This window comes from Podarcis tiliguerta, assembly GCF_965153285.1.
Source record: "Podarcis tiliguerta genome assembly, chromosome: 4".
NCBI lineage: Eukaryota > Metazoa > Chordata > Lepidosauria > Squamata > Lacertidae > Podarcis > Podarcis tiliguerta.
In genome coordinates, this window is record NC_139537.1 from 5,810,821 (window position 1) to 5,950,802 (window position 139,982).

General features: G+C 47.4%; 7 protein-coding genes and 2 long non-coding RNA genes across 17 annotated transcripts in view; 6 read left to right on the plus strand and 3 right to left on the minus strand.

Annotated features, from left to right (window-relative positions):
* The window catches only part of LOC310676834 (tigger transposable element-derived protein 1-like), a gene marked incomplete at its 3' end in the record, with an annotated part of 1,439,559 nt that extends 1,429,818 nt beyond the window's left edge, over positions 1-9,741 (plus strand). The window contains exons 3-5 of the mRNA XM_083439011.1: positions 5,705-6,098; positions 6,389-7,380; positions 9,529-9,741. Coding sequence (XP_083295137.1) covers positions 6,487-7,380; positions 9,529-9,741 — 1,107 coding nt within the window. The 5' untranslated portion in view covers positions 5,705-6,098; positions 6,389-6,486. The remainder of the gene's footprint in view (positions 1-5,704; positions 6,099-6,388; positions 7,381-9,528) is intronic.
* Positions 9,742-14,807: 5,066 nt separating this feature from the next.
* Positions 14,808-23,863, minus strand: LOC310675825 (uncharacterized protein). Of its 6 annotated transcripts, XM_083436952.1 has the most exons (6): positions 23,366-23,863; positions 18,743-18,825; positions 17,456-17,560; positions 15,454-15,996; positions 15,351-15,422; positions 14,808-15,160 (listed from the first exon to the last, which is right to left on the minus strand). In XM_083436952.1, the coding sequence occupies exons 1-4, from the start codon at positions 23,510-23,512 to the stop codon at positions 15,978-15,980; spliced, it is 354 nt and encodes a 117-aa protein (XP_083293078.1). In that variant the 5' UTR covers positions 23,513-23,863; the 3' UTR covers positions 14,808-15,160; positions 15,351-15,422; positions 15,454-15,977. The 6 variants fall into 6 exon arrangements, with proteins under 6 accessions (XP_083293078.1, XP_083293074.1, XP_083293073.1 ...); XM_083436948.1 differs by lacking the exon at positions 15,351-15,422 and having other exon boundaries at positions 14,808-15,290; positions 15,507-15,996; XM_083436947.1 differs by having other exon boundaries at positions 14,808-15,290; positions 15,422-15,996.
* Positions 23,703-45,778, plus strand: RNF169 (ring finger protein 169; the record flags this gene model as incomplete). Its single annotated transcript, XM_083439012.1, has 7 exons — positions 23,703-23,707; positions 23,870-24,240; positions 30,800-30,876; positions 33,739-33,885; positions 36,713-36,825; positions 37,845-37,941; positions 39,243-45,778. The coding sequence occupies 7 exons, from the start codon at positions 23,703-23,705 to the stop codon at positions 40,446-40,448; spliced, it is 2,016 nt and encodes a 671-aa protein (XP_083295138.1). The 3' UTR covers positions 40,449-45,778.
* A 1,581-nt stretch (positions 45,779-47,359) lies between these two features.
* XRRA1 (X-ray radiation resistance associated 1) lies at positions 47,360-96,555 on the minus strand. 3 transcript variants are annotated; one of them, XM_083436132.1, is made up of 20 exons: positions 82,603-82,839; positions 81,281-81,495; positions 76,523-76,635; positions 75,770-75,927; positions 73,971-74,042; positions 73,206-73,278; positions 70,322-70,419; positions 64,958-65,091; positions 63,842-63,940; positions 62,619-62,848; positions 61,475-61,515; positions 58,285-58,395; positions 57,849-57,942; positions 56,899-57,017; positions 53,809-54,691; positions 53,087-53,694; positions 52,119-52,281; positions 51,099-51,214; positions 49,464-49,569; positions 47,360-47,993 (listed from the first exon to the last, which is right to left on the minus strand). In XM_083436132.1, the coding sequence occupies exons 3-20, from the start codon at positions 76,617-76,619 to the stop codon at positions 47,698-47,700; spliced, it is 3,498 nt and encodes a 1,165-aa protein (XP_083292258.1). In that variant the 5' UTR covers positions 76,620-76,635; positions 81,281-81,495; positions 82,603-82,839; the 3' UTR covers positions 47,360-47,697. The 3 variants fall into 3 exon arrangements, with proteins under 3 accessions (XP_083292258.1, XP_083292257.1, XP_083292259.1); XM_083436131.1 differs by having other exon boundaries at positions 53,087-54,691; XM_083436133.1 differs by lacking the exons at positions 63,842-63,940; positions 64,958-65,091; positions 70,322-70,419; ... (4 more) ...; positions 81,281-81,495; positions 82,603-82,839 and adding an exon at positions 96,413-96,555 and having other exon boundaries at positions 53,087-54,691.
* Positions 79,815-92,759, plus strand: SPCS2 (signal peptidase complex subunit 2). Of its 2 annotated transcripts, none has more exons than XM_083436877.1 (5): positions 79,815-80,026; positions 86,496-86,579; positions 86,792-86,951; positions 89,655-89,790; positions 92,501-92,759. In XM_083436877.1, the coding sequence occupies exons 1-5, from the start codon at positions 79,877-79,879 to the stop codon at positions 92,685-92,687; spliced, it is 717 nt and encodes a 238-aa protein (XP_083293003.1). In that variant the 5' UTR covers positions 79,815-79,876; the 3' UTR covers positions 92,688-92,759. The 2 variants fall into 2 exon arrangements, with proteins under 2 accessions (XP_083293003.1, XP_083293004.1); XM_083436878.1 differs by lacking the exon at positions 79,815-80,026 and adding an exon at positions 82,927-83,114.
* A 694-nt stretch (positions 96,556-97,249) lies between the features above and the next one.
* Positions 97,250-117,797, plus strand: LOC310675878. The gene is made up of 2 exons (XR_014510274.1): positions 97,250-97,474; positions 117,301-117,797. It is a non-coding gene; the product is annotated as an uncharacterized lncRNA (long non-coding RNA).
* On the plus strand, positions 97,924-117,089 carry LOC310676836 (uncharacterized protein). Its single transcript, XM_083439013.1, has 6 exons — positions 97,924-98,064; positions 100,458-100,663; positions 101,623-102,603; positions 107,813-108,109; positions 109,739-109,969; positions 115,476-117,089. The coding sequence occupies exons 2-6, from the start codon at positions 100,463-100,465 to the stop codon at positions 116,523-116,525; spliced, it is 2,760 nt and encodes a 919-aa protein (XP_083295139.1). The 5' UTR covers positions 97,924-98,064; positions 100,458-100,462; the 3' UTR covers positions 116,526-117,089.
* A 6,963-nt stretch (positions 117,798-124,760) lies between the features above and the next one.
* LOC310675657 (sialidase-3-like) lies at positions 124,761-132,825 on the plus strand. Its single transcript, XM_083436639.1, has 3 exons — positions 124,761-124,877; positions 129,343-129,554; positions 130,900-132,825. The coding sequence occupies exons 2-3, from the start codon at positions 129,348-129,350 to the stop codon at positions 131,980-131,982; spliced, it is 1,290 nt and encodes a 429-aa protein (XP_083292765.1). The 5' UTR covers positions 124,761-124,877; positions 129,343-129,347; the 3' UTR covers positions 131,983-132,825.
* Positions 132,826-133,191: 366 nt separating this feature from the next.
* The window catches only part of LOC310675859, a 7,049-nt gene continuing 258 nt past the window's right edge, over positions 133,192-139,982 (minus strand). Inside the window, exons 2-3 of the long non-coding RNA XR_014510252.1 lie at positions 135,977-136,100; positions 133,192-134,191 (exon numbers count right to left, since the gene is read on the minus strand). This is a non-coding gene — a long non-coding RNA (uncharacterized lncRNA). The remainder of the gene's footprint in view (positions 134,192-135,976; positions 136,101-139,982) is intronic.

Consider the following 139,982-nt stretch of genomic DNA (forward strand, 5'->3'; position numbering starts at 1 on the left):
TGCCCACATTTCCTGAGCTTTTGTTTCGGGGGTGGGAGTTGGCTGGACTTGTTGAACATTGGGGGGGGGGGTTTGAAAATATACATTAAAAAAAAAAAACCAGAAGCATTTTAATTTGGTATTATAGGTCAGGACATTAATAGGCAAGATGTTAAATTTATATGCAACAACTGCGGCAAGAGTATTGTTAGCCCAGAAATGGAAACAAGAAGAAATTCCGACGGAAGAAGAATGGCAGACGAAATTAATGGACTATGCAGAATTGGACAAAATGACAGGAAGGATTCGAAACCTGCGGGACCAGAGATTTACAGAAGATTGGAAGAAGTATATGAATTATTTGAAGAGCGATTGTAATCAACAAATTACGCTAGTAGGACTACAAGAAGTTTTGTAAGGAGAAATATACGAAGTGTTACAAAGTAGAAAAAGATAGAGATATTGGTTATGAGTTCGAAATGTAACAGAGAAGATAAGAAATGCATACTGAGAGATTAGATTGGAAAATTTTCAGACAGGATTGATGGAAGTCAAAAATTTGAATAAGATGTAAAAGTATGTTTAATTACTGTTGAAAATGATATGTTAAAAAAAACTAATTATATATCACCAAAAGCAAGTGCCAATCACCCGCCCCATTGCCGCAGCAGCCAATAGCTGGTGCACGCACCAATCGCCCGCAAAAACGCCACTGCTTGCGGCAGCCACCAATCGTCTGTCCCACCTCTCCACCATCCGTGTATAAGACGAACCCCAATTTTTGTGCATAATTTTAAAATAAAATAACCTCGTCTTATACATGGGAAAATATGGTAATTCAACAGAACTGATGGACTTTATCCACTGATATTCATTTACACCTTCACCACCGCTGCCACCCCCTTGCCTCTTAGGTAAAGGGACCCCTGACTATTAGGTGTAGTCGCGACCGACTCTGGGGTTGCGGCGCTCATCTCGCTTTATTGGCCGAGGGAGCCGGCGTACAGCTCATGTGGCCAGCATGACTAAGCCGCTTCTGGCGAACCAGAGCAGCGCACAGAAATGCCGTTTACCTTCCCGCCGGAGCGGTACCTATTTATCTATTTGCACTTTGACATGCTTTTGAACTGCTAGGTTGGCAGGAGCAGGGACTGAGCAACAGGAGCTCACCCAGTCACGGGGATTCAAACCGCCGACCTTCTGATCGGCAAATCCTAGGCTCTGTGGTTTAACCCAGAGTGCCACCTGCGTCCCTTGCCTCTTAAAAGGTAAAGGGACCCCTGACCATTAGGTCCAGTCATGGCCGATTCTGGGGTTGCGTTGCTCATCTCGCTTTACTGGCCAAGGGAGCCGGCGTACAGCTTCCAGGTCATGTGGTCAGCAGGACTAAGCCGCTTCTGGCGAACCAGAGCAGCTCACAGAAACGCTGTTTACCTTCCCACTGGAGCAGTATCTATTTATCTACTTGCACTTTGATGTGCTTTTGAACTGCTAGGTTGGCAGGAGCAGGGACCGAACAATGGGAGCTCACCCCGTCACGGTGATTTGAACCGCCGACCTTCTGATCGGCAAGTCCTAGGCTCTGTGGTTTAACCCACAGCGCCACCTGCATCCCTTGCCTCTTAGCAGCCACTAAAAATCCCCTGTAGCCTAGGGAGCGATACCACCCACTTTCGGAACCATTGAGCTGCATCTTTGCCGTTTCTTATTTGGAACAAGCACAAGGGTAGCACGTGGGGCCAATTCAGACGGGCCCTGAGGACCACCCCGCAGCGAATCGAAGTTGTGCAACAGCTCGGCTCCTTTGATGGTGAACCTGTCGCTTTGAAAAGATCTGCATCGACCTTGAACCCGGGATGGTTTTGGCAGCCGCTCTGGATTCCTTGTTCCTCAGGCAGTACTCCTCACTGTAATGATTATGGGTTCGGGATCTGCAGCGTGTGACTGGCACACGCCCTTCCCCAGATTCCAGCCCTCCCCCTGCCCCACCTAGACGAGGCTGGGCAAGAAGCCAGCAAAAAGAGGTTAGATTCGCTGGCGATGCTCCCATTGTCAAACGCCCTGGCCGGAGACGGCCACCTGGTCCTAGGGCGAATCTGTAGATTTCAGCGTCTTTCGGTTTCTCGCTCTTCCAGTCTTAAATCCAGTTCTCTCCATTCTGTGTTTTGGAGGGGAAGAGAAGACCCCTCGTGAAAACCCACCAGCATTTTAGCGAACCATATGTTCCAACGTTTGCATGTTCGCATGCAATTTTGCAAAAATTTTGCAAAACAATTTCCCCAAACATAATGTGCTTCTGCATGATATTTCCCATTGTACATTCATTTTTACGTACCCTTTAGCCCAACTGTGTGCATTTCTGTACACACTGCTTGGCTGGCGAACAGCATTGCAAAATTCAGAGGAGTGCAATTTTTCGGAGGACGGCTGTGTTTTGGTTCACCTATTGTTTCAGAAAATGTAGACTATGTAGGTTTGCCTTATTCCCTCAGGCCTTTTTAAAATTCTAATTGCGTTGTAAACCACCTAAGGAACTTTGCTTAGTAGTCAGGATATAAATACTGTAGATCAAATAATGCGTTTTTCCTCCAATGTTTTTTCCCCATTGGTTTTTATAATGCTTTCTTTATGTTTATCCATTTTCATGCTGTGTGGTTTTACTTTATGCTGGCTTATGACTTTTCATGCATTTTGTAATGAGGTGTGGTTTTTTTAAAAAACCAACAACACTGAGTTGTGTTTATGCATTTTGTTTTGTTTTTTTGTAAAAGCCCCCAAGAGACTCTGGCTGATGGGCAGCCTTGAAATTTAATAAATCAATAAACTCAGGATAATGGTGGCTTATACTGAGCATCCCCTTGCCAACAAAGGTCTGTATAGTTCAAGCTCTGGTTTTCCCAGTAGTGATGTATGGAAGTGAGAGCTGGACCATAAAGAAGGCTGATCGCCGAAGAATGGATGCTTTTGAATTCTGGTGCTGGAGGAGACTCTTGAGAGTCCCATGGACTGCAAGAAGATCAAACCTCTCCATTCTGAAGGAAATCAGCCCTGAGGGCTCACTGGAAGGACAGATCCTGAAGCTGAGGCTCCAATACTCTGGCCACCTGATGAGAAGAGAAGACTCCCTGGAAAAGACCCTGATGCTGGGAAAGATGGAGGGCACAAGGAGAAGGGGACAACAGAGGACAAGATGGTTGGACAGTGTTCTCGAAGCTACCGGCATGAGTTTGACCAAACTGCGGGAGGCAGTGGAAGACAGGAGTGCCTGGCGTGCTCTGGTCCAGGGGGTCACGAAGAGTCGGACACGACTAAACGACTAAGCAACAAACAACAAACAATACTGAACCAGACCAATAGCTCTAGGTCTAGCTCAGAGCTTTAAGAGCATCAGAGCATAGCTATCTTGACTAGTAGCCATTTTTCACAATAATTGGCAGGTGCTCTCACTCTTTCAGGCGAGGGTATTTGCAAAGTAAGTGTTTCGCCACTAAGCCTTGTGCATGATGGTGTTGAACACTACAATGGTGCCCCGCAAGACGAATGCCTCGCAAGACGGAAAACCCGCAAGACGAAAGGGTTTTCCGTTTGCAGAGGCGCTTCGCAAGACGAATTTCCCTATGGGCTTGCTTCGCAAGACGAAAATTGACGAAAATTCTTGCGATTTTTTTCCGCTCCAAAACCCCTTTTTCTGAAGCGCTAAGCTGCTAAAAGCATTTTAGCAGCAAAACCGCTAATTCCTTAAGCCTTAAAAAGCCGTTTTTAGCCCTTAAACTGTCAATAGCGCTAATAGCGCTAATCCGTCAATGGGCTTGCTTCGCAAGACGAAAAAACTGCAAGACGAAGAGACTCGCAGAACGGATTCTTTTCGTCTTGCGAGGCACCACTGTAGATAGAATACTAAAGGAAAAAGAAATTTGAAGGGAACAGGGTACCAGTTCAGGCACCAATTCTGCACCATGCCATTCGTAACAGTGTTGCAAGTTTGATTATCAGATTAATAGGCCAAAGCTTTAGTTAACTAGCAGAGACCCATTTTAATAGTGAGGGGTAATTTTAATCCACGAAGAGCGGTTTTAATCAGGAAGGGCTGATTCCAACTGAGCTTTCGTCCTTTTTTTGGTTTTGATGTGCAACTGCAGTGGGGAATAGGGGTGGCGATAAGATATTGCAGAGGTCTTTTCAGCTGCCAAGAATGTGCGGTAGCCTTTTTGACTTATCAGATTGCAAGTTGTGGCACTTCCTTCAATAGTACAGAAGGTGGCTTCTCTTGTTCAAGACAGGTAAGTGCAATTGTTGAGGACAAAAACAGGGGATCTGGCCAGATTTACAGCTTTGTTTTCCCCCCGATGCTTAAATCCTCAATATGCAGAATGTGTTTGGAAACGGACAGACAGACGTGTTTCTTCACGACTGTCCACCAGGCTGTTCCTTTCATGGAGTGAACCTGCAGCATAGCTGTCAACGTTTCCCTTTTTTTAAGGGAAATTCCCTTATTCCGAATAGGATTCCTCGCAAGAAAAGGGGAAAGTTGACAGCTATGACCTGCAGAGAAAGCAAAAGGAAGAGTAAGAAACCAGAATTCAGTGGTGAAAATGCTCCAAGCTAAACATGATGCCACCCAATGGCATTATTTTGTTTTAATATATATTTTGCATAGCAATTAGCACCACAATCCTGTTAATGTCTATTCAGAAACAAGTCCTATTAAATGCTACAGGGCTTACTCCCAGGTAAGTGGAGCTAGGGTGGCATTCTTAGGTGACAAATCTCAACTTCTGTTAGAAGAATAATAAGAATAACGGTCAAAACAGTTTTGTACAGATGGCCTCACGTGATCCGGCAGATTTTGGTTCTCTACTTTTATAACTTAGGGCCTCTCTAGAATTCGTTCCCCCCATTGTGGATTCATAATGATTTGTGCTCTTTATGCTCTTGGAGTGATCACACACCATCTTATTTTCACACTCCTTCATTTGAAATCAGCGCTTATCCCTGTAACCCCCAGCTGAAATCCTGCAACTTTTTACCCCACCAATGTTCCGGTTTATTTTTGCCCGGCTTTCGTGGCCCTAGAGCCCTGGCATATACAAAAACATAATAAAACAGTAAACGTTAAAAACCTGAATGTCTCATAGCTCCCTCACATTGCAATTGTCATTCCACTTACCTGGGAGCAAGCCCCACTGAATTCAGTGGGACTTGCTTCTGTGCAATAATAATAAATAATAATACATTTTTATTTATACCCCGCCCTCCCCAGCCAGAGCCGGGCTCAGGGCGGCTAACACCAGTAAAATTACAATAAAAACCTAATAGGGGGAAAAAACAATTTAAAATACAGGTTAAAAATACAATTTAAAATGCAGCTTCATTTTAATAATAGCCCATAGATCAAAACCATAAGGGCAGGGAAACATAAGGGTCAGACTGAGTCCAAACCAAAGCCAAGCGGAACAGCTCTGTCTTGCAGGCCCTGCAGAAAGACGCCTCTAGTCTCTTGTGACAGAGCGTTCCACCAAGTTGGGGCCAGTACTGAAAAGGCCCTGGCCCTAATTGAAACCAATCTAACCACCTTGCGGCTTGGGACCTCCAAAGTGTTGTTATTTGTGGACCTTAAGGTCCTCTGCGGGGCATACCTGGAGAGGTGGTCCCATAGGTATGTGGGTCCTAGGCTGCATAGGGCTTTAAAGGTCAAAACCAGCACCTTAAACCTGACCCTGTACAGTGGTACCCCGCAAGACGAATGCCTCGCAAGACGAAAAACTCGCTAGACAAAAGGGTTTTTCGTTTTTTGAGTTGCTTCGCAAGACGAATTTCCCTATGGGCTTGCTTCGCAAGACGAAAACGTCTTGCAATTTTGTTTCCTGTTTCTGAAAACCGTTAATACCCAGGGTGCATTGCTTGAAGAGGGCAGTTGCGACTTGACTTCGAGGAGCAACTCATAGCACGCGGTGTGGTAGCCTTTTTTGAGATTTTTGAAGACTTCGGTGATTTTTGAAGTTTTTCCAGAACTTCTTTTGCAGCCATTTGGTAAGTTAAACTTTTAAAACTTTTTTTGGGGGGTTGGATTTTGGGTTGGGGTGTTTGGAATTCAAGGACTTGGTGTTGGGGAGGGGTTTGCAAGAATCAGAAAGCTTGTGGGGGGTTTTTCTGATTTTTTCTGATTTTTTGGGACCATTGGGGCATTCTGCCTTTTTTTAAAAAAAGATTTCTGGGTTTGGATTTCTGAGTGGAGGGTGGCTTGGGGGGGTCAGGGAATTGTTGAGAAGGGGTTTGCAGGAATCAGAAAGCTTGTGGGGTTTTTTCTGCATTTTTATGATTTTCTGTGACCATTGGGACATTCTGCCTTTTTTTAAAAAAAGATTTCTGGGTTTGGATTTCTGAGTGGAGGGTGGCTGGGGGGGGTCAGGGAATTGTTTTCTGGGAGGTTTGGTGCTTTTGAATTTTTTGGATGTGAAGCACTGATTTTTTCTTTTTTGGGTTTGCGAAAGTAGGAGCTGTGCTGCCATGGGGCCCAAGAAGACTGCTGCTGCAGAGGCCGGCGAGAGGAAGAAGGAGAAGGTTACACTGGAAATGAAGAAGGATATCATCCGGAAGCACGACGGTGGAATGCGTGTGGCAGACCTTGCCAGGGAGTACGGGAGGAATCCATCCACCATCAGGACCATCCTGAAGATGAGGGAGAAGATCCTTGCGACTGACGTAGCCAAGGGAGTCACCAGGATCGTCAAGAACCACCCAGCTGTTCTGGAGGAGGTGGAGAAGCTGCTGCTCATCTGGTTAGAAGAGAAGCAGCGTGCAAGGGACACAGTGACTGAGGCCACCATTTGTGAGAAGGCCAAGGCCTTGCACGCAGACCTCGTCCAGCAACAGCCAGGAACCTCAGGCGAGCCAGAAGTCTTCAAGGCAAGCAGAGGCTGGTTTGACCGGTTCAAGACAAGATCTGGAATCCACAGTGTGGTCAGGCATGGAGAGGCTGCCAGTTCTGATGTTCCTGCAGCTGAAGACTTTGCAGTGGAGTTCCTGGAGGTTATGAAGACGGAGGGATACGTTCCGCAGCAGGTCTTCAACTGCGACAAGACCAGGCTGTTTTGGAAGAGGATGCCCAAAAGGACTTTCATCACCCAGGAGGAGGCCAAGTTGCCTGGCCACAAGCCCATGAAGGACCGTCTGACCCTGCTCTTCTGTGCCAACGCAAGTGGCGACCTGAAGATCAAGCCCCTGCTGGTGTACCACTCGGAGAACCCACGGGCCTTCAAGAAACACAAGGTCGACAAGGAGCAGCTGAGTGTCATGTGGCAATCCAACAGTAAGGCTTGGGTCACACGTGTGCTGTTTGTGGACTGCGTCAATCTTGCTTTTGGCCCTGCTGTCAAACAGTACCTGCTTCCGGACTTCCGGGTTGGCACTTCTGGATAATGGCGGATTTCCTCCGTCTCGGAGGAACCCGCTCTCTGGAAACAAGGGTCTGACCGCCACGGCGAGGCGGAGACCCGCAAAAAACCATGGTCGGAGGAAGACTGTGGGCTTGGGATTTGGCACGTACCTTTTGCGCCTCCCCTACTCGCGGGGAGACCCGGTTTTGGGGCTCCGGAGCGACGTGGGGTGAGTGGTGCGGTACATCGAATCGACCGCTACTTTCAGGGAGTGAAGCCGCACAGCTGTTACCAGAAAGCGCCGACTTTTCCTGTGGACATTTGGACTTTAAGTAAATTTCGTAAGTAAACTGAATTGGATTACAAAAATACTTGGATTTGGCACTTGAACGTGAAGGTTTAAACAGGAAGTCCACCTTCCGTTTTGTAGAAAGATCAAAGCAAAGCCGCTGTAAGCTGAAGCTTTTGAAAAGTACTCTGTAAAGTATTAATTTTCATCATTTAAGATATTGAGCACCCGCTCGGAAGCAGGGGAAGAGGGGGGAATTCTTTTGTGGATGATTGAAACCTGCGGACAGTAAAAAGACGACCTAATTCACCACCGTCTCAAGCCTGGGATCGGGCTGTCAAAAGGCTTTATAACTTAAAAAACAACAATAACGGAGGAATGGAGTACATCTTGATGGAAGGATGAACAGAGATATATATTTTTAGATATTGATTTCGTGGTATTTGGAAGGAAGAGGAGCTGATTTGCAATCTTGTAACTGAATTCCGAATTTAAAATAACAAAAAGAAACTGTTGCCGATAGAGGGAGCTTCAGAAACTGCGACTGTTACATCTTTGAGACGGAAAATTCCATGGAGGCTGTGAAACAAGCGGCCTTGAAGAACGGTAGATAACATTGGAAAAACAAGAAGCTCCTGGGAATATGGCTGATAGAATAACAGCTCTGTTGGAACAAATCACAAAGACAGTGGGTACTCTTGAACAGAGTATTTCTGGTCTGAAACAAAATGTGTCTGTTTTGGTACAGAAAGTGAGTAATTCAACAGGTGTGGTTCGGGATCTGGAACCTACTTCGCAAGGGCGAGTATTGGAGAAGAGGATGGGACAATCAAAACCTGTTCTGTCTCTGCAAGAGGAATTCCATGTGGAAGCCCTAGTATCAGGGCCTCAAATTGATGGACATAAATTGAAGTTTGAGGTTATGGAGGTTGAAGGACTGACCTGCAGAGGCAGTGCCCCACTTGGACTGAGTAAGGCAAGATGGATGGTTTATATGCTGGAGGGTGGCACTGCGGGAAAGTTTGGAAAGATGGATTTCCGTAATCTCAAAGAGACTGTGGAGTACGCTTTGGAATATCTTCTGGACTATAAATTTAAACATGGAGCTTGGGCAAGCATGTTGAAAAGGAGTAAAGGAGACGTTGAGAAAGAAGTCCTTTGGGACTCAATTTTAGGCTTGGAAAGAAACTTGCAAGCAGACCAGGGAGAAGACTTAAGAGCCTCGGACATAAGAGAACCGGGTTGATGGAATTAATGGAACTGACAGAAAAGACTGATAAAAATTGTAGAAAAGACTGGCAGAATCCGAAACCAGGGGGAAGAGATGGTGGGGAAAAATTGGGAATTTTCAAAAACAGCATTCAGTATAACATTGTACGATTAAGGACTCTTGGGAGATGGTGGAATGAATTTATTTGGCTTTAGTGAAATAAGATAAGGATTTGAGATATTAGGATTTAAGGGTATAAGATTTAAGGTTTTTTTCTTTTTTTGTCTATTAGACTGGAGTTTGGATAACTTTCTAGATGTTGATGGGAGAATAAGGTTTAAATGGATTAAGATAAATAAGTGAGTAAGCAGTGAAAGATGGAAAGAACTTGCTGAGCTAATTAATAATTGGAATACAAAAAGGGAGGTGGGAGGAGGCCGAGGAAATAAGTTATCGAAAGATGGAACTTGAAAAATGGAAGTGTTTTCTTTTTAAATGTTTTTGTTTTTTGTTTCCTTTTTTGCTGGTGGGGTGGAGGGGTGGTGTTTTTATGTATTTTTTTTTTAAAATTCTTCTTATTCTTATTCTACTGTATTTTGTCTTTTTCAACTTTCTTTTTGTATTTGTGAAAACTGGAATAAATATTATTAAAAAAACCAAAAACAAACAAACAGTACCTGCTGGACAACGACCTGCCGCTGAAGGCTTTGCTTCTGATGGACAATGCTCCTGCTCATCCTAAAGGCCTTGAGGACGACTTGTTGGAGGAGTTCAGCTTCATCAACATAATGTTCCTGCCGCCTAACACCACGCCACTGCTCCAGCCAATGGATCGGCAGCTCATCGCCAATTTCAAAAAACTCTACACCAAGGAGCTTTTCAGGTGATGCTTCGAGGTGACTGATTGCACCACCATCACCCTGCGGGAATTCTGGAAGGACCACTTCGACATCGTCACCTGCTTGAAGATGATCACCACGGCCTGGAACGGGATCAGCCAGAGAAATTTGAATTGCGCTTGGCGCAGCCTGTGGCCGGACTGTGTGGCACCAAGTGACTCTGATGCACCAGAGTCAACAGTGGTGCAGGACATTGTTTTCTTGGGGAGGACCATGGGCCTGGAGGTCACAGAGGAGGACGTCAGCGAGCTGGTGGAGGAGCACGACCACGAGCTGACCACCCAGGAGCTTGTCGAACTGCAGACAGAGGCTGCGCAGGAGCAGGCCTCGCTGGAAGAGGAGGAAGCAACTGAGGAACGGCTGTCCTCCAAAGAACTGAGGGACATTTGTCACAAGTGGAAAGATGTGCAGGCTTTTGCAGAGCGGCACCACCATGACAAGGACCTGACACATGACCTTGCGAACACTTTTGACACAAGGGTCATGTCGTCTTTCAGGGAGGTGCTGAAAAGGCAGATGAAGCAGCAGACCATGGACAGGTTCTTCAGCAAGAAGCAAAGAGTGGAAGAGGAACCTTCTTCGAGTTGTCCCCCAGAGTCTTAGAAAATGTACAGTACACTTTGGTGATTGTTAAATGCTTTTCTGTCGTGTTTAGAAAGTTAAGTTATTGTTCCTTCAATTTTTGAAATGCTCTTTACAGTATGTGTGACTTTAAAGAGCACTTAATAAACTCTTCTTGTACCAAATTTGGCTTTGTTTGGACTTTTTTTGACCATAGGAACACATTAATTGATTTTCAATGCATTCCTATGGGAAACCGTGCTTCGCAAGACAAAAAATTCGCTAGACAAAAAATCTCGCAGAACTCGTCTTGCGGGGCACCACTGTACTCCACCAGGAGCCTATTGTACTGTACTTTTGCTTTTACTCGTTCCTGTTCTTCTCTCGGAGCTGGAGAGATACAGGACACCATGATTCCTCTGTCTGTACATAGTGTGTAAATAAATACGTAGATTAGCTCTACAATGTCTCACGCTTCTTGCTGTGGGTTAAACCACAGAGCCTAGGGCTTGCCGATCGGATGGTTCTCCAGAAGTGGCTTAGTCCTGCTGGCCACATGACCCGGAAGCTGTACGCCGGCTCCCTTGGTCAGTAAAGCGAGATGAGCGCTGCAACCCCAGAGTCGTCCGCCATTGGACCTAACAGTCAGGGGTCTCTTTACCTTTTTATCATTTGATATATGTCGCTGAAGCGCACCGAGGAAGAAGGGAAAGGCCTTTTCCAGAGCTGCGCATACCAGAGGACACTTGGAGCTCAGGGGCTGCAGCGGCACCCCAGGGCGTTTTCCAACAATTTACACATACAGTGGTACCTCTGGATGCGAACGGGATCTGTTCCCGGAGCCCCGTTCACATCCTGAAGTGAATGCAACCTGTGTCTGCGCATGTGCATGCGCGGGTCGCGATTCACCGTTTCCGCGCATGTGTGTGTTGTCATTTTGAGCGTCTGTGCATGTGCGAGTGGTGAAACCCGGAAGTAACGCGTTCCGTTACTTCTGGGTCGCCGCGGAGCACAACCCAAAAACGCTCAACCTGAAGCTACTTCAACCCGAGGTATGACTGTACAGTGGTACCTTGGGTTACATACGCTTCAGGTTACAGAGGCTTCAGGTTATAAACTCCGCTAACCCAGGAATAGTACCTCGGGTTAAGAACTTTGCTTCAGGATGAGAACAGAAGTCATGCGGCAGCGGCAGCAGGAGGCCCCATTAGCTAAAGTGGTGCTTCAGGTTAAGAACAGTTTCAGGTTAAGTACGGACCTCCAGAACGAATTAAGTTCTTAACCCGAGGTACCACTCTATATACAACCTGAGCATAGGATAGAGGGTGTCACGGCATTGGCAGCCCAACAGACCTTGCTTCTCCATTGCCCAGAGCTTTGGCTCCAGCACAGAGCAAGCAGGTCTCTGTGTCTCCAGCTTCCAGCTCAGCTCACGCACAACTCTCTGGGCTCTCCTTCTCCTACCTAGCAGCCAGGTGAGGGCGTGGAGGAAAAGCTAAGAGGGCCCCGTCACTTAGTTGTAGCTCTTGCAAAGGAGCTCATTCCTTTATATATATATCAATTTTATTTTTAAAGGTTTTACATACATTATTATTTGCATTAGCCCACAAACGATCTCAGTATCTTTATGGGGGTTCTTCTAACCCCCAGACTTCCCCCTACGCCTCTCCCTGGTTTCCAATAATTATCTCTTCTCTTTTCTGCGTCTAAATGCCTGAATCCAAACTATTCAATTTCCTTTTTAATATCCTTTGTCAAATTATATGACAAGTGCTAGTCCAATCCTGCTAACGTTTTGAGATGTTTGAAGCACTCCTTCATATATTCTATAAAGTTAGTCTGTTCTTTTTTATATTTATTGTCCTCTTGGTGTCTAAACTTCCCAGTCAATTTTGCCATTTCGGCATAGTCCATCAGTTTCAATACTGTATCCATTCTTCTTTCAATGGAATTATTTCTTCCTTCCATCCCTGGGCATACAACATTCTTGCCACTGCCATCACATATATAAATAGATCCCTTTTGGCAAAGGATCTCATTCTTTTGGGATGATGATGAGGACACTTAAATAGCCAGCTAAGGCCATCATTGTCTTGCTTGCCTGTCCGGTTCTGCAACCTCCTCAGGGCAACATCCAGACTGACCCACCTAAGTTCCTAACAGTATGAGTTATGAACAGTCTCACACACGCACGCACACAAAATATTTTAAAGCTTCAACATTGGGTGGTTTTAATGGTGGTATATAAACTTAAGAAATAATAAATTTAATAAATAACAACAACAACTGTGACTGTGTGGCGGGGATCGTTGTTTTGTTATTATTGTGTCATGCATTTTGTTGTTTTTATGCTGTAAACTCTCCTGCGATCTTTGGGTGAAGGGTGGGATATAAATTTAATAAATAGTAAAAGAAAGAAAGAAAGAAAGAAAGAAAGAAAGAAAGAAAGAAAGAAAGAAAGAAAGAAAGAAAGATTCATTACATATCTTTAGGGACCAGGGGAAAATATTTCTGTATAACGAGGCCTTTGGCTGATTAACATTATATCACCTTTTAAATGTGTTTTTGTTTTATTATGTATTTCCCCCATTTTGTAGTTTCATGTTGTGAACTGCCTTGTGGTGTTCAGATGAAGGGCGGTATACAAATTTAATATATTATTATTATTATTATTATTATTATTAGTCATTGACCCTATGAAGGCAGCTGGAACTACGCAAAAGATTTTAATAGAATGAAGACTCAGACTGGACTACCCTACAATTAGACTCTTTCAAACAGAGGACTGTCCTTTCTTAAGTAGGACACCCAGCCACCCTATGATTATATGCATTCAGAGTTGCTAAGAATATAAATGTTAAAGGGGAACTAATACTTGCTATCCTGATCTCCATTGATCTGCATGTGTATGTGATTATTCCATGTCAATTAACACTCCAGTTGGAACAATTGAATTTCTGGGCAACAGAGACATCTGCTGGGAACTGTGGTGGAATGCATGCTGGTTGCACATGGATTTTCATTCACACCTTTGGTACATTTCTATAAATTAAAAGATCAGATATAAGAACATAGGAGTAGCCGGCTGGACAAGGCCAGTGGCCCATCTAGCCAAACTGTAGAAAACTAGCAAGCAGGAACCAGGAACTGGTTTCACCACTTTATTATTATTATTAAAAAAAAGAAGAAAAGGGAAATTATTTTCACAAGATGAATTTAACTCTACTGACTTTGTCTCACCACGTGGAAAATAGACACAGCTGTACGCTTTAAACTGGACCTTTTACTTGAGATCTAATTTTTGGATACAACAGAAGCAAACGAGAAAAGTGAAAGGGAGATTAAATAGATTACTCAGGAGTAGACCATTGAGCCTGATGTTTTTGGGTGCACAAACCATTCAGTGACTGATTTTACCTCAGTACTGTTGCAGGAATTCATGAATACGTTGGGGGGGGGGTTGCCCCTCCAGCAGATATCATGCACATGCAGCCCACTACCAAAACCAGCACAATCACTTTTGTGACTTTTGTGATTTGTCCCCACAAAACACTTCATCACAGTTTCTTCCTATCTATTCAAAGGGCCTTTGCTGCACAATATACCAAATGTAAGAATTCACTGATCAATGTATCTATGTACTGGCTCACTGGGAAAGCTTCAGAAATTCCTATAGACATAGAATCATAGAATCATAGAATCATAGAGTTGGAAGAGACCACAAGGGTCATCGAGTCCAACCCCCTGCCAAGCAGGAAACACCATCAGAGCACTCCTGACATATGGTTGTCAAGCCTCTGCTTAAAGACCTCCAAAGAAGGAGACTCCACCACACTCCTTGGCAGCAAATTCCACTGTCAAACAGCTCTTACTGTCAGGAAGTTCTTCCTAATGTTTAGGTGGAATCTTCTTTCTTGTAGTTTGGATCCATTGCTCCGTGTCCGCTTCTCTGGAGCAGCAGAAAACAACCTTTCTCCCTCCTCTATGTGACATCCTTTTATATATTTGAACATGGCTATCATATCACCCCTTAACCTCCTCTTCTCCAGGCTAAACATGCCCAGCTCCCTTAGCCGATGGGCTCAGCTCCTCAGCAGCCCGTCTGCCTGAGTGATAATCTCTGGCATCCTGATACCTGAGTGCCAGATAGGTAGCCATTCCAGAAATAACAAACCCAGACGAAGACAAAAGGGTGTGATTAACTTGGCTGGGAAACAGGGAAATGTAAATATCTTTTTTGTTACACTTGATGGGTGTTTGGTGGAGGGCAAGGAGAACCATGGGGCAGGGTCCAGGATGCTCAGATTACTGACACCCTTAATCTCAGGGCTGTCCTTTGAGCCCCATGTAGAGCAAAAGATTCCTGCAGGGGCTGGACTTGAAGACGCTTGTGGTCCCGTCTAACTTTGCAGTTCCATGATTCTGTAATCTAAGGGCACTGCTTTCAAGGGAAATCATTCTCTGCGCACTCAAACACAGTTCAAACACATTCAAAGGTTTTAATAAAAAATAATCTTTATTAAATATTTTTCCAGATGAAATACATTGTTGCCGAGAGATTTGCATGGGGAAATCTTTTCGATTCCGCAATAATAAGGGGCAGTGGGGTGAGGGAGGCCAGGGCCACATCCACACCATTTCATGCGCTATGAAGCCGCTTTAAACACTCATGGCTTATTCCCCCAAAGAATCTGGGAGCTCTAGTTCGAAAAGGATGCAGAGAGTTGTTAGGAGACCCCCTGTTCCCCTCCAAGAGCTACAATTCCCAGAGTTCCCTGGCAAAAAGGGAACTCTACCCCTACCCCTGACGCTAACCCTAACTCTAACCCTAACACTAACCCTTAACCTTTAACTAGAGCTACAATTCCCAGAGTTCCCTGGCAAGAAGGGAACCCCAACCCTACTCCCTAACCAGAGCTAAAATTCCCAGAATTCCCTGACAAGAAGGGAACCCTACTCCTACCCCCTAACCAGAGCTACAATTTCCAGAGTTCCCTGAAAAGAAGGGAACCCAACCCCTGACACTAACCCTTAACCCTTAACTAGAGCTACAATTCCCAGAGTTCCCTGGCAAAAAGGGAACCCTACCCCTACCCCTGACGCTAACTCTAACTCTAACGCTAACCCTTAACCCTTAACTAGAGCTACAATTCCCAAAGTTCCCTGACAAGAAGGGAACCCTAACCCTACACATTAACCCTTAACCCGAGCTACATTTCCCAAAGTTCCCTGACAAGAAGGGAACCCTAACCCTAACCCTAACCCTAACCCAACTCAACCCTACCCCTACCCTACTCCTACTCCTACTCCTACTCTTACTCCTAAGCCTAACCCGCCTAACAACTCTCTGTCCCCTTAACCACCTACAGTTCCCAGAATCCCTGAGGGGAAGCCATTCCTGTTCAAAGTGTCTTCATAGCACTTCCAATGGACGGTGCGCCTAATGTGGCCTAATGTTTCCTCCCTCTTTTTCTTCCCTCTCCCCACTGCCCCATCACTTGCAATGCAGCAGATGTCCGCCTGCAGTCTCCCTTCAAAGCTCCTTCTCTCAGGTACAGCCACGGCCTTGTCCATTGCTCACTGCCAGTATTTCGCATTCATTTCTCCGATGTAAATAGGGATGTCCTGTGGTTCTCTTCATGATTTTGGACTTGGGGAAAAGCTCACCAGCTCCGGACATCCCTGTAAGGCAAAGGCAAACAGGTGAGTGGGATGGCCCCCATCCAACAGCGTCCCCCCAGACTCCTCCTCTGTTTGGCTGCCTGTTAACAAACAAGGCTTCCAAACCACTTTGCATCCATCTCAGCCAGCGTAGCCTCACGGCATCCACTAGCCTGAACGCAAACTCTTCCAACAACCACCCACCATCTGCAGCCTTGCCAGGTCCATTGCCAGACATCAACCAGCTTCAGAGCTGAATATCAGTCACTTTCAAGTAGTGATCCCACCAGCAAGTAAACTTCTTCTTGCTCCACAGCATCCCAGCACCGGGCGATTGCCTCCTTCCGCTTGCCAGCTTGCTGCCACGGGGCAGGAGACCACCAGGGCTGAGTGCCACCGAACTGCCCATTTCTCTCTGGGGAGGGCAACTGCCGAGGCTTGCGCCTTGGCCCACATTTATACCCGCTCAGCTGCCAAATGCTTTTGTGGCATCACAGTCAACCAACAGACAATGGCAGCAGCTGGGGAGGCATCACCATCACCCCCTCAGCAATGGGGGGTGCAGCTCAGCAGCCACCACCACCCCCCACACGTTGTGCCCATATCTGTGAAGGCCACACTGGAAACCCAAGGCGGCAGGAGGGGACATTTTTCAGCCCAGGGGCTGCATTTACCTCCACACAACACTAGTCAAATGCACAAGCCTTATCTTTGCACAGGAAGCTGTGCAAGGAATGACATGCAGAGATAAAGTTAGCATCTCAGTAAAAAAGCACCTTTTCACCAATCGGTCAATCAATCAATCAATCAATCAATCATTTATTGTATTTGACTAAAAGCCATTACAGATCCAGTTACAAAAAGCATCAAACCCTATGACCCAAACTATAGCTCCCAGATTCGTTTGCTCTTCTGATATCTGGGCACTCCTTTTCCAGCTTCTCATAGTCTGCATTCAGCGCATAGAACTGAAAGAGGGCAGCACGGTTAAGCGTTATCTCCAGCTTGGACTACTACCATGCGCTCTACGTGGGGCTACCATTGAAGGTGACTTGGACGCTACAACCTTTGCCGCAGTGGGGGAAAGGATCTCTAATCATTCAACTTTAATGGGCTTAAAAGCAATTTTGCAGAAAGAACCACGTCAATGACATAAACTCAGGGATCTATCCTGCTTATTCAGTCAGAGTTTAGAAGATTGAACTGGAGAGGAGAATGAAGAATCATAGAAGGAACCCAAGGGTCATCTAGTCCAACCCCAAATGCTGCGATCACACACACCAGGACTTCCAAAGCTGAAGCATATTATTCCACCCACCAAATGGCCATTATTATTATTATTAGCCCATCTTCCGAGAATTTCAGGGATGGGGCTGATGGGAGTTGGAGTCCCAACAATCTCTGCTGGACACCAGGATTCCCATTCCTGGCCTATAGGATAACCAGCATCATAACCCTAGTTAAGTATTTCCTACCATACCTTGTACTGGTCGTTGGGTCACAGCTTGTTCCAAGGCTCTGGGTTGCTCTTTTTGTCCCAGCCAGGCAGAGAAACGTGACAAGAGGCAGACAGCAAGGAGTACATCTTTGTAAGAAGAAGAAAAACATACAGCATAAAGCGTAACGCTCTGTCCAACTGTTGGCACGTGGTTCTCACCAAATTTAACAATCATGGCCTCCTCAGTGACACTTCTTTTGTAATGTGGGATGTAAAAAAAGTCCACCGTACCCCAAGTATTTGTAAAAGCCCTTTAAAGCCAGTTAACACACAGTTGCATAAATCCAAGGGCAGCTTCTCCCTGCCTTGCACCAGAGACAGCAGCAAGTTGGTGAGGCAGTGCTGGACAGAACTCGATGCTGGCGACCCAATCCTACACTTTTCCCATGACAGGCCCCTGCTAGACTTTGTTCTTTCTGCTCAGACAGCTCATTGGCTTTACTCTCTTCCCAAATACCCTTTTAGCTATGCTGTACCGCTCATTGCAATGCCTTGGATACAACTTGGCTGAGGAATGGCAATGCTTATATGGTTGGTTTTCTTACTCTAACGCTAAGAAGCTGACGCTAATGTTTTACTGTGGTTTTATAATTTCATAGAATCATAGAATCATAGAGTTGGAAGAGACCACAAGGGCCATCGAGTCCAACCCCCTGCCAAGCAGGAAACACCATCAGAGCACTCCTGACATATGGTTGTCAAGCCTCTGCTTAAAGACCTCCAAAGAAGGAGACTCCACCACACTCCTTGGCAGCAAATTCCACTGTCGAACAGCTCTTACTGTCAGGAAGTTCTTCCTAATGTAATTTGTTTTATAACTATTATTATTATTCTACCTCTGGAGCACAGCAAGCCATATTTTATCCAGGTGGTGCTTTAAGATGCAACACTTAAAGAAGTGGCGAAAGGTCTGCCCCCAAGGAGCTTGGAAGGGTGCTTATCAGGCTGGCCCAGCCAGGCCACCAGTCCCTGCCACTGGGTCCCCAGACACTCTTCAGTGGCAGTGTCGCTTCTGAAAAGAAGCCAAGCTCACTCCCATCCACTCAGGCCACGGATCCCTGTGGCTAATTCTGAGTTGCGTAAAGTAGTGGGCAGCTGCCACGGATGGGAGTCCAGCTGAGGTCCCATTCAAAAGCACTGCCTCACATCCATCAGTGAAGGACACCCAGGGGCCACTGGGAGGCGGGGAGCACGTGACGTCGTTTTGCGGGGATGGCAGTTGTCAGCACCATGCCAAGGGCTGATCCTGCCCTGAGGGGTGGCACTTACCTGACATCAGGGTTGCGAAGAGCAAGGCGCATGGTGCACAGGCCGGTCCCTGCGATTCCAATAAAGACGAACGGAGGAATCAGCTGTGATAAACAGAACGTTTTGAGATCAAAAGCCGAAGTTGAAAGCCGGAATAAGTCGGGAGAGGTCAACTACGAATGACACCAGATTCAGGTGGAAGGCCACGTTGATCTGTCATAGTCATAATAAATAACAAGATGAAAAAATATTTTTTAATAATTCCAGTGGCACCTTAAAGATCAACTCAATATAAGTTTTCAAGGTATGAGCTTTCGTGTGTAATACACATTTCGTCAGATACTTCAGCCTTATAACTGTTATGGCAGTTGGTTCCACAGGGAAGGGCAAGGGATTCTTAAAGGGATAGATGACCAAAATTAGCTTCTAACTGCATTCTATACAAGATCTTAAGGTAGCTGTCTTATTGCAGAAGAATTTTAGAAATACACTTCAAAGAGAAGTTGCTAAATTACAACTCATTACCAAACTAAAAACTATGGAGAGACCTGCTCTGAATGGAGATACAGTGGTGCCTCGCAAGACGAAAACAATCCGTTCCGCGAGTCTCTTCGTCTTGCGGTTTTTTCCGTCTTGCGAAGCAAGCCCATTAGCGGATTAGCGCTATTAGCGCTATTAGCGGTTTAGCGGCTATTAGCGGCTATTAAAGGCTTAAGGGATTAGCAGATTAGCTGCTAAAAGGCTATTAGCGGCTATTAAAGGCTTAAGGGATTAGCGGATTAGCTGCTAAAAGGCTATTAGCGGCTTAGATCAGCTGATAAGCGGCTTAGATCAGCTGTTAAGCGGCTTAGCGATCAGCTGTTAAGCGGCTTAGGGGCTTGGGAAAAAGGGAGGAGGGGGGGGAACCCCAGGAATCGCAAGACATTTTCGTCTTGCGAAGCAAGCCCATAGCAAATTCGTTTTGCGAAGCACCTCCAAAACGGAAAACCCTTTCGTCTAGCGGGTTTTCCGTCTTGCGAGGCATTTGTCTTGCGGTGCACCACTGTATTGGATTCATGTCCCATTGTACATACTAAAGCTAAATACCTGGAATTATTTAAAAAGATCTTTTCATCTTTCATCTTGTTATTTATTCCGAATGACACCGGGAAGTCTGCCGTGGAGGGGTGCAGAACATTATATCCCAAGAGTATCTCTCGTTGCCCCTTTCATAGCTTCAGCAAGCTTGGCTCCAAAGCGGCCGTCAGTCGCGGCTCCCGGTCTCTTAGTGCAGCCTCCTCCAGCTAGCACTGAGATGGTTTTTTGGCCTTCATTCTCTTCCTTTTTCCCATCATCTTTCACCAGAAAGCCAAGCCTCCAGTAAAACAACACTTTTCCCTCTCACCTCACACACCTCGGCAAACCCCTGTTTTGCACAGACGTGAGAACCTTCTTAAATACGTAGATGCCCGGCCATTGTTTTATTTTGGCTTGCATTCAGCTAGCTTGACCAGGCTTCTTTGAATAAGCTGGCTAGGTTCTGTAGCTTGCATTTTCCCTTACTATCCCAAATATTAGCTACCATATTTTTTGCTCCATAAGATGCACTTTTTTCTTCCTAAAAAGTAAGGGGAAATGTCTGTGCTTCTTATGGAGAGAATGTGTTGTCCCTGGAGCTGAATTGCCCAGGGCCGAAAAGCAGATTGTTAAGTTGTGGGTGAACATATCAGACAACACAGCGATTCTTCAAACAGCTCTTGTTTATTCACAGGCCAGAACAGAACTGAACTGAAGGGTTCAGCCAGCCTGCTTATATAGAGCTCCACTACAAAGCAACTGTAACAACTTTCTGTAACTATCCAATTACTGAACGTCACTTTCAATCCCTTATTTGCATATGTGGACCTGAACTATCTACAGTATCCCCCTGGTGGCCCAGGATGAGAACTTCAGTACATAACACAGATCATGCTTTTTCTTCTTTTTTCTTTTTTTGAAAGAGGGAAGGGGGTGTTGAAAGGAAGCCACTGATCACAAGGGATCGGAAGCGAGATAAGGGAGGCTAGCAATAAAGGAGGCTGCCTGGGAGGGGGGAGGTAAAGACAGCAAACTTGCAGGGAGAGGTGACAGGAAGACGAAAGCAATGAGGAGAGAAACTAGAAGAAAAGGAGGAGCAAAAAACTGCTCCAGCTAAGGAAAAGGCAGGAAGGCAAGCAAGAGGGAAGGAGTGTTGAAAGGAAGCAGCTGATCAGTGGGATTGGGAGGGAGATAAGGGACCCTAGCTGAGGTTGCCTGGGAGGGGGGAGGTAAAAGCCCATGGATCCTCAGGATTTTTACATTGGGTCACCCGAGATTCACCATCAGGTCACATAGCATGTCCATGGCTACAGCCTGCACCAAAAAAATCACGCATCCACTGTTTCCAGGGGCTGCAGTGGTGCAAAAATGTGGTCACAAAGCACGGATCCACGTGGATCCTCAGGATTTTTGCATTGGGTCACCCCAAATTCACCATCAGATCACATGTCTGTGGCCACAGCATCAACCACAAAAATCATACATCCACTGTTTCGTTCAGAAATTTTTTTTTCTTGTTTTCCTCCTCTAAAAACTTGGTGCGTCTTATGGTCAGGTGCATCTTATGGAGCGAAAAATACGGTAGATTCTGACATTCATGAATTTATTTATAACTATGTGAAGGAACACCTCTTCCCGTGTACCAACTCCCCTCTGCTGTGTTGTCCTGAGGCCTTAGGCTGAATGATGCCCCCACTGTCAGAAGCACAGTAAAACCGCTTTGAGGTTTGGGGTTTTTGTTTCGTTTTGTTTTTTTAAATCAAGGATTATATAAATTCTTTTAAACAAACAAATAAATAAATAAAATCTAGGGCCTTCTCAGTTGTGGCACCAAACTGTGGGACTGGCCAGCTAGCTCTCTGCCTACCGTTAGAAAATAAATAAATAAATAAATCGGTATTTATATTTATGTATTGCCCAGTCGCAAAATATCCAAAATGTGTTTACAGCAATATAGAAAAACATTCAAAGCAGTGCAGAAAAATCTGCAAAATAGCTGGGTACTGGGGGGGGAATGGTTCAAGCCACTGTTGCATAGGCTTGGGGGCATAAATAAGTCTTGATGAAGCTTTTGACATGTGAAAGTCAAAAGCGAGGAAGCATCAGGAAGCCGCAAAGAGATGGATCTTGTCCTTTGAGGTCCCTGGAAATTTAATTCAGAACCAGAGATTGTCTTTTAAAGTCCAACTGGAGTGGACTGTTGATCTGAACTGGACGGATGCTGTCTATCTATCTATCTGATACTTAAAGTTGGTGTGTGACACACTATGCATTATAAACAGGAAAAGTGAACCAAATAGGGAGCTGGCCTGAGAAAGTGTTTTATATACAGGGTATATAGAGTACACATTTTCCACTGGGCCTCTTTTAAGAGACTTGCCCTGTGTGTGTGTGTGTATATATGTGTGTGTGTGTGTGTGTGTGTGTGTGTGTACACACACACACACACACACACACACACAAAATATCTAGTGATGTATGGAAGTGAGAGCTGGACCCTAAAGAAGGCTGATCGCCGAAGAATTGATGCTTTTGAATTATGGTGTTGGAGGAGACTCTGGAGAGTCCCATGGACTGCAAGAAGATCAAACCTCTCCATTCTGAAGGAAATTAGCCCTGAGTGCTCACTGGAAGGACAGATCCTGAAGCTGAGGCTCCAAGACTTTGGCCACCTCATGAGAAGAGAAGACTCTCTGGAAAAGACCCTGATGCTGGGAAAGATGGAGGGCACAAGGAGAAGGGGGCGGCAGAGGACGAGATGGTGGGACAGTGTTCTCGAAGCTACCAGCATGAGTTTGACCAAACTGCGGGAGGCAGTGGAAGACAGGAGTGCCTGGTGTGAATAACAATAAATTCAGAATTCAAAAATCAATTTGGGGGGAAAGGTAAAAGATGCCTGCTTCTTGGGAGAAAAGCAATGACAAACCTAGACAGCATCTTAAAAAGCAGAGACATCATCACCTTGCCAACAAAGATTCGTATAGTTAAAGCTATGGTTTTCCCCGCAGTGATGTATGGAAGTGAGAGCTGGACCATAAAGAAGGCTGATCGCCGAAGAATGGATGCTTTTGAATTCTGGTGCTGGAGGAGACTCTTGAGAGTCCCATGGACTGCAAGAAGATCAAACTGATCCATTTTGAAGGAAATCAGCCCTGAGTGCTCACTGGAAGGACAGATCCTAAAGCTGAGGCTCCAATACTTTGGCCGCCTCATGAGAAGAGAAGACTCCCTGGAAAAGACCCTGATGTTGGGAAAGATGGAGGGCACAAGGAGACGACAGAGGGCGAGATGGTTGCACAGTGTTCTCGAAGCTCCCAGCATGAGTTTGACCAAACTGCGGGAGGCAGTGGAAGACAGGTGTGCCTGGCGTGCTCTGGTCCAGGGGGTCACGAAGAGTTGGACACGACTAAACAACAACACATAAAATCAGAAACTAGGACAGCTTCTGTAAATCAGGGACGTCCCAGGCAAAAAGAGAGCCTTGGAAGGTCTGAGATGGGTCTGAGTTTGAGACTTTATATCACACACACACATACGTGCGCTATATAAAAACGTTTTTGTAAATATGTGAGTGTTTTATCTGCATACCCCGTTACACAACACAGAGAGATCCGTCTCTGTATTCTCTCCCTCAGTGATATGCGAGACACACGTTATATGCACCCTTTTCGTGTAAATATGCGTATGTCTAGACACAGAGACACGCGTGTTTCCAGTCACTTTATTTGCGTTCATTGACAACGTGCAGCCGTGTAACGTGAGGGGAAAACAGGGGCGAAAAGCGAACGACGCCTGCGAGGGCTGAGGCGGTGGGGGGAGGGGGCCGCGGTGTCACTTATGAAGCAGGAGGAGGAGCCTCCTTCCCGGCCCGCTCCTCTGACTGGGCGCGGCCGACCCACCCTCGCCCGCCTATTGGGTGTGGGGGATGAAGTGGGCGGGGCTCCCGCGGCGGCCGAGGCAGGCGCGGGCCTTTTCCTAACCGTCGTCCGCGGCGCGCGCATTAACGGACTACCCTCCCCCGCCGCCACCATCACAAACAAGCAGCAGCGGAGGCGGAGGCTGGCGGTGGAGGGGCTCATGAATATGGAGGAGGTGGGCGTGGCCGACGCGGGGGCTCCTTTCCCTCCCCTCACGCCGTGAGAAAATGGCGGCGGCGGCGGCAGCAGCAGCATCGGCGGCGGCGGCGCTCGGCGTCCGGGCCGCGGGGTCTCCGCCGCCGCCTCCGCTCCTGCGACGGGGCCGGGGCCGGAGGAGGCGGCGCCAGGGCGGGCCTGAGGAGAAAGAGGCGGAGGGCGGCGGGCCCCGGTGCGCCTGCGGGCCGCGGCGCTGCCCGCCTCAGGGCCCCGGCCGCCCGTTTTGCCGCAGCCGCCTCGGCAGCTTCGCCTCGGTTCGGGCCCCGTCGGAAGGGGAGACGCCGCCGCCGCCGCCTCCTCCTCCGCCACCGCCCGCCCAGGCAGAGCGAGGTGCGGCGCCCGCCCGTGCGCGACACGTATCGTGTGAATGGGTTACGTGTGCGTGTGAGAGAGAGTAGGAAATGCACGCGACTCCTTGACGTTGGCTGGGCGCGGGCGCGTGCCTGTTCGCGTTTCTGCCTACGTGGGCAGCGGAGCCTCAGGGTGTGTGTGGTTTTTGGACAGGCGCCCCAGTTGCCAGCGAAGCACGTCGGGATGCGCCCAGGCGCGGCGCGCGTGTGTGAATGGGTAAATTTCACGGGAGCGGGCGTAGGCGCCTGGGTTTGCGGGCAGGTGGCTGTTGTTGTTTGTTAATTAAATTTGCATTCGTCGATCTCGGGGCAGTTCGCAACATGAAAACACAAGATGCAAACTCGAAATTCCGTGGGCCTGTGTCACGCGGGGAGAGCAGCTCTGCGTGGGGCTTCGCCCGAGAACGCAGTTTATTTCTAGCTAAATGGACACAGGCTTGAGATGCGTGTGGTGGCTGCGGTGGTTGTTTTGCAATGCCTTCAGAGCAAATGAGAGAGCCGGATGATGCGTGTTGGCCCACCTTTCAGGTGACCCCAAAGACCCGTGTTTTCCACCTGCTTTTAACCACTCTCTGCGAGTCTTGCTGAAATCGATTCCTTCAAGCTTTATTTCCAGAAATAATTGGTTAAATACCCAGAAATAATTGATCGCTTTCTTAAACCTTAATACCCAGAGTTACAAAATGCAAGTTGGCTCCCAAAAAAGAATGGTTTTAAGGAATTTGCTAACCACAACATTGGTGTGTGTGTGTGTGTGTGTGTGTTTGTTTGTTTGTTTGAAAACATCAGCCGTGTGCTGGAGGTCCATGTTTTATACATCTTTGGTGCACTTGAAGGAGGAGTGTAACAAGCACATGTATTGTGCAGTCAGTTGCAATTGGCTGTGCTCTTTTGTGTTTGCGTTCTTATCTTGTGCATTGTCCTCACCCCTTGGCACAGTTGGCATCTGTCTGAAGTGTATCTTGTGAAGTGAAGGAGTCCTGTGTGTGTATTTCTTCTCGCAGGGGCAGGTCATTCAGGGGAGCAGTCTCTAGACAGGCCCCGTCCAATTTTCTTTCTTTCTTGCCTTTATATCCCACTTTCTCTCCCAAGGTGCTCAAGGTGTATTCTTCCTCCCCATCCCCCCCCCCCACAACAACCCTGTGAGGTAGGTTAGGCTTAGAACTAGCCCAAGGTCACCCTAGGACAGCGGTTCTCAACCTGTGGGTCCCCAGATGTTGTTGGACTACAACTCTCATCATCCCTGAGCCTTGTTAGCTCAGGGTGATGGGAGTTGTAGTCCAACAACATCTGGGGACCCACAGGTTGAGAAAGGCTGCCCTAGGAGTTTCATGGTTGAGCTGGGATTTGAGCCCTGGCCTCCTAGCTCCTAGTCTCTAACCACTACACCACACGGGTTGATCATCCGTTGGCTATGGGGCATGGGCAGTGTGTGTGCATTGACAACCAGCGCACAGGACTTCGGGCGTGTTATTGTGAGGCTTTTCAAGTGCGTGTTAACCAGAGGTACCAAACAGTACAGCCTTTGTGGGTCTCTAGTGCCTGATTGCTGGGTGTGTGAGGCTTGCTTTGAGTCAGGTGTTGAGAGGAGGGGTGGACAGAGGAGAATGTAGCATTGAAAGCCCAATAAATGTATTGTGTTGTACATTTGGGCCACAGACCACTTCATCAGTGTACAGTCATACCTCGGGTTGAAGTAGCTTCGGGTTGAGCGGTTTCAGATTGCGCTCTGCGGCGACCCGGAAGTAACGGAACACATTACTTCCGGGTTTCGCCGCATGCGCAGACGGTCAAGATGACATCACGCGCATGCGCAGAAGTGGCGAATCGTGACGTGCAGATGTGGGTTGCGTTCGCTTCAGGATGCGAACAGGGCTCCAGAACGGATCCTGTTCACATCCAGAGGTACCACTGTAAAGAGAAATGGGATGCGTTTGGTGTGTGAGTTAATGAGTGCTTGGGTGTGATAGTCATGCACATTGGGATAAGGCGTATACATCACTAATTGTTTGTGGAGCACAGTGTTATTAGAACAATATGACACTTAGTAAGTGAGGTGATGTTCCTAAGAACAAGAGGTCGGCTGTGTAATGATGCATATACAAAATATGTTTCTAAGTCTGCTAATTTCCTGTTCTTGGTTACTGATGGAACGATGGCCACTCCTTGAATCACTTACATGGATTACAGTTGTACACAAACATAAGATGATTCTTTTTTTTAGTCACTCTGCCTGTGTATTTGAAAACAACTAACACTAACACAACTAACACAATTAATCCAAAATATATTTCACATGGTATAAAGCAGGGCTTTGTGTATGTGTGTTTGAGAGTTTTATCATGGAGTGTGAATTTGCACCTTTTAAACATGCTCTGGAGATGAGTTTAGTTTTGCTTCTTGTGTTGGTCATATATTTCTTGACTTTGTGGGTAGATGTATTGAATGTTCTGGACATAGAGTTAAATCATAGAATGGTAGGGTTGGAAGGGACCACAAGGGTCATCTAGTTCAACCCCCTGCAATGTTGGGATCTTTTGCCCAACATGGGCTTTGAACCCACAATCCTGGGATTAAGAGTCTCGTGCTCTACCTACTGAGCTACAAAATGTATGCTGGACACATAATGCTGCCGAAAAGAAGATGATTGGTGAATTGAGATAGTGATAGTATGGGGAAAGATTTTCCTGTGTATACAGGGATTGGCCCTGTTCCTTCTCTGGTCAAAGGTGCAAGGGTCACTTGGACTTACTGTTATTCTCCAATTCCTACCGCCTTCGGCAAGGTTGTTACTGTCCTAAAGCAGGGGATTTGATGGGTTTTAACAACCATCACTACCTTGGGCGCCGAATTGGATGTCATGAGTAAATTCAGTTTTGTGCCATTTTTCTTTACTTGTCTGAGCTGGATCTCCACTAACCAGATTACCTTCATTTTGTCTGACCTGTGTCCAGGGCTGAACCCTTCTTTTTTCTTTCTTGTTATTGAGAGAGCGTTCCTTGTGCAACAGGTCCCTAGATTCCAGTGTGCCATAAAACTTTGTGTTCTCTATGCTGAAAACCTTTTCATCTCCAAAAGCACTTCAGTGCCACTAATTTTATCGGCTCCCCCCCATAAATTGACAGTTTCTGGTTGTTCTGGTCTGCTGTACAACTACAGAAAAGAATGAATAGCTTAGTGTTGGATGGAAAGTCTGGGTTAGGTGTAGTTTAACAGGTTTTCTGAAAACTGCTTTTTGAAATTGACTATTCAGTTCAGGAGAATTCCTCAGATAATGCTGTGTTGAGCTTTGGCCTGCAAGTTGCACTTTTGCCACTCCTTGATGTCACCTGAGGGGGACACAAAGAGTTAAGGTGGAGTCTTGTGAATCTTCAGATCTCAACCGTTGGCTTTCTTTCTTTCTTTGAACAGAAGTCACGGGTTGATTCTTGAGCACACAAAATAGGGGTTGTAATTGCGGGGGGGGGGGGGGAGTGCACAGCAACATTCCGCTGTTGGTTTGATCTTGGGAAATTGCAAATGAAACAAATTAATTTATTTTCTGTTATCATATGTACCAGGTTACATTTGTTTGCAATATCCAGCTCTTCTATCTAAATTGGATTATCAGAATGGCAAAAGTGTTCTATGTCAAGATTGTGTATGGCATGGTTTCAGGTTAACTAAACGCAGTAAACTGTCACAAACATATTAAGAAATAGTTTATTCAAAGTCAGTTTTTCTTCCCTAGCTTTAAGCATCTAGGCACTGACCAAACTCTGACCTGTTAAACTTCAGAGAGGGTCTTCTGCTTCTAGGCCCTGCCCTGCCTGTCATTAAACTTCCTCAAATAGGAAACTGGATTTTGTTTTGTTAATCTAGGAAATTCTGTCTAGTCTTGAGCAACAGTTCTGATTTCATGCAAGCCAATGTTGGGTCACTTCAGAGCAACGTCTGCCCATGGGGACATACTGTTTTGTCTTAGGGGAACCTTGCACGAGTACACAAAGTTGCTAGATCTGTCTCTCCATACACACACTTCTTCTTTGGTGATCACTCGTAGCCAAGTGAGATTGTCTTCCATAAACACAGTTTTAAAAATGAGTCTGTAAGTGACTGTGGAGGCCAATTCTGGATCCACATGTCCTTCCATAGTGGGGACATTGGTTTCCGGGCGGGAGTTGATCACGGTGTGGATTTGCCATGCCTTCCTACTAGCATGTTTCTCCTTTGCGTCCTGAGTTCGAGTGTCTTCAAAGCCTATGACACCTTTGTTTGGTAAAGGCTGTTCTCCAACTGGAGCGCTTGCAGGCCAGTGTTTCCCAGTTGTCAGTGTTTATACTACATTTTTTAGATTTGCCTTGAGACAGTCTTTAAACCTCTTTTGTTGACCACCAGCATTACGCTTTCCATTTTTAAGTTCGGAATGGAGTACAGTCATACCTCGGGTTGAATGCGCTCCGGGTTGAGCGCGTTTGAGTTGCGCTCTGCGGCAACCCAGAAGTAACGGAGCGTGTTACTTCCGGGTTTCACCGCTTGCACATGCACAGATGCTCAAAATGACGTCATGTGGATGAGCAGAAGCGGCGAAAAGCGACGCGAGTGTGCGCAGATGTGCTGTCGCTAGTTACGTTTCCTTCTAGATGCTAACGGGGCTCCGGAAAGGATCCTGTTCGTATCTAGAGGTACCACTGTAGTTGCTTTGGAAGACGATCAGGCATCCACACAACATGACCAGTCCAACGAAGTTGATGTTGAAGAATCATTGCTTCAACACGGGTGCTAAACCATTAAATGATTTTTTTCTAAAATAAATAAAAAATCCACGTGTTGTGAGGCTTCCCTGGTCCCCGGCAGATAAATTTTGCTCACTGCAGCTGACTGGCTGTGTAGCTTTGTGCATGCCTGTGTTATGGGTGCTGCTGGTGTGGGAATCTTGGTGTGTGTGCACACGCATGCTCCTCCCCCGTAGATTTATCGTGGCCTTGTGCCGAGAAAGCCAAACTATCCTGTCTGGAAAGTAAAAGATGAATTTTGCCACTAGAAAGGACTATTGAGAGGAAGACGTGGTTCCCTTTAAGCATTTCCACTCTGTTATACAATCATGCTCCCTTTCAAGTGATAGGGAAATTCAGGACAGGCTTCCTTTGTATAAAGGAGAGCACATTTAGAGACTCTGACTTTCTGGCAAATCCTGACTTTTCAAATGTTTGTTAGGGAAAGAATTGACATAAGTCCCTTAACGCATGTATGCAGTCTGTGATAATGTACATTCAATGCTGGATGCAGGCACCTTTTTCGGGTGCTGTACATGGGTGGCGCTGTGGGTTAAACCACAGAGCCTAGGGCTTGCAGATCAGAAGGTTGGCGGTTCGAATCCCCGCAACGGGGTGAGCTCCCGTTGCTCGGTCCCAGCTCCTTCCAACCTAGCAGTTCGAAAGCACGTCAAAGTGCAGGTAGATAAATAGGTACCGCTCCGGCGGGAAGGTAAACGGCGTTTCCGTGCGCTGCTCTGGTTCGCCAGAAGCGGCTTAGTCATGCTGGCCACATGACCCGGAAGCTGTACGCCGGCTCCCTCGGCCAATAAAGCGAGATGAGCGCCGCAACCCCAGAGTTGGTCACGACTGGACCCAATGGTCAGGAGTCCCTTTACCTTTACCTTACACATGTCACCCCCATGTTATCTAGGGCTGGGCAATATGTTGATAAATCATCCAAAACCAGTTTGAAGTTCATATTGGGTTAATGGCTTCCTAATTTTTGACCTGGCAGTATATTGCAAATGGGTGTTTGTAGTCCAAGCTGATGCCTAGAAGATGGGACAGTGACAGAGGCACACGGTACATTTTTGATTTTTGCTTCTTGCACTCATGTCCACACACTTAACGTTTGAAAATAAACATGCCCACGTGATACTGAAATGGGTCCTGTGTTTTGTAACTTAAAAGTGGAAAGTTTTCTTAAAGCTAGCTGGTGGTACTGTGTGGGCACAAATTGTGGACTGACTAACCTGTCCCTTTTCAGCTTCTTATCAGTGACTTAGATTTGTTTTGCGATAGTCTCTTCTTTGCAAACATGATGAGATAAAATTGGATGGCTTTATGGATGACTTGGTCTTGAATTCCTTTGTAGAAAATCTCTGGTTCCAGAGAGTGACTTGCCTGGGCATGTGTTTAGCCAAAGTGGGTGTGGTTTTTAAAGTTGCTGTTGAGCTTTTTACTAGAGATGGCATAGGAGGTAGTGCAACATTTTGCTCTCCAGCTGCAGGACATCTATGTGCGCGAACCCTGCTTAGTTTCACTCAAGTTGCATAGGTAGGCTGACATTGTTGTACTTGATTTTTTAAAAAAGTTTTGAGAGGCTAGGGGCTGCTTTTTGGATCGTTATTTTAGCATGCAGTTGCCAAGTGGATTCATCATCTTGTGGTGAGCCCCAGTATGAGGAAAAAAACACATTTCTGATATAGTAATAAGAATAACCATGCTTAGCTGCATTTCTGTAGCATTTCTGTGAATGCTCAAAACGCTAAACAACTCCCCCACCCCTCTTTCTGCCTGCAGATTTTATATTCAGAGCACCCATCACGTTAAGCAAGCCTGGAGAGCTGCATGAGGAATACAAAAGCCAGCTACGAAAGGTAAGACAGTTGCGTTCTGTGATAAATTATTGCAGCCATATCATCAAGACCAGGATGGGCAATTGGTGGCCCTCCAGAAGTTTCTGGAGTCCACCACCCATCTTCCCCGACACTTTGGACCTTCTGGTGGGGCTTAGTGGGAGTTGGGAGTCCAACAACATCTGGAGGGCCAGATGTGCCCTGCCCCTGTTCTAGGTCTATGGCTGTTAAAGTTTAAAGCAGTCACTGCTACATGTGCCGAGTGTGTATCTGTCTCCAGTATAGAGCCGGTGTTTATTTTGTGCTCATCCTTTTGTAGGACTGACAGATATTCTTGGGGGCTGATAGGATCCATACCCTATTTTTAATAAGCATTTTGCATTCAGGGGTGTTAAGGCATGCCATAGATTTCTGTTGTCTTCTCTTTCTAAATGTCAGATCAATTATCTATCTATCCATTTATTTACATCAAATTTATACACATCTCTGTAAATGTGAATCTGGGCAGAATTTTACTACTGAAGGCAACTTAAAGTATGTTAATTGTTGTTCTCTTCCTTGACTAAGGAGGTTTGCTTGGGCACAGCTGAGAACTTCTGTTTCATTTTGTTGGAATCTTTCTCAGCCGTGGTAGAGGATGAGAGAAAGAGATTAGGTGGAGCAAAGGAGATAACTGCGCAATGTTTTCCATGCTTTCTGCAAATTATTATTGCAAGAGCTCCCAACCCTTGTAGACCTGTGGAATGTTGAGAGTGTGCCAGAGCTGTACACCTCAGTTTCTCTTCTTGCCTTGCCACTCCCAGTGCTGTCATGACGCACACATGTTGATCCAAGTCATGGATCTTTGTGGGTCTTGCAAGATTTTTACATGGGGTGCCAACAAAATGACAGTACGCACCCATGGACGTGTTTGAGGGAATCCCTTGTAAAAATCACACAAATTGTATCATGTTTTTAATATTCGGTTGGGAGCCACCCAGAGTGGCTGGGGAAATGGGTGGGGTATAAATAATAAATTATCATTATTATAAATTCAAGTTGCTTTGTTTTATTTCGACGGGATTCTACATTTGCCAGGCCCATGGAAAAGCAAGGAGGACACATGCCTGCAGGGTGCTGTGTGTGCCTGCGTTGTGCAAGTGCTTTGTCTTTTGTGGGGAGGAAGACATTGTGCAAACCAGGCTTGATTGATCCCCACACCCATACTCATTCCTCGTTATCGCTCTGCTCATTACCCTCACCTCTTCCATCATTCTTTTTCCATCTCCATTTCTCCTTTTGCCCCTACCACCTCCTCTTTAAAACTATTTTCACTGGGTGGTTGGACACACTGCAAAGCAGTGCCCTAGCTACCCACCATTTTAATTTTCTCCAGAGGGACTCTAGGCCCCATGTATTTTCCTTGGTAAAGCACCCAGTTGCCCAGTAGAAATAGTTTTTAGTTTTTAATCCTCCGTGAAGAGCCTTCTGGGTGATTCATTCAAAACTGCAGGATTGTAAATAAGATAGCACAGTTGCCTACTGGCCGCCGGGGGGGGGGGGAATAGAAATGTTATGCATGCAGTATCATAGAGGTGAAATACTGAATTCCTCATACAGATCTTGTAGTTTTAAAGCCTGCAGCAGCAGAAGCCTGGTGACTTTAGGAAAGGGAAGCTGGGAATTGCATATCCTACACAGCTTCCCTGTTGAAACTGCACTAAGATTTTCTTCATGCTGTAGAAGCATTTCTGGCAATAGTTCTAATGATTTCCTTTACAGCAATCGAGGAGAAAATGTTTTCAAGAAGTGTTTCTGGGGCTCTGACTCTGCCACGTGTGCAGTTGGGAGACAGCTTTTTGTCCACTTCCTGTTTGGCTTGCTGGCCCTGCTCTTTTTCTTCAGACACACTGGCAGAACTTAGATGTGCTTCCTCTCAATGTTTAAACACCTTTTCTGAACTTTAAACTGCGCCCAAAGGAAGCAGATTCCTAAATCTATGCTCAGGTGGGACATATAGATTGTCCAGTGCCTAAATTCAGTAGTTACTGCCATGTCTTGGGATTTAGTCCTGTGCTGCACCTGATCTTTTCACTATAATTTTTGCATAATAGATAGGAAAATAGGACTCAGACCTTTGCTCTATCTTGCTCAATATTGTCGACACTGACCGGCCGTCTCTCTCCAGGGTTTCAGACAAGACATTTTCAGCTCTACCTGAGATGTCAGGGATTGGTCCTGGGACTTTTCTGCATGACGAAGAGCTGCCGCTCCAGTCTTCCCCATAATAACTGCCTTATTTTTTATTTATTTTTTAAAAAGCAGGACCTTGCAACACCAAAAATAAGTAATTATATTTCTAAAATGGCTACCCTGAGCCAACTTAGGTCCTCTTATGGGTCCCCCTGCCTTGAGTGGTGACCACAATAGGGGCCTTTTGATTGTGGGACCTGGATTCTGAAACGTTCTTCTCAGAGAGGCCTACATGATGCAGAGTCTGAGACCTATCTTCATTTGTTTCCACCTTTTAGCGTTTTCAGGTTTTAATGATGTGCTTTATCTGGATTTAATGTTGCCGTTGTTCAGCTGTTTTATTGTATTTCTATAGAATGCTTCGTTGTTAAGTTACATTAACTTCTTTGGAAGGTTTTGCCTTAAAATCAGTGTAAAAGTCACTTCTCCAGGCTAAAGACAGCCAGGTCTTTCCATCATTTGTCATACAGTTTGGTTACCAGTCTCCTCACTATCCTGGTCACCCGTCTTGGGACACACTGCAATTGGTCAATGTCTCTCTCTAACTGTGGCACCCAGATGTAGCCGCAGTAATAAAACAGCTGCATTTTTAAAAAAGAGCAGCAGCCAAAGCAAGATTAAACCAGGACATGAATTCTCATTTGCTTCTAGTTGAGGGATGAAAAACTGCAAGAAGAGAGAACCTCTGATGATTTTATTCACAAGCTGATTGTTGAGGACACTACTGATGCAGGGAAAAGAAAAACAGAAGATCAGAAGAAAGAGGAGTCCTTAATGGTCAAAATGACCCAAGAACGTGTAAGTAACTGGGGGTTGTGCTATGTTGCTTTGTCTCTCCACCACTACCAAAAAGAGTTGTATACTTACCTGCCATAGCCAGGATAGCCTGGAGTCATCAGAAATTGAACCTTTTGTGGGCAAAACATGTGCAGTGCCCCCCCTCCAAAATACTACAATTTAGTTACAGTAGGGTTACCAGATGTCCTCGGAATTGCAAATCTGTCCCCGGGAAACGTGGCAGTGGCAGCCCAGAGCCAGCCAGAGCCAACTGCGCTACCAGGCTGACTCTGGGCTGCTGAATGCCACTGCCAAAGGAGAACCGGGGACGTCCGGCGGTAAACATATCCTGCCTCCTTCCCTCTTTGTTTTGACTGATCGGGGGAGGCTCAGGAGTCACGGGCGGGCGGCCGTTGCCCAGTTTTTAAAAAACTCTGCGCATTTATGTTTCACAGGGTGCGAAAGAAGGGCTTTGCGCCTTTATACAATATGCGCGTGTGCTTGGGCCCAGGGTCTTTTGCCTCGCCATCCCCACTACTGATTCCCTGTTGTTACTCAGCTTCCAAAAAAAAAAAAAAAGGGGGTCCCTGGATTCATTGAAAAAAATCTGGTAACCATAAGTTACTGTCCATATGGTGGATGTAGGATAAAAAAAATACTGCTTTTAATGCAGAAGCCAATAATTTGGGTGTTCCTCCTAGAAATATCTTGCAGACACTAGGGACTATGTCACGTGATGATGGCACACTGTCTTCGCCTGGGACTTTATTGTCAGGTTCATGGCCACACCAAATTCAGTGCAGAATTGAAGGGGGAACTTTTGAAGAAGAAGAAGAGTTTGGATTTGATATCCCGCCTTTCACTCCCCTTCAGGAGTCTCAAAGCGGCTAACTTTCTCCTTTCCCTTCCTCCCCCACAACAAACACTCTGTGGGGTGAGTGGGGCTGAGAGACTTCAGAGAAGTGTGACTGGCCCAAGGTCACCCAGCAGCTGCATGTGGAGGAGCGGAGACGCGAACCCGGTTCCCCAGATTACAAGACTACCGCTCTTAACCACTACACCACACTGGCTCTCACTGGCTTTTGAGACCTTGTTTCCTCTGGAAAGTCTTGCCGTAGGAAGCCACAGATTTTGTTGTTCAGCTGTGTGAACCAACACAGGACAAAGATTCCCACGAATATGAACTGCAGGGATTGAAAGTGCTGAGTGGGCTCCTCCTCCCTAGCTATAACTACATGAATGTGCAGACAAAATGCTGAATGGGATGGGAGAAGGGGCATCTAACTCAGGAGGTCAGCAACCTAAGGCCCATGGGCCACCAGGGCCCACGGGGGTTGCTTAACCGGCCCCTGAGCCGCCCCCGAACCGAGCTGCCTGCTTGGCGAGTCCCCGCGCACTGCGCTAAACTGGCACAGCGCGGTGCGGGGACTTGCTTCCGTGGCGCCAAAAATCGTGTCTGTGCAAATGCCGGAAATTGCGGGCGCTCTCTCACACGCAATCCGCCTCATGGAGGGATCTCCGCTGGAGTGAACTGGCCCAGGTGGGGTAAACCTTGCCGACCCCTGATTTAACTAGATGACAAGAAGAAGAGGAAGAAGAGTTTGGATTTGATATCCCGCCTTTCACTCCCTTTAAGGAGTCTCAAAGCGGCTAACATTCTCCTTTCCCTTCCTCCCCCACAACAAACACTCTGTGAGGTGAGTGGGGCTGAGAGACTTCAGAGAAGTGTGACTAGCCCAAGGTCACCCAGCAGCTGCATGTGGAGGAGCGGAGACGCGAACCCAGTTCCCCAGATTACAAGACTACCGCTCTTAACCACTACACCACGCTGGCTCTCACAACCCTGACCTTAAAGCTTTGCTCAAAAGAAAGCCAAGTTGAGTTCAGTAGGACTCGCTTTCAGACATGTGTATCAAGAGGAACAGAGTAATCTCCCATGGGCTGTTGATGAGCTAAGGATTTTAGGACTCAGGCATAGAAACTGGATTGGCTAGTATCCCTTTCCCTCTGTAATTCCCCGGTGACTGGCATTCAGAGGCATACTCCCTGCGATGTTGGATATAAATCTAGCCATCATGACTATTAGTCGTGGATAGCCATAGCTGCCATATTACAATGGTACCTTAGGTTCCAAACTCCGCTAACCCGGAAGTAGTACCTCGGGTTGAGAGCTTTGCCCCAGGATGAGAACGGAAATCGCGCGGCAGCGAGAGGCCCCATTAGCGAAAGTGCGCCTCAGGTTAAGAACGGACCTCCGGAACGAATTAAGTTTGTAACCCAAGGTACCACTGTATTTTAGTCCCTTAACTCTGAAACCATGTGGCTATATACTGGTCAGGATTTTACTGTTGAGTTTTTTTACATCTTAAGACTTTGCAGTGATGAGCATGTAGAAATATTTTTGACAATGATGTAAATCACCTTCAGACATGGAGGCAGTATCCCTTTGCATTCCAGCCTCTGGGGAAGAATAGCAGGAGAAAGAGCCATTTGCCTCTGTGTCATGCTTTCGGGCTTCCCAGGGGCATCTAATTCGCCACCAAGGGAAGCAGGATGCTTGACAAGATGGGCCTTGATCTGATCCAGCAGAAACGCTCTTCTTTTGTTCTTCTACTGTTGTCTCAAATTTGGTTACAGCCAACAAATCCCGCTCTGCTCAGTGTGTACTTCAAACGTAACTGCTCTGTGGAGTGGAGGCTCAAAACACTGTTGGAAGAAGCAGTGAATTGCCAGAGTGAGGCTGTTTGTGGTCCATTGTATGCCACATTGGTACTTTTTGTGAGTTGGCGGTTTAAAATATTGTTATAAATAAGGAAAGTGCCAACTAATCTTTCCTTGATTCCTTCAGTTTCCTGAACGCCTCTCTGATTCCGAGAATGAGGAGCCATTCCAGGGCAAATCTGCACATCGGTCAGCTTTTGTCTCCAAGGGAAGCACCTACTCAATAGCATTGGTGGCAGGGTAAGTCCTTGGTCACACTCTGGGTTGTCTTCAGGGGAAAGTTCCAGCTAAGACAGTGGAGGTAGGTGGGGCAGGGAATATTAGGAGAGTGAGCAGATGACTCTGGACTGTGTTATAGCGGCTCAGAATTTGTTCCTGGAATAAACTACAAATTAGAAACCACTTCGAAATTGTGTGCACATTTAGGCAGATGTGTTACAGGGACTGGGGCACAATGGATCCAAACTACAAGAAAGAAGATTCCACCTAAACATTAGGAAGAACTTCCTGACAGTAAGAGCTGTTCGACAGTGGAATTTGCTGCCAAGGAGTGTGGTGGAGCCTCCTTCTTTGGAGGTCTTTAAGCAGAGGCTTGACAACCATATGTCAGGAGTGCTCTGATGGTGTTTCCTGCTTGGCAGGGGGTTGGACTCGATGGCCCTTGTGGTCTCTTCCAACTCTATGATATGATGATTCTATTCTATGATTCTAAGTTGTGACTCCTGGTTTTTGTGGGGGGGCAGTGTGGCGTGAAGGGGCAATTTAGCTGGATTTTTTTTTTTTTGCCTGCTTTGCAATCTTCTTGGCAATCATGTGGACCAGAAATGCTGAACAATTGGAGCTCCTCTCTATAAAGATTTCACAGCCCCTTCATGTTCTGGGTGAGGCAGCTCTCTGTAGGTCATGGGCCATTAGTAAAAATAAATGGTTTTATACCATATCTGAAGTATCCTTATTACTAATGGGTTCACAACATTTAAAATAAAGCTCAGTCCATTAGAAGCAATAAAACTAAAACTGGTGAAATATGATTTCTAGATAGAGGGCCTGTGGCTGAACCAGAACAGTACCTTGTTCAATACAAGTAAGTCTACCCGCATATATACTGTGGGTCTGTGCCTCTACCTTCCCCCAGGTGAGACGAAGAGGAAGGTATTGCACAAAGATCAAACTGGTGTTTAATGATAGCGTTATGTAGGCATTGTGTTAATTTATTGTGCTTTTCCCACTAAACTTTTGTTTTCTTTACATTTTTTCAGAAGCTTGAGCTCCAAGGTAGAAAGGAGCCAGAGTTGCAACGATACCCTTCGAGAAAGATCCAAAAGCAGGCAAAGATCAGCTCCAGTCAGAACAAAGGTGATGATGTTTTTGAAAATGGTGGCTATCGTGTTGGGTTCCACTGCCTCTAAATGTCCTGAGCTATATTGCAAAAAGTCTTTGATTTGACCGGGGGCTGCTGCATCTGCTGGCTTTCTGTAATACTGAATGTGTGTGTCTTGATAGATTACTTTACTACCGCAGAGGGTCCTGTGGGTGCTTCCATGTGGCAGTTTGTTGTTGACTCAAGCCAAAGACCCACCTACCTTGGCACCCTCTTTTTGCAGAGGTGTCCATAAGACACCCCCAGGCAGGGTCTGAGTGCAATAGCGCTCTCCCTACTTGCAAATTCCAGAAGCTGGGTTTCAGAGGCGTTTCAGAGGCTTTTACTGCCACCTATCAACCAGTGGGAGCCTCTTCCTCTCTGAATTTGTCCCTTGAAGCCACCTGTAGTTTGGGACATCGGTACATCATTTGGGAGTGAATGCCATAGCTTTAACTATGCACTGTGTGAATAAGAACTTTCTTCTTTCTATTCTGAATCTTCCATCATCTAGCTTCATCAAATAACCTTGGGTTCTTACTATTGTACTGCACTATTCTGTCTCTGTCCCCTTTGCCTTCACCATCCATAATCATTATACACCACTATCATGCCTCCCTCTTTATCCACCTTTTCACTGAATTAATCCCCAAATGTTGTGTAACTTTTCCTCATTGGTGAATTGCTCCAGCCCCACAATCACTTCAGTTGGGTTTTTGTTTTTTTTTAACCTTCCAGCTCTCCAATGTCATTTTTGAGGTGTGTGTTGACCAGAACTGGGCAGTATATCTAGTGTGGTTGTACCATAGTTTTGTATAACATTGTCATGATATTGACAGTTTTATTTCCCATCCCCATTTTTAATGATCTATAACATGGAATTTGCCCCCTTTTTTGTAATGTGCTTGGAGGGCCGCATTACAGCTGTTTTCATTATTACCCTGAATCTGCCTTCCATGTTAATGTGCAACAGCAGCAGTTCTCAACGTAATCTGTGAAAATCGTTTTTATCCAGTGGTACCTTGGTTTTCATATGTTTTGGATTACAAACACGTCAAACCCAGAAGTGCGTGTCCCGGTTTGCAACGTTTTTTTGGATTGCAACCCATTTTATTTGGATTGCGAACAAATTTTTTTGGGAGGCCCCATTGGTGAAAGTGCGCCTTGGGTTACAACCTGTTTTGGTTTACAAACGGGCGTCCGGAACAGATTGTGGTTGTAAACCAAGGTACCACTGTACTTTGGCATTAAGCTGTGTATAAATTAGTTAATAACGATACCCACTTGCTCCTTGCAGATAAACCAGTTATCTGGTGCACCCGCTCCCCTCGTTGGAGTTTTATCGTCCACCCAGAACAATCGCTGCCTCTCCGCCCCAGACCTGACAGCTGATAAGCGCCTTGTCTTCCATGCCGCTGCTTCCTTCTCCGTCCTCCAGAAGCCAGAGCGCTCTATCAGCCCCGAGAGCAATGACAGCATTTCAGAAGAACTCAATCACTTCAAGCCCATTGTCTGTTCACCCTGCACACCTCCAAAGCAGCTTCCCGACGGTGGAGTTCTCAGTCCCCTAATTATCAAGTCTACTCCAAGAAACCTAACGAGGAGTTTACAGAAGCCAACTACTTACGAAGCCAGTCCCAGGATCTTGAAAAAATGGGAGCAGATATTCCAGGAACGGCAGGTGAAAAAGACTCTTTCTAAAGCCACCCTAACATCCCTGGCCCCAGAGGTGGGGGAAGATTTTCTGGTTCCTAACGTGAACTCACTCGTCAAAGAGCCCCCGCAGATATCAAACGATGTGCTGGCACCTGAAACCATCAGTCACGTGCAGGCAGCGACAGACTGTTCTCCTTCCGTCTGTGTTTCAAAGTTTGAAAGCTCGGGCAATATCAGGAGAGACTTGGAGGCGGTGGAAGATTACCCCAAAGCACCCATCGCGAGACCCAACGAAAGCACCCTAAACACCAGGATTTCTGACATCCCCAGCGCAAAATCAGCCTTGCGGCAGACGGAAACGCGTCTGAACGTCGATGCCAAAACGGTGACCCGGAAAGTGATCAGAGTCAGCTCGGAGTTTCCAGAGAACGGGGCCCTCGGCCCATCGGTCAAGGCGGCCGGCAGGAAGCAGCTGAAGTACCTGAACGAAAGTGAGCGGAGCAACTTCCCAAACGGCGTCTGTCTCGAGAAAGCCCTCGGCGGCGAGGCCTCGCCTTTGAGGAGGGGCCGAAAGAGACAGTGCAAAATGAAGCACTTGGAACAGGCCGGCTCGGTCAAGAGGCTGAGGCAGGTGGCCTGTCACCACGGGGCGCTGGCTGCTCCCGAACCTCCGAGGAAGAGGAGGAGGAGTGAGGTGGAGCAGAGGCTGAAGCAGGAGGAGGAAGACCGCCGGCTGGCCTTGCAGCTCCAGCGGAAGTTTGACAGCGAGAACAGGACAGTGGCGAGGCGGAAAGGGAGAGCGGATCAGTATTTCCTGCGGTCAAAGAGCACCACGGGTGCAAAGTAGCACTTATTGAACAATGTTGCCTTTTCTAGTTAATGTGAGGTTGGTCAAAATCATCTGGGAAGGAGGAAGACCTGTTTTGTTATCCTACCTCCCCCTCCCCCAATTGCGTTTCCTTTTTTTTTTTTTATGGTAAGATGAGTTAAATCCAGTTCACGCTACAGTCAAGGTCTTTGCACAGATGTAGGCTACACTTTAGTCTTTTTACTGACGTTGCTTCTGAGACTCTTCAGACCCACTCACAGGAATGCATTTAAATTTCACTGATCAGAAGGGCATAGACCCGTGTCTGCAGCAGAGTCCCACTGGTATGCAAACTGCTTCCAGGTTGTGAGTAGATGACACTATTGGATTGGCATTTTTTGTCACTGAAACCAGTTGCTGTAAGTGATCTTTTAACCTCAGGAGAGCCTTGAGAGGGAGGGAGGCCAGTCACTTGAACTGTGGGATACACAGGAATGTATTTAAATATACAGTGTATTATTGAGCATTCACATCTATGGAGGGCTGTTTATACAGAACCCAAACCAATAACCTTTTGCCAGATCTGTGGCTGCTATTTGTGCTGTCCATCTCTTTAACACCTGGCACAATCCGTTTGCATTGCCATAGATTATTTTTTGATCCCAAGGCCATGTTAATAGGAGTCAGATTTGCAGTGTACAACTACAAGGCTTCCCACTCTGGCGAGACAGAACTGAAGGCAGAGAAATTGCACCTAGTCTCTCTCACTACCGTGGTGATTTATTTGCTGTCCCAAGCCTTTCTCTTGCTCCTCATCATGCACAGCTTTGGGGATATAAACTATGACAGCTGTGGAACGACTTCTGTGACTGGAAATGTGTGCGGATGTGTTGTGTGAATGAGACGGCCGTGGAGAGTGGATTCTGTTGAACTCTTCCAGTGTCTGGTTTTTGAGATTGCTGAGTTGAAAGGCCCAATGCAGATGACTAAACTGTCCAATTTAAAGTGGGTTTTGAATTGGAGATAAGTGGTGTTGGTAGTATTTTCTGGACACCCGCCCTAACCAGTGCTCACTTGGTCAACAAGTTAAAGTTTCCACATGTGGAAGTGTGTCATATTTACAATCTCTTCAGCAATACTTGTTTCCTAGTGTGCTGCAGAGGGTTTTTTGTTTTGCTGTAGGCTTTTCACAAGCCTGCTTTGTCGTAAGAATTTGAAGAAGATAAGTTGACTCATGATGACTTCAGAAGTGGCCACTGCAATCAGCCAGGATTGTCCCACGCTAGGAGTAGGTGTTTTTAAGCCACTTTGAACTACGTAGCATGATAGATTGACATTGAGGCCTCTGGGTTTGCTGCTCATGAAAAGTTGAAAGCCACAAAAGGTGAAACACAGAGTGAATAGTCTATAAGTACATCACCCTAGTATGCTTAGAGCCAAAGAAGCTCTCAATGGGTGGAAACTTGTAATCTCTAAAAACAGGTTGCGGTTTAAAAATGCGCTTAGCACTTCAACAGTCACTTGTAGACCCAGGTTTCTGTGTTGTGCTGCTGTATCCCTTTGGAGGTGGGAAGCTAAAACTTGGCATACTTTTCTCAAGGCTTCCTCAATCACTGGCAAGAGAGCTCCCCCCACCTGTCTTCCAGCCTGACTCATTCATTCCAACTCTGCCTTGCGGAGCTTCCTTGGTTATCCTGCAACTTCCTCTCTACAGCTGTTTGCTGGAGGGGCAGAGCTCTTGCGGTCTGCACCGTCTAGCATCAGCCTTGACACTTGCTTGGACCAAGCAAATCCGGCACTTAAGAGAATTCTCTAAAAAGTATGTGGAGGAAAGTGTTCAGGTGGACTTTGAACTAATTCCAGATTGGTTGGTTTTCCTGGCAAACAGAACTAGAATATGTTTTGCTTCATTTCCTTAGGTCCTTACCATTCTATCATATTTTGTTAGAAGGAAGCCCCACTGATTTCAGTGGGGCTCACTTTTTGGTAAGCTTGAGTAGAATTGCAACCTTAAGTTTTGCTGATCTGTTAGAGACAGAAAGTGCATATGTAAAATACAATGTTTCCTGGCTGAAAACCTGGAAGCAATCGGTATTATTCTCAACATGCCAAAGACTGCCATTACAGTAAGGAAACCCTTATGGAGACCAGACCTTTTCAGGCCCTTTGGAAAGATGTGGCCCCTTGGTAAGAAAAGGGGATTGGAAAGACACTTCAGAGGAGGAGAACTGGGCCTTAAAAACTTGGAAAGTATGAGTTCACTTCAGATGCTTATTTCAGCATAATCTCTGGTGAATGTAGAGCACTTTTTCCAAGTGATCGCACGTCAAGTAACATAATTTGGGTGAGCTGATGATCATGTTTCTTAATGGGAACTTAGGATCATCACTGGAAGAATTATGTGGATTTCCAGTTCTTTTGTTGCACTACCGCACACAGGTAGTCAGGCTGTCTGTTCCATGTTGTCCCAGTGCATATTGCAGGGGCTCAGCCCTCGAGACCCGTTTGCAGCCCAGTGACATTCCCTCCACTCCACAGGCCCTGGCAGGAGATGAATACTAAAGGCTCCAGCTTAAGGCTGGCATGGAGTAACAGAGAATATCACTCTGCCATGTCTCATTACTGGCAAAAACGAATGGGTGAGAGTGAAGGCCTCTTCACCCACGGATGTTAGACTTTTGATCAGTACACCCTCGGGGTGTGCAAGTGATTTAAGTGAGTGCCAGAAACACAGGGCATCCTCCAGGTACACCTGTTGGCAAACTGGGATGGCAGAAGCAATGGCGACGTCAGATGTGTGATATGGCCCTGGCTGAATTTGGAAAAGCATGGTCTAGGTCTTGACAGTCTGTGGAAAGGTAGGGAAGCAAAGCTTTGCCCATGTGGTATCTTCACACCAGCGGTCTCCTTCCAGGATATGCTGTGAAAAGGTCTAGTGCCGTCCATGTGGTCTCAGACAAGAGACTGCCTATGGCTGCACCTTTCTTTGTGGGGACATCAAGATTTCATGGTAAGAGGCACAAAGGACAACTCCACAGATTATATAGGAACAAACCCAGATTTTTGACTGATTATGCGCTCGGAAGGAAAGCGAAGCCAGTCTGAGCACCCTGAGGAATGTAATGTGCCTGCACACCTGCACATAGCCAAAGTGATGTATCAATTGGGCTCTTAACTTCCTGGCAGTGGACTATTTAAGTAGCCCTATGGCCTAAGGGGCGCCCAGTAGCATTCTGGGACTTTCCTCCTTTTTGAAGGAAACACACCAGTTGCAAAAGAGCTCTAGCCCTCTTGCAAACAGAGATCTGCTATATGCTCTTGTAATCCAGGGCAGTGTCTGGAAGTGGTCACAGGAAGCAAAATTTGTTGTTTAGTCATGTCTGACTCTTTGTAACCCCATGGACCACAGCACACCAGGCATGCCCGTCTTCCACTGCCTCCCGCAGTTTGGTCAGACTCATGTTGGTAGCTTTGATCAATATTATCCCCTGCAATTTTTGCAGCTCTAAACTGAAGCACATTCTGCAAGTGGATCTGTTCAGTGGGCGAGTGGCCTCAGCTTGGTGTTTCAAATGCAGGCATTCCGGAAGAGGGGTGTGTATGGAACGCAGACACGACTGTTTTGGGATGTGGGACGTGAACAAGATTCAGGGGTAGGAGGCCATACGAGGCTCTCGTGTGTGTGTGTGTGTGTGTACACGTGTGTGAGCAAGAGATCACTTACTAGATGAAGTCATGGCTGTGAACCTCCCCGCCATTCATGGCTGTGAACCTCCTTGCCATGGCGATGAACACTGCAGGGATGTAATCTGGCAAGAGGTAGCTGTGTGGCCCTTACATCCTCTATACTGGCCCTTGGGTAGTGCTTTTGCCCAAGGTTCTGGCCGACCTGATGCCAAACACGAATCTCTTTGGACATATGAGCCTATAGGCCACTGAATGTATTAACGGGGCCCTTTAGTCTAGATAGATGTGGGGGGCCTTAATCTTGCAAGGTTGGCTGCCCACCTCATCGCCTAAAAGCGTGCCCGGAGTTTTTGTGTTTTCCTTGCCTTTGAGAGATCTGCCCTCATTTGCTCGGAAACTGACTACTTATCAAGGAGAACACTACCGTTGGGCCTGTTACGTACCCACAGAGGTCAAAGAGTGTCTTGCATTGAAAGTCAGTGGGTGTGAACTTCCTGCTTATCGCCTCTTGCCTTTATCAGACTTCTGGTTCCTGATGAGGTTTAAAAACGGGGTTCTGTTTATAGCTCAGTTGGGGGGGAGAGATCTTGACAGTGAGTGAATGAATGCAGCTGCCAAAGATACAATCTGACCCTGAAAATCCACTTTGACCCTCCTGGATATCCCTGTTTGAAGCAGGGAGCGATGCAAGTTCTTCATTTGATTACGGATGTTGGTGGAAATAGCGAAGATGGGGAAAGTGCCAAAAGATTGGATTTTGTACGATGATTGTATTGCATTTTATTATATAACTGTCAGTATTCTTTCTCTTCAAATGTATTGTGGGGCATGTCATGGACTACAGGTCAAACCCAAGCACTTTGTTGAAGTTCTCTCAATGAAGGCAAAGGAAGAGGAAAGTACAAGCCTTAAAGACTTTCTAGAATGCATTGATTCCCCCACCCCCCCAAAAAAGACAAAAAACAAACCTGGACATTGCTTCAACGAGCACCTGCAACGCTTCTTGTTGGGCTTTTAAAAAGGATCACGCTGGCATCTTGATTTTCATCTTTACCGGTGGATTAAGGCGGCCTTGCCTTCAGGAAGGTGCCACCCAAAACCAGTTTCAGCTCTCGGAGAGGACCAGATGCAGTCGCTTAAAAGCAACATTCCTTGCCCAAGAACTGAGTGGATGTGAAAGTCCATCAATTTCGACGCCGGTCTGTGAGATACTCTGTGCTGAGTCTCCACAGTAAGGTCAAAACTGCACTGCTGAACTCTACAGCTGGTGCCACCATCTTCCTAAATGTTGTGTTATTAGGAATCTGATGGAAAACGTTGTTCCTTTTCCAACTTATTTAAAACACTGCAAGCAGGTATAGAATTAGCTATCCACTATGCAAACAAAGAAAACACCTTTTTTTTGGTTACCATTGGTGGGATTTTGTGTAAGCTAGGTTCTACTGGTGTTTACTGTCAGACTGTTCCCAGAAAAATTGATGTTGCTGCATTTATCTAATTCCCTTCTCCCAACAGCCCCCCTCCCCCACTATGCTTTAAATCATTTTGTGCTTTGGTGTGTATCCTCCGCTTGGTACTTGAAAACCAGTGCAGTACAAGACAAAGCATCATTTTTGAGATCGCAACTGAATCACTGTGGCTTCATCAGATTTTTTGATAAAACAAATCTGTTTACTGAGAAACGAATGTGTGTGTCTGTCTTTATGGGTAAAGGTACACAGGTCTCCCTCACTAAGTTCTTAGAAATGGATTTTGGGGGGTGGGGAAAGGGGGTTTGCAACAATAAAAAAGAAAAGAAAAGTGGATGTCCTTTAACCCAACCCAGCTTCAGATTCTAACACAATGAAATTGCATGCTTTCCTCAATCTCCCTCTTTGGCAAGCCCCTCCACTTAAAATAAGATAGTTGAGTTGACCAGGAAATGACTGGATTGTGGATCATTTTTGTAGTTATTCACAACCCCCTTTAGCGTAGCTTTACCTACATTGCCACCCTGAACAAGGATCAATACTTAACTAGCAGTCAGATGAATTGGAAGGGGGAGGGGACTTAGCCCATCTTCCATGCTGATCCAGCAGTGGTGATTTTAACTTCTTTAGAGATGCTTTTATTTCTTCCATCTACTTACAAGTTTCTTAGAATTTCCCAAGGACTACTCAGATGCACGTTCGGCAGCCTACGTATGCAAAAATCCGTTCCCTACCTCTATCTAGTAGTCCCACTGTACCAACAAGGTAGAATGCAGCCCCAGACTGGCTTGGGTTTCAAGGAATTTTAGAGAGTTCTGTGCAACAAAAATAGATTTCGATCTGAGAGCTGTGCTTCATGCTCCAGAGAGGGGGCTCACAGAGGAAACAGGCCGAACTGATCTCTGGGCATGTGCCTTCATGCTCCATGTTCATGCCCAGGGAATAAGTTGCAGGCATTCCTATGCATGGGGAAAAGAGAAGGGCTTGAATCTATAGAAAACATTACGGTGACTCGGTGTGCGGAAGCCAAGCCATTCTGCCTGAGTTCATGGGGGGGAAAGCCATGGGACTTGGAAGTCTGGACTATGAGGAAGAATGGGACTGAGGTGGGGTCCTGTGTGTACGTGATAGACTGCCGCTAGGGTGGCCATTGCTCTTTCCCTCCCTGCAGAACTGTACTAATTTAAGTGGTTGCCCTTTTAACCTCGGGTGGTCTTAAGAGGGAATTCTGCCTTGGTAAAAGAAACAGCGAGGTTTGGCCCATGAATTGCTACTGGGTGGTTTAGCTAACTGATCTGAAAAGACCACATCTGCAAATGCCAATTCTCTTCGAGCTCAGAGAGTGGATTGTGAAGGATTACCGGGTACGTAAAGCAGAATATTAACTGCACAATTACCTTAAGGATTAAATATTTAATTGCTCCCCCCCCCTAGAGCCACAGCCTAAGGGGAAAGAAAAAAGTTGGGGCAAGCGGTCATGAGGTGCCGGGGGCATTTTAAACCTGCAAAGCAAAAGAAGTGTGCAAGGGACAACGTGCCCTTTTACCGACACCCCTGGTTTGGGGCAAGCAGAAGGGAAGTGGGGAAATGTCTAGCAAACTACATGGGCAATTGGGGTCTTACAATAAGGCACCGGAAGTGTGACAAAGCCTTTCTGTGCCAGTCATTGCTTCTATGGAAAGCTGTCTTGGCATGACTTCTTTCCCTCTCCCAACAGATTCTACCAAGGTTCCTCCATCTGAACAATTGTAAAAGGTGGGGGACTTAGGCCGTAGTCATTCGATAAAACCGGAGGCCCACCATGACACCTTTATTTCACTGCTTTTGCGGCGGCTGCCCGGGTTCCAGTCTCATGATTTAGATGGGAACTGCATCCTGAAACAGCCTTTTGGAGTGCGCCTAGCGGTTCCCGTCGGTTTTCTGTTGCGCTTCTGAACGTCTGCACTGAAGTGGAGCCTGAACTACTCTTAGCCTGTAACCCTGAGCGGGTCAAACCTTCGCAGAGGGTTTTGGAAGTAGATAACCTCCGTTCCTATGGTTGCTAGTTACACCACTATGGCCTCCTTAGGACAAAGGGCTCTTCGGAAAATACAGCAAATAGCTCTTAATGTCTTGTAAAAAGAGGAGGTTCCTCAGCAGTCCGGTTTAAATTGAGCTTTCTTCGGATTGGATGGAGAAAATCCTTTCTCCTCCGTAGGGACCGAGGATTCTTCAAGTGGCTGCCCACCCACCTCAGCCTCCGGGAGACCCTCGAGCATCAAGTTTTGGCTCGTCTCTGCACTGGTACCCTTCTTACTAATGGCTTTGGACTCAACCTGCTTGTTGCAGCTGGCCACGGCCGCTTTATACTCCTTCCGGAACTCCTTCAGCATCGCCAGGGCCTGCCGGTACTCGCGCCAGTTGTCTTTCTTCCTCCGCAGGATGCACACTGCAAAGAACGCAGGAAAGAAAGGGCCTATTCATGCCGTACACAACTAAACTATGGAACTCCCACAGGAGGTAGTGATGGCCACCAACTGGGACATAGCTGTCAACGTTTCCCTTTTCTTACGAGGAATCCTATTCGGAATAAGGGAATTTCCCTTTAAAAAAGGGAAACGTTGGCAGCTATGCACTGGGATGGCTTTGGAGGACGATTAGACTAATGCATGGAGGGCTATCGGGGGCTACCAGCCACGATGGCTCTGTTCTGCTTCCAATGTTTCTGAATCCCAGTTGCTGGAAACCACAGCAGGGGAGAGGGCCCTTGCGCTCGGATCCTGATCGCCAGTTTCCCACAGGCATCTGGTTGGCCACTGTGAGAACAGGATTCTGCATTAGGTGGGCCATTGGCCCAGTCCAGCAGACTCTTGTGTTCTTATTAAGAGAACCAAACTGCAGTCAGGCAGGTCTATTTTTCATTGCATTTGCATAATGTACAGTGGTACCTCGGGTTACATATGCTTCAGGTTACAGACTCCGCTAACCCAGAAATAGGACCTCGGGTTAAGAACTTTGCTTCAGGATAAGAACAGAAATCGTGCAGCGGCAGCAGGAGGCCCCATTAGCTAAAGTCAGGTTAAGAACAGTTTCAGGTTAAGAATGGACCTCCGGAACGAATTAAGTACTTAACCCAAGGTACCACTGTAGTATTCTTCTGCTAGCTGCGAGAGAGGAGCAAGGGAGGTTAGATGGAAAACAGCCTAGCGATGCTGTGTGAGTGAGTCTTAATCTCTTCTTAGTCTATTTTTGTTTTAAGTTTTCAGAAGGTTTCATAGAGTTGGAAGCGACCCTCAGGGTCATTCAGTTCAATCCCCTGCAAAGCAGGAAAGGGCAGCTGCCCCATACGGGGATCGAACCTGCAACCCTGGCATTCTCAGCACCACCTTCTAACCAACGGAGCTAAAAAAGGTAAAGGTAAAGGACCCCTGATAGTTAAGTCCAGTTGCGAATGACTCTGGGGTTGCGGTGCTCATCTTGCTTTAACGGCCAAGGAAGCCGGCGTTGTCCGCAGACAGTTTTTTCCGGGTCATTTGGCCAGCATGACTAAGCCACTTCTGGCAAAACCAGAGCAGCGCACAGAAATGCCGTTTACCTTCCCCCCAGAGCTGTACCTATTGATCTTCTTGCACATTTGACGTTCTTTCAAACTGCTAGGTTGGCAGGAGCAGGGACAGAGCAATGGGAGCTCACTCCGTCGCAGGGATTCAAACCACCGACCTTCCGATCGGCAAGCCCTAGGTTCAGTGGTTTAACCCACAGCGCCACCCGCGTCCCCCACCAACAGAGCTAAGTGTTGCTCATTTTTCTTAATTTTTCTCACTGATACTTTCGTTGCTTTACCTTGTTTGTAATCCACTCAGAGGTTTCTTCTTTCCGCAATCAAGTAGTGCGTTAATTTTATGAAATAAATAAATACCTAGCGGCATCTGTATGATATTCGTGGGGTTGCGCATCTTCAGGAGGATTTCTTCCAGCTTCTGCAGCCGGGTCTTTTCAGCTGGCGGCGGACGGACACTCAAGGCCTGCACAGAAAGCGTATCAAAATGAGAAGGCCGCAGACAATCCCCGCATCTTCACTTACCGTTCCCTCTATTGGTGATGCTCAGGAGTGCAGGCCGATCCTTGTACAGTGGTACCTCAGGTTACATACGCTTCAGGTTACAGACTCTGCTAACCCAGAAATAGTACCTCGGGTTAAGAACTTTGCTTCAGGATGAGAACAGAAATCGTGCTCTGGCGGCACGGCGGCAGCAGGAGGCCCCGTTAGCTAAGGCGGTGCTTCAGGTTAAGAACAGACCTCCGAAACGAGTTAAGTACTTAACCCGAGGTACCACTGTATAGCCAAAATGGTGGGGGGGGGGAGTGCTAAAAAACATTGAGGCAGCTGGATGAGGACTGAGCATGCTCAGTAGCCATGGAATGCCCAGTGTCTGCTTTGGGGGGGACGGACAGGAGACGAGGCAGAAATGCAAATGAGCATCCTGGAGGGTGTTGTGTCTGTCTGCCTGAAGCCCTTCACGCTCCATGCTGCAACCTTTTGCTGGGGATTGCCTACCGAGGTATAAATAAAGGTAAAGGACCCCTGACAGTTAAGTCCAGTCACGAACGACTCTGGGGTTGTGGCGCTCATCTCACCTCCAGGCCAAGGGAGCCGGCGTTTGTCCGCAGACAGTTCTTCCGGGTCATGTGGCCAGCATGACTAAGCCGCTTCTGGAGAAACCAGAGCAGCGCAAAAATCTGTGCCTCCCCCCGCATTCCATTCTACATCATAGTTGCGGTGTCCCTGAGGTTCTGTACCTAGTGTGACCGAACCAGTTGTGTCCCCCTAAATCTGCCTCTGTTGTCATCTTCCTTACTGCTATTCTGAATATTGCTTTTTATAGGGTACAGTAATGGAGACGGGCAGGGACGTGGGTGGCGCTGTGGGTTAAACCACAGAGCCTAGGACTTGCCAATCAGAAGGTCGGCGGTTCGAATCCCCACGACGGGGTGAGCTCCCGTTGCTCAGTCCCAGCTCCTGCCAACCTAGCAGTTCAAAGCACGTCATGTGCAAGTAGATAAATAGGTACCGCTCCGGCAGGAAGGTAAACAGCGTTTCCCTGCACTGCTCTGGTTTGCCAGAAGCGGGTTAGTCATGCTGGCCACATGACTCAGAAGCTGTACGCCGGCTCCCTTGGCCAATAAAGTGAGATGAGCGCCACAACCCCAGAGTCAGCCATGACTGGACCTAATGGTCAGGGGTCCCTTTAATGGAGACGGGCAGTGAGTTTACGGAACTTAAAGGGGGGGGGGCTCTGAATAGTTTGGAAGCCACTAATCTAGAGGGTGACCCCAGTACAATTTAGCATCGATATTTTGCAAAGTATTTCACAAAGCGCTTTCTTGATGTGCTTGTTCATTTGACAACACGCCCCCCCTCCCTTTTTATCTTCCCATTTTACAGATAGGGGACTGAGGCAGAGAGGGAACCGTTTGCCAAACACCCCTCCCCTGAGCAGAAGTTTGAGCTCCAACCTCCCAGGTCTACTTCCCTGGGTACCATTTACAGTACCTTTTTCTCTGCAGGCACATAAGGCTTCTGGTAGCTGTCCAGCCTGGCCTTTGACTCGCGGTACACACGGGGATATCGGAGTGCCTTCTCCAGAGCTTGGACATTGTGCTGTATTCCTGGTTGAAATAAAAATGGGAGCAGAGGGGAAATTGCGGGTGGGAACCATGTTAACGTAAACCCTGTTTAGAAGATCTCTCAGCAATCCAACTAGAAAATAAATTCCACCACGACACCACAAAGCTCTTTAAAATAAGCAGCAAGCAATAAGATACACCACCCATCTATTTCTGAATTATGTTAGGGTGGGAAAGAGCAAAAGACGACGGACCCCCTGCTTGCCCCTCCCCATACAAGAAGGGAAATGAATCCCTTTTACTCCCCCAACAGAAAGCCCTGAACCTTTTCTCCTCTGCAATTGGGGAGGCTTAATCCACTCTGAAGTGGCCTGCAAATTTAATCCACTTTATCCAAAAAGAGGGGAAGTTATACAGTGGTAGATCGGTTTTCGAATGGTACGGAAGACCATTTGAGTTCTGAAACGTTCGAAAACCGAAAACACAATACGGAAAATTCGATGTTCGACTTCCAAGGCATGCTTGAAAACCGAAGCGTTTACTTGCAGGTTTACGGCGTTCCAAAACCGAAATGTTCATCAACGGAGATGTCCGAAAGCCGAGGTACCACTGTAGTTGTTTTTAGATTTACCATTCTAGTGAACGGGGCACTAGACACAGCAACTCAGCACCCGAAACACAGATCAATGCAGAGAGTACAGAGTGACTTCAAGAAATAGATGTGGATTTTTAAAAACGTGAGTACATACACTAGGTGAATCTTGAGGGCCCATGCAGTGTAGACAATGCAGAGACAGGTGGACCTTTGCAAAAGTTAGATGGTAGCGCTCTGTGTGATGGGAGAGGAAAGTTCAACCATGGGCTCTAGCCAAGATCCTTTTGTCAACTGGAACAAGGAAGGTCAAAACCTGCACTTGACATTTCCAGCAGTCCCAGGTCAACTCACCCACTGGGTCGACGAAATCCGCGCCAGGGTCTCCGCCGAGCAGCTCTTCATAACCCTTGTATTTTTCGGGGACTGGCGGGGCTTGCCTTTTTTCTTTGCCTGACATCTTACGAGGGGATGCCACCCTTTCAGTCTTCGGCAAGGGACCAGACTCCTCGTCCACCTTCAGACCCAAGAAAGAAATGGAGGTATGTGAGAGTCATACACGTATCATTGCTTATTTCAACTCGCTTGTGGAAACAACTCGGAGGCCATGAAAGAAGGAAGGTTAACAACAGGAAGATTTCAAGGAACTATTGGAAAGACTATTCAAGGCAGCAGAGATATGTGATGATCAGAGCCCCCCCCCCGAACGTGAAGCATGGGAAGTCCCAACAATTATTTTTTTTTATAATTTAGGCAGAATATTTGGACTAGAGGGACGCGGGTGGCTCTGTGGATAAAACCTCAGTGCCTAGGGCTTGCCGATCGTATGGTCGGCGGTTCGAATCCCCGCGGCGGGGTGAGCTCCCGTCATTCGGTCCCAGCTCCTGCCCACCTAGCAGTTCGAAAGCACCCCTAAGTGCAAGTAGATAAATAGGTACCGCTTTATAGCGGGAAGGTAAACCGCGTTTCCGTGTGCTGCGCTGGTGCCGGTTCGCCGGAGCAGCTTTGTCACGCTGGCCACGTGACCCGGAAGTGTCTCCGGATAGCGCTGGCCCCCGGCCTCTTAAGTGAGATGGGCGCACAACCCAAGAGTCAAACACAACTGGCCCGTACGGGCAGGGGTACCTATTTGGACTATTTGATATGTATATGTAGTCCCAAAACATCTGGAGGGCCGAGTTTGGAGATGCCTGCAATATGGACCTCAAACCGGTTTTGGGACGATACATTGTCTAGTGTAAATTACAGGTTGGGATTCTAGAATGGCTTCATTGGTAAGCATCTCTTGCTTAAATACCATGGCGTACTGCCAGCTGACATACCTGCGTCATGAAAATGGATTCTGTTTCCTCTGCCTCCACGAACTCCCCGCTGCCGCTAAACACCTCGCCCTCACTAGAAAGACTATCATATCTTTCAAAAATAGGCTTCGTGCTCGAGTGGACTTTGGCAAAGAGCATGTAAAGCTCCCTAGAAGACGACCCAGACAGGCCACACTCCACAGAAGTTAAGCTGGCTGGTCGAGATTCTGAAAACTCCTCTTCCTCTGATCCATCTTGGGGCTCGGAACCCGATCGGTCGGGTTCTTGGACCGGTGAGGTGGCCGGTGGAACGGGTTCCAGATGATCCTGCCCTCCTGGAGGGGATCCGGTTGGTTGCGAAGTCCAAGAAAGATTCCGTTCAGCTGAAGGAGGGCTTGGCTGGGCCAAGTCTTGCTCCCCTGGAGGGGATTCAGGTGGTGGAATGGGCTCTGGCGGAATCTGCTCTTGTGCAGGTGAGGTGGGCAGTGGAGCAGGTTCCAGGTGATCTTGTTCTGCTGGAGGGGATCCAGGTGGTGGAACGGGCTCAGAGGGAGCTGGTTCCTCCAAGCGGGGCATCGATGAAGAGACGGGTTCTGCCAGGTCCTGAGAGGGCTCCACCTGATCTTGCCCTTCTGGAGGAGAAGTGGTCGGCAGGAGAGTCACTGAAATTTGTGGTGGAGCAGGTCCAGGCAAACTTTCGGAAGCTGAACTGTGTGGCAGAGTTGGCTCCACCTGATCTTGACCTTCTGCAGGAGAAGTGGTTGGCAGGAGAATCCCCGGTTGACCTGCGGAGGTTGATCTAGTAGCTGGGACAGGTTCTGGCAAATCCGGTCCTTGGGGAGCTGAGCTGGCTGGTGGGATGGGTTCCGGGTGATCACCCTCCACTGCCGGCGGTCCAGCTGGTGTAGAGGCATCAGGAAAGCCCTGTCCCACCGACAGGGATTTGGCTGGAGACCCAGACAAGTCCTGCTCCCCTGCGGGAGAATGAGCTGGTGGAAGAGGTTCTGATCTACTTCGTCCTGGCAAAAGCGAGCTGCAGGGTGGAAACGGCCTCAGCTGATCTGGTTCTGCTGGAGGACCTTGGGGGAGACCCTGCTCTTGCAAAAGCAAAGGTGAGTTGGGAGGAGGGACAGGAGCACCGTGGTCCTGCCCCGGCAAAGACAATGAGATGAACTGATGCATCCTGGGCAAGTCTTGTCCCTTTGAAGGAGCTGCGATCAGAGGACTGGGTTCAGGCAGATTCTCTTCTGGTGGGAGAGGTTCAGGTGGGAGCTGCTCCACAGGAGGTTGAGTGGACGCAACATTTCCAAACACTAAGTCAGCTAGCGAAGACTGGCCTTCAGGAACGTCTTCCAGCTGGTCTGCTGAGAGCTGGTCTGCTGAAGCATCACAAACACAACACTCCAGAGAAGAGGGTGCAGATATTTCCTCCTCCTTAAGAGGCAAGACGGGCTTCTCTGGTTTATACGGTAGTGAAAATCTCTTGATGGGTGGAAGAGGCTCGTCCAGACTTGCTCTCTTATTGGGATCCAGATCTGCACCTGTCCACAGCTGCCAGAAGGTGGTCTCCAGGTGGTCTTCTAGCATCTGAGGCCGCTTTTGGACCTTGGGCAGCTGTGCTTTCACCTGCAAAAGACACAGAAGGCCACGGTGCATTGTAGACCTGGAAGGACCACAGCGCAGCATTCTCCTGTCTTTCCAAACCCAGCACCCATCCTTAGCCACAATCTACAGCTCTTAAAGCCCTAACCATTAATCAGCAGAACTGACACTATTTCAGCTGCCCCATGATGTCCATTCCAAATTTGTAAGAACTTCTTGCAGTTGTTTTACAATCAAATGGTGCAAAAACTTCATGAAATAAATAACCACAAGTGTCCTCCTACTGTCGTTCTCCCTGCACCCCACCCAATCAACATTCCACTTTTCAGAAACGAAGCAGTGGGAGAAAACAGCACCCCCTTTTCCCACTGCAGAGGAGTATGTTTAGGAAGATTTGGGGAATGAACAGAGCTGAGAAAATGAGAAGCTGGCTGGGGGAACTGAGGGCTTAAGAGATGGATGGAGGAACCCATAGGCCCTCCAGATGTGGTCAGGCTCCATCTCCCATCAGCCTCATCCAAGGTGGCCAAGGGTCAGGGAGGATGGGAGTTGGGAGTTCAAAATCTGGAAGGTCCAGAAGTTCCTTATTCTGAGCCTAGAAGGAGATGCATCTGCTGCTGGCAGAACAGGAGTGGGCAGGACTTTGGAAGGGAAGACATGAGATCTTGGATCAGGATTGCCCAATAACAACTTCTTCTTGTTGTTGTTATTTCTTACCCAGGATGGGGGGAGTGGGGGGTTACTGGCATGTTTTTGTTCTGGCTTTCATTACGTATTTAGTGTTTTTATCTTGTATTTTTATGCTGTGAACCGCCGTGATACCGGGTGATGGGTGGCTTACAAATTTAATAAATAATAATGAAATAATTCATCCTAAGGCCCAAGGGCAGGTCATAGCAATTAAAAAATTCGATATTAAAACGAGTTTAAAACAAATGACTGCCACAGTAATTGGTCGGGTCCTGAAAATGCACCTCTCAGGTGTCAGGGGCCGGGGAAAAGAGGCGTGTCTTTGGCTTATGATGGAAATTATGCAAGGAAGTTGCCAAGCGCCCCTTTGTGGGGAGGGAATTCCGCCTGTGCCAGAGATTGCATTCTCCCAGGCTGCCCCCACCAGCTTGCGCCTGAGAGTGGAGAAACTACTAAGAGCGTCCCCCCTCTGCTGATCTTAACACCCGGGAGGTTCTGTAGGTGAGTAGCAGTAGGTAGGCAGAAGCTAAAATTCATATACAGTGGTGCCTCGCAAGACGAAATTAATTCGTTCTGCGAGTTTTTTCGTCTTGTGAATTTTTCGTCTTGCGAAGCACGGTTTCCCATAGGATATGCATTGACGGTTTCCCATAAGAATGCATTGACGGTTTTAAGAAAAAGGCGCAAGACGTTTTCGTCTTGCGAAGCAAGCCCATAGGGAAATTCGTCTTGCAAAGCAACTCAAAAAACAAAAAACTATTTCGTCTTGCGAGTTTTTCGTCTTGCGAGTTTTTCGTCTTGTGAGGTACCACTGTACAGTGGTGCCTCGCAAGACGAAAAGAATCCGTTCCGCGAGTCTCTTCGTCTTGCGGTTTTTTTCGTCTTGCGAAGCAAGCCCATAAGCGGATTAGCGCTATTAGCGGCTATTAAAGGCTTAAGGGATTAGCGGATTAGCTGCTAAAAGGCTATTAGTGGCTATTAAAGGCTTAAGGGATTAGCGGATTAGCTGTTAAAAGGCTATTAGCGGCTTAGATCAGCTGATAAGCGGCTTAGCGAACAGCTGTTAAGCGGCTTAGGGACTTGGGAAAAAGGCTGGGAGGGGAAAAAACCCCCAGGAATCGCAAGGCATTTTCGTCTTGCGAAGCAAGCCCATAGCAAATTCGTCCTGCGAAGCACCTCCAAAACGGAAAACCCTTTCGTCTAGCGGGTTTTCCGTCTTGCGAGGCATTCGTCTTGTGGGGCACCACTGTATTAAATTGAACTTCCTGTGCCAGCAAAATCTTTGGGTTATGAGTCAGCTGCAGGGAGGTTCCTTGGCCCTTCCAAGTCTGACGAACAACAGTGGAAACATCATCTTCCTCTTGCCCCCTTATCCTCAATAAACTACAGCAGAATCGTAGAGCTGGAAGGGACCCCACCGGTCATCTAGTCCAACCCCCTGCAATGCAGGAATCATAAAGAATTCCTACGCCCCTGACCTCTGTTTAAAAGCTTCCCATTCTGAAACGGACTTCCTTAACGCCTTCCTAAAGGGCTCCTACCTTCCGGCTAGGCTTGTTGGGTATAAAGATACGTGGTTTTTCCAGTTTCGAAATTTTCTTCCGAACCATTTTAATCCCCAGCTTGTTCTGAAGGAAACTGGTGAGTAAAGGTGGGTCACCTGGAAAGGAAGGGAAGGAAAGAAAGAAAGGGGGAGGGAATCGTCATTAAGCAACTGCGTGGTCTATGTTGCATAGATTAGCTTCATTTCCATGATGCATTTCAGCTAGCAACAAAGAGGAACCACAAGACAGCACAGAGAGTGGAGACTGCTGCAGCAATGCTGTGCAGACTTGGGACTAAAAATCTGCACCTGGGTGCTCCAAACTCTATGAATTCTGCAACCTACATAAAATGTGTCGATTGAGGCAACATAATTTTTTTCTGATGACTTTGCCCTCTTTATTCTGGCTCTCCTAGTCACAGGAAGAGGTGAGATCTGCAGAGCACAGAAAATCTAATTTAGGCACCTTCTGGTTTTTAAGGTTTCACAGCAGGCATTTTCATGCCTTATAACCACAGGGACGCGGGTGGTGCTGTGGGTTAAACCACAGAGCCTAGGACTTGCCAATCAGAAGGTCGGCGGTTCGAATCCCCGCGATGGGGTGAGCTCCCGTTGCTCGGTCCCTGCTCCTGCCAACCTAGCAGTTCGAAAGCACGTCAAAGTGCAAGTAGATCAATAGGTACCGTTCCGACGGGAAGGTAAACGGCATTTCCGTGCACTGCTCTGGTTCGCCAGAAGCGGCTTAGTCCTGCTGGCCATATGACCCGGAAGCTGTACACCAGCTCCCTTGGCCAATAAAGCGAGATGAGTGCCGCAACCCCAGAGTTGGTCACGACTGGACCTAATGGCTAGGGGCCCCTTTACCTAACCACAGGGACTAGAAACTTGTTGCTGGCTACACCCATAACCTCAGGGACTAGAAAATGGTTGCTGCTGTTCTTGTTTTACCGCTGCGCGATATGGTGAAAGGGTTGCCGTGGAACGTCAGCTCGGTCAGCGATGGGAAAAGAGCCACGGCTAACAAATCTTCCTCATGTTCGATCTGCAAATCAGAACACAGCAGTGCTTTCAGGCTGGTAGGCGACTATCCGTCTTGGCTGAGAAAAGGAGCCAGCATTAAAAGGACCGTTAAGATTTAGGCTTAGGAAGGAAGCAGGTGCATTGGGGCTACCCCACTTCACACAATCTATCCATCTATCCATCCATCCATCCATCCATCAATTCCTGGTCATAAATAAAATTATGATGATATCGAGGATTAGAAGCCAGGTCCTCCAACGGGGCAATATAAGATCGTAGCGATTCCTAGACAAACCCGCCTCTACCATTTGTTGCAAAAGATCAGTATGTCTCATTAACAGTGGAAAAGGAAGGATCCAGTCACCTGGTTGTTGGCCAGGCTGAGAAACCTCAGCTCCGGTAGGGGAAGAGTGAACTCGGGGTTGAAACTGGCACAGGAGGCCTTAGAAGCGATCTGCGGCGAAGGAGAACTGTCCTGAAAGGAAGACAGAGGAGAGGTGAGAAACAGAAACCAGGCCACCAAAGAAGAAAGAGGACCTGCCCCAATGCATCATGGGTTGTCGTGATCCTCTGGAGAGCCAGTGTGGTGTAGTGGTTAAGAGCAGTAGTCTTGTAATCTGGTGAACCGGGTTCGATTCCCCGCTCCTCCACATGCAGCTGCTGGGTGACCTTGGGCCAGTCACACTTCTCTGAAGTCTCTCAGCCCCACTCACCTCACAGAGTGTTTGTTGTGGGGGAGGAAGGGAAAGGAGAATGTTAGTTGCTTTGAGACTCCTGAAGGGGAGTGGTAAAGCGGGATATCAAATCCAAACTCTTCTTCTTCTTCTTCCTCCCCCTTAGAATATCTGCATATGGGCGTGTCAGTCTCTCCCTGGGACTGTCCAACTCCAGAAGGCAAGTGGTGGCTCTGTGATGCCACCCGGCAATAACATATAATAAGAATAATACCTTTATTGTCAATGTACAACCTGTGTACAATGAAATTAACCGAGCCTCCCCCCCAAAAAAACACTCAATCTCATTGCACTCTGTGTGCTTGTCACACAACACACCAACCCCAAAAGTCAGCTGCACTATATTATTTTCTGTTCAGCAGCCTAACAGCCCACGGATAGAAGCTGTTTTTTAGCCTGTTGGTACAACTGATTATACTTCTATATCTCCTGCCCAAGGGTGAAAGATTAAAGAGGTGCTGGGCAGGGTGTGAATCACCCCTGAGAATTTTTCTAAGACAATGATCCCTTGCAAGGTCATCTAGCAGGCTCAGGGGACAGCCCACAATATCATGCGCTGTGTTCACCACCCTCTGTAAAGGTATGTGGGTAGTGCCAGACTTCGGTGAATCAGATCCCTCCCCCAGTGGCAGTATATAAGCAGATCAAACAAAAGGAGCACTCTTACCAGTTGAAAAAAGGTAAAGGGACCCCTGACTGTTTAGTCCAGTCGCGAACGACTCTGGGGTTGCGGCACTCATCTCGCTTTACTGGCCGAGGGAGCTGGCATTTGACCGCAGACAGTTTTTTTCGGGTCATGTGGCCAACATGACTAAGCCGCTTCTGGCGAAACCAGAGCAGCACACGGAAATGCCATTTACCTTCCCGCCACAGCGGTACCTATATATCTACTTGCACTGGTGTGCTTTCGAACTGCTAGGTTGGCAGGAGCTGGGACCAAGCAATGGGAGCTCACCCCGTCGCCGGTATACGAACCGCCAACCTTCCGATCGGCAAGCCCTAAACCCGATCGGCAAGGTCTAAACCACGGAGCCACCCACGTCCCCATTACCAGTTAGCTTCTTTAATCATCACAGTGAGAGACAAAGGAAGGCATATCTCCCTAGAAATGGCGTTGCTCCCAGTACAGGCTCACCCACTCAATCCCCATTAATCTACGTCACTCCTATGTCGGGTAGTCTGATCTTGTTGCCACTGCGCTCTCTGTTCCATCACTCTCAAAGCCCATCTAGTCTTGGGCGAAGGGGGGTCAAGAATGTTGTCCAAGGACACTGAATCTACCAGCTGTCTCTCTCTCCTGGTGTTTCCTCTTCTAGCTGCTCCTCACCCAGTATTTCCCAGCTTTTCCCCTCTAGACTATGCCCCTCTGCAAACCGCTGTTCTGAATCTATACTGTCGTCCTGCCCTTGGGAAGGTTCGGGGGGACTGGCTCCCACCATTCCTCCTTAGTCCAGCCCCTGACAGGTAGCTAGCAAGTCAGGAAACCAAGCCTTAAGAGGAACGGTTGAGGAAGTTGGACATGTTTAGCCTGGGAAAGAGGAGAATGAGAGAAGACAGGGTAGCCAACTTCAAATATAATAACAATAAAATAATAATAAAATTTTATTTATATCCCGCCCTCCCCAGCTGAAGCCGGGCTCAGAGCGGCTAACAGCAATAAAAGTAACACAGCATTCTCAAATAAATTCATTTTAAAATCAATTCAAAATCAAATTAATGGCAACCATTGGGCTAGAGTTCTGTGAGGATTACCAAAGGAGGGGGTCAGACTGTGCCTTGGCCAAAGGCCTGGTGGAACAGCTCCGTCTTGCAGGCCCTGCGGAAAGATGTCAAGTCCCACAAGGCCCTAGTCTCTTGTGACAGAGCGTTCCACCAGATTGGAGCCACAGCCGAAAAAGCCCTGGCTCTGGTTGAGGCCAGCCTAACCTCCCTATGGCTCAAGATCTCCAATATGTTTTTATTTGAAGACCGTAAGGTCCTCCGTGGGACATACCAGGAGAGGCGGTCCCGTAGGTCCTAGGCCGCATAGGGCTTTAAAGGTTAAAACCAGCACCTTAAACCTGATTCTGTGCTCCACCGGGAGCCAGTGCACTGGGTATAGCACTGGGTGAATGTGATCCCAGGGCTGTCACATGGAAGATGGAGCAAGCTTGTTTTCTCCTGCTCTGAAGGGCAGGACCCGAACCCATGGCTTCAAGTTTCCTTTCTTGTAACTTGTAGACTCCAACTAAACATCAAGAAGAACTTTCTGATGGTAAGAGCCATTCAACAGTGGAACGGTCTCCCTTGGGAGGTGGTGGCCTCTCCTTCTAAGCAGAGGCTGGATGGCCATCTGTCATGTATGATCTCGTTGAGATTCCTGCATTACTCAGGGACCCTCAGGGTTCCTTCCACCTCTACAATTATATGATTCTGGCCTTGTGCAGGAGAACTCACTGTACAATTGTGCCCCAATAGAGCCTAGGGCTTGCTGATCAGAAGGTCGGCGGTTCGAATCCCCGCAACGGGGTGAGCTCCCGTTGCTCGGTCCCTGCTCCTGCCAACCTAGCAGTTCGAAAGCATGTCAAAGTGCAAGTAGATAAATAGTTACCACTCCAGCGGGAATGTAAACGGCGTTTCCGTGCGCTGCTCTGGTTCGCCAGAAGCGGCTTAGTCATGCTGGCCACATGACCCGGAAGCTGGACGCCGGCTCCCTCGGCCAGTAAAGCAAGATGAGCGCCGCAATCCCAGAGTTGTCTGCGACTGGACCTAACGGTCAGGGGTCCCTTTACCCTTTACCTAGACCGATGAGAATGACTTGAAAGAAAAGAAAAATCTTACCTGTGTTGGTAGGTCTGGGGACCAGGATGGAAAGATAACTTCTGTTTTTTTGTAAAAATAAAATAGAAAAAGAATAATATCAGTATCAAGATGCTGAATACAGGTGAAGGATAAACAGGATAAACTAAGATGGCAGCCCTAACCATGGCTATATCCTATGAGATTCAATGGGGCACTTTCAAAGAAACCGAGAGCTGTAACCAAGGGTTGTTCCTGACTTGCTGTTCATGGTTTGTTTTGGGGAGAAAAACTCTGAACTGCCTTCGCCCATCCAGCTCAGTTCTGTCTATTAGTATTGTTGCTGCTGCTGCTGTTGTTACCACCTTGCATTTTATTGCTCCCACACATACTGAAGAGCCTTCATTTTCCAATTTTCCAATTTTCCAATTTCTCTTCTCCTAACTAGGTCTGTCAATTCTATCATTTGCACTGCTCCTCGGCTAGCCATACGTCTAACGTTGAAGAGTTAAGATTTTCACCCAATTAATAGCCATAAGAGTAGCTATCAGTACCGTATTGGCCCGAATATAAGCCTCACTTTCCCCCCCAAATACTGACCATGAATAAAATGCAGCTTAAATTCGCGACCTTACAAAAATTGGCTTTTACGATATCACTGCTGAAACATACATAACATACAGTAAAATGGAACAGGTGTGAGTGTCTGCGGAATTTTAAGGGAGCAGCTTATATTCAGGTATTGTCTTTTTCTCTCTCCCCCCCCCCCGCCCCGCCTTGAATTTTAAAGGTGTGGCCTATATTCGGGTGTGGCTTATATTCGGGCCAATACAGTAAATAATAATAATAATATTTTTTTTATATCCCACTCTCCCCAGCCGAAGCCGGGCTCAGAGCTGCTAACAACAGTAAAATGATACAACATTCTAAAATCATTTCATTATAAAATCAGTTCAAATCAGATTAATGGCAACCATTGGGCTAGAGTTATGTGAGGATTGCCAAAATGTACTGTCAGTTTATCTGATAAAACCTGGTCCTTAGGTTAAAATGTTATGCTGTTAATGAATGGCTTATTTTTTGTTTGTTTTTTGTTTCCAAGGCTTGGTTCGCTTCTTTCACCATCATCCACGGGGGCGAGGAGCACCATTGCACTACAAAGGAATAATATATAATTATGGCCCACCAGTCCTGTCTGGGTCTTTGCTGTTTTGGAAGACAATGTACTCTGGCTGCCCACCACCAGCCGGGGACTTATCCTGGCGGATCTGTTTCCCAGCACTCTTGCGGCTGCGCAATCCTTCCCTGATGCCCGACTTGGCGGATAAAGGATGGATGGAGAATCGGCCACTGTCCAAGTGGTGGAGATAGGGCACCTCTCGGATTCCGTTTCTGTCCAAGTTTAACTGCTTCAGGCTGAAATGGAAACAAGGAGGCCAGCAGTAAGGCCAAGGTTTGCAGAACTCCTGCAGAGACCAGGGCAAGGCACAAGACTGTTTTCCAATTATTACAATATAATATTATTGCTAAATTTATAGGTCACTTTTTGCCACGTGACTTACAAGACGACTTACCAAAATAATAATAATAATCATATATGAAAACTTGGGGTGGGTGGGGAATACAGTACAGTGGAACCTCGGGTTACATACGCTTCAGGTTACAGACTCTGCTAATCCAGAAATAGTATCTCGGGTTAAGAACTTTGCTTCAGGATGAGAACAGAAATTGTGCTCCGGCGGCGCAGCAGCAGCAGGAGGCCCCTTTAGCTAAAGTGGTGCTTCAGGTTGAGAACAGTTTCAGGTTAAGAACAGACCTCCAGAACGAATTAAGTTCTTAACCCAAGGTACCACTGTAATACATCCCACGCTCTGTAAAATGCCATAAATAGTTAAAAGCCAAAGAAAGGCCTGCTTAACAAGGAACTGTTTAGCCTGTTGCCTGAAAATAGATAACAATGGTGCCAGGAGAGACTCCCTGGAAAGAGCATTCCACAAAAGGGGAGCCACCACTGAAGAGGCCCGTTCTCATGTTGCCACCCTCCAGCCCTGCCATGGACGTCCCCCCCCCCATCGTTCTGCCTGGACACTGAGGTCCAGCTCCAAGGGCCTTCTGGCGGTTCCCTCCCTGCAAGAAGTGAGGTTACAGGGAACCAGGCAGAGGGCCTTCTCGGTGGTGGCACCCGCCCTGTGGAACGCCCTCCCATCAGATGTCAAGGAAATAAACAACTATGTGACCTTTAGAAGACATCTGAAGGCAGCCCAGTTTAGGGAACTTGTTAACGTTTGATGTTTTATCGTGTTTTTAATATTCTGTTGGGAGCCGCTCCGAATGGCTGGAGAAACCCAGCCAGATGGGCGGGGTACAAGTAAAAACTTATTATTAGCAAGCACAGGAGGTCTTCCTTACCTGCGAAGGTTGGCGAGGCTGACAAAGACGTTGGCGTGGGAGAGGCGGTTGTCGTCCAAGAGCAAGACTTCCAGAGCCGGGAACCTCAGGGAGCTCTCACTGCCAAGGGAAACATACAGTGACTTTCACTGTGCCACATCAGTCAAGAAAAGGCAAAAGGGGAGAGAAGGGAGCAGTGTAAGACTTTGACAGAGAAAGGAAGAGAGGAAGCCAATGTGGAGCCCTCGTGATGCTGCTGATCATCCCCCAGCTAGCAGATCCTGTGGCTGGAGGTGATGAGAATCGCCCCGACCTGGCCACAGTGATCCATGCGACGGTCATCTCCAGGCTTGATTACTGTAATTCGCTCTATGCAGGGCTGCCCTTGAAGCTGACCCAGAAACTCCAACGGGTGCAGAATGCTGCCATGGGATCTCTGCCATGGGAGCATATGCACCCAGTGCTTTTCCAGCTGAACTGGCTCCCGGTGGAGTACAGGGTCAGATTTAAGGGGCTGCTTTTGACCTTTAAAGCCCTTCACGGCCTAGGACCCTCGTACCTATGGGACCGCCTCTCCCAGTATGCCCCACACCTCAGGGTCCATAAATAGCGACACCCTAGAGGTCCTGGGCCCTAAGGAAGTTAGATTAGCCTCAGCCAGAGCCAGGGCCTTTTCAACACTGGCTCCGGCCTGGTGGAACACTCTGTCTCATGAGACCAGGGCCCTGCGGGATCTGATTTCTTTCCACAGGGCCTGTAAGACAGAGTTGTTCCGCCTGACCTTTGGCTTGGAGCCAATTTGATTCCCTCCCCCTCTTTCTTTTTTCTTTTTCCTTTCTCCTCCTGTGATGAGGCTGCATTTTAATAATTTAATGTTGTATTTTAATCTTGTTTTTAAGTTGTATTCATTCAACTTGTTTTTATTATTGCTTGTTAGCCGCCCCGAGCCCAGCCTTGGCTGGGGAGGGTGGGGTATAAATATAAATTATTATTATTATTATTATTATTATTATTAATGCACCACGTTGGCTTTCCCTGATCTACAGGTTCCACAAACCCCACGCGGCCCGACCTCCCCCCCAAAAAAAATAAAAATAAAAACTCTTGCTTGCCACCTTCCTTTCCCCATGGGCTTACCTCTCAGGGTCAGCCAGATCGAGGGGAAGCGAAGTGAGCCCATTGGCGGTGAGATGGAGGGCTTTTAAGTGGGACAAAATTCCCAGGGCTCGGACGTCCTCGGGAGAAAGGTTGTTGTATGAGAGATCCAAGACCTGGAGCAGAGGCAAAGCAGGCAGTTCAATGGCTGGGGAAGAACCAGCATCAACTCTAACCCAGCCATAGCAGAAAGAACGGCACTGTGAGATGTTTTTATTGCCAATGGCTTTGGGGGTGAAATAAAAAAATTAAGGTCTTATATATAAAAGTATCAAGCAAACACGTACATAAATATATAAACCACATGTCTGAAGCAGCACAGGAAAACAGCCCTGAAGCCATTTTGGCTCCCAAACTGACCAAATGATTTCTCTGCAAGGTCAAGGAAAGTGAAAAAGCCTCCCCATTGTCTTTTCATTCACAAATCCTGTCTTAAGGGTATGTCTGCGTATGAATAGGGTGAGCCTGTGACCTGGCTCAGGAACTAAGTATTTGTCATTACAAAAGACTGGCCAGGCTTCCCAGGGTATCCAATCAAGTGAGCATTAACAGGTAATCTGCCAGACAGGAGATAAACGCACTCAGATTTCTCTTGTAGACCACCCTTTCTGTGATGTAGGTATGGTGTGTCTGGGGGGTGGTCCTGAGCTACACCCCTTCTGTGATGTATGTATGATGTTTCTGGGGGGTGGTCTTGGACTCCAAGGCGGGCAATTTAAAATGTCTATATAAGGACGGGCACACCTTTGTTTGGGGTCCACCTCCTCCTCCTGCGTGTAAAGGGGGCACCCTGTTACAACTGTTCAATAAAGATCAGGCTTACTAGCTGCTTTGCTTCTCAATATTCTCTGGTTGGCATCTGTTATTTTCTCCGACCGATGGACTCTATAAGGGCTCTTGTATCCCCCATAAGGGAATAAGGGCAGGTTATCGTTTATTACAGGGGCCTGAATTAAGGTGACAGGTTTTGCCATGGGTTACTTTTTTCGAGTCATTTATTGAGATCCAATGGGATTGTCTTTGGTTTCTCATTTTCCCATCACGAGACCTCCAAAGGCAGCTGGGAAGGAGTGAAAGGAGGAATTAAACAATCACGTTGCAATGTCTCCTCCTCCCTGGTGTAACGAATGGCATGGTTTGTATGGGCCTAAAGATGGCTGAAGAACACCACAAAATTGATGCGATGTCTTTGAACTGTCAGTGTACTGATCGTGAACTGTGTTGTATAAGCGATAATAGAATGTGGGAAACATCACAATGTTTTGGCAAAAATGGTGTGTGCTAGGAACTGTACAGAACAGCACATACAGATGAACAACGAGGTGTATATATGGCAAATCCCTCCAGCCTAAGTTGTGAGCCAGACATTGACTGCGCTGCCGTCTGCCAATCGTGGCTCTTACTGAACCTGATCAATCTAATCCAGAATGCAGCAGCTAGACTGGTGACTGGGGGCGGCCGCTGAGACCACATAACACCGGTCTTGAAAGACCTACATTGGCTCCCAGTACGTTTCCGAGCACAATTCAAAGTGTTGGTGTTGACCTTTAAAGCCCTAAACGGCCTCAGTCCAGTAAACCTGAAGGAGCATCTCCACCCCCATCGTTCTGCCCAGACACGGAGGTCCAGCGCTGAGGGCCTTCTGGTGGTTCCCTCATTGCGAGAAGCAAAGTTACATGGAACCAGGCAGAGGGCCTTCTCGGTGGTGGCGCCCGCCCTGTGGAACGCCCTCCCATCAGATGTCAAAGAGAGATAAACAACTACCTGACATTCAGAAGACATCTTAAGGCAGCCCTGTTCAGGGAAGTTTTTAATGTATGACATATTAGTGTATTTTTGGTCTTTGTGGAAGCCGCCCAGAGTGGCTGGGGAAACCCAGCCAGATGGGCGGGGTACAAATAAATTATTATTATATTATTATTATTATCCAGTGAAGAGTGGTGAGTATGAAAGGTGTACGAATGGATGTATGGTTGAGTGCATATTCCTTGTCTTGACATGTGAATTACTTGTTAATCAATACAGCAATATTACAGAGAAAATCCAGTATTGGTTGTCTGAGGTTTACTTGTGCCTTTCTAGAGTGTACTGGGTCTCATCTATGTTAAACACCTAAACAGATTAAAAGGAACCTAACTGGTCATTTCACAGGGACCTGAGAGTTTCAAAAAAGACAGGGACTCGTCAGAAAATTCCAGGCTACATACATGTTGCTCTCAACAGGTAAAACTGACCTCGGGGGCACTTTTTGAAATTGAAAAGTCACTTTGGGGAGGGGGAATGTGAAGCAGAGAAGCAGATGAGGAGGAAGAGGGGGCCTGATCCACTCCCTCCCGGTGGTTTATTCCCCAGCCACCCCCGGCGAGGTTCCAAAGGCATATCTGCATGAACACAGGAATGATCAAATTACTTTAATAGTGGCTGAATTTTTGAGTACTGTCCACATAGAAAGACTGGGCCATTACAAAGAGATTTAGTGGTTCTTAATTGACCGGTAATGTGGTAGTGTTGTATTGTATTATTTATTCAAATTGATTTCCTCTGGACTTAAAGATCTGACTGGGACAAACCTTGTTATGCTGAGCTCATATTTTGCATAATTTGTATACAGTGTCTGTTTGATAATGCGTGGTTTGCTATGCCTAATAAAGGATATTTGATTGATTGATCTGCATGAACAGAGGAAGTGGCCTTATAATGAGCCAGGCCATTGGTCCATTGAGCTCAGTATAGCCTGCACTGACTGGCAGTGGCTCTCCAGGACTTCAGCACAGGGGCTCCAGACATCCCTGGAAACTGAATCCAGGACCTTCTGTGTGCAAAGAAGATGCCCTGTTACTGAGCTACAACCTCTTCCCTAAGTTAAGAATCCTAAGGGGAGCATAGGAAAGTGGCCAATCAAGCTCAGTATTTTTGACACTGATTGGCAGCAGCTTCCCAGTGTTTCAGGCACTGTTCTTCCTGTACTTCCTGGAGTTGACAAGGTGTAGTGATCAGGTGTTGCCGGAAGAAATATCAACAAACTCAGATATGCAGATGACACAACCTTGATGGCAGAAAGCGAGGAGGAATTAAAGAACCTTTTATTGAGGGAGAAAAAGGAGAGCGCTGTAGAGTGGGTTTTCTGGATCCCTGTGTATGACTAGAGGGATTCGTCCTGCCCTGTCCCTTTGTGTGTTCTCTTGCTGCATATTTCAGAGACGCTGCGTAGGCGAAAAACACTCACTTTGTGCCTTCTCTGTTCGACCCTGGTATGGTACCCTGGTACGGAAAGATCCTAAGCTAAGCTGATGTCATGACCCTGTAATCTAACTATAAACTTCCCTTGTTTATTACCACAGACTAGAAGAATGTTAAGTGCACTCTTATAATCCCTGCGTAAGACATCCCTATCTATCATAGATTGTCATGTTCTTGTGCTCTCTCTCTCTATCTATTGATGCGTATGTATGTATGTAACTCTACACATTGCATGTAATATGTACGTAGCCCACGAGTATCCAATCAGCACCAAGCATATATGGTGCAATAGAGACAATATACAATAAAAGGGACGCTCTTAGCGTCAAGCTTTTGAGACGCCTCCCACATGGACACCTTCGACTCGTCTGCCAGTTATTTCCAACCCAACAGAGCGCAAAATATGGTCTGAAGCTCAACTACAAAAAAACGAAGATCATGGCCACTGGGCCCACCACCTCCTGGCAAATAGAAGGGGAAGAAATGGAGGCAGTGAGAGATTTTACTTTCTTGGGCTCCATGATCACTGCAGATGGTGGCAGCAGTCACGAAATTAAAAGACGCCTGCTTCTTGGGAGAAAAGCAATGACAAACCTAGACAGAATCTTAAAAAGCAGAGACATCACCTTGCCAACAAAGGTCCGTATGGTTAAAGCTATGGTTTTCCCAGTAGTGATGTATGGAAGTGAAAGCTGGACCATAAAGAAGGCTGATCGCCGAAGAATTGATGCTTTTGAATTATGGTGCTGGAGGAGACTCTTGAGAGTCCCATGGACTGCAAGAAGATCAAACCTATCCATTCTGAAGGGAATCAGCCCTGAGTGCTCACTGGAAGGACAGATCCTGAAGCTGAGGCTCCAATACTTTGGCCACCTCATGAGAAGAGAAGACTCCCTGGAAAAGACCCTGGTGTTGGCAAAGATGGAGAGCACAAGGAGAAGGGGACGACAGAGGATGAGATGGTGGGACAGTGTTCTTGAAGCTACCAGCAGGAGTTTGACCAAACTGCGGGAGGCAGTGGAAGACAGAAGTGCCTGGCGTGCTCTTGTCCAGGGGGTCATGAAGAGTCGGACATGACTAAACGACTAAACAACAAACAACAAGTGGGATTGCTATGAGGAATTATAAAAAATATGGAGCAAGCCATTTGTGTCAGCAATGAAAGCATTGCGTTGACTGGGTTTAAGCCATTTTGATACGATTTCTGATCAATCCACGCCTATGCATCCCTGTCCTATTTCTCTTGCGTAACAAGTCACGCACACAGCCCAGTTGCCGGTTGCTTCGCCAGGCATCCTGGGTCGTAAAAGATAGTAGGCAGTTTCTCTGATGTACCCTTCCTTGGTTTCTTAAACCTAGGGCCTGGAAATAGTTTCACAGGAAGGTGATAAAGATCCCTATCTCCTTGCCATCCTTCCTCTCATGTTTATTGCTTGCTTATGACTTCTGGGGTTGTTGAATGCATTCCTCCTTTTTAGTCCTGTTTTATTTACCCTAGAAGTATGCATGCTTAAATTAGCTTTTGTAGTGTAACTTTGTCCCCACGTGGAACAGAGGAAATCTGATTGGTTCTTATGAACACTGTGTAAAAAGTTCTTTTGTGAATAAAACGACCTGGGCTGAGGGGTGGAGAGGAATTATTATACCCACTCCTCGCAGTCTTGCTGGTCAAGCCTCTGTGTGTATTTTATTAATCAGAGTCCAATCCTTTCTTGCTTTGGGAACGCCACAACAAGGAATGGACCCGGGACATTCTGCAGGAAAAGCCGCTGCTCTTCCAGTGAGTTCCAGGCCCTTTCCCTACATGCCACGAGAAGCTAGCCCCTTAAGCTCTATCAGAGAGCCAGTGTGGTGTAGTGGTTAAGAGCAGTGGACTCGTAATCTGGGGAACCGGGTTCGTGTCTCCGCTCCTCCACATGCAGCTGCTGGATGACCTTGGGCCAGTCACACTTCTTTGAAGTCTCTCAGCCCCACTCACCTCACAGAGTCTTTGTTGTGGGGGAGGAAGGGAAAGGAGAATGTGAGCCGCTTTGAGACTCCTTCGGATAGTGATAAAGCGGGATATCAAATCCAAACTCTTCTTCATCAGTCACCCCTCTGACTTACTTCCAAGTGTGGAAAGTCCCCGGCGTTGACTTCTATATTCCTTAGGCCGTTCAAGGAGAGTTCCAGTTCCCGGAGCCCAGGAAATGTACGGAAACAGTCTGAATGGGTGATACAAGGGGAGAAGGCAACATCAACCGAAAGAATCAGGGCAGCAGCGGCCGATTGTTTTGGATTACTGGGCACAAAGCATGTGAATGGTATAGCCGCCACCCCACATTTAGGACTCCCCAGATGTGCATGTTCTTTTGGGCAACACTGAGTCTCCAAAAAAGGGAACCACTCAAACACACTTTCTAAGCAGTTGGAGGGCCAGCTCAAGGCATTTTGCCACCCAAAGCAAAGGACAAGCCGGCTGAATCTCACTTCAACACTCGGAAAGGGGGCAGGTCCCCCAGCGTCCCTGAGGGCAGAAGTCTAGCTTACAGGAACGCCCTCCCACCAGATGTCAAAGAGAACAGCAACTACCAGACTTTAAGAAGACATCTGAAGGCAGCCATGTTTAGGGAAGCTTTTAATGTTTGACGGGCTACTGTTTTTTAATATTTTGTTGGAAGCCGTCGAAAGTGGCTGAGGAAACCCAGCCAGATGGGCGGGGTATAAATTATTATTATTATTATTATTATTATTATTATTATTATTATTATTATTATTATATACATGACAGGTCTATGGCACATGCCACTCTGATCGCCAGCTAGGGATGGGGGCAAAATTGGGTTCAGTTCATCATCATCATCATCATCATCATCATCATAATTTTCTTATTTATATCCCACCCAGCTGGCTGGGTTTCCCTAGCCATTTAAATCCAAATTGATCAAATTTGCAGTTTCCGAAACAAGACGAGAACTGAAACACAGCCATCCTTCAGAATGTGCCCTTCTCTGAACCAAACAATGCTTACCAAAATAGATATATTGGGGGAAAGTGTGCATAAAAATGAGTATGTTAGTGAAAGCTATGTACAAATAAACATGCTATATCAGGGGAATGGGCTTGCAAAAATGTGTACGTTGGTCGAAGCTGCATACCGAAAAGGACTTGTTAAGGTGAAATTGAAAGGAAAAGGCCAGTTAATTTTTATGAGGGTTAGGAAAAGAAGAGTTTGCCAATTGCTGTAGAAATGTAAGGAACGGAATTTAAGATTAGAAAAATGAGAAACCGAGAGATGCAAAATCGGACAGTTCCTTTGATCCCTATTTCCAACACAGAGAAGGCATGGGAGTGGAGTGCCTGGTGTTATTTTTTTTAATGGCTGTGGGTCATCGCCAGCACAGAAGCCAGATTGGAGCCATCATAGCCAAGAAACACAGGGTAATGTAGTGTTGTGAGTTTGTGGGGTGCCTGGACTAGCCTTCTACTTCCTGGACCACCCCCCCCCCTTCCTGAGTGCCAGTCACTGGATTTAGCACATTAACATTTGGGCGAAACCAGCTTCCCGTGTTCAGGAAATCACCTGGGAAAGGAGCCATTGACTAAGAACGAAGCGGAGGTGATGGTGCATTAAGAAAGCCATTAAGAAGGAAAAGTCTGAAGTGGGTGGGACCACTCCTCCAGCTCTGAGGAAGACTAAATCTACATCCTTGTGCAAATGAATTGAAACAAAGCATGTTTTCTATCTAAGAGAAGCTTTGTGATTGCCACATCGATCAGTCTGTCAAGCACCCACAAAAGATGTTTTGGGGCTGCGTCTGTTATTATGGTGTACAGAAGCCTGCAGCCAATAGAAGGAATGATGCGCTCGCCACAATATATTGAGGTTCTACGAAAGAGAGTTATTCCAGAGCTGGAAAAGAGGTAACCTGACGGTACTGGGATATTGCAGCAGGACCTAGCCCCCTGTCACACATCGAAAGTGGTGATGAAATTCACGACAGAGCAGCAAATACAGGTATTTGATTGACCAGGGAATTCCCTGGACGTAAATCCAATTGAGAATTTGTGGGCTATATGCAAAAGTCGCCTCTGTGCTGTAGACTGTACAACTATGGAGAAGTTTATTCAGCTGCTGATTTGAGTGTGGTCCAGGGATCCAAAAAACAACAGTGACTGTTCGAAACTATTAAACTCCATGCCAAACCGTGTTCAAATGCTGCTTAAAAATAGTGGAGGTCATATTGAAATACTTTATTGTCACTTGTACAACTTGTATACAGTGAGATTACACGAGCACCCCCCACTCAGCTCTCTTAGTCTTAATTCCCCTCGTTTACTGATACACGCCCACCAAACCTGAAAGTCAGTTGCCCTGTTGTTATCTTTTCATTCAGCAGCCTAACAGCCCACGGATAGAAGCTGTTCTTTACCCTGTTGGTGCGACTAATCGTGCTTCTATATCTTCTGCCCGAGGGCAGGAGATCAAGAAAGTGCCGGCCAGGGTGTGAATCATCCCTGAGAATTTTCCTCACTCTCCTGAGGCAATGTTCTTCCGCGATGTCATCCAGCGGATTCACGGGACAGCCCATAATATCTTGTGCTGTATTCACCACCCTCTGTAGGCATTTCCTATCAGATGATGTCAAAGATGATGTCTGTTACTAATGTACGTATATGTGAGTTTTGTACAATAAGCTACTAAATTCATGGTTTGTTTCAATTAATTTGCACAAGGATGTACCCTAATAGCCGTTGTGCAGGCGCAGATGACAGCTGAATGAACGGGAGTTACAGAGAGGCAGGAGAACCCCAAAAAACATGCATTTCAGGTGAAGACACCCCCACCCCATTTTGATGCAAACATCTCTGTGTAAATGTGGAAAATGACCTCTCTGCCTTTCAAGCCACCCGTGTGAACATGCCCACTGATTCTTCATGGGCCACCCAACAGCCCAATTAAAAATAACATGCCAGTGCTGAAGCCCACAAACTGCCACGCGTTCCTTACCCAAGGTCAAGAGATTTTCTGTGGCGTTGATATAGGCAACGCAGTCAAACTGCTCAAAATCTTCTTCTTTTGCCTGTAGAAGTGAAAAGGAAACAAGCTCCATCCACACATTCTGAAACAGAAGCGGGGCCAGAATGGTTAGGCTTGCTCCCAACTGCAGAGCAGACTGGAATCCTCTGACATTCATAACCATGGACGGACCCCAGACCTCCAACTAAGGCAAAGGTAAAGGACCCCTGGACAGTTAAGGCTAGTCAAAGGCGACTATGGGGTTACGGTGCTCACTTCGTTTTCAGGCCGAGGGAGCCGACGTTTGTCCACAGACAGCTTTCCAGGTCATGTGGCCAGCAGGACTAAACCGCTTCTGGCACAACAGAACAGCGTGACAGAAACCAGAGCGCACGGAAATGCCATTTACCTTCCTGCCTCAGAGGTACCTATTTATCTACTTGCACTGGTGCTTTTAAACTGCTAGGTTGGCAGGAGCTGGGACAGAGAAATGGGAGCTCACCCCATCGCGGGGATTCGAACTGCCGACCTTCCGATTGGCAAGTCCAAGTCTAAGTGGTTCAGACCACAGCGCCACCCGCATCCCATAGAAGCCCCCCAACAAATGGCTGCATAGCAACGTGACTTTCCAAGCTTGGGCCATGGCTATATTCAGCCAGTTTGGTGGGTTTTCGTTCCAACCCATTTCACCAGAGCTGCTGCTATCCCAGTACAACGCACACCAGAGTAAATTCACGAGGCAAGCCTCCTACTCACCAAGACAAAATTTTGGTTACTGATGTCCACAGAGCACAAATGTGACGGGCTTTTCACGTGGTGGAGCTTAATCTGCAAATAATAATAATAATAATAATAATAATAATGTATTATTTGTACCCTGCCCATCAGCTTTCAACATAATATAAAAACCCAGCAAAGCATCAAGCATTAAAAACTTCCTGAAACTTCCTTATTTATGTATGCTACTACAGCGGCAAGTATGTTACTTGCCCAAAAATGGAAAGAAGAAATCGTCCAAGCAAAGGAAGAATGGATACAAAAATTCAGGGAATATGCAGAAATGGTAAAACTTACCGGGGGAATAAGAAATCAAGATAACAAACTGTTTATAAAAGAATGGAAATGGTTTATTGCATATTTACAGATAACTTGTAAAAATTTTCAGATAAATTGTAAACAGATAAAAACACTGGCAGCATTATTGTAATAACCTGCAGTTTCATAGGAGTATGTATTTAAAGAAGATGAACAAACGAGCAAATTAAGACAATTAGGATATGCAGAAAATATTAAAAATAAATGTAAGGAACTGCAGAAAGAGGGGGAAGGAAGTCAAGTTTTGAAATGTCAAAATGATTATAAAATCAGTGAAATGTATAAACTTGAAAAGTATAAATATTTTTTTTAAAAAGGGGAAAAAACTTCCTGATACAACAAGCCAGAGAACAGGGTTGTGGACACACACTGCCCAAGGAAGGCAGTGTGGCCTAGTGGCCAGGGTGCTGGACCAGGACTTTGGAGACCAGAGTTCAGTTCCTTGCTCAGCCATGAAATCTCACTAGGCAACCTTGGGCTAGTCACCAGCCACCTTAAAGGGTAATGGGGAGAGCCATGAAGCCCACTTTGAGCTCTTGGGAGGAAAGGTGGGATTTAAATGCAGCAATACAGAAAAAAGAAAAATGCAAAATCCTCTACCAAGGAAAGCCAAGCTCCGGGCCTCTTCTAATGATGCTTGAGTTTTTCATGCTCTCAACCACCCCCAAATAGTACAACTAAAATGATCAAAGAGCTGAAGAGACTAAATAATAATAATAATAATAATAATAATAATAATAATAATAACTGGATGAGACCCTATCTGCCCGTGGACTGTCTCCCCAGAGTGGTGCATGCTCTACTTATCTCCTTCTTGGACTACTGCAATGCGCTCTACGTGGGGCTACCTTTGAAGGTGACCCGGAAACTGCAATTAATCCAGAATGCGGCAGCTAGACTGATGACTGGAGGCGGCCGGCCAGACCACATAACACCGGTCCTGAGAGATCTGCATTGGCTCCCAGTACGTTTCCGAGCACAATTCAAAGTGTTGGTGCTGAAAGCCCTAAACAGCCTCGGTCCTGTATACCTGAAGGAGCGTCTCCACCCCCATCGTTCGGCTGCGAGGGCCTTCTGTTCGTTCCCTCCCTGTGAGAAGCCATGCTACAGGGAACCAGACAGAGGGCCTTCTCGGTAGTGGCACCCACCCTGTGGAACGCCCTCCCACCAGATGTCAAAGAGAAATATAACTACCAAACTTTTAGAAGACATCTGAAGGCAGCCCTGTTTAGGGAAGCTTTTAATGTTTAATAGGTTATTGTATTTTAGTGTTTTGTTGGAAACCGCCCAGAGTGGCTGGGGAAACCCAGATAGATGGGCGGGGTATAAATAATAAATTATTATTATTATTATTAATGTATTTGTGCAAGGATCGGCATGAGTCTCAAGCTGTACGGTCTCTTCCTTGAAGTCACTCCACACGCACAACAGAAAAGCAGCAGTACCCCAATCACACTCACCAGCTGTGCGCCGTCAAGAGTTTTGTTGTCCAGAAGCCTGTAAGCCCCACTCGCCGTTTCTGGCCTTCTCAGCCTAACCTGGGGGGCTTTGGTCCCAAACAGCAACTCGATCTTGGTCTTCTCTGCTGTCCGGCGGGCCACTTGCCAGTGGCCAGCCCCTGAGGAGCCACGACGGAAAACGGCCAGCATCAAATCGGGAGAAAGCGCACTGTGGATTTGCCATACGTGGCCTCATTCATTTATTCCTATTCATTTCGTAAAATTTATACACCGCTCCATGTGAACTTTGGTATATAAAGAGCTCTGACCTGGTCGCTCCAGCCGCATGGCTTCAACCACCCTCTTTTGTTTCAGACCAAAATGGAGCCTGAAACTTGTGTTTATCTACACCAATAGTTCAGAAACTTCTAAGTTTCTAACTAAGCAATGTTTTAAACTGCCTGTGCACCTTGTCTGACTGCTGCATGGAAAACCACATGAATCTGACCTTTGAAGAGCTTTGTAAGTAAACCATGACTATTGGTGTTACTTGTATTGAGTCCCCTGTTCCAGGGAGAACAGGACATCTACTGGACATCCATCTCCCCATTCCTGCCTCTAGCCTCACCCACCACTGGGGTGCAGCACCCAGGTTGCCCTTGTGGTGGGGGAATATGGCCCTCTAGCTGAAGGCTCCCCACTCTTGCCCTAAGAGGGAGCCCTACTGATCTCCAGGAAATTTATTTCCACGTTATCAACGTCGGGATGGGTTACCTTCCTCGTATCTGGACCGCAAAAGGCTCCGGGCCGGAAAGCAGTTGGTGGGGCAGCAGTTTCCATCGTCCAGTTTATACATTCCTTTGGTAGCCATGTTGTCATTCTAGCACCTAAAGGCAGCAGAGAAAGCAATCAAAGATTTCCTAGAACAGCAAGGCTCTTGCGGCTAAATCAATGGTTTCTTTCCCACCCTAGGAAAACAGAAAGCTGTCTTATACTGAGTCACACCTCTCCTACACCAGCAGACTCTCCAAGTGTCCCTATTTTCCAGGGACAGTCCCAGATTTACAGAAGCCATCCCAGTTTCTGATTCAATCCTGGAATGTCCCGCTTTTCCTTAGGATGTCCTTATTTTCATGACTGGCTTGTCCCATTGATTTCAAGAGGTCTAATCGAAGCACAATGAGTAAGTCTGGATCCATCATGTTTATATACATGTTGGGTTGGATCCAGGCTCTCTTTTTATTTAAATGTTTGATGATATTTTAAAGCCTGTTTGGATTTTGTAATGGCCATTACTATGCAAAAGGATGACCGATGGGCTGATGCTGATGTTTTCTTTGTTTGGATAATCTATATACAGTGGTGCCCCGCAAGACGAATGCCTCGCAAGACGAAAAACCCGCTAGACGAAAGGGTTTTCCGTTTTGGAGGTGCTTCGCAAAATGAATTTGCTATGGGCTTGCTTCGCAAGACGAAAATGTCTTGCGATTCCTGGGTTTTCCCCCCCCCCTCCCCCCCTTTTTCCCAAGCCCCTAAGCTGCTTAACAGCTGATCTAAGCCGCTAATAACCTTTTAGCAGCTAATCCGCTAATCCCTTAAGCCTTTAATAGCCGCTAATAGCCGCTAATAGCGCTAATAGCGCTAATCCGCTAATGGGCTTGCTTCGCAAGACGAAAAAAACCGCAAGACGAAGAGATTCGCGGAACGGATTCTTTTCGTCTTGCGAGGCACCACTGTACTGCTTAGCTACAACTGCCCCAGGGAGTGGTGACAATATTGCTCTGGGTGGGCCAAAGATTGGGCTCATGTCATGAAGCTGCCTGCATCAGATCACTGGTTGATTGAATCCAGGACTGTCTGCTGTGAGAGCTCACTAGGGCTGGGCGATACCTGGTTTTCAACATCGCAATATATCACGATGACTGAAATAAGGATGGAACTATGTAGAGGAGAACAGCAGCGCTGGGAAATATCTGGTTTTCAACTTCATAATATAGCACCATCTAAACATTGTGATATACAGTGGTACCTCAGGTTACAGACACTTCAGGTTACAGACGCTTCAGGTTACAGACTCCGCTAACCCAGAAATAGTACCTCGGGTTAAGAACTTTGTTTCAGGATAAGAACAGAAATTGTGCTCCGGCGGCGCGGCAACAACAGGAGGCCCCATTAACTAAAGTGGTGCTTCAAGTTAAGAACAGCTTCAGGTTAAGAACAGACCTCCAGAACGAAGTAAGTAGTAACCAGAGGTACCACTGTACTAATATATCACAACGTCTGAAATAAGGATGGAGCTGGTTTTCAACTTTGTGATATATCCCTAGCTGAACATTGCAATATCCTGATATATCACTGTCTGAAATAAGGATGGAGCTATGTAGAACCATTGGCTGGCTTCACAGTTTTTCCACATTCCGATTTTTGCACAGCACACATACACACACATCATGATTCGTGATATATTCTCAGGTCAAGAATTATGAAACCGACATCACGATATGGATTTCAAACCGGTTTGGGATGCTTTATCGATATACGGACCAGCCCCACTGCCAAAGCCTTTCCCAGCCCTGATGCCCAGGACCCTTCTTCTAAATGGGAGATACCAGGGATTTGCCACTCAGCTGCAGACCCTCAAACCCACAAGTGCGAGAAAATGTGCATGGCACTGATTGAATCTTTAGGGTCCTGGCAAAGTGTGCACGTACTTGGGGTCCTCACGTTTGCATCATTCCCTTCTCCGAGAAGCGCAGGGTACAGATGGAGCTATGCCATTCTTGTTGGGATACTGCCAGGGAGATGGAGGCATTAGGCCTCCACGTCGTCTCCGGATGATCTCCGGTCTCCCGTTGGAACAGCATCAGTCAATTAGCGACACGAGCCTCAGACACATTCCAAGACTCGTGTACACCCTTTTCAGCAGTCTCCACAACGGAAGATTCAGACAGGAGAGCATATTTACAGCTTTATTCAACGTAGATCAAAGGAAAAACATGACTGCTTGCATCCGTGTCCAGGAAAAGAGCCGGAACAAAAGCTATATACAAAACGGAAGTTCCCAGAGAGAACAGTGCTGAGAGTAAACAGGCATGTGACACACAACAATCATGCCTGACTCTTTTAAGGAGGAACGGAACTATATCCTAACAATTCTTTCCTCTCAAACAGTCGTTGGAGGCGGGCCAGGGCAGCAAGAAATTGACTTGCTCCAGACCAGCCATGGAACTGCATGTCTGAGCAGGGGTCTGAATCCAGGCCTTCCAAATTCAAGTCCAATGCTCCATTCCGCTATCCCACACAGGGCCTTGTCTACTGCCGGTCATTCCAAAAATTGCATTACAATGCAAGAAGAGGCTGCTGGATCAGGCCAATGGCCCAACGAGTGCAACATTCTGTCCTCCCAGTGGCCAGCCAGATACTTACTGGGAAGACCACCAGTAAGGTAAAAAAGGTAAAGAACCCCTGGACGATTAAGTCCAGCCCAAGACAACTATGGGGTTGCACCGCTCATCTTGCTTCAGGCTGAGGGAGCTGGCATTTGTCCACAGACAGCTTTCCAGGTCATGTGGTCAGCATGACTAAACCGCTTCTGGTGCATAGAGGACCGTGACAAGTGCCAGGGTGCACAGAAATGCCATTTACCTTCCCGTCACAGTGGTACCTATTTATCTACTTGTACTGGCGTGCTTTCAAACTGCTAGGTTGGCAGAAGCTGGGGTAGAGGAACGGGAGCTCACTCGGTTGCGCGGATTCAAACCGCCGACCTTCTGATCAGCAAGCCCAAGAGGCTCGGTGGTTTAGACCATAGCGGGACCAGTAGGAACTGGGTACAATGGACCTCTCCCCACTTGCGATTCCAAGCAACTGGCATTCAACAACATATGGCCTCTGATACTGGAAACATAACAGTCCTTGTGGCCGGAAGCAGAATATTACACCTCTATTGACCTCTACACAAGCCCCATCATAAGGGCTTGCTCTAAGTAAACCCGCATGATGTCTTTGCTGAGCAAAGCAGCCTTGCTTCTGTGACACAACACAAAGGCCCCCTTCTCGCCAGCCCCCTCTGCAGAGGGGCAGAGCACAGCAAGCACCATGGCATTGCGGCAGTGAGGAAGGTCAGCAATGCGGGTGACACATGGGGACGTGAGGGTTAACATCAAGCTGAAGCCATGGTGCAACGTTCCCAGAGAACGCCTACAAGAAAAGACCTTCTCTTCACCGTTGCCTTGCACCAGCAACGGAACAAGGAGGAACCATGGCAGGAGACGTGAGGTATAGCCAGGAGCGTCGCAAAGTTCAGCCTCGTTTGTTTAGAAGTCACGGGCTGACCCCCAGAAATCACGTCTTGCCTTAATGGTTTGGGTTTTATCAGATTAGCACCCCATCTTTCCCCGAAGGCACGGTGGTGGTGCGCTGAAGGCTCATCCCCTTCCGTATGCCCTGTGTGAGAGCCAGTGTGGTATAGTGGATAGAGCGTCAGACTAAGACCTGGGAGACCAGGGTTCGAATCTCCACTCAGCCATGATGAAGCTCGCTGGGTATGTGACCTTGGGCCAGTCATTGCCTCTCAGCTGAACCTACCTCACAGCGAGTTTTGTGGGGATTAACTGAGGAGGGAGAGAGTCTCGTATGCCATCTAGAGGTCATTAAAGGGGAGGGGAAGGAGGGATATAAATACAATATATAATAAAATATATACGGGGTCCTTAAGGGACGCGGGTGGCGCTGTGGGTTAAACCACAGAGCCTAGGACTTGCCGATCAGAAGGCCGGCGGTTCAAATCCCCGCGACGGGGTGAGCTCCCGTTGTTCGGTCCCTGCTCCTGCCAACCTAGCAGTTCGAAAGCACGTCAAAGTGCAAGTAGATAAATAGGTACCGATAAATAGGGAAGGTAAACGGCGTTTCCATGCGCTGCTCTGGTTCGCCAGAAGCAGCTTAGTCATGCTGGCCACATGACCCGGAAGCTGTACACCGGCTCCCTCGGCCAATAAAGCGAGATGAGCGCCGCAACCCCAGAGTTGGCCACGACTGAACCTAATGATCAGGGGTCCCTTTACCTTATACGGGGTCCTTGCCATGGGATCACATTCATCCAGTGCTTTACCAACTGCACTGGCTCCCGGTGGAGTGCAGGATCAGGTTTAAGGTGCTGGTTTTAACCTTTAAAGCCCTATACGGCCTAGGACCCTTGTACCTACGGGACCGCCTCTCCTGGTATGTCCCACGGAGGACCTTACGGTCTTCAAACAAAAACATCTTGGAGATCCTGGGCCACAGGGAGGTTAGGCTGGCCTCAACCAGGGCCAGGGCTTTTTCGGCCGTGGCCCCGATCTGGTGGAACGCTCTGTCATAAGAGACTAGGGCCCTGCAGGACTTGACATCTTTCCGCAGGGCCTGCAAGACAGAGCTGTTCCACCAGGCCTTTGGCCAGGGCACAGCCTGACCCCCTCCTTCTGTAAACCTCATAGAACTCTAGCCCAATGGTTGTCATTAATTTGAGGCAGAGGACTGTTCCAGATTTCGTACCTTAAGAAATGCTGTAGGAATCTTCACATAAAATCCCGTTCCTTAAACTTCACACCACAGCTTTAGTGCTGGAAACAGAGTTCAGGAGCTGGAGGCTGCACAGACAGGAGCAGAGCTGATTCTTGATAACTGGGGTCAAAGCAGGCCAGGATCAGTGTTTCTGCAGGACACGCTGCGACTTCCTCCCGTTGCAAATCAATGGTTGCCATTCATTCCTTGAAAGAAAAGCAATGGTCTGCTCTCGGAGGCAGCATTATGTCCTCCACGCTGGGTCCTTAAATGCAGGGCTTTATTTTTCAGCATATAATGGGGGGCAGGAAGAGGAAGGGCCGTAGCTCAGGAGCCCAGCAACTGCTTTGCCTGCAGAAAATCTATCCACAATGGCATCTGCTTCCTATGTATGTTTTGTCAAGATTAGGGCTCTGTTTATTTATTTACTTATTGCGTTTACATCCCACATTTTTCTCCAGGGAGAAAATGCTTCTCCCACTCATCATTTAATTCCCACAACAACCCTTCAGGGATGGGTGGGCTGAGAGGTAGTGAGCTTCGTGGACATGTAGGGCTTTGAACCCCCGTTTCCTAGGTCATAGTATGACACTCTAACCACTACACCACACTACCTCAAGCATGGGATACTTGAACACTTTGCCCCTGCCCTCCCCCTCCAGTCCTGATTACAGTGGACGCTTGGGTTGTGAACGTGATCCGTGCGGGAAGCACGTTCGCAACCCGCAGCGCCGCGTCTGCGCACGCGCGGGTCTCTATTCGGTGCGTCTGCACATGCGCAAAGTGCGATTTAGCGCTTCTGCACAGAAACCCGGAAGTAACCTGTTCTAGTACTTCTGGGATTGGTGCAGTGCGCAACCCGAAATCGCATCTGTATGATATGGCTGGCCCATTTTGTCTTCACAGCACACTTATGAGTGCTTCACAGCTAGCCTTATGAGGTAGTCCATTGGGTTGCTGATAAAGAAATAGAAATATAGATAGATAGATAGCTATGGCTGGCCCGTTTTATTTTCAGAGCACCCCTGCGAGGTAGTCCCTTGGGCTGCTGAGAAAGAATGAGAGAGCGCCTGAGCAGCATCTCTGCCTGGTCCCCAACACCCCCAGCCATCTTCACAGCTGAGTGGGGATTGAGGGCAGGCCTGGGACTCTGCACCCTGCGCCCCACCCCCTCACCTGTCCGGGGTCACCTGTCCAGGTGTGAGGCAGCATTAGGGGGTGGGGAAGCCATAGAGGCCGAAGACCTCCAAGGGCTAGATAGGCGGGGACAGAGAGAAAGAGGGGGGTTGTTTTCATTCTCTACCACGCTTTACCTGGCCTTTGCCCCGCAGCAGTCAGGCTACTCCGCCCCCTCCGGAGCAAGACCACCCCCCACCCGCCTTCTTTCCCTTCCCTCTTTACGAGGAGGCCCCGGTTCCCATGTCCTCGCCCGGCCACGCGGTTGCCACGGTAACGAGGAAGCCGGAAGCCGGGGGGAACTACGCCTCCCAGAATGCCACGCGGGGGGGGTGTGAAGGAGAATCCGGGCCATTGTCGCGCAGGGCACGCCTAGTTCTTCCCAGAATTCCACAGTCCATTTTAAAAAACAACAGGCAAACTCTCCAATGCGCACGCGCACACGCGCCGGCCTGTCTCCCTCCACCCCGCGGCCGCGTTCCAAACTACCAATCCCGCCGTCCCTTGCGCGCCCCGTTCCTCCCGCTCCCGGCCAATCAGCGGCGAACAGGTCGCTAAGCAGGGAGGAGGAGGCAAGATGGCGGCGAAAGGCGGCGGCGCTGGAGGAGGAGGCGGTGGCGGCGCTAACAAGAACGGGATATTGGACAAGGTGGACCGGGCTAAGCGGGCAGGGGTCGTTCTGCTTCGAGGGACCCGGGCGGGAAGGGCCTCGGCGAGGGAGGAGGGAGCAAAAAAAAACCAACTAAACCACACGCGCGCACCTGGAAAGAAGGCAGTGGCGGGGAGTTCCGTAGGCTAAGGAGCGTTTCTGAGCACAATTCAAAGTGCTGGTGCTGACCTTGAAAGCCCTAAATGGCCTCGGTCCAGTAGACCTGAAGGAGCGTCTCCACCCCCATCGTTCAGCCCAGACATAGCCCAGGAGGTCCAGCTCCGAGGGCCCTCTGGCGGTTCCCTTCCTGCGAGAAGTGAGGTTACAGGGAACCAGACAGAGGGCCTTCTCGGTAGTGGCGCCCATTCTGTGGAACGCCCTCCCATCAGATGTCAAGGCAATAAACAACTATTTTACTTTTAAAAGACAACTGAAGGCGGCCCTGTTTAGGGAAGTTTTTAATGTCTGATGCTGTATTGTTTTTAATATTCAGTTGGAAGCCGCCCACAGTGGCTGGGGAAACCCAGCCAGATGGGCGGGGTATAAATAATAAATTATTATGATTATTATTAGGCTCCATCCATCCATCCATTCCCTGAGGAGCCACAAGACAGCTTTCCCCCTCCCCCAATTCCTGGTTCTTCACGCCGTTAGTGCGCGGAACTCACTGCCACAAGAGTTAGGGGCGGCCAGCAGTTTGAGTGGCTTCTGAGGAGGCAAAAGCGCAGAGGTGCAGCGGCTGCAAGGCCACAAGGGTAATCTATTCCAGCCCACTGCAATGCAGGGATCTTTCGCCAAACGTGGGGCTCCAGCCCGCGACCCTGAGAGCAACAGCCTTGTGCTCTACCCACTGAGCTCTCGTGTCACTGCTATCATATCAGGATGCTGGGCTGGGGGTTAGGGGGTGTCCCTTTGGCCTGACCCAGCTGCAGGGCTCTTGTGTTCCTTGATGTCATTGGGGGCCACCAGCTGCGTTGGCTTTGAAAGAGGGATGTTCATGGAGGAGGAGGCTGTTCTCTCCCTCCCCTGCAGCATTTCTTTGCACAATTTAATAATAATAATAATAATAATAATTTGTTATTTGTACCCCGCCCATCTGGCTGAGTTTCCCCAGCCACACTGGGCGGCTTCCAACAAAGATTAAAAATACATTAAAATGTCACACAGTAAAAACTTCCCTGAGCAGGAAGGTTATTGACAAGCTGGAAGGTGTGTGAGGAAGGGCGACCAAGATGATCAGGGGTTTAGAAGCTCAGCCTGATGAGGAACGGTTGAAGGAGCTTGGGGTGCTGAGCCTGGGAAAGAGGAGACTGAGAGGAGATACGTTAGTTGTCGTCAAATATATGAAGGGATGTCACATGAAAGATGGAGCAAGCTTGTCTTCTCCAGCTCTGGAGGGAAGGACTCGAACCCACGGCTTCAAGTGACAAGAAAGGCGAATCCTGACTAAACATCAGGAAGAACTTTCTGATGGTGAGAGCTGTCAGTATCACCTACACTGATTGGCAGCTGCTTTCCAGGGTTTCAGACAGGGGACTCGCACAGCCCTAGACTTCCTGAGCGTTGAACAAATCTGAATTGTTGCCCTCCTGTATAGGATTATATCATATTATCCACAGGAAAGCTTGCTTTCTGTCTCCCGTGTTGGAAAGGGGTGGATTCAGAATTCCTTTGAACCTTGGGCAGTTGAAAAGCTCCCGCTGTCTCATGATGTGTACTTTTAAGAGGGGTGATGTGTCTCTCTGTTTTAGGGTTGTAGCGAGTAACAGGAAGCAACCTGCAGAAATGGGAGGAGGAAGGAAGTTCATGGCTTAGCCTCAGACCGCTAGGCCACATTAGCTCTTAGTATCTTTATCAGGCAGGGCTAACTTCAATCTATTCATTAGAGCAAGTAAAACTTCATTTAATGCAGCCTAGGGCTTAGGCTTCAAGCTTATGCATCTTTTCAAAAGCCTGTGTTAATTCCTGCTACAATGTTTCACAGCATATGTATCTTAACAACTGTTTATAACCAAATGTGGGGGAGAGTTTTTTGTTTGAACATGCAAAATGGATTATTTCACCCCGTATTTTCTCTGTGCATGGGGAGAGGGGCTTTCATTCTTTACCCTACCACAGTCCTGCTCCAATCTTCTTATTGCGGTGTGTGTGTGGCATGGTCCCAAGCTGGCTTTGCTCACAAGCAAACACCCTGTCGCATAAAATGAAGTGTGTCAGGGCTGAAGACATCAACACCACATCTTGTTTGGCCCTGAGATGCTAGAGCAGGGGTTGGCAACCTAAGGCCCATGGGCCAGAAGCAGCCCATGGGGGTCATTTAACCGGCCCAGGGACGCCCGCTCGGTCGGCTCCCGTGTGCCATGCTAAACTGGCACAGCAGAGCGGGGACCGCCTTCCACGACGCTGGCCGACTTCCCATTGGCTGCAGGAAGCTCCTGCAGCCAATGGGAAGCTGCACTCGCATCCTCTGCGCCGGAAGGAGAACCAGCCCACGCCACAAAAACTTTGCCAACCCCTGTGCTAGAGCCTGGGATCTTGGGAAGACTTGTGATGTGCTTGCCTCTGAGCTGTGGCGTCTCCTGTTGTAATGGTCAGTGTTATAGGGGTCCCCATAACGTGAGGTCTATCAAACAACCCCTGACTGCAGGGGAAACTACTATGGACATTTTACGTGGGCTGTATCCAGCTAAGTCATACACGAGATAAGCCCATTGAAATCAATGGATTTGCATTAGTCATGGCTAACTTAAGCCCATTGGTTTTAGTGTGTCCCCCCTCGAGTATGACCTTGTTGGATGTAATCCAGTGTATTTATCGTCACGTTTAATTGCAGACAGAGGACTTTGGCAAGCTGCACCTGGTGTTCCTCTCTGCAGCACAAATTATTCCGTCGCTGTCAGCGTTGCACATTTCAGGAGCGCTGCGCTGAAAGCATTCATCGGGCCCCGAATTGGAAATGGTCTGGGAGCCAACCAGACACTGCTGTTGACATATAGAAGAGATGATTACAGTGGTGCCTCGCAAGACGAAATTAATTCGTTCTGCGAGTTTTTTCGTTATGCAAGTTTTTTCGTCTTGCGAAGCACCACTGTGTATTGACGGTTTCCCATAGGAATGCACTGGCGGTTTAAAAAAAAGGCGCAAGACGTTTCGTCTTGCGAAGCAAGCCCATAGGGAAATTCGTCTTGCGAAGCAACTCAGAAAACGGAAAACCCTTTCGTCTTGCGAGTTTTTCGTCTTCCGAGGCATTCGTCTTGCGGGGCACCACTGTATAAATTTAACAGACGCACAAGATGAGCAACCGCTTTCACCTGCCTGTGATAATTGAGGTGCACTCACTGATGCAACTCTTGCTTGTGTTTTTGTTCCTTTATCCCACAGTGGAAGATTGATGACAAACCTGTAAAAGTGGACAAGTGGGATGGTTCAGCCGTGAAGAACTCGTTGGACGATTCCGCCAAAAAGGTACCATTTCCCCTCCCTTGTGGAATAGCCAGGTATTTCCTTCATGGTTTTGCAGGCTTCCTTACTCCTCCTTGCTAGCCTCCTCAGCAGTCCGTTGGGGAATACTTTGCTAAATTCCTGTATCTCTCCATCGCTCTGATCCTATGACTCCTCGAGGTCTAGATCGGGTTTGCTCTTTCCTTTGTTAAATGCGCTTCTTTCCCTCCCTCCAGGTTCTGTTGGAAAAGTACAAGTACGTGGAGAACTTCTGCCTGATAGATGGCCGCCTTGTTATCTGCACAATCTCTTGCCTCTTCGCCATCGTGGCTTTAATATGGGATTACCTTCACCCCTTCCCCGAATCCAAGCCAGTTCTTGCTGTCTGTGTTGTATCATATCCTTTTTTGGCGTGGGGGCTTCATACTCCCCCAAGCGTTCATTCCCCTTCATGGCTTGGTTGCCGAAATCGGATCTAGCCTGCCCTTAAGAGGGTGTCTTGTCAAAGCTGCTCCCACCCTGCTTGCGCAAGATGGAAAGTGCAGTTGTGGAAAGACCTGGGATAGCTCAATTGGTAGAGCATTAGACTCTTAATCTCAGGTTTGTGGGTTCGAGCCCCACGTTGGGCAAAGATTCCTGCATTGCAAATGGTTGAACTACAGTTGCAATCAACTCCCATTGCAAATCGGGTTTATTATCAAAAACCTACAGGCTTTCAGCTGTTTGTAATGGGCAAATCAAACAAAAGCAATTGAAATACAGTGGTACCGTGGTTTACAACCATAATCCGTTCAGGAGGTCCAGTTGTAAACCAAAACAGGTTGTAACCCAAGGCGCACTTTCACCAATGGGGCCTCCCCCCCCAAAAAAATTGGTTGTAAACAAAAAAAAATGGGTTGTAATCCAAAATAAGGGACACACACTTCTGGGTTTGACGTGGTGCCAATCCAAAACAGTTGTAATCCAAAGCGGTTGCAAACCAAGGTACCACTGTAACTCGACACAACAGATGCTTCAAGTGGTTTCCCCAGATTCAGCTGACAATGCAACTTATACAGTGGTACCTCAGTTTAAGAACAGCCCTGCTTATGAATGATTTGGTTTACGAACTCCGCAAAACCAGAAGTAGTGTCCCGGTTTGCGAACTGTACCTCAGTCTAAGAACGGAATCCGAACAGTGGAAGGGCGCCGGCAGCGGAAGGCCTCATTAGGGAAAGCACACCTCAGTTTAAGAACACTTTCGGTTTAAGAACAGTCTTCTGGAACGGCTTAAGTTCGTAAACTGAGGTACCACTGTACGTTGATATTCACTAGAATGTCAAATGCAACGGCATATAAAGCAAACAACAACAATGAAATATAAATAAAAAAGTTGTCCAGTAGCACCTTAGAGACCGCCACCCCAGAGTCGTCCGCGACTGGACCTAATGGTCAGGGGTCCCTTTAAGTTTGTTCATGGTATGAGTTTTCATGTGCATGCACACTTCTTCAGATACTGAAGAATACTGGAGATATCTGAAGAAGTGTGCACACGAAAGCTCATACCAAGAACAAACTTAGTTGGTCTCTAAGGTGCTACTGGACATTTTTAAAATACAGTGGTGCCCCGCAAGACGAATGCCTCGCAAGACGAAAAACTCGCTAGATGAAAGAGTTTTCCGTTTTTTGAGTCGTTCCGCAAGACGAATTTCCCTATGGGCTTGCTTCGCAAGACAAAACGTCTTGCGAGTTCTTGCGAGTTTGTTTCCTTTTTCTTAAAGCCGCTAAGCTGTTAATAGCCGCTAATAGCCGTGCTTCACAAGACGAAAAAACCGCAAGACGAAGAGACTCGCGGAACGGATTAATTTCGTCTTGCGAGGCACCACTGTATATTTCTACTGCGTCAGACCAACACGGCTACCTACCTGAATCAACAGCAATGAATTCATCAAGACAATTCAATAAAGTCATAGTAATACATGACGTCTTAATCACATGGAACCTTACTCCAGAACCCTGTCCACACAAGAGGAAAGGCAACACTGCTGGGGAAAACCCCGTTCTGATTTCTTGCGATTTTGTATAGGATTGCAGAGTTGGAAGGGATCCAGAGCGTCATCTAATCCACCCCCCCCAAAAATGCAGGCATCCTCCCATCCAATTTGAAACCATACTGGATCATTGCTTAGCTTTGCAAATGTGCTGGCAGTTTTATTGCTGCTCCCGTCAAGTGGGCTTGAGCCCGGCGGCATTCCTCGTTTGCAAAATCGTGGGATCTGGACAACGTTGCTTTTAGTAGGGCAATACCGTATTTTTCGCACCATAGGGCGCACCGGACCATAGGGCGCACCCAGTTTTTAGGGGGGGGAAATCAAGAAGAAAAAATATTTTTCCCCCCCCAGCCCCAAAGAGCAGCGTACAGGCGGCACACAACCTCTCCCTGCCAGAGGGGTTGCGCGCAGCTCTGGAAGAAGGCAAGGCAGCGAGCGGGATGGATCCCGCTCGCTGTTCTGCCTTCCCCTTTAACCCCGTGCAGCCTCTCCTTGCCGGAGGGGTTGCACGCAGCTATGGGAGAAGGCAAGGCAGCGAGCGGGATGGATCCCGCTCACTGTTCTGCCTTCCCCTTTAGCCCCGTGCAGCCTCTCCTTGCCGGAGGGGTTGCGCGCAGCTATGGGAGAAGGCAAGGCAGCGAGCGGGATGGATCCTGCTCGCTGTTCTGCCTTCCCCTTTAACCCTGTGCAGCCTCTCCTTGCCGGAGGGGTTGCGCAGGGCTAAAGAATCCATAGCCCCGTGCAGCCTCTCCTTGTGGAGGGGTTGCGTGCAGCTATGGAAGAAGGCAAGGCAGCGAGCGGGATGGATCCTGCTCACTGTTTTGGCTTCCCCTTTAGCCCCGTACAGCCTCTCCCTGCTGGAGGGGTTGCGCGCGGCTATGGCACAAGCCTGCATTCGCTCCATAGGACGCACACACATTTCCCCTCAATTTTTGGAGGGGAAAAACTGCGTCCAATAGAGCGAAAAATACGGTAATTCTCTGTAGAGAACAGGCTGACTCTTACCGCCACTCTGTCGTCGTGTACTCCAGTCTCCAGCCACGACTCTCTTTTCCTTAATGTCTCCCCACGTATTTTGTTATGATGGGGATTCTGACCATCTATACCTCGTATAAGGAGAAGAGCATCTTCCTGGTAGCACATAGGAAAGATCCAGCTGGAATGGATCCCGATGACATCTGGCAGCTTTCCTCGAGTCTGAAAAGGTAGCAGCCTCTTCTCTCCCCTCCCGCCCCTGGGAGAAACCTTGTAACGGTGTTCAGGGCTTTTGAGTATTCTCGCCATTTCTGTATTTGTACCCCGCAGCTGTAGGGGCTGGTTTCGGCTATTGAATTGGGCGCCCTGAGAATCTCGGCGGTCATTTGTTTCTGGAGGAAACACAAGTTTCTAGCCCTGCTTGTTGCGCATGTAGCTCAGAGGCGAAACACCTGTCTTGCAAGCAGACGATCTCTGCTTCCATGCCTGGCATCTCCCAGCAGGGCTCACCGTCTGAAACACTAGGTAGCTGCTGCCTGTTAGTGTAGACTGAGCTATATGGACCCAGTAGTCTGACGCTGTGTTCTTGCATAAGCTGAAACAGCGTAAGCCAGAGGTGGGCAGCTGAGCAGAGTTTCCAAGGTATAGGAGAGGAGGTTCTGAGATTTGCCTATTTCCTCGGCAACCAGAATAAATTGGGCCGTGCATAGGCAAACTCGGCCCTCCAGATGTTTTGACACTACAATTCTCATCATCCTTGACCACTGATCCTGTTAGCTAGGGATGGTGGGAGTTGTAGTCCCCAAACATCTGGAGGGCCAAGTTTGCCTGTTCCTGAATTAGGCCCAGTAAGCAAACATAGTGCAGCTCTAGTTAATTCGCAGAGTTCTCTCAGGCCACGAGTGCTGCAGAAGTAATGTCTCCCCGGCAGAGCATGCCCGGCTGTGCCTTGCTATCCTCAGTTCCCCATTTCTGCCCTCTTCCCGTTTGCCAGCTGTGCCACCTCATTTATTTATTCTATTTAATAAATTTATATACAGCCCTTCATCAATAGATCTCGGGGCAGTTCACAGAATAAAATGCAGGTTAAAGGTAAAGGGACCCCTGACCATTAGGTCCAGTCGTGGCCGACTCTGGGGTTGCGGCGCTCATCACGCTTTATTGGCTAAGGGAGCCGGCGTACAGCTTCTGGGTCATGTGGCCAGCATGATGAAGCCGCTTCTGGCGAACCAGAGCAGCGCACGGAAACTCCGTTTACCTTCCCGCCGGTGCGGTACCTATTTATCTACTTGCACTTTGACGTGCTTTCGAACTGCTAGGTTGGCAGGAGCAGGGACCGAGCCATGGGAGCTCACCCCGTCGCGGGGATTCGAACCGCTGACCTTCTGATCGGCAAGCTCTAGGATCTCTGGTTTAACACACAGCGCCGCCCGCGTCCCTTAAAATACAGGGTAACAACAAGTAAATTAAGTAAAACCAAACAATAACACCCACTTCCCACAGACACATTCATAAGGCTATAGAATATTAATCTGCCCAAGGCCTGGTTGAAGAGGAACATTTTTGTCTGGCGCCTAAAGATCAGTGGTACCTTGGTTTTTGAACAGAATGCATTCCAGGAGTCTGTTTGACTCCTGGAACCGTCCAAAAACTAAAGCACGGCTTCCGATTGGCCGCAGCCAATCGGAAGCTGTGCCGGAAATTCAGCTTCCGAAAATCGTTTGAAAACCTGGACAATTGCCTTGGGGTTTCGATAATTCAGGAGCCAAGGCATTTGGCCTCCAAGGTACGACTGTATATAGAAGAGCACTCCGCAAATGGGGAGCCACTGCTGAAAAGGCCCCGTTCCTGTGTTGCCACCCTCTGGACTGAAGAGGCACACAACGAAGGGCCTTGTGGTGAATGCAGAGTCCAGGATGGTTTATATAAAGAAAGGTGGCCCTTGAGGCATTGTGCTTGTAAGACCTTAAAGGAACCTTAACCTCGCTGTTGCAGAGTATAGCAGCCAAATGTTGCCCTCACAGCCCTGCAGACTGCCTCACCGCTAATTATTCAGATTAAGCACTTGAAACACGGCCACCGTTATCCCTACGAAAACATAGTGACAGTTTGAAACAGATAATTCTTGGCTTGCAGGATTACGCTGCTGAAAGCTTGTTCTTCACCACAGTGCTAAACTAGAGGTAGGAGGCTCTCGCCCAGGGAAAGCTGCATGCAGAAAAATCCCTTCCATGTACAGAGCTAGGATTTACTCTTGGGCTAGTTTTCTATGAGGACAGTGGGAACTGCTTGTGGAAAATCATGTTGGCCCTGGAGTGGTTCATCCTTCCCCAGTGAGATTCTGGCTGAACTATCACAGGTTATTGAGTGCTATTAGGATGGCTATGCCCTTTTTAAAAGTGTTGGGGGGGAGGGGTGTTATTGGGTTGTTTTGAATTTTCATTATGTATTTTGTATTTTTTTATATTGTGATTTTATTTTGTAACCACCCTGAGACCTGGAGGCATAGGATGGTATACCAATTTAATAAATAATAAATAATAATAATAGCAATAATAATAATAATAATAATAATAATAATAATAATAATAATAGCAATAATACCAGTTTCTGGAAATCAGAATCCTGCTTGCAGGGTTCCCAAAATCCCCTGATTTCCCAAAGTCTCCTGATTGGCCACTGTGAAAACAGGATGCTGGACTCAATAAGCAGTGCGGGGGCGTCTAGTGAGATTCTGATCCGTTTAACCAGACTAATATAATAATAATTTATACCCCACCCATCTGGCTGGGTTTCCCCAGCCACTCTGGGTGGTTCCCAACAAAATATTAAAAATACAATAAAACGTCAGAACTATTAGGTTCAGCTCTGTAATGCAGCTGCAAGCAGAACTTAAATGGCTTGACCTCCAGCTCTCTGCTCCTGCAACCATCTCTCTAGGTTTGACGACAAATACACCCTGAAGATGACATTCATCAGCGGCAGAACCAGGCAGCAGAGGGAGGCGGAATTCACAATGTCCATCGCCAAATTCTTCGACTGCAACGGCACCTTAGTCATGGAAGCCTTTGAGCCAGAAGTCTCCAAGCTTCACGACAGCCTCCTCACAGAGAGGAAGATAAAGTAGGCTCCGTCCGGCGTCCACCTTACCCGCTGGGCTCATGCTGAGTTTAAGCCAATAAAGCAAAATAGCAACGAATGTTAGCCTCTGTTTTTGTCCTGAGATCTCTCTCTCTTTTTCTCTTTCTGTTCTTTCTTCCTTTCTCTGTCTCTCTCCAGAGGGGGGGAGGAGAAAAGATTTTAAATTTCAGACATACAAAACAGATGCAGAGATCCAGCCAGGATTCGCTTTGCCTTGCTTTGAGAACGTCTTCAACCATGAGGTTCCTTTGCTACTATGAAGGTGGACTTGCTAAGGACTCTCAGAAGCGGGGAGGTTGCAAAACCCTCTGTAGAATTATTTTTATTTTAAGCTGGCAACTGCTTTAGGAGGCAGCCCTGCACCACGCAGCATTTATCACAAAAGCTATGCTGAATTAATTTTTGTCTTGGCTGCTGGCTGCGAAAGGATTCTTAGCTTTTATGTTAGGGATTCAAGACAGGACTTGCATTCTTAAGCCAATGTTGTCCATTTGCAAGCAAGTTTTGATTTATATATATATATTTATCAATCAGGCAGAAGGAAAATGATTTTTTTTAAAAGAAAACCTTTTATTGGATGGGAGAGAGACCTGGGAAGAAAGCTGAGTAAATCTGCCAGGGTGTATTTCAGGACAAAGGCAATCGCAGGAGGTTTTAAAAGAAAACAACAAGGAGGGGTTTAAAATCCATTCCATCTGTTTTTTGTCCCATCTGGTGCATTTTATTCATGCTGAAAAATCTCTTCTATCCCTTCTGTGAACCACCATTTTCTAAAATGACTTTTTTCTCCAATAAAAGGAACAAATTTATGTCAAAACAGTGTGAAAGTGTTAATAATGGGGTTGAGAGTGGAATCAAAGCAGTCCTGTTGCCTCTCTTGCAAATGTAATGGATCGTGTGACCTCAACACGCTCAATAACAGATATGCGTAACACAAACATACGCTAGCAGCCAAATTTGGAAACCTTTTTGAAAATCTGTATATCTGAGGTTTGATGGCTCATAACAGCAGCCTTTTAAAAGAGTAATACCATAAGATTATATATCATTAGAAAAATAATATAATGCAGAATATAATGCATTATAATTCAGGAAGAAGCTGAATTAATTTTAGTTGAGAAGCTGCCTTCTACTGAGTCAAGGACCTACTCCATGTTCCGCCACATGTTCCATCTCTTCTCCCAACCAATGCTTTCAATCTGCAGCCTTCTGGTAAATACTGTATTTTTCGCTGCATGAGACGCACCTAGTTTATAGAGGAGGAAAACAAGAAGAAAAAAATTCTGAATGAAACAATAGCTGTATGATTTTTGTGGTTCAAGCTGTGGCCACAGACATGATATGTGATTTGATGGTGAGTTTGGGGTAGCCCAATGCAAAAATCCTGAGAATCCATGTGGATCCGTGCATTGTAACCACGTTTTTGGGCCATTGCGGCCCCACGCAACAGTGGATGCGTGATTTTTTTGGTGCAGGCTGTAGCCATGGACATGCTATGTGACCTGGTGGTGAATTTGGGGTGACCCAATGCAAAAATCCTGAGGATCCCTGTGCTTTTTCCTTCCCCTTCCCAGGCAGCCTCCTTTATCTCTAGAGTCCCTTATCTCCCTCCCGATCCCTTGCCGATCAGCTGCTCAGTGGCTTTGTTTCAACACCCCCTTCCCTCTTGTTTCCCTCAGTGTCTTTTCCTTAGCTGGAGCAGTTTTTTGCTCCTTTTCTTCTAATTTCTCTCCTCATTGCTTTAATCTTCCTGTCTCCTCTCCTCTCCTCTCCTCTCCTCTCCTTGCAAGTTCGCTATCTTTACCTCCCCCCTCCCAGGCAGCCTCCTTTATCTCTAGCATTCCTTATCTCTCTCCCCGATCCGCAAACAATCAGCAGCTTTGTTTCAACACCCACATTCCTAAAAAAAAAAAAAAAAAGCACGATCTCCAGGCTCCAGGGACCACGCATTCGCTCCATAAGACGCTCAGACATTTCCCCTTGCGTCTTATGGAGCGAAAAATACGGTAATTAAAGAAGCACCATCATCTTATTTGCAAGCCACCTTTCCGCCCACAAAAAAATCAAAGTGACTTACACCTACAAAAACAGCGATACATCTCAAAATCGATCTCGAGAACAATTTGGTAACGGGAATAAAAAAACAACAATGTGATAGCAAATACGGTACGATCACATCTTACGGAATCAGAGAATTGTAGAGTTGGAAGGGGCGTCAAGGGGCATCTAGTCTAACACCCTGCAATGCAGGATGATTTTATGCGCATTTCGCCTGAACAGTTTGAACCGAACACATTTCAAGGCAGGCTGGTTGAAATTGCGCATGTGGGTGTCTCTGCTCATGGATAGCTGCTGAGAATTGCATGCCTTCACCATGCGGCAGCTAGACTGGTGACTGGGAGCGGCCGCCAAGACCATATAACACTGGTCCTAAAGGATCTTCACTGGCTCCCAGTATGTTTTCGAGCACAATTCAAAGTATTGGTGCTGACCTTGAAAGCCCTAAACGGCCTCAGTCCAGTAATAATAATAATAATACATTTTTATTTATACCCCGCCCTCCCTGGCCAGAGCCAGGCTCAGGGCGGCTAACACCAGTACAATTACAATAAAAACATAATGGGGGGGAGGGGAAAAAACAATTTAAAATACAGGTTAAAATACAATTTAAAATGCAGCCTCATTTTAATAGCCCATAGATCAAAACCATAAGGGGAGGGAAACATAAGGGTCAGACTGAGTCCAAACCAAAGGCCAGGCGGAACAGCTCTGTCTTGCAGGCCCTGCAGAAAGATGTCAAGTCCCGCAGAGCCCTGGTCTCTCAAGACAGAACGTTCCACCAAGTCGGGGCCAGTACTGAAAAGCCCCTGGCCCTAGTTGAGACCAATCTAACCACCTTGCAACTTAGGACGTCCAAAGTGTTGTCATTTGTGGACCTTAAGGTCCTCCGTGGGGCATATCAGGAGAGTTGGTCTCGTAGGTAGACCTGAAGGAGCGTCTCCACCCCCATCGTTCAGCCCAGACACTGAGGTCCAGCTCCAAGGGCCTTCTGGCAGTTCCCTCACTGCGAGAAGCGAGGTTACAGGGAACCAGGCAGAGCAGTGGCGTAGTGTGGGTTGTCAGCACCCGGGGCAAGGCAAGTAATTTGCGCCCCCTAACCCGGGGCAAGGCAAGTAATTTGCGCCACCTCCCCCCCCCCCGCTGCACTGTCCCTCCCCCAGATAGTCCCTCGCTCTCTCTCCGCACCGCACCGCACGCCTGGCACCCTCCCCTCCACAGTGGGCGGCGACCCGGCGGCTCTGATCGGATTCGCACAGCCAGCACTGCAGTGAGAGAGAGTGAGTGAGCCAGATAGGGGCAGAGAGCTGCGAGTGCGAGCGCCCCCCCCCCCAGATGTTGCGCCCGGTGCGGCCGGGCCCCCCCTCCCCCCCCACGCTACGCCACTGAGGCAGAGGGCCATCTTGGTGGTGGCGCCCGCCCTGTGGAACGCCCTCCCGTCAGATGTCAAGGAAATAGACAACTATCTGACTTTTAGAAGGCATCTGAAGGCAGCCCTGTTTAGGGATGGTTTTAATGTTTGATGTTTTATCGTGCTTTTAATATTCTATTGGGAGGTGCCCAGAGTGGCTGGGGAAACCCAGCCAGATGGGCAGGGTATAAGGAATAAATTATTATTAAATTATTATAGTAAGCACAGGAGGTCTTTCTTACCTGCGGAGGTTGGCGAGGCTGACCAAGACGTTGGCGTGGGAGAGGCGATAGCAAGACTTCCAGAGCCGGGAACCTGGGGGAGCTCTCACTGCCAAGGGAAACATACAGTGACTTTGGCTGTGCCACATCAGTCAAGAAAAGGCAAAAGGGGAGAGGAGGGTGCAGTGTAAGACTTTGACAGAGAAAGGAAGAGATGTGGAGCCTGCATGATGCTGCTGAACTACAACTCCCATCACCCCCCAGCTAGCATATCCTGTGGTTGGAGGTGATGAGAATCGTAGCCTAACAACAACCAGAACGCACCACATTGGTTTTCCCTGATCTACAGATTCCACAAACTGCCCTGTTTAGGGAAGTTTTCAATGTTTGATCTTTTATTGTGTTTTTAATAACCTGTTGGAAGCTGCCCAGAGCAGCTGGGGAGGCCTGGCCAGATGGGTGAAGCATAAGTAATAATGCTTATCTGTTAGTGAGGCAGAGTTTCATGATTCCAGCCAAACCGGTTTCTAGATTATTATGATTGTTCTGATCAGTGGCGTTGCGTGGGTTGTCAGCACCCGGGGCAAGGCAAGTAATTTGCGCCCCCCACTGCATTGTCCCTCCCCCAGATAGTCCCTCGCTCTCTCTCCGCACCGCACCGCCCGCCTGGCACCCTCCCCTCCACAGTGGGCGGCGACCCGGCGGCTCGGATCGGATTTGCACAGCCAGCACTGCAGTGAGAGAGAGTGAGTGAGCCAGATAGGGGCAGAGAGCTGCGAGTGCGAGCGCCCCCCCCCAGATGTTGCGCCCGGTGCGGCCAGCCCCCCTGCACCCCCCACGCTACGCCACTGCTTCTGATTATACCTCTCACCTGCTGCCCTGTCCTGCAGCTGTTACAGAACATACCTCCAATTGACTTCCGAAATGTTCGAAAACCAAAGCGCAGCTTCTGATTGGTGCAGGCACCCTGGAAACAATAGCCAACAGCCGCATCGGGCGTTCAGCTTCTGAAAAACGTTTGGAAACCGGAACACTTACTTCCGGGTTTTCGGCATTTGAGTACCAAGGCATCTGAGAACCAAGGTACCATTGTAATGGGGAAAGTTTGCAGATAACTGGAAGAACTATTTTAAGTAACCTAAATTGCTAGCAGGATGAACAGAAAAACGTGTGCTGTCATTTTACTTTTACTCTCCCAGGACACATCAAGAAGGCGGAAAACAAGGGTACTTACATATCAAATAAACATATAATAAACAATAATTTCCCTTCTTCTCTTTCCATGGTTCATTTTACCTATCATCCATCCCTGCAACTTTTACTACCACTGTAGTTCATACCGGTCAACGTTTTCCCCTTTTTAAGGGAAATTCCCTTATTCCGAATAGGATTCCTCGCAAGAAAAGGGAAAAGTTGACAGCTCTGCATTAGTTCTTGTCGCCTCTGCCTCTTTCCATCCTCGCAATCCACACACCTGCTTTGCTCAATTCCTGACGCAACGACCGGGGCTCGGCAGGTGCTGCAGAGAGGAGGCGGGTAGAAGAAGAATAAACTCCTCCTGCCCTGGTTTTTGGGCTGGAGAGGCTCAGCTCCCTCCCTGCCATCACTTGTGGGGTTGATCCTGCCCACGAAGCGCTCCCTCTCCCCCTGATCTCGGAGGAGCTTGCTGCCTGGTGAGTGATGGAGATGAGGATGGAGGGGATGGCGGCGGGGGGGGGGGGGTAGGACAACCGAATTGGGCGGCTACCCCCGAATTATTCCCCCATTATTCTCACCCTTTATGCGAAGAAATGAACTATCTCTCCCCCCAGCACCCGCTCACAACAACAGCATCCCAAGCGTGTGAGGGGGTCGTTCCAGGGCTCGCTTTTAAAACTGCATTTTGCAGGCGAGGTGGGTGGAGAGGGAGAGAGAGAGATAGAAAGAAAGATGCGCGGAGCCGGAGGAAGAGTTAGAAGGGAGGGAGGCAGACTGCAGGGGTGCAGACCCACAATTATTTCTTTATTCCTGGGGGGGGGGGGGGGGAGACCGTGCTGTGAAGCTGCTATCAGGATGCCAAGACCTTTGTTGATTTATTTAGGTACAGAGGCTGGATTTGTGCGTTTAAGACTCTAGCTTTTCACAGCACAGGCCCACGTGTCCATAACCCACGCTGGTGGGGCTGGTGGTTTATTTAATTATTTCTCTCTCTCAAAGAGAATGTCCTAACATAACCTACCCTGAATACTCCTTTCTGCCCGAGGGGCAATTAGAGATAATCATAGCATTCTAGAGTCGGATGGTTTCAGAGCAAAAAGAAAGGCGTGCCCAGTCCGTAAAACTAGGGGGATAAAGAACCCCAGTCAAAATCCCATTTAGAGAATATACCTCTTCAGCATCTTCAGCAGGAAATGATTTCCCCTCTGCATATCCTCAAATCTGAGATGCTTTGCAGCATTCCTCTAGCACAGAGTAACAGCAGGGCTCCCTTCTCCAAATCCCAGAGCCTTCTTTGCGGCACTTCCTATGTAGTCCATTAAGCTGCAATAGATTCTTCTTCCCCCTTTCCGTGTGTTTTGCAAACAGTCCCATTAAACCATGGGTAGGCAAACCAAGGCCCAGGGGCCGGATCCGGAAATACCTCCTGGGGCAAACAGCTTGGGGTACTTAATTTATTGGGGAGATGCATTGTTCATTTATCTAAAAACAAAACAAAACAACCCAACAAACCCTTTGATCGAAACAAGAATTCTCCATGCAGGGCATGTGAAATGATCCAGCTAAAACCCACAAACCCAGTTGCAAGCAAATGCCCACGAAGGATTCATTGAGAACAAAGAGAAAAGTCAGCAAGACAGGTGTCTAGATGGGCCTGCCAAAACCAAAAGGTTTTTTTCAGGCGCTTAGAAGGAGGTTAGTGAGGGTATCTGACTAACGTCAAGAGCCAGGGAGTTGCAGAGAAAAAGATGTCGCCACATGAAGGGAATAACGTCGGGGGAATGTATGTGTCAGGGACAAGCCAGACTGGTTTTAATTACGCGAGAACCTAAAAAGAGCCTGCTGGCCGATGATCTATCCGGTCCAGAATCATGTTCTCCAGTTTCTCAACCAGATGCCTTCAGGAAACTCGCAAGTAGGATTCGAACACAAGAATACTCCATCCCTCCTGCTTCGGATCATGGAGACACAGCATTTGCTGTTGTGGACAGAAGCCATTCTTAAATTTGTCTAATACTTGGCCATCCAAGTTTGTGGCCATCACTGACTTGCTACAGAAGGGAGTTCCCTAGAACTATGTGTTGCGTGAGGAATTAACTTTCCTTTATGGCCACAGTTAATTTATTAAGTTGACAACTACCCTGCGGTGATTTACACTTAAGATTTACACGCAATTCAATGCACACAAGCGCAAAGCGATGCATTTTGGGGCAAAAAAAGTGTTTTTAATTAACACTCTTAATCCTGCCAACCTAGTGGTTCAAAAGCACACCAGCGCAAGTAGATAAATAGGTACCGCTGTGGCACAACGGTAAACGGCGTTTCCGTGAGCTCTGGCTTCCGTCACGGTGTCCCGTGATGCCAGAAGTGGTTTAGTCCTGCTGGCCACATGACCTGGAAAGCTGTCTGTGGACAAACACCGGCTCCCTTGGCCTGAAAGTGAGATGAGAGCCGCAACCCCATAGTTGACTTTGACTGGACTTAACCGCCCAGGGGTCCTTTACCTACACCTACCACTAGTTCAGACATCATGGGAGCATATGTCGAAATAAGATTCTTAATTTTTTTGCCCCAACATGCATCGCTTTACACTTGTTTGCATTGAATTGCGTTTGCAATTTTACCGCCCATTCACGACGCGTGGAGAGGTCCTATTGGAGCTCTTCACAATCTCTTTTTGGTTTAGCACCGTTGATTTAGCATCATCAGCAAACATGGCCACCTCACTGCTCACTCCTTTCTCTAGATCAATTATGAACAAATTAAAAAGCAGCAGTCCCAATACCGATTCTTGGGGACTCCACTTTCTACATCTCTCCATTGGTGAAACTGTCCGTTCCTCTGACCTCTCTTTTTCTACCACACTCAGGAAACATGGCCCAAGTTGGTTCAGGGAAGACGGTTCTTTTCCATCAGGAAGACCCAAAAGGTCTCACCTACCGCATCCCAGCTCTGCTCTACCTGCCCTCTGAGTCTACTTTCCTGGCATTTGCTGAGGAGCGCTCAACGCCCAGAGACGAAAATGCCAAGTTCCTGGTGATGAAACGAGGGCAAAAGGAAGGAATGTCCGTTCAGGTAACACCAAGAGCAGAAAGCGTAACCGAGCTATATTTCATTCCATAATCCTCTTCTTTCTTCCTATATACATAAAATGTAAGGCTGTCATCACGCAGCCGTTCCTGTGGCCACCAATATGTGGCCAAACCAACTCCAGTGTGAAAACAGGGTGGCAGGTGGCCCAGGTGAGCTGTTTAATGGTGCTCTGTGAAGTTCCTGGTGACAAGGTGTTCCAGGTAACACCAGGTGCAGGAAATATAACTGTGCTTTTCCTGATTTGTCATTCTGTGTAACGTTTGAGTTGGGTTCCAGGAACAAATGTATTGCAAGGAAAGAGGATTGGCTTGGAACTGACCACCCAAGGAAGTGTCTTGAAATCGTTGTGGACAGCTTATCTGACTCCTTTCAATCTGAAATGTTAGTTGACCTGGCAATGATGTTTGTTTTAAACTCATATTCTTTTTTATTAATGTTTTAAGTGGCAAATTTAACAGAGAACAAATGAATAAATGTATAGAAATAATATTAGTACCAATATTAGTACCAATAATCATTTGAACTGTGGTCAGTTTCAGAATTCCAGAAAATTCCAGAATGGCTTCATTGGTAAACACCTCTTGCTTAAATAGTACGGCACTTTGCCAGCTCACATACCTGTGTCATGAAAATGGATTCTGTTTCCCCTGCCTCCAGGAACTCCCCACTGCCGCTAAACACCCTCACACATCATGATTTGCAATATATTGCCAGGTCAAAAATTATGAAACCAAAATCAGGATATGAACTGGAAACCGGTTGTTGAGGGTTTCCACCCAGCCCTAACACACATCATGATTTGTGATATATTGTCAGGACAAAAACTATTAAACCGATATCACGATATAGACTTCAGACCGGTTTTGGGTGGTATATGGATACATCACCCGGCTCTAGCGAGAGAACCACCGGCTAACTACTCCATCTTTCTTCCTTTCTAGTGGGGTCCTCAGACGTCTCTGATGGAAGCCACGTTGCCCAACCATCGCACCATGAACCCTTGCCCCGTGCTTGAGAGGAAGAGCGGACGAATTTTCCTGTTCTTCATCTGCGTGGAGACCCACGTGACGGAACGGCACCAGATCTTCACAGGGAGGAACGCCGCTCGGCTCTGCTACGTCGTCAGCCAAGATGGCGGCCGCACCTGGAGCCAGACGACCAACTTGACGGAGCAGGTGATTGGCAAACATTTGAAGAACTGGGCCACCTTTGCGGTTGGGCCTGGTCACGGCCTGCAGCTGAGTTCCGGGCGCCTGGTGATCCCGGCTTACGCCTATTACATCCACAGGCGATGTTTCGGGCATGCGCTCAACTGCTGGACCAGACCTCATGCCTTCGCGTTCTACAGTGATGACGGCGGGCAGAGTTGGGCCCGAGGACAGCTCCTGATGCACGTGAACACATCCGAGTGCCAAGTTGCGGAGCTGACCCGCCGGGACGATAGCCAAGTGCTGTACTGCAATGCCCGCAGCCCAGACAGGTTCCGGGCCGAAGCTTTCAGCACAGATGGTGGAGAACATTTTGAGGAAGGGTACCTGTCCGAGGACTTGTGCGAGCCGCCCAATGGGTGCCAGGGCAGCGTGGTGAGCTTCTTCCCTCAGCCGGAGGGCAGCTCTCGCTTCTCTTCGGCCTCGCTCGGCGGCACAAAGTCCTGGCTGGTGTACTCTCACCCCACAAACTGCCACAAGCGCCTCGATTTGGGCATCTACCTGAACAAGTCCCCGTTGGAAAAAGACTCTTGGCGCCCTCCCTGGGTGCTGTACAAAGGTCCCAGTAGCTACTCGGACCTGGCTGTGTGCCAGGAAGGGGGGAACACACTGGTGTTTGGATGCTTGTTTGAGTGTGGGGTGCACCATCCCATTGAAGAAATCGCGTTCCAGCTCTTCACCAGTGACGAGCTTTTGAGGAACGTGAGGGAAGGGTGATGTTGCGACACATCTCTCCCTCTCCCTCTCTCCCCCTCCCCTCCGTCTCCCTCCCTCTCCCCTTCTCTCCCCCTCCCTCTCCCCTTCCCTCCCTCTCTCTCCCCCTCCCTCCCCCTCCCCTCCTCTCCCCTCCCTCTCCCCTCCCTCTCTCTCTCTCCCTCCCTCCCTCTCTCTCCCCCTCCCTCCCTCCCTCTCCCCCTCCCTCCCTCCCTCTCCCTCTCCCCCTCCCTCCCTCCCTCTCCCTCTCCCCTCCTCTCCCCCTCCCTCCCCTCCCTCTCCCCCTCCCTCTCCCTCCCTCCCTCTCCCCCTCCCTCTCCCCCTCCCTCTCTCTCCCTCCCTCCCTCCCTCTCCCTCTCCCCTCCTCTCCTCTCCCCCTCCCTCCCCCTCCCTCCCCCTCCCTCTCCCCCTCCCTCCCTCTCCCCCTCCCTCTCTCCCCCTCCCTCCACCTCCCTCTCTCCCAAAGTTTGAGCAAAACTTGAGCAGCGTCCAACACACCTGTTCCATGTTTTTAATGTTTGAAATTTTATTCTGTTTTTAGTGTTCTGTTGGGAGCCTGCCAGAGTGGCTGGGGAAAGCCAGCCAGATGGTTGGGGTATAAATAATATATTATTATCATTATCATTATCATTATCATTATTATTATTTATTACACTAAAGGAACAAGTGCGTTGGACACCATCCTTATCACCCAAGGACAGTACTCCAGGCTTCCTCAACCGCGGCCCTCCAGATGTGTTGAGACTACAGTTCCCATCATCCCTGACCACTGGTCCTGCTAGCTAGGGATCATGGGAGTTGTAGGCCAAAAACATCTGGAGGGCCGAGGTTGGGGAAGGCCGTTCTACTCTTTTGCACATCTTGGTAAAGTCATGGGCTTACAAAACTGAGGTCTTCGGAAATGGTCGCTGTTTCTAGTGAACAACAATCAGGTCCTCCAAACTTAGAAAGAGTACAGAAAACCATCTGCTCCATTCAGATGCTTGGTGCTTCCATATTCAACAGTTAGCGTGGAAAGGTGTGGTTTCATTCACTTAACATTTTGGCAGATGCATTCTCTATTGCCCTGAGGCTCCTTCATCAGAAGAACGTCTGGGTTTCGGTGATATGATCTCTGCTGATGCAGACACCTTGAGCACCACCTCTCCATCATTGCAAAAGGAGGGGTTTTTAATTCATTTTTATTTAACAATATTTTTATACTCTGTGTGTGTACACACACTATATACAGTGGTGCCTCGCAAGACAAAAAGAATCCGTTCCGCGGGTCTTTTCGTCTTGCGGTTTTTTCGTCTTGCGAAGCAAGCCCATTAGCGGAGTAGTGCTATTAGCGCTATTGACATTTTAAGGGCTAAAAACGGCTTTTTAAGGCTTGGGGCATTAGCGGTTTTGCTGCTAAAATGCTTTTAGCAGCTTAGCGATTCAAAATAAGGGGTTTTGGAGCAAAAAAAAAAAATTCAAAATTTTTCGTCATTTTTCGTCTTGCGAAGCAAGCCCATAGGGAAATTCGTCCTGCAAAGCGCCTCTGCAAACGGAAAACCCTTTCGTGTTGCGGGTTTTCCGTCTTGCGAGACATTCATCTTGCGGGGCACCACTGTAGGCATATTCTTCAAGCGGTTCCCCACTCCTAATATACAGAGAGCTGGAAAACTTTTGGGTACCAGACAATTTCATACCTGGACCATCTTTTTACACACCCTGCCATTCTTCAAGGACTTGAGGAGACTCCCACGGGTCTTGGAAAGACTGGGACGAGAACGGAATAGTACTTTGTGCACAGCGTCTGTGATGGCCTGGGAATCCGATTCAGAGGCTGAACCTGAGGAATCCCAGCCTGCACAGGAGTCCCCGCCTCCAGAACCAGCTGAGCCAGGGCTGGGGCATCCGCCTGAAGGGTCCTCACCTGTGCCGGATCCTCAGGTGCAGGCACCAGCTGAGTCTGCTCTGGCTCCTGAGGTGATGGAGGACCCATTGCCTGCAGGTGCTCCACTCTCAGCCCCGTCAGGGGAAGCTGAGGTTGCCTCTGGGTCCGGTAACCCTCCTGCCTCTCCTGAGCTGCAGAGGCTCAGGGCAGAGAGGCGGAGGGAACCAAGTTCCCGCAGGAGGAGTGCTCGCCTCCAGGCCAGGAGAGGTGAGTCACCTGTGGACCGGGGCCGCCCTGTGCCTCGGGGCAGATAAAAGCTAGTCCGCCCAGTCCCAGATTGCGGGAGCAACATCGTTGGTAACCTGTTCCTGCCAGCACCCTGTCCTGCTCTTCCAGAGTTCCTGACCCCGCTTCACCCTTGACGGACAGCCTCCATACCCGCTACCTAGGACCGGACTCAGACCACACCGCACGGTAACCCCCCCCCCCGGGACCAGCACAGAGTCAGACCATTGGCCTAGTTAGCCTCGGCCCAGTATGCCTGAAGGAGCGTCTCCACCCCCATCGTCCAGCCCGGACACCGAAGTCCAGCTCCGAGGGCCTTCTGGCGGTTCCCTCCCTGTGAGAAGTGAGGTTACAGGGAACCAGGCAGAGGGCCTTCTCGGTGGTGGCACCCGTCCTGTGGAACACCCTCCCATCAGATGTCAAGGAAATAAACAAGTATCCGACTTTTAGAAGACATCTGAAGGCAGCCCTGTTTGGGGAAGCTTTTAATGTTTGATCTTTTATCGTGTTTTTAATATTCTGTTGGGAGCCGCCCAGAGTGGCTGGAGAAACCCAGCCAGATGGGCGGGGTATATAAATAAATTATTGTTGTTGTTGATGGTTATTTTCGAAACTGAATATCAGTGGCTATTCAGCGTTTGAGGCAAAGTTCTCTCTCTCAGCCTCATCTGGGGACACCGGAGATTTAACTCTGAGCCTTCTGGTCCTGCATGGGACTAAATGTTGGAGCCTATGCCAAACCTTTGTGCCAAAATCTTTATACTCAGTTTTGAACTCTTGTGCGAAAATGCTTGCAATCTGCTGCAATTTGTTGTGCTTCTGTTATGTTGGGTGAACTCAGCTTGGCTGGGAATGTATTATGTGTCAAACGCTACAAATGTATACCCGTTTTATACCAGTTTTAACTGTCATGGCTTCCCTCAAAGAGGATGCTAAGATAGGGCTGCAAGCAACTTTGCTGAGCTATTTTTAAACAAACCCAATTTCGGTGCTGTCCTGGTTTCTACTTTTTTGAAATATGGCGACCCTAGCTAAGAGCTGTCTTTGCTTTTTAAGCTAGCAGTGCTGTCAGCATGGGCTGTTTTCCTTGGGTGCCTTTGTCCATTTCACAGTAAGGTCTTATTGTGCTAAAATTATAGCTCAGCCAAATTTGAACAAGCCTTCTCAGCAACCTTCTTCCCTCCCTGGTCCAGCCATGAGGAGGAGATTGGAAGTTGAAGATTCCATTTGTCTATTGTTTCCTGTGTTATGTTTGAACCTCGAGAAACTGTGGTTGGCCTTAACTGTGGTTTACTGAAACAACCGAACTTCTAAACGTTGTTTATGAAGTTGGCTTGTTTTCCTAAAGCAGTGGCACATTCCCTGTTGCCCACCTCTATGCCTTTGCTTGGTCCAGCTGTATTGCCCAAGTTTCTGGCACCAACACCAGCCAAATCCCAGGACATTGCACTGTGAGCATGTGGGAAACAAAAGCGGAAGCTGTTAACGAACAATAACCTACAGGGAATGTGTTTAAATAAAATGATCTGCTGTCAGTTCCATTTTCCGCTTCCTTCTTTTTTTCTGGAGGTGTTTTTGCATACATAAAACACTGTAGCACGCGTGAAATATACTCAGAGTCGCAAAGTGATTACATGCTCTTTATTCAGCTCATAGTGGTGAGGAGGAATGAATGTCCACTCAAAGTATCTGCTTTATATACATTATTTACACAATGGGCTGCACATGATTGGCTAATTCCGGAATTCTACTGTAAGCCAATCAGGTTGTGGATTCGCTTCTATCTGGAGAATGATTGGGTGGTTCCTGCCAACCAATCATACTGCTGTATTGTTCTAGGACCAATCAGACCGCTGCATTCTGAATCCTATTGTTCTAGGACCAATCAGACTGCAGCGTTTTGGATCCTATTGTTCTAGGACCAATCAGACTGCTGCAGTTTGGATCCTATTCAACTCAGTACATAACAACACTGTATGGCCCACTGTATGGCCCAACGCCATGTGATGAATCTAAAAATCCTTTTCATGCTACCGGTTAGGAGAAAAACTGGTTTCTTCTCTGGGACAGGAGGAGGGGAAAGCATCATGAGGTTTGTGCCCCACCCCAAAGCCTGCAAGAACAGGCAGGCTACAATTTTTGTGGGCATCCCTTGTTTTATTGCCTTGTTCAGCTGCCCAACGTCAAGATTTCAAACAAACAGTATCTAACACGGCCACCTTGCTTCACCAAATGGGGTGACAGACATCTTGAGTAGGGACGGAGGAGAATTGAATACAGTCTGTATTTTTAACTGAACTATGAATCTGGATAGGGATTTAAACAGCTATTTTCATATGGATTAAAAAAAAAAATAGAGTGCCACCAGTCACACTGTATAAGAAAGAGATTTTGCAGGCACCCCTGGTTTTGACATTCTCTTCAAATTCTTTTTTTAAATGCTAACAGACCTTTGCAGGTGTTTATTTTGTACTTTGCTTAACCCATCACCTTAACGATGGTCTTCTTCTTCTTTTTTGGGTAAATTGTGTTTTATGTATTATTACACCACACTAGTATTTTATTATATGGCTGTACAGAAATATTTTCCCCACCCCCGCCATTATTCAAGCCCCCTAGTGAATCAGCAATAAAACTGTAGCACATCTGCAGAGACAAGCAGAATCTGGCTTGGTTTCAAAGGGGATGGGAGACCACGTGTTGAGCTTTTCCTTCATTGCAGGGGGCTGGACTATATAAATTCAATCAATCAATCAATCAATCAATCAAGGACCATTGGGTTTCTTTACAATTCGATGAAAGCTGTGTCTCTCGGTAAAATGTTAGCTCTCAATTAATTGTTTTTATCCATTAACAATTCATAAATGGCTCATTTAACATACTCTGACGTTGCCTCTTGCTCATCTGCATGGGGCATAGGGAGAAAGAAAAAGGGTAGACTGACACACTGCCGCCAGCTTGCGGGTTGACTTTGAATTTCCTTCTGATGCTTTTGCAAAAAGCCTCTACAAGGCTGGAGCCATGCATCTCACCACGGACTAAATCTATGGCTTCTGAAAGAGATCCCTTCCCCTGATTGGCCAAGCGGGGAACCGGATCCCAGGAGGCTGGCTGGCAGCCTTTGAAAGCAGCTGCCGAGCATTTATTTATATTTATATTTCTTGTTGCAAGTTGCGCTCAGATATTGCCAAAGCTGGGCTGTGCGCGCCGGCGAGGAAGCGCCTCTCCTGGTCTCTCTTTCTCTCTCCTCGGCTTGCAGGGTCGGATTCTGCGCCTGCGGATCGCGCTTCCCAAACCCCCAACCCAACCCCCCCCCCCATGCTGGGTCTTTATGCACTGCGAGGAATCCGCTGCGTGGTGAGTGATGGATGGATGGGGAAGCGGGCAGCGCAGGGCATGCAATCAGTGCCAGATTTAGGTATAAGCTAAACAAGCTATAGCTTAGGGCCCCACTCTCTTGGGGGCCCCCCCAAAAAAATTAAAGGGGAAAAAAACTGGATGTAGATTTTCAAAATATAAGATTAAAAAACAAATAAAATAAAACCTACATGCAGCAATACTGTTTTGTGTTGTGTAGGCTCCTATGATGTAAGCGATGGACCCCACCTGCTAGCCTGCTCCCTAAAATATCACTGGTTTGCTCCTTTCTATATATAGGGTGCCTACATTCTGCTATTTATAATTATTAGTAGTTTGCATCCTATTATTGTTTCATGTTATAGCAAGTTTCTAGAGACTAGATTACGAGTCTTTGTAAGTTGTGTTTCTCAAGGAACGTTTGTTATTGCCAAATGTGTTTGCATTATTAAGTTTGCTATGAATACAAACTTAATATTATTATTATTATGTAGACTACTTAGAAGTGGGCGGGTGTATATTAAAAATAAATCAACAAATAGGTGTGTTTTTTTAAAGTCTATTCCCCAAAGGGTAAAATGTGCCCCCCTCCTCACTTTTTGCATCTTCACTCTCCAGAAAGAGGGTGGTCTTTCACCTCTAGTCTCCAGCCTCCTTACTTCCACAAAACAGTGTAGCTTTAAACTTTGGAGCTGGCTGGTTGTTCCAAAGAAAGATCGATAGTTTAGATCATCGGCTCCCAAATCTTTTGGAGCCACTCTCTGGCTTGGGCTGCATCCCAGTACCTGGTACCCTGTAAAAAGCATAATTCAGAATAGCAGTTTGCACGGCCCGCTACAGGAAATAATGGCACAGTGAAATTCAAAACAGTAACAACGAATTGCACATTTATTCAAAATCCAAACTATTTTGTTAAATTAAGTCAAGTTGTAGGGGGACCCAAATTGTGATAATGTGGCTTCCTGGGAGGGACTGAGAAAAGGGAACTTATAGCAGCCTATCGCTTTAAGAAACTGTTAAGAAACTGCTGAGAAAGTACAGTGGTGCCCCGCAAGACGAATGCCTCGCAAGACGGAAAACCCGCTAGACGAAAGGGTTTTCCGTTTTTCAATGCGCTTCGCAGGACGAATTTCTCTATGGGCTTGCTTCGCAAGACGAAAATGTCTTGCGATTCCTGGGGGTTTTTTTCCGCTCCCCACCCCCTTTATCTAAGGCACTAAGCTGCTAATAGCCTTTTAGCAGCTAATCCGCTAATCCCTTAAGCCTTTAATAGCCGCTAATAGCTGCTAAACCGCTAATAGCGCTAATCCGCTAATAGGATTGCTTCGCAAGACGAAAAAACTGCTAGACGAAGAGACTCACGGAACGGATTCTTTTCGTCTTGCGAGGCACCACTGTATTTCACTTTGGGAAGAGAGGAGCTAAAACGCTTATCGCAAGAAGACAAGTAGCAGGTTCACACAGGCACAATACAAAGCACAGTAGCCTTTGTTGATGTAAGCTATGTCAGCAAATCAACCGGACCGATCTGAAGGTTTCTGCTTCTGCTAGAAGCGCAGGTGCGCTAAAAGGAAATGTAACTAAATAAGTTCTGGCTTTCAAGCTCTCTCTCCTTTCCCCGTCTCCTAGAATATTTCTGCATGCCCAGAAAACATGGCCGAGGCTCAGTCTGGCTCTGGGAAGGTAACTCTTTTCAGCCAGAAAAAACGAGGGGGCCTCACCTACCGCATCCCAGCGCTGCTTTACCTGCCCTCCGAGTCCATCTTCCTGGCATTTGCAGAGGAGCGCTCATCCCCCCGGGACGAAGATGCTAAGTTCCTGGTGATGAGGCAAGGGCGGAAGGAAGGAACGTCCGTTCAGGTAAGGCCAGGAGCAGAAAGCGTAGCGCTGCTATTCTTCCTTGCACATTTCTCTACTTTCTTACTATATACAATAAATGTAAGGCTGTCGTCACACAGCAGTTCATGGGCCTGCCAACTCCAGCGTGACAGCAGGGGGGCAGGCAGCTTGGGTAAGCTGTTTAATGAAGGCGGGGATTTAATGAAGCTCTGTGCACTGTGTATAATGGGGGGAAATGCCCTCTGAAGCAAGACCCCCAGCTGAGAAGGGAGGCTTCCCGTTGCCTAACTGAGAGATCCCTGCCCCCTCCTGCTTGCACGCAAGCTATGATAGGCAGCGTGAAGCCTCCCTTCACAGCTTAGGGTGGGGGTCAGGGAAGGTGGAGGCAGCCCGGAAGCTGCATCTGAGAGCCCCTGCACCACCATCATCTGGGGACTTCTGAGCAGCTCCTGAAGCCAGCCAGAGCCAACTCCTCCGGGCTGCTGAGACTGCCGCTGCTGCGTTTCCTGGGGCCATTAGATGAAATCCGGGGACATTCCAGGGATGGAATTTGTCCGGGGACTTATTCGCAAATCCGGGGACTGTCCCCGGGAAACTGGGACGTCTGGTAACCCTACTGTGGAGGCCAATTCTGGGTCCACACATCCTTCCACAGTGGGGACATAGGTTTCCGGGTGGGAGTTGATCACGGTGAGGGTTTGCCAAGTGTGCCTTCCTCTTAGCGCGTTTCTCCCTTGCGTCCTGAGTTCGAGTGTCTTCAAAGCCCATGACACCTTTGGTCAAGACTGTTCTCCGATTGTAGTGGTTGCAGGCCAGTGTTTCCCAATTTTCTGTGCTTATGTTGCATGTTTGTTTTTTTTTAGATTTGTCTTGAGAGTGCCTTTAAACCTCTTTTGTTGTATTCCCCATTCTTTTCAGAAAATGCTTTGTCCCAAATTATATTATGCCATTGTGTACAACCCTGTATTTATAATAATGATATGCACCCAAGGAACTAGATTATTAAAAAATCTACAGTCTTTGCTAATAATGATTTACAAACAGACAGTCATACCTTGGATCTTGAATGCCTTGGCTCCCGAACAAATCAGCTCCCAAACAATCGAAACCCAATAATGTTCCGGTTTTCGAATGGTTTTCGGAAGCTGACCGTCCGGTGCGGCTTCTGATTGGCTGCAGGAGCTTCCTGCAGCCGATCAGAAGCTGCGTTTTGCTTTCCGCACATTTTGGCATTCAAATGGACTTCCGTAACGGATTCCGTTCGACTTCCAAGGTAACGACTGTACAAGGAAATTTAGACAAAACCTAAATTCAGGTAAATTTGACTGGCCTTGAAGCTGCAACAATCGGATCCAAGTAATTCAAGTAATTGTCCGATTACTTGACTTCATGAGCAACAGATATATGGCATAGATTCTTCCACGTGTGGCTATGAAGAGTCTGTTCCATATGCCTTCTGCCCACATTTTAAAAAAAGGAATGGAAAGATAGGGTTAACAGCTTGCCAGTCAGGCTGAGCGACTGACAGCTGTTCCACTCTGTGTATATTTATGCCGCTGACTCAATAAGTAACTTGAAGCCTTGCTGGGAACTTGCCCTGGTAACCCTGGGGGTTTGGGTTTGAGTCCCGGTATATGATAGCGGAAGCAAGCAGGCACTCCTACAAGAAAAAGGGCAAATTTCCTAATCCTGCATCAATTTTCCAGGGATCAAGTTTGAGATTGTTTTTTAAAAGACAATATCCAGGCAAGGCCTCTCAGCTCTGTCCTCTCCAAATCCAAGCCACCGAAATGCTTCTCTGCTCCTTCTGGGAACTTTCACTTTCCTCAACTGTATTAATTTACAAAGCCCTGAATAATTTCAGTCTAGGATACCACGGGGATCACCAGAACCCTGATATCTCAGCTCGATCACTGGGATCATTTGCAGGAGCATTGTTCGCCATTACCCGAGTCGGGGAGGCTCATTTGACAGCAGCAATAAACCGAGCTTTTAGTGTCAAATGCCCCAGTCCTGTGGAACTCTCTGCCACTGGAGATTCTGGTCACTGGTGATGGGACAGACGGGAGGCGGATTTAGTGACGCAATCCCCCCTCAACAACCTTAGGAAATCCCCCCCCCCAAAAAAGCTCAACAACTCTGTACCATCTCCCCCATTTTCTAACATTTGAGTCCCCCAAAATAGGTGGCGTCTTATACATGGGGGCGTCTTATAGATGGAAAAGTACGCAGGGCTGTCTTAAGTATATGCAGCGCCAGGTTGCCCAGTCCCAGGCGCTTCCACCGAGGGGCGGGCTCTTCCCCAGACTCAACTCTCGGGCCCCAGACTCTCGGCCTGGTGCCCCTGAGAGCCCAGCGCCCGGGTGCCCCGCACCCCTATTGCCTATGGTAAGACGGCCCCGAAAGTACAGTATATAGGAATAGGTTGAGGTCTGAGTGTTGGGTAGAGCTGCCCTCTTTGAACACACAGCCTGCGGGGAGTTCGAGAAGGGAGTGGAATTTAAACCTCTATTTAAAGCCACACGAAAATAGATGGTGTGCTCATTCCAACGGCGCTTGACTCCCAAATTAAAAACCACAAAGCCTTTTTCGAGCGCTGGGATGGCCACTTGTGTCCTCAGCAAAAAGTGTGATTATCCTCAGTCAAGGATACCCATTGTTAAATATTGGAACATATTTAAATCACCTATTATCCATTCATTGTAAAATTACAAGTACTTTAAAAACCCTGCTAATGTATTAACCTGTGTACTATGCTCCTGTATACAGTGGTGCCCCGCAAGACGAATGCCTCGCAAGACGGAAAACCCGCTAGACGAAAGGGTTTTCCGTTTTGGAGGTGCTTCGCAGGACAAATTTCCTATGGGCTTGCTTCGTAAGACGAAAATGTCTTGCGAGTTCCTGCGATTTTTTTTCGCTCCCCAACCCCTTTTTCTAAGGCACTAAACTGCTAATAGCCTTTTAGCAGCTAATCCGCTAATCCCTTAAGCCTTTAATAGCCGCTAATAGCCGCTAATAGCGCTAATCCGCTAATGGGCTTGCTTCACAAGACGAAAAAACCACTAGACGAAGAGACTCACGGAACGGATTCTTTTCGTCTTGCGAGGCACCACTGTATATGCAATAAGCATCTTCCATTCTTCCTTGAATTTGTTGTCGTCTCTTCCCCTTAATTTCATTGTCAGTTTTGCCATTTATATAATAATAATATTAATAATAATAATAATTTATTTATACCCCGCCCATCTGGCTGAGTTTCCCCAGCCACTCTGGGCGGCTCCCAATCAAGTGTTAAAAACAATACAGCATTAAATATTAAAAACTTCCCTAAACATTTCAGAATATTCCATTAATTTAACTTGCCAATCTTCTTTAGCTGGGACACCTTCTTTCCAATATTGTGCTGATACTGTCCGTGCAGCCGTAGTTGCATACATAAATAGATTCTTTTGTGATTTTGGTAAGTCCACTCCTGGGCCGAGCGGGAATTTGAACCCCGGCCTCCCTGGTTCCTAGTACAATACTCTAACCACTGCACTGCAGCGAAGAGAGGGAAATATCTGGGTTTACTCTCTAACTTGGAGGTTGTCAACCTGGTCTCTGTCAGGAGTTCAGCCCACACTCGAGTAGGACCCTGGCAGAGACACATGCCCAACTGGCATGTTCTCTCCCTCCTGGTCGATCGTTCGGGAGCTTCGAAAGCTTTCTTCAACCTGAACATCACAGCGAACGATGCCAACAGACACCGGCAAACTTAGGGATCCACAGAGTTTGCACATCATGCACATGACAGACTCAGCATTTTGGCTAATCTACTTTATTTACCTGTATACCTGAAGGAGCGTCTCCACCTCCATTGTTCTGCCCGGACACTGAGGTCCAGCTCTGAGGGCCTTCTGGCAGTTCCCTCGCTGTGAGAAGCCAAGCTACAGGGAACCAGGCAGAGGGCCTTCTCGGTGGTGGCGCCTGCCCTGTGGAACGCCCTCCCACCAGATGTCAAAGAGAAAAACAACTACCAAACTTTTAGAAGACATCTGAAGGCAGCCCTGTTTAGGGAAGCTTTGAATGTTTAATAGGTTATTGTATTTTAGGGTTTTGTTGGAAGCCGCCCAGAGTGGCTGGGGAAACCCAGCCAGATCGGCAGGGTGTAAATAATATATTGTTGTTGTTAACACACACAGAGCACTGCAACATGGCTCCCTCTCTCTCTAGCATCGGATAGAGAAAGAACAAAGGACAATAGTCCCACTTCACGCAACACAGTAACACAAACATCCTGTCTCCGTCACTTCCCACTCTGTGGAGTCAAAACATACACCGTCATGTGAAAGACAACAGTCCCATGACTGCAGTCATGGAGCAGGAATTCCAACAGTCCCTACCACCCACTAGTGGCCGTTGAAGGATTCTAGGTGAGCAGTAAGGTGTTCTACGGCACAGGCCGAATCCTTCTTCCATCGAGCACTGGTGGGCGGTAAGGAAGTTTCACCATCAAGAAAGATGCATTAGTGGGCGGTAGGTACCGTAGTTTTCGCTCCATAACACACGTTTTTTTCCTCCTAGAAAGTAAGGGGAAATGTCTGTGCGTGTTACGGAGCGAATGCTTCCCTCCTCCGTGGTTTCCAGCGGGAGAAGAGCCGCTGAATGGGGAGGAGAGAGGGACAGAGTGCCTGCTTCTTTAAAGGAGCAAAGCGGGAGGGGAGAGGAGCTGGTTGGCTCCTTTAAAGCAAACAGGCTCTCTTGTATAGCAGCATTTTCAGCTCACTAAGGGGGGGGGGAGAGGAGGGAGAGAAGCAGAGCCTGCTTGCTTTAAAGGAGCAAAGCACTCGTGTAAGCGACTCCTGTCCTGTTGGCTCCTTTAAAGCAAAAAGCAAGCAGGCGCTCTGTATCTCTCTCCTCCCACTTTGCTTTTCAGCTCGCTAAGGGGGGGGGGTGGAGGAGGGAGAGAAGCAGAGCTTGCTTGCTTTAGGCTCCTTTAAAGCAAGCAGGCGCTCTGTCCCTCCAGCAAAGTTTTTCAGCTCGCTAAGGGGGGAGGAGGGAGAGAAGCAGAGCCTGCTCCACGCGTGCTTCTTGTCCCTTGAGTGCTTTTCCTTCCCTCCCCACTTAAAACGTGGTTACAAAGCACAGATCCACATGGATCCTCAGGATTTTTGCGCTGGGTCACCCCAAATTCACCATCACGTCACATAGCATGCCCATGGCTACAGTTTGCATCAAAAAAATCACGCACCCGCTGTTTCCTGGGGCTGCAGTGGTGCAAAAACGTGGTTACAAACATGGATCCACATGGATCCTCAGGATTTTTGCATTGGGCTACCCCAAACTCACCATCAGATTACATGTCTGTGGCCACAGCATGAACCACAAAAATCATACACCCACTGTTTCGTTTAGAATATTTTTTTCTTGTTTTCCTCCTCTAAAAACTGCACGCGTGTTATGGTTGGGTGCGTGTTATTGAGCGAAAAATACGGTATAAAAAGGTTGACTATCTGTGATCTAACTCATCCTCTGCTTTGTATTTCAGTGGGGTCCTCAGGAACCGCTGGAGACAGCTGTGCTGCCCAACCACCGCACCATGAACCCCTGCCCCGTGTTTGAGAGGAAGAGCGGCACCCTTTTCCTCTTCTTCATCTGCGTGCAGAAGTACATCACGGAACGGCACCAGATCAGCCAGGGGAGGAACGCCGCCAGGCTCTGCTATGTCTCCAGCCAAGATGGCGGCCGCACCTGGAGCCAGGTGACTGACCTGACCGAGGCGGTCATTGGCGGAGAGCTGACCAATTGGGCCACATTTGCCGTTGGCCCGGGCCACGGCATCCAGCTCAGCTCCGGCCGCCTGGTGATCCCGGCATACGCTTATTACATCCACAAGCGCTTGTTTGGGCAACCTCTGGAGTGCTGGATCAAGCCCCACTGCCTCACTTTCTACAGCGACGACGGCGGGCAGAGCTGGTCGCGCAGCCCGCTCCTCGAGGCCTTGCTGACCTCCGAGTGCCAGGTGGCCGAGCTGTCGTGCCCGGACGACAGCCGGGTCCTCTACTGCAACGCCCGCAGCCTCCACAACTACCGGGTCGGGGCGCTGTGCACCGACAACGGCCACCAGTTTGTCAGCCCCTCCCTGTGCGAGGAGTTGTGTGAGTCTCCCCACGGTTGCCAGGGCAGCGTGGTGAGCTTCTCGCCTCAGCTGGAGCCGTTGGATCTGGGCCGGAAGAAAGACGGGGCCAAGTCGTCGGGTCTCGATCCTTCCTCGGCCCCCCTCAAGGGCGCCCGGTCGTGGCTGATCTTCTCCCACCCCACGAAAAGGCACAAGCGAGTGGATCTGGGCATCTACCTCAACACCTCTCCGCTGGAGAAGGGGTGCTGGAAAGCCCCGTGGGTCCTGAACAAAGGGCCCAGCGGGTATTCGGACCTGGCCGTGTGCGAGGAGGGCGAGTCGGTGATGTTTGGGTGCCTGTTTGAGTGTGGGGTGTCCTGCGAGTGCGAAGAGATCGCCTTCCAACTGTTCACGGGTGTCGAGCTCCTGAGGAACGTGAGGGAAAGCTGCTGTGGTCCCTCTTCTCCCTCGGAAGCATAGGTGCTCAGGGACGTTTAGCACCCCAGGACAGAAAATGTGGGTGCCCTCGCTTGCCTCTCCTATGTCTCCGCCATAGTATTATACGGTGCAGGCTTTGGAAAACGATCGTCGTTTTTGGGTGACGATAAACAGGCCCTTGCTTCTGCCTCCTTGAAAGCAGCCAAACAAAAAAAGAATTACAGTGGTGCCTTGGTTCTCAAACTTAATCCGTTCCAGAAGCCCGTTCCAAAACCAAAGCGTTCCAAAACCAAGGCGCGCGAAAGTAATTCAAAAGAGATTAATCTGTTCCAGACTTTTGAAAACAACCCCTAAAACAGCAATTTAACATGAATTTTACTATCTAACGAGACCATTGATCTATAAAATGAAAGCCGTAATCAATGTATAAAATAAATAAGATGGTATTGTAGATGATATAAAAAAAAATTCTTACCTGCAATGATGATAGTCATTGTTTGGATGGGGGATTTTTATACATTTCCACAGTCACACAATCAATGTGGCTGAACTGGGTTCCACACAGTCACAAAAACAAATTAACCAAAAAAGCCTCAAAAACAAAAACGCAAAGCAAATAGCAAAAACAAAAGCGCCAAACTTAATCCTTTCCGGATGTCCATTTGACTTCCGAAATGTTCGAAAACCAAGGTGCAGCTTCTGATTGGTGCAGGCATCCCAGAAACAATAGCCAACAGCCGCATCAGATGTTCGGCTTCTGAAAAACGTCTGAAAACCAGAAAACTTACTTCCCGGTTTTCGGCGTTTGAGAACCAAGGTACCACTGTACTGCATCTTCTGCGTAATTATATTGATAAATCGAAAGGGGCGGTCTACAATTCAAGGTGGTTGTGATTTCTTTCTTTCATTTTTACCTCAGGGCTCTCTTTTTCACCATCGCTGACGGCTGCCTCCTGTTGGTCACAAGATACGTCTCACCCTTCCATGTCCTGGGGCCTAAAATGATATATAAACAGAACTGCATTGTTCAGAATCGGCTCATTGCCGCCTTTGCTGCCTTCTACTTCTGTACACGAAAGGAGGAACTTTTCAAAGTTCAAAAACGGATGGGCAATGCCATACCCTCTGGGATTTTTGGCACCGGAACTGGCACTCTTCATTTTTGCCTGAGCTCTTGCACATGCGCGAAAGCATGTGGACGCCTGTAATTTTGGAAAAGATCAGAGTCACCCTAAAAGCAAGGCAGTGCTTGTTCCAATGTGCTTGTGGGGGGTTCCTAAATATGCAGAAATGTATATGTTATAGTTTTTTTTATTTAAAAAAACCATAATAAGCCCTTGAGCTTCCAGGTTCTGTGGGGTGTTAAAGGCCCAGAGACACAGGAGATCTAGGGCAGGTCATATCATTGTCCCTCCTTGTCTGCCCCGCAGAGGACCTTAAGGTCCATGAATAATCATAGTTTAGAGGTCCTGGGCCCTAGGGAAGTCAGACTATCCTCCACCAGGGCCAAGGCCTTCTCAGTGATGGCTCCGACCTGGTGGAATGCTCTGTCCCAGGAGACCAGGGCCCTGCAAGATTTAACTTCATTCCGCAGGGCCTGTAAGGCAGAGCTATTCCACCTGGCTTTCAATTTGAACTTAGCCTGATTTTTTATTCCCCTTCCTTCCCTCCCTCTCCCCTTTTTATGAAGATTACCCGCTCTGGGTCCCACAGCTTCCGGTCTCCTCGCTGGCCCAAATAGGACTAATTTAGCCAGCTAGCCCTGATGACCATCTAATGTTTATTGGATGGATTTCCCCCCTAAATTGATTTTTGAATTCTGAATTTATTGTTATTCACGTTTTATACTGTATTTTATGCTGTTTTTTGTTGCATCTGTTAAGTGTTTTAAATCTGTTGTTAGCCGCCCTGAGCCCGGTTTTCTGAACCGGGGTATAAATAAAAATTTATTGTTATTATTTATTATAGAGAAGGGACTTCTGGGTTCTGGCAAATGACAAAGCCAGGAGTTTCAGCATCTTCTGTTAGCTTTGCAGTGGGGGCACCATGGGGGCACCTATGCTGAAACCCTGAGTTTATAGACTTCCCCTCACTTCTGCCCAAGAAGGGTGCAGAAAGTGAAGAAATTGGGAGGATGTCTAAAGAATGGAGCCCAAGTCTGTAGTTCAGGGAGACGATGAATGAGGGTGGTTGCCTCATTTCAAAACAAACCAAAATTACAGCCAGCACACGAATGTGCAAAACAGAGATGTCTTGAGCCTGTTAGGAAGAATGCATAAAACGTCTACAACAGCTCTGTGTCTCACACACAAATTTCCGTGCCTTCTAAAGAAAGGAGCTGCGTTTAAAATAAGTCTCTCTCATTCCCAGATGTGTGTTTTTTTGTTATTTGAGTATCCTGTTCCCTGACTCCTGCTGGGCATGTTTAGCCTGGAGAAGAGGAGGTTAAGGGGTGATATGATAGCCATGTTCAAATATATAAAAGGATGTCACCTAGAGGAGGGAGAAAGGTTGTTTTCTGCTGCTCCAGAGAAGCGGACACGGAGCAATGGATCCAAACTACAAGGAAGAAGATTCCACCTAAACATTAGGAAGAACTTCCTGACAGTAAGAGCTGTTTGACAGTGGAATTTGCTGCCAAGGAGTGTGGTGGAGTCTCCTTCTTTGGAGGTCTTTCAGCAGAGGCTTGACAACCATATGTCAGGAGGGCTCTGATGGTGTTTCCTGCTTGGCAGGGGGTTGGACTCGATGGCCCTTGTGGTCTCTTCCAACTCTAGGATTCTATTCTATGATTCTAAGGTGTCGCTCAGTTTGGGCCCAGAGGTTCATTTTCCTGTGGCAACGAGATGGTGGCCTTTCATGGCTTTCTGATTTGTCTTGAGCAACAGTGCTAGAAAACAGGAAATAATAATATTATTATTAATTATTATTATTATCAGCATCAGCATCACAGTCGTACCTTGGATCTTGAACGTTTTGGCTTCCGAACCCTGCAAACCTGGAATTGAGTGTTCCGGTTTGCGGACATTCTTTGGAACCCAGAATGTCCGACGTGGCTTCCAATTGGATGTAGGAGCTTCCTGCAGCCAATCAGAAGCCGTGCTTTGGTTTCCGAACGTTTTGGAAGTCAACTGGACTTCCGGAACAGATTCCTTTCGACTTCCAAGGTATCACTGTAGTAGTATTATTATTATTATTATTATTATTATTATTATTATTATTATCACCACCACCACCACCACCATCATTTTACTGACATTTACATTTACTTACCTACAGTATTTTTTATATATATACATTTTTATTGGGGTTTTTCTACATATCATTTCCAACATTCATTTAACATAACTTCTTATCTTACACAATATTTTAGACTTCCGTCTAACCACCTCTGACGATTTCCCGTTCTTTCTCACTTATTCTGCATTTCTTAATTTCTCTATTACTCTTTAATTACCATTAACAAATAATTCTCTTCATGGTCTGGACCCCCAGAGTGGCTTACGGAGATCTGTAGTTAACACAGATCCCGTCTTCAGGCTTGCATTCTGAAAGGCACGACACACAAGGAAAAGAGGGTGGGAATGGAGGAGGAATGAAGAAGAGCAAACTCTAGCACCAGTTCTTAAAGTTACAGATCACATGTGCCGGCCTACAGGTTAGCTGGCGCCGTGTGGGTGAAAGGCTTGTGGCTTGTGAGTTCTGTCCCTCTTGTTTGTGGCCTTGGTGCAGAAGGGGGGATAGCGTGATCTACTCAATTCTACTTAGTCTAGCAACATCTTGTATTGCATGCTGTTCCTGCCGCTGGCTCCGTGTGGCACTGTATGAAGTCCTGGCACACGTGCTGGCGATAACTTCGGATAAATGCTCTGCCCATGCTCCACCTCAGATCTCTCCCGCTTCCTGTTGCAGTTCATCTCCTTAAAAAACAACAACACTACTTCCCGTATCTGGAAATCTAGCACATCAGGGGAGATAGCCTGTACTAAACCTCTTTCTTTGGCCCACGTAGGACCAGTCTGGATAGTTGGCCTTGGTGAAGATTGGACGTTTTCATCCCCAAGAAGTTTTTGATTTGAGTTTCTACTGAAACGAGGCTGCATTTTAATGTTGTATTTTAATCTTGTTTTTCAGTTGTATTTTAATCAGTTGTTTTATACCTGGTGTTAGCCGCCCTGAGCCCGGTCTTGGCTGGGGAGGGCGGGGTATAAATAAAATTTATTATTATTATTTATTTATATAAATTTATTATTATTATTACATGAAGGGATGGGCAGATCAGATCAGCCGCCTTCTGATTTCCATCCATTTTGCCTTATATGTTTATTCAAGAGTTCAGTTCTGTTTCTGTACTGATGTGCAGTTTGTTTTTTTAAAAAATAAATCTTTATGAAAAGGCATATTTCAGTGTGCATTAAAACATGTACTTTTAAATAGCTTTTATGCTAAAATAGATTTACATACATATACAGACAGAGAGCGAGACAAGAACTGCATTGCAAAAAGTCAGAGAACTATATGTAACCCAATGTTTACTGCTGAATTGAAACGAACAAACAGACATCGGCAGGTTTTCCCAGGGAAAGAGATGGAACAAAATGAAAAGCTCTCGGAACTCTGCCTAGAAATCATGGGGCAAATGGAAGTGTGAATGAACCCTGAATCTCTAAGTTCAGGGAAGGAAAGTGTGCCTAGTTTGATAAAAGAATTGCATGCTTTATTATAGGAATGAGCCTTGTTCAAACTAATGAAGGTGGAGACACAAAGATTGATGCCTGCTTTTCGTTCTCAGCAGATGAGAGATACAAAGATGTCTCCTCTCTCAAAGGATGAAGAAGTAGTAAAGAATGAGCTCAGAAAGCCTAAGAGCAGGGGTAGGCAAACTAAGGCCCGGAGGCTGGATCCGGCCCAATTGCCTTCTACGATACAATATGATAATACGATACGATAATCTTTATTGTCATTGTCCCATACAGAACAACGAAATTGAAAATCTACATCAGGCATTCAGAAACTAACAAGCCAGCTGTCCCAGCCTGGTTAGCCCCCTAAAAACTCTGATACCCCATTTTTAAATACAATATACTCCCATAGAGACTACCTTGCACTGCGTTTAAAACCCAAATCACATTTGGATAGAAACTGTTTCTCAGGCGGCTAGTCCTAGTCTTTATAACCCTGTACCTTCTTCTAGAAGGCAGAAGCTGAAAGAGATCATTTCCGGGGTGCGCACTATCCTGCGCTATCTCTGCAGCTTTCTTATGGCACCTGGAAGCATAGATTTGATCCAAGGTGGGAAGAGGGCATCCAATTATTCTCTCCGCAGTCTTTACAACCCTAAATCTGGCCTGCAGACGATCCAGGAAACAGCATGTTTTTACATGAGTAGAATGTGTCCTTTTATTTAAAATGCATCTCCGGGTTATTTGTGGGGTCTGAGGGACAGTGGACCAGCCCCCTGCTGAAAAAGTTTGCAGACTCCTGACTAAGAGCATCAGAAGGAAAGTCAGCAGAAGCTAGGTCAGATGGCAGCCTAGGAAACTTAGAATCATAGAGTTGGAAGAGACCACAAGGGCCATCGAGTCCAACCCCCTGCCAAGCAGGAAACACCATCAGAGCACTCCTGACATATGGCTGTCAAGCCTCTGCTTAAAGACCTCCAAAGAAGGAGACTCCACCACACTCCTTGGCAGCAAATTCCACTGTCAAACAGCTCTTACTGTCAGGAAGTTCTTCCTAATGTTTAGGTGGAATCTTCTTTCTTGCATTTTGGATCCATTGCTCCGTGTCCGCTTCTCTGGAGAAGCAGAAAACAACCTTTCTCCCTCCTCTATGTGACATCCTTTTATATATTTGAACCTGGCTATCATATCACCCCTTAACCTCCTCTTCTCCAGGCTAAACATGCCCAGCTCCCTTAGCCGTTCCTCATAAGGCATCGTTTCCAGGCCTTTGACCATTTTGGTTGCCCTCCTCTGGACACGTTCCAGTTTGTCAGTGTCCTTCTTGAACTGTGGTGCCCAGAACTGGACACAGTACTCCAGGTGAGGTCTGACCAGAGCAGAATACAGTGGCACTATTACTTCCCTTGATCTAGATGCTATACTCCTATTGATGCAGCCCAGAATTGCATTGGCTTTTTTAGCTGCCGCGTCACACTGTTGGCTCATGTCAAGTTTGTGGTTAACCAAGACTCCTAGATCCTTTTCACATGTACTGCTCTCAAGCCAGGTGTCACCCATCTTGTATTTGTGCCTCTCAATTTTTTTGCCCAAGTGCAATACTTTACATTTCTCCCTGTTAAAATTCATCTTGTTTGTTTTGGCTCAGTTCTCTAATCTGTCAAGGTCGTTTTGAAGTGTGATCCTGTCCTCTGGGGTGTTAGCCACCCCTCCCAGTTTGGTGTCATCTGCAAATTTGATCAGGATGCCCTTGAGTCCATCATCCAAGTCGTTGATAAAGATGTTGAATAAGACCAGGCCCAAGACAGAACCCTGTGTTGGGCCCAGTCTTATTCAACATCTTTATCAACGACTTGATGGTCCCCCTCCTTACCTGCTTTTCTCACCCCCCCCCCGTAAAACCCATCAGCCTTCAGACAAGCAGAATCACACCTCAGCATTTCCAGCGTAACCCTGTATATTATAAGCTGCCAGCTCATAATATACGAGTGCGGCTGTTAACACACAAAGGATGGTTGCATTCTGAGCAGTGCCGGATTTACATATAAGCTAAACAAGCTATAGCTTAGGGCTGCCCACTCTCCTGGGGGCCCCTAAAAAAAGGGGGAGGACTAGATGTACATTTCCAAAATATAAGATAAAAAAAAGTTAAATAAAACCTATACGAAGCAACAGTGTTTTGTGTTGTGTAGGCTCCTATGATGTAAGTCATGGGCCCCGCCTGCTAGCCTCCTCCCTAAAATATCACTGGTTTGCTCCTTTAGGTGGCTTTAGATACCTATGAGGTCCATATATTACCATATAGCAGGGGTCAGCAAACTTTTTCAGCAGAGGGCTGGTCCACTGTCCCTCAGACCTTATGGTGGGCAGACTATATTTTGGAAAAAAAATATGTACAAATTCCTATGCCCCACAAATAACCCAGAGATGCATTTTAAATAAAAGGACACATTCTACTCATGTAAAAACATGCTGATTCCCGGACCGTCCGCAGGCCGGATTTAGAAGGCGATTGGGCCAGATCTGGCCCCCGGGCCTTAGTTTGCCGACCCCTGACATATAGCCTATATTCAACACCAAAAACAGCTGCAATTTGTTGTTGACAAAGGACAGCTGGATATATAAAGGCCCCATTACCTTCAGCAGCTTAGGGCCTCATCAAACCTACATCTGGCCCTGATTCTGAGCTACATAATAGTTTGGGTGGGTGGGTTTATTTGTTCCTTTTTAAATGAAGGGGGAAAAAATACAGAAAGAAATAAGAAACAAGATTGAGCGAGATCCCGGAAGGAAAAGCTATGTGCACCGTCAGCGCAGATGTGGAACATGAGGGCAGCATAAATGTTGTGGTTAAAAGAAATCCTTCTACTTATTTGGGACGAGAATAGACCATGGTAGTTGACGGAGCACATTTGGATCAAGCAAAATGGTCGGTTTCCTTGCCGCCTACCATGGTAAGAATAATTTTTTAAAATGTCATATACAGTGGTACCTTGGGATAAGAACTTAATTTGTTCTGGAGGTCCGTTCTTAACCTGAAACGGTTCTTAACCTGAAGCACCACTTTAGCTAATGGGGCCTCCCACTTCCTTCCGCCGCTGCCTCCTGCCGTGCGATTTCTGTTCTCATCCTGAAGCAAAGTTCTTAACCCGAGGTACTATTTCTGGGTTAGCGGAGTCTGTAACCTGAAGCGTATGTAACCTGAGGTACCACTGTACAATATACTCTTTGCTTCTGCGTAGCTTTGTTTGGAGCAATAAATCTGTTTATTCTTTTAATGCATGAGCATCAAATAATCCTTGGAAGCATTACTTCTGCCTAGTATTATCACTTTAAAAAACAACAACAGTGCCTCTGAGAACAGCTTGATGTACATAAACTGAGCAGGAGATAAAGTAATGTTAGGCTATTGTCAACGGGAGCGGGGTGGCAGTGGCAAAGCCAAAGGTAGCAAAGGCCCCGTTTCACACGGGCAAACCTTCCCACGGGTCTGCGCTCTGAATGGCGCAGGAGGGATGCTGTGGGATGTCTCTCTGGGATGCTGAGTGATGCTCAGTGGGCGTGGCTAAAGGAGGGGCGGTGCTTCGGAGGAGGAGGAAATCCTGATCTCGCCCTGCGCCCTATCCAGGGAGCTGATCCTGCGAACCGATCCTCTCCCGGCGCCACCGCTTGTATCCCTTTCAACCTGCGCCGCTGGAAAAGCCTTTGCACGGTGAGTGATGCAGCAAGGACGTTGCAGGAAAATGCCAGGGAGAGAAAACCCATAATTATCCTCCCCCCCCCCCAATAAAATAAAGGGGAAGCTCCATGAAAGGATGGGAGGGGCCAGTGTGATGCATTTAAAGGGTAAAATATAAACTAGGGAATATATCTCTTTTATGGGGGTGGGGATATAAACCCCCCGCCCTAGATGGAAGCGTCTCCCGCAGCCCCACTTATTTTTGCAGAAGTTTGCCCAGGAAGGAAGATCGATCTCAGTCCCCTGGAAGAGACCTCCTCGCATCAGGATTTTTTTTGGGGGGGGGGGGAGGAGGGAAGGATGAGTGCTGGAAATCCAAAGAGAGTCGTGTTTTTTTCTCTCTCCCCCCCCCCCCCCGTTTCCTGCAAAAAAAGGATGTGATGCAATTAGGAACGCTGCAAAATTTGCAATGCAATTTTTTTTTGAAGGAAAAAGGCATTTCTCTCGCCGCTTTTCGGAGAAAGGGGCTTAATTCGGAGAAAGCGCTCGAGGATTTCAGCAACCGAGTTTCTGTTTTCAAAACGTTTCTGCCAGTGACGGGGGGGGGGGGGGACCCAGTCCTTTAATCAGAAGAGGCGGCTTCTGCCTAGAGCCAAAGCGGTAGAGATTTATGACAAGGACCTGCCCACATCTTAAATGATAATGATGATGATGATAATAATAATAATAATAATAATAATAATAGCAGCTGGTGAGCTTGCAACTTGGATAAAGCATTGCCCAAACTTGCTGTTTTGTCTCCTGGGAGAAATCTTGCAAGGGTTTGATTCCTGGAAATGTTCCTTACCGTGAAAATAATGAGCAGGGATACCATTTTAACTGGGGAAGTAGCAGCGCCATATGTCAAACTTCAGGCTTTGTCGAAAGAGAGCTCAGCAACTTTCAGGTTTTTCTGGTTTTTACTTTGAAATGTGGCAACCCAGTAGAAAATTAAAAAGTCATTCCCCAATGCCAAGGTACTGATCCTGCGCCAACACACACACACAAACACACACTGTTGGGAATTCTCTGCAGCGCTTTAGCAGAAATGATCAGAGTTCCAGGTTCTTCAGTGCAGTGCAGTATATTTATTGTGAGCTATATATATATATATAGCATATATATGCAGGTTTTGGTGTCCTCGGGTGTCTTCCCGTGTAAAAGTTGGGGTGTCTAGGCGACGTTTCGACGAGGTCTCACTCGTCATCATCAGATGACGAGTGAGACCTCGTCGAAACGTCGCCTAGACACCCCAACTTTTACACGGGAAGACACCCGAGGACACCAAAACCTGCATTCCTGTACCCGTGAAAATCTACGAAAGCAAATATAGCATATATATATATATATATATATATATATATATATACACAAATACAGTGGACGTTCAGGTTGTGAACGTGATCCGTGTGGGATGCATGTTCGCAACCTGCAGCGTTCACAACCCGCGTCTGTGCACGTGCGGGTTGCGATTCGGCACTTCTGTGCATGCGCAAAATGCGATTTAGCACTTCTGTGCATGCTTGGCCGCCAAAACCTGGAAGTAATCCTTTCCAGTACTTCTGGCTTTTGGCGGTCCGTAACCCAAAAAAACGCAAGCTGAACCATCTGTAACCCGAGGTATAACTGTATATACAATATTCTATAGGCTATAATAGACGAGCATTTCATTGTCAGCATCGCCAGTGCCACTAACTGGACTCATCCACTTCAGCCCCGACTGGGCTAGGCGAGCTGGGTAGCACTTCCAGAGACCACCTTCTGCACAGGAACAGGTCAAAGTGCTGTGGACTCACAGCTTAGAGTTGTGAGCACCGGATTTACTCCAACAAGACAGTCATCGTACAGCAGAGTATAGCAGAGTATATAAACAACTCGGAGAGCAGCTCTGTAGAATATCTTCTTTATTCTATCTACAACTATTATACAACTATATACAGAGCTAAATGAGGTCTAAGCATAAATAATGCTAAACCGCACTGAGTGCCTGCAGCTGCTCTTAGCAGCAACCTTATCTAAACACACAATCTCTCTCTAACACTCTCTCTCTCCCACACACTGACTGACTGACTGACCGACTCACTCACTGACTGACCCTTTGATGTGGTGCTGGAGCAGAATAAGTAGAGAGCAGAACACGCCTCCTCCTCTCTGCAGAATCAGCAGACTCCTCAGGAGATTCTTGGATATGGGAGGGGTGAAATCTCATTCATACAGTCAAACAGAATGCCTGGCTGCACCTTAAGGCAAACAGGAAGACCCTTCCTTCCTTCCTTCCTTCCTTCCTTCCTTCCTTCCTTCTTTTCTTTTTCCCTCCCTCTCTCTCTCTCTATCCACACTCTTCCACACCAGGTTCCCTTTTAAACCGATGACAGCCAATCAACTGACAGCACATTACTGCTGAGTCTTTCTGACTCAGCACTTCCATAGAAAGTGTTGTACAGTGGTGCCCCGCAAGACGAAATTAATTCGTTCTGCGAGTTTTTTTGTCTTGCGAAGCACCACTGTGTATTGACGGTTTCCCATAGGAATGCATTGGCGGTTTTTTAAAAAAAGGCGCAAGACGTTTCGTCTTGAGAAGCAAGCCCATAGGGAAATCCGTCTTGCGAAGCAACTCAGAAAACGGAAAACTCTTTTGTCTTGCGAGTTTTTCGTCTTCCGAGGCATTCGTCTTGCGGGGCACCACTGTATCAGCCAGCTGCATCGGCTAGCAAACTCAAGCCTGCAGACTTCCTATCTCACACAGCATTCTGTGAATCCCAACACACACAAACAGAAGCTGTTACTTTTTAAGACTCTTCATGGGCGAAACAGGTGACAAATGCCGGCACCCTGTCTAACTCTTGTGCACAACATCACCGACACTTCGTTTGATCAAACTTATCCTCGTTGATATTTAACCCTTGAGCGTAACATCACCGGCACTCTATTTGATCCAACGTATCCTTTGTTGATATCTACAGGAGCCTGGCTAAAGGAACATTTAAAGACTCTATCTTCCTTTTGGATACAATTTGAATGAGTTTTCTGTTTGTGGCTTCAGTAGTAGATCTTGTACATAGCTGTCTCAATTTTTGGATTATTAATATAAGATTTAGAACATAGAATGGTTTTTTTAGTGTTTTGTGTGCTGCTTACTTTATACTGGTTACTTTTTAAGAGGCATAGCTAATTCTGTTTAGGATTTATTTTCTCAACCCTGAGGACCATACTGTACTGTGAGCCCTGTGCAAATATTCTGAGAGGCAGAGTCGGTGTGTGTGTGTGTGTGTGAGAGAGAGAGAGAGAGAGAGAGAGAGAGAGGGTTTAAAGATGAAACATTGCTGGTTGAATGGCCCCCTGTCAGGAATTCTTTAACTGTGATTCCTGCTGCTGCCAGTCCGTGCTGACAGTATTGAGCTTAGGTGGAGCAATAGTCTGAGACTCTATAAAGCAGCTTATGCATGTAATGCTTGCAGTTTGGCTAAAGAGGGCTTCCTATAGATCAGTACAGGGTCAGGTTTAAGGTGCTGGTTTTGACCTTTAAAGCCCTATGCGGCCTAGGATCCACGTACCTACGGGACCGCCTCTCCTGGTATGCCCTGCGGAGGACTTTAAGGTCCACAAATAACAACACTTTGGAGGCCCCGAGCCTCAAGGAGGTTAGATTGGTCGCAATTAGGACCAGGGCCTTTTCAGTACTGGCCCCGACCTGGGGAACGCTCTGTCACAAGAGACCAGGGCCCTGCGGGACTTGACATCTTTCTGCAGGGCCTGCAAGACAGAGCTGTTCCACCTGGCCTTTGGCTTGGACTCACTCTGACCCTTATGTTTCCCTCCCCTTATGGTTTTGATGAGGCTGCATTTTAAATTGCATTTTAACCTGTATTTTAAATTGTCCCCCCCCTTATGTTTTTACTGTAATTTTACTGTTGTTAGCCACTCTGAGCCTGGCTCTGGCCGGGGAGGGCGGGGTATAAATAAAATTATTATTATTATTATTATTATTATTATTATTATTATTATTATTTCTTTTGCTAGTGACCAAGCCTTGAAGCTTTTCTAAACTGAACGTTAGGGGGGGGATGTGGAGAGGTATGTTTGGCTTGTTTTCTTCCGAAGTTGCCAATTAGCTACTGGTTGCTCAGTACATGTCAGAATGCAAATTTGCAACCTAGACTGATTCTGGCCAGAGGTGTGAAATTTCTCCAGGTCTGAGTCCCGGAGGCAAAATGTCCCTTACAGGGTGCAAATCCAGGATTTGTATACTTATGGGAATCAAGGAAGACAGTGGATTCTGGGTGCGACGTAGCTTTTAGTTCCCCCTGATGAGGAACATGGGCTGGTGGTATGAGGATCTTGGCACCTGGGCAGGTTTATAAAGGGAGATAGGACCTTTCAGGTGATGCAACAAACTAACTGGATTCTTCATCTCCCTCTTTTCCTCCTCTCACCTCCCCAAATATTTCTGCATGCCCAGAAAACATGGCCGAGGCTCAGGCTGGCTCTGGGAAGGTGGTTCTTTTCAGCCAGAAAAAACGAGGGGGCCTCACCTACCGCATCCCGGCGCTGCTTTACCTGCCCTCCGAGTCCACCTTCCTGGCATTTGCAGAGGAGCGCTCATCCCCCCGAGACGAAGATGCTAAGTTCCTGGTGATGAGGCGAGGGCGGAAGGAAGGAACGTCCGTTCAGGTAAGGCCAGGAGCAGAAAGCGTAACGCTGCTATTCTTCCTTGCATGTTTCTTTTCTTTCTTACTATATACAATAAATGTAAGGCTGTCGTCACGCAGCAGTTCATGGGCCTGCCAATATGCGGCCACACCAACTCCAGCGTGACAGCAGGGTGGCAGGCAGCTCAGGTAAGCTGTTTAATGAAAGCAGGGAGATGCTCTGCACACTATGTATGGGGGGGGAAATGCTTTCTGAAGCAACTCCCCCCCCATCTCCTTTAGAAGTGGGTGGGGCTTGGGGCGATGCCAAGGGCGATGAGGCAAGGGCGGAAGGAAGGAATGTATGTCAAGCTAAGACCAAAGGTGACACGGCAGCTAGACTGGTGACTGGGGGCGGCCGCCGAAACCACATAACACCGGTCTTGAAAGACCTACATTGGCTCCCAGTACGTTTCCGAGCACAATTCAAAGTGTTGGTGTTGACCTTCAAAGCCCTAAACGGCCTCGGCCCAGTAGAACTGAAGGAGCGTCTCCACCCCCATCGTTCTGCCTGGACACGGAGGTCCAGCTCTGAGGGCCTTCTGGCGGTTCCCTTCCTGCGAGAAGTGAGGTTACAGGGAACCAGGCAGAGGGCCTTTTCGGTAGTGGCACCCGCCCTGTGGAACACCCGCCCGTCAGATGCCAAGGAGATAAACAACTACCTGACATTCAGAAAACATCTGAAGGCAGCCCTGTTCAAGAAAGTTTTTAATCTGTGACATTTTGATGTATTTTTAATCTTTGTTGGAAGCTGCCCAGAGTGGCTGTGGAGGCCCAGCCAGATGGGCGCTGTACAAATAAATTATTATTATTATTATTATTATTATTATTGGTCTGGGGTCCCTTTACCTTTTATACATTTTAATCCGCTACCTTACATACGGGAATCAAACCTGCAACCTTGGGGTTATTAGCACCATGCTCTAACCAATTGAGCTGTTGTGATCTGCCCTGAGACCTGCGGACGAGGGAAAGTATGCAGATTTAATTAATGGTGATGATTCCAGGTCGGATGTGAAGTGTGCAGAGACGTCACCCCAAGAGAAAACCCTTTTGTCCCTTCTCTGTTTCAGAGGCAGTGTGGTGTAGTGGTTAAGAGAGTGGTCTCATAATCTGGGGAACCGGGTTCGCGTCTCCGCTCCTCCACATGCAGCTGCTGGGTGACCTTGGGCCAGTCACACTTCTCTGAAGTCTCTCAGCCCCACTCACCTCACAGTGTGTTTGTTGTGGGGGAGGAAGGGAAAAGAGAATGTTAGTCACTTTGAGACTCCTTCGGGTAGTGATAAAGTGGGATATCAAATCCAAACTCTTCTTCTTCTTCTCTTCAGTGGGGTCCTCAGGAGCCCCTGCCGATGGCCATGCTCCCCAAATACCGCACCATGAACCCCTGCCCGGTTCACGAGGAGAAGAGCGGAACCACTTTCCTGTTCTTCATCTGCGTTCTGGACCACGTCACGGCCCAGCGGCAGATTGCGACGGGGAGGAACGCCGCCAAGCTCTGCTACGTCTCCAGCCAAGATGGCGGCCGCACCTGGAGCCAGGCGGTGGACTTAACCAGGCAGATGTTTGGAGGCGAGGGGAGGACGTGGGCCACCTTTGCTGTCGGGCCGGGCCACGGTGTGCAGCTCGGCTCCGGGCGCCTGGTGGTCCCGGCGTACGCGTACCGCACCCGCAAACGTTGTTTTTGCTTCTGCCCGCTCTGCTGCACGGCTCCCCATTGCTTCGCATTGCTCAGCGACGACGGAGGGCGCAGTTGGGCACGGGGCCAGCTTCTTGAGGACTTGCGAGCCACTGAGTGCCAGGTGGCCGAGATCAACCGCCAGGACGGAAGCCGCTTACTGTACGTCAACGCCCGGCATTGGGGCTGGAGCCGCTGCCGCGCTGAGGCCTTCAGCGCCGATAACGGAGGCCATTTCCAGAAGCCCTTTCTTTGCAAGCAGCTGCCTGAGCCGCCCCACGGGTGCCAGGGCAGCGTGGTGAGTTTCGCCCCGGCGCCGAAACCCTCGGATCGGGGCCTAGAGGAAGGCGCTGGCGAATCGGCGTCTCTGCTGGGTGTCGATCCCTCCTCGGCCCCTCGCAAGAGGAGCGCCAAGTCATGGCTAGTCTTCTCCCACCCCACAAACAGCCACAAGCGTTCGGATCTGGGCATCTACCTGAACCCCTCTCCGTTGGAGAAGGGCTGCTGGGCAGCCCCTTGGGTGCTGAACAAAGGGCCCAGCGGGTATTCGGACCTGGCCGTGTGCCAGGAGGAAGGCAAGCCGGTGATGTTTGGGTGCCTGTTTGAATGCGGGGCTGCGACTGCGTGCGAAGAAATTGCCTTTCAGCTTTTCAGCGACGTTGAGCTTCTGAAGAACCTAAGGCCTGGGAATCGTAGAATCGCAGAGCAGTCAGGGACCCTGAGGGTCATCTAGTCCAACCCCCTGCAATGCAGGAATCTCAACTAGAGCATCCATGACAGATGGCCGTCCAACCTCTGCTTGAAAACCTCCAAGGAAGAAGCGTCCACCATCCTCTAGAGATGGAGGATCATCCAGCAGCACCAACAGCCAGGAATGATGGGAGTTGTAGTTCAGCCTCACTGGGGAAACCCAGCCAGATGGGTGGGGTATAAATTATTATTATTATTATTATTATTATTATTATTATTATTATTATTATTATTATTTATTTATTAATTTGGAGTGCCACAGTTAGTCACTCCCTGATCTAAGGGAAGGGTGTTCATGCCTTCAAAGCTCCTTTGACCTTAAAACGGCCCAGCTGATTTCTCCATAACTTCATGGGTTGTGCAGATCTTGGGAGATTTTTGGACTCAGTTGGATGAAGAAGCCTTGGAACAGAACAGGAACCACTTCTGAATAGTGTCTTGAATCATAGGACCAGGTGCGCAGCCTGGGAGTCATTTTGGACTCCCAGCTGTCCATGGAGGCGCAGGTCAGTTCTGTGTCCAGGGCAGCTGTTTAGCAGCTCCATCTGGTACACAGGATGAGACCCTCCCTGCCCGCAGACTGTCTCGCCAGAATGGTGCATGCTCTGGTTATCTCCCGCTTGGACTACCTGCTCCGGGAAATTCTCCCCTGGTCTCCTCGCTGGCCCAAATAGGACTAATTTAGCCAGCTGGTGATCATCGAATGTTTATTGGATAGATTTCCCCCCTAAATTGATTTTTGAATTCTGAATTTATTGTTATTCATGTTTTACACTGTATTTTATGCTGTTTTTTGTTGCATCAATTAAGTGTTTTAAATCTGTTGTTAGCCACCCTGAACCTGGTTTTCTAAACTGAGAAGGAAGGGGGTATAAATAAAATTATTATTATTATTATTATTATTATTCTTTTGCACAAGCTTTTCTTCTGTTGCCCGCTGGTGTGAAAATATATGTGAATTATATTTTTTAAAAATCTCTTAGAACACAATGGACAGGCACATATCAGCCAGCAACATATATTTCCAAATAAGTTATCTTCCTGGTGTGTTCCCTTTCAGAGTTAGTGAATTTCCAGATTTCCTGTTATTCTTTTGCAGCAAAAACCAGCCAAGTTTATGCCCCGTCTGTGACTAAAATCCTATTTACTAGACAGAAAGCAGTCATGGTTGTGCATTTGCTGAAACAGAATGTTCAAGATAAATGCATGTTTTAATCATTATTGCCAAACAATGAATTATTATCCACTGTGCTTTTTGTTATGGTTGGTTACACTATGTGCTACATCTTTGTCTTGAGAACGATAAACAAGCAGAAAGTAGTGTTAGACATTTGCAAAGCTTTAACTTAGCCTTGTCGAACTTTTCAAAAGTTGCATCCTGTGTCCTCTGAACCGTTTCCTTTAAAGAAAATTAAACAGTCACAATCACCTTGCTGCAAGGCAGAAATAAGGAACTTAAAAACATATCAGCTTAAAACAAATCGAAGTCATATTGAATTGTTGGGAGGCGATAATTTCCGTGGCGGTGTCAAATAAACAGATACAGTGGTACCTTGGTTCTCAAACGCCTTGGTTCTCAAACAACTTGGAATCCAAACACTGCAAACCCGGAAGTAAGTGTTCCGGTTTGCAAACTTTTTTCGGAAACCGAACATTCTCCGTTTTGAGTGTTACGCTTCCGATTTGAGTGCCACCCTTCCGTTTTGAGTGTTACGCTGAGTTCTGTCTGTTTTTTGCTATTTATTTTGCTTTTTTGTTATTGTGGCTCTTTTTGTTTTGTTTTTGTGACTGTGTGGAACCCAGTTCAGCTACTGATTGATTGATTGATTGATTGTGTGACTGCAGTACATTGTTTATTGCTTTCATTTTTATGGATCAATGGTCTCGCTAGATAGTAAAATTCATGTTGAATTGCTGTTTTAGGGGTTGTTTTTAAAAGTCTGGAATGGATTAATCCGTTTTGCATTGCTTTCTATGGGAAAGCGTGCCTTGGTTTTGGAACGCCTTTGGTTTTGGAATGGACTTGCGGAACGGATCAAGTTTGAGAACCAAGGTACCACTCTATTGCAAATGCTATCTATAAAATGAGCCACTCTTCTTCTGATCAGCGTGTACCCGGAACATCCTTCCCTTTGCTGGAGTGATGGATATCCTTGCCCTCCTGTCTGTGCTAGGTTCTCAGCACACAGCATCTGGGAATGAAGAGGAAACGAGTCATTTTCAGAATTGCAACCACCAAGGGCAGTCTCAGAACAGCAAGGCTCAGAAGACAGGCAGGTTGTCAAAGTGTCGCCCTGCCTGGTGCCCAAAGCACTGCCCCATACCCCCTGCCCCACACATTGTCCTGAGCCTCCCAAATATTGGGCTATTTCGCTGGATTCAAAGTTGGGGAGATGGCAAAGAAGCCATGCAACAATCGCAGAGACCTAAGTAGCGTTTGGACTTAATGTAAAGGGGTTTTCTCTCCTTGTAGCTCTTTCCCCCTGCTTTCCACCCTCCCCCCAATGCTTAGCGGAAACTGCCCCCCACGCCAGGAAGGCAGCCCTGAACCAATGGGCGGTAAAATGGCAAATTCAATTCAACCTAAACAAAGTGGAAATTGATGCACGTCGGAGCAAAATATCTTATGGTGGTGTGTAGTGATCAGGTGGGGTTGCTATGAGGAATTATAAAAAATATGGAACAAGCCATTTGTGTCTGCGATGAAAGTGTTGCATTGACTGGGTTTGAGCCATTTTGATATGATTTCTGATCAATCCATGCCTCTGCACCTATGTCCTATTTCTCTACACCTGACAGGCATATATAAGCATTCTAAATACACAGGCCAGTTGCTTCATCAGGCATCCTGGGTCATAAAGATGATAGTTAGCTTTGATGTAGTTTAATCTTTAGGTAGATCTTAAGGGTCAGGAAGGGACGTGGGTGGCGCTGTGGGTTAAACCACAGAACCTAGGACTTGCCGATCAGAAGGTGGCGGTTCAAATCCCCGCAACAGGGTGAGCTCCCATTGCTCGGTCCCTGCTCCTGCCAACCTAGCAGTTCGAAAGCACGTCAGAGTTCAAGTAGATAAATAGGTACTGCTCCGGCGGGAAGGTAAACGGTGTTTCCGTGCGCTGCTCTGGTTCGCCAGAAGCAGCTTAGTCATGCTGGCCACATGACCCGGAAGCTGTATGCCGGCTCCCTCGGCCAATAAAGCGAGATGAGCGCCGCAACCCCAGAGTCGGCCATGACTGGACCTAATGGTCAGGGGTCCCTTTACCAGAAAGAGAGTTCACAAGGAGAGGGTAAATACTCTTTCCTTGCCATCCTTCCTTCCTTTCCTGCCTGTTTATGACCTGAATGCCTTCCTCTAGTCCTGTTTTATTTACTTTCAGATTGTCTCAGAGTAGTCTTTGCAGTTAAAAGAATTTCTTCTGATCTGACTTTGTCCCACGTGGTGTTTTTTTTTAAATGCTCAGAGGAAATCTGATTGGTTCTTTCGAACACTGTGTAAAAAGTTCTTTTGTGAATAAAACGACCTGGGCCAAGGGGTGGAGAGAGCATTATTATACACACTCCTCCCGGAGTCTTGCTGGTCAAGCCTCGTGTGTACAGTGGTTACGTTCTTATCGGAGGTCCGTTCTTAACCTGAAACTGTTTTTAACCTGAAGCATCACTTTAGCTAATGGGGCCTCCCACTGTTGCCGCGCCGCCGGAGCACGATTTCTGTTCTCATCCTGAAGCAAATTTCTTAACCCGAGGTAATATTTCCGGGTTAGCGGAGTCTGTAACCTGAAGAGCGTGTAACCTGAGGTACCTCTGTATTCTATTAATCAGAGTCCAATCCTTCCTTGCTTTGGGAACGCCACAGTGGTGAGGGACCATGAACGAGACCTTGGGGTCACAATGGACCAAGGCAGGCGTTAACAAGCGTGATGAGACTTTAATGTGCTCACAAACAATAAACAGTCAATGCACAAGGAGAACAGCCATACCTATAGTGACGTGGGCAGCCGTGAACACCCAGGTGGATCTCGTAAGCCAGGCAGGAGCGACGGCAGAGACCTCTCCAACTGGCACAAGTCCGTGTGTTCAGTGGGATCCCCATCTCCTGTCCAGCTAGGATATAGGAAGTCACAACAATGAAGGTTAAAAAGTGATGACAAACCTAGACAGCATCTTAAAAAGCAGAGACATCACCTTGCCAACAAAGTTCCGTCTAGTTAAAGCTATGGTTTTCCCAGTAGTGATGTATGAAAGTGAGAGCTGGACCCTAAAGAAGGCTGATTGCCGAAGAATGGATGCTTTTGAATTCTGGTGCTGGAGGAGACTCTTGAGAGTCCCATGGACTGCAAGAAGATCCAACCTCTCCATTCTGAAGGAAATCAGCCCTGAGTGCTCATTGGAAGGACAGATCCTGAAGCTGAGGCTCCAAGACTTTGGCCACCTCATGAGAAGAGAAGACTCCCTGGAAAAGACCCTGATGTTGGGAAAGATGGAGGGCACAAGGAGAAGGGGAGGACAGAGGACGAGATGGTTGGACAGTGTTCTCGAAGCTACTAGCATGAGTTTGACCAAACTGCGGGAGGCAGTGGAAGACAGGAGTGGCTGGTGTGCTCTGGTCCAGGGGGTTACGAAGAGTCAGACAACACTAAACAACTAAACAACAACAACAAATGGTTGGTAATTCTCCTTCCCTCCCACTGGACCAGCAAGATGATTGAAGGGGGTGGGAGCAAAGCATCTGACCCCTGTGCAAATTAATTTTAAAAAGCATGTTTTCTATCTTAACTCATAATCCTGTACTCAAAACAAACACGAAAAGTCAGTTGGTCATTATGGTGTCGGAAGCTTGCAGCCAATAGAAGGAATGATGCGCTCGCCACAATATATTGAGGTTCTACGAAAGAGAGTTTTTCCAGAGCTGGAAAAGAGGTATTCTGACGGTACTGGGATATTGTAGCAGGACCTAGCCCCCTGTCCCCCTGTCACACATCGAAAGTGGTGAAGAAATTCAGGACAGAGCAACAAAAACAGGTACTTGATTGGCCAGGGAATTCCCCGGACGTAAATCCCACTGAGAATTTGTGGGCTGTATGCAAAAGTCGCCTCCGTTCTGCAGACTGTATGACTATGGAGAAGCTCATTCAAGCGCTGATTCAAGTGTGGTACAGGGATCCGAAAATCAACAGTGACTGTTCAAAACTAGTACAGTAGACTCCATGCCAAACCGTGTTCAAATGCTGCTTAAAAATAGCGGAGGTCATATCCGTTACTAATGTACGTATATGTGAGTTTTGTCCATGTATACATGAGTTTTGTCCAATAAACTACATTGCTTGTTTCAATTAATTTGCACAAGGGTGTAGGCATCAGTAGCAGCGGGACAAATGTCCCATTTGTGCAATGAGTGGGCCGGCTCACCATTTCATGTCACCAACTTTCTACTGAATCGCAACGTGCTTGCTTTTTTTACAGAGGTTGTTTTATTGTTGGTTTTGCGTTGTATAGGAATATTTTGTAAATCGAATAAACAAATAAAGCAAGCCCCTCTTCACACAGAGGGGATTGTTGATAGATCCTGAGTGCCGGAACTAATGTTGTGTCGCCCCAATTAATTCCTGCAGATTAGCTCACAAAGCCCAGACATGTTTTTCCGTTGCAGCTGCTCTTCCCGGCCAATGTTTTTACAAAGGATGGCTTGTCCGTGTCTCAAATGGTGCCTGCGGCCTAAACCAGTGTGATTCATCTGGGCTTCTATTTGAGGGATTTATCACAGGGGTGTTCTTAGCGTGAACACAACTGAGATCAAGCACGTGTTCAGCTAAGCAATTGAAATTCAGGTCACAAAATTAAAACTGAATTGGCACTTTTAAGCACTCACCCCCCCCCCCCCCATAAAATCAGAGTTTTTGTGATAAGGAAAGTTCTGGGGAAATGCAAATGAAATTGTGGGATACCATTTGTTTTGATGAAATGCCATCGAACCACCACACACACACACATCCCGGAAACAAATTAGGATAAATGCTCATTAAAGAGACAAGCTTGTCTAAACTCCCCACAAACCGCGCAAACAAATCAGGAAGAATTCTCAGTAAACAGGTACGGAAGTATAATGATATCAAGGAGAGATTTGGACTAAAATGTTGACCAATTTTCATGAGGATTTAAAAATAAATAAATCACAGACCGCTGCAGAAATGCAAAGAACTGCATTTAAGTTTGGAAAAGTGAGAAACTGAATATTTTATTATTTTATTTATTCAACTTACATATTTTTCTGTCTATAAGATGCCCCCAAGTATAAGAGGCACCCATGTTGGAGGACTTGGATTTAAGAAAATGGGGGAAAGATGTATCTGTGTATAAGATGCCCCCTAATTTTTGACATTATTTTTTAGGGGGGAAACCTGGTCTTATACACGGAAAACGACTGTATACACCACCCTATACCCAGAGGTTTTATTTTATTTGTTTTTTTCTCTCATATTTTGGAAATGTACATCCAGGTTTTTTCCCCTTTAAATTTTTGGGGGGCCCCAAGAGAGTGGGGCCCTAAGCTATAGCTTGTTTGGCTTATACATAAATCTGGCCCTGATCCTAGCTGACAGCATAATGGTCTACAAGATCTCTCTGGTGGTCCCAGGGAGATGCCAAGCCTTGAACCTAATACCGTGGTACCTTGGGTTACAGACACTTCAGGTTACAGACTCCGCTAACCCAGAAATAGTACCTCGGGTTAAGAACTTTGCTTCAGGATGAGAACAGAAATCGCGCGGTGGCAGCAGGAGGCCCCATTAGCTAAAGTGGTACCTCAGGTGAAGAACATTTTCAGGTTAAGAACGGACCTCCGGAACGAATTCAGTTCTTAACCCAAGGTTAAGTTCTTAACCACTGTAATAATACCATTATTGTCAATGTACAACCTGTGTACAATAAAATTAATTGAGCCTCCCTCCCCCCCCCCAAAGCACTCAGTCTCATTGCACTCTGTGTGCTTGTCGCACAACACACCAACCCTGAAAGTCAGTTGTACTATATAGTGGACGCTCGGGTTGCGACCGTGATCCGTGTGGGATGCACATTTGCAACCTGCAGCGTTCACAACCCACAGCAGTGCGTCTGCGCACGCGTGGGTTGCGATTCGGCGCTCATGTGCAAAGCGCAATTTAGCACTTCTGCGCATGCGTGACCCCTGAAACCCGGAAGTAACCCGTTCCGGTACTTCCAGGTTTCGGCAGGTCCATAATCCAAAAAACGCAACCTGAAGCGTCTGTAACCTGAGGTATGACTGTATTATTTTCTGTTCAGCAGCCTAACAGCCCACGGATAGAAACTGTTTTTTTAGCCTGTTGGTACGACTGATTAGACTTCTATATCTCCTGCCTGAGGGTAGAAGATTAAAGAGGTGCTGGCGGGGGTGTGAATCGTCCCTGAGAATTTTTCTCGCTCTCCTAAGGCATCGATCCCTTGCGATGTCATCTAGCGGACTCAAGGGACAGCCCATGATATCATGCGCTGTGTTCACCACGCTCTGTCTACATGCTAAACCGATCCTGTACCACTGAGCTAAAATACCGTATTTTTCGCTCTATAAGGCGCACCAGACCACAAGACGCACCTAGTTTTTGGAAGAGGAAAACAAGAAAAAAAATATTCTGAATCTCAGAAGCCAGAACAGCAAGAGAGATCGCTGCACAGTGAAAGCAGCAATCCCTCTGGCTGTTCTGGCTTCTGTGATAGCTGCGCAGACTGCATTCGCTCCATAAGACCCACACACATTTCCCCTTACTTTTTAGGAGGGAAAAAGTGAGTCTTATAGAGCAAAAAATACGGTAACAGAGGCCCTCAGTGGCAGGGCACCCTAAAATGCAGGGCAATCAGACAAAAAAGCAACATTCCTATCCCTTTCAGCAGTGAAAAAAGGATCTTTCAACAAAGACTATGTCTCCCATGACAAGTTGAGATCTTTCCCTATAAGACAGAGTCTTCCTTTCG

What these genes read in the sequence shown, in the direction of transcription:
- LOC310675657 (XM_083436639.1), top strand. Translation starts at nt 129,348, where the DNA reads ATGGCCGAGGCTCAGGCTGGCTCTGGGAAGGTGGTTCTTTTCAGCCAG. An exon ending in AGGAAGGAACGTCCGTTCAG is followed by an intron (nt 129,555 to 130,899) that starts GTAAGGCCAGGA and finishes TCTTCTCTTCAG; the next exon opens with TGGGGTCCTCAGGAGCCCCT.
- LOC310675825 (XM_083436948.1), bottom strand. Translation starts at nt 23,512, where the DNA reads ATGAACGCAAATAAAGTGACTGGAAACACGCGTGTCTCTGTGTCTAGA. An exon ending in TCTCTGTGTTGTGTAACGGG is followed by an intron (nt 18,826 to 23,365) that starts GTATGCAGATAA and finishes TGTTTATCACAG; the next exon opens with CTGATTCCTCCGTTCGTCTT. An exon ending in CTTCGCAACCCTGATGTCAG is followed by an intron (nt 17,561 to 18,742) that starts GTAAGTGCCACC and finishes CTTCTTACAAAG; the next exon opens with ATGTACTCCTTGCTGTCTGC.
- LOC310676836 (XM_083439013.1), top strand. Translation starts at nt 100,463, where the DNA reads ATGGCCCAAGTTGGTTCAGGGAAGACGGTTCTTTTCCATCAGGAAGAC. An exon ending in TGCGAGGAATCCGCTGCGTG is followed by an intron (nt 108,110 to 109,738) that starts GTGAGTGATGGA and finishes CCCGTCTCCTAG; the next exon opens with AATATTTCTGCATGCCCAGA. An exon ending in AGGAAGGAACGTCCGTTCAG is followed by an intron (nt 109,970 to 115,475) that starts GTAAGGCCAGGA and finishes TTTGTATTTCAG; the next exon opens with TGGGGTCCTCAGGAACCGCT.
- SPCS2 (XM_083436877.1), top strand. Translation starts at nt 79,877, where the DNA reads ATGCGGGTGACACATGGGGACGTGAGGGTTAACATCAAGCTGAAGCCA. An exon ending in ACCATGGCAGGAGACGTGAG is followed by an intron (nt 80,027 to 86,495) that starts GTATAGCCAGGA and finishes TTTATCCCACAG; the next exon opens with TGGAAGATTGATGACAAACC. An exon ending in TCTTGCTGTCTGTGTTGTAT is followed by an intron (nt 86,952 to 89,654) that starts CATATCCTTTTT and finishes AATGTCTCCCCA; the next exon opens with CGTATTTTGTTATGATGGGG.
- XRRA1 (XM_083436131.1), bottom strand. Translation starts at nt 76,619, where the DNA reads ATGGCTACCAAAGGAATGTATAAACTGGACGATGGAAACTGCTGCCCC. An exon ending in AGAAAATCTCTTGACCTTGG is followed by an intron (nt 70,420 to 73,205) that starts GTAAGGAACGCG and finishes TCACCCATTCAG; the next exon opens with ACTGTTTCCGTACATTTCCT. An exon ending in GGGACTTTCCACACTTGGAA is followed by an intron (nt 65,092 to 70,321) that starts GTAAGTCAGAGG and finishes CCTCTGCTCCAG; the next exon opens with GTCTTGGATCTCTCATACAA.